Source organism: Manihot esculenta, chromosome 13 (genome assembly GCF_001659605.2).
Source record: "Manihot esculenta cultivar AM560-2 chromosome 13, M.esculenta_v8, whole genome shotgun sequence".
Lineage (NCBI taxonomy): Eukaryota > Viridiplantae > Streptophyta > Magnoliopsida > Malpighiales > Euphorbiaceae > Manihot > Manihot esculenta.
Genome location: NC_035173.2, coordinates 33,169,370 through 33,291,870, shown reverse-complemented (window position 1 = coordinate 33,291,870; position 122,501 = coordinate 33,169,370). Strand labels below are relative to the sequence as shown.

Below are 122,501 nucleotides of genomic sequence, written 5' to 3'. Positions count from 1 at the left end.
AATCCTCAAGGAACGGCGGACATCAGTGCTATTTTCTTTTTAAAGGATTGATGTGACAACTTGTCTCATTGTCATTGAAAATGCCAATTAAATTGACGTTTTTATGAGTATTAGTTATTTTTTATTATAAAATAATAGAGGATAAGTCATTGCTGGTGAAACGTCAAATAGATTGGCATTTTCAGTAAATGCCAACTTGATTAGCTTTTCAATGTTTTTTAAAAATACCAATTTGATTAGCATTTTTTAAAATAAATATTAATTTTATAAATTATTTTGGTTTCATACTAATTTAGTAAATAGTTTTTAAAAAAATATTATTTTAATAATTATCCCTAACTCGTGAATAATCTGCAGAAATAGTAGCAGCATTAAGCAGAATTAGCAAGCTGATAAATGTTATTCTAAACACAGGTTTGGAAAATCAAGAAAAAATAAATTAAAGGCCCAATACAAATCATCCAGTCCAGGACCCCAAACTCTGGAACCCTAATTACTGGTACTGCAGAAGACAATACTGCCGCCGCTCAGCTCCGGTAGGGGACATCACCAACAAAGAGCCTTTAAGCACCGATAAAGCATCACTGCTCTACAGAACAATGCTCCAACCAATAACGCCAACACCCCAAGAGTTGAGGGGGGCTGTAAAGCCACAGAAAAGAGGAAAACACCCATCTCCAGAGCCAAAATGGCTGCAATGTGTACTGAGGAACGGAGGGGTCTCCACTGAAACAACACTTCAGATGTGCGAACGGGGCATGACACTAGAGCAGTCACCAAGCCACTCATCGTCGATGCTCCATGGAAGGAAACCAAGCAGTGCTCACGATTGATCTAACGCATCTTGAAGGTCAGCCATCCAGAGACGAGGATTGGTGAAAGACTTCAGAGATACTTGGTTTTGGACCAGATCTGAACCTTCTTGGAACTGAAACCAACATGCAACCATTGACGCGTAGGACGATGAGGAAGAGAACTTCAACTTGCACAAAACAATCAAGAAAATAAGCTTGCTCGCCAGCTGTTATGCCAGCTGTTACGACGATAGTTTGTTAATAAGCATCTGTCCACGTGCTCTGCATGTTTTTTTTATTGTTCTGTTTCCTTCAACTCAAAATTTGGACAATATGGCTTAAGAACGGATTAAGTTTTGATTTTTCAAATGGTTGATTCAAATATAAATAAGGACAATAAGCCTATTAAAATTATTGGCTAAGTTCTGAAAATTTTGAACTAAATTTCTCTATCTACAAAAAAACTCTATAGAAACTTCAGAAATTACAGGTACACAATTTCGCTCGCATTCTCGATATCCATCTTCAGAGTCTACACTTGATATTAGAGTCCAGAACCTCGTTTATGTCCAAATACATGTCTCACAAGAATCATCATCGAATGCTGTTCATAGTGATAATGGCGACAATGGTGATCAGACGGCAGCAACTGTAGGAAGAGCACTCGTAAGAGAATGTGGTGTTTCTCTGCAGTATCCACTCCTATCAAATAAAAATTACACAGTTTGGGCAATCAAGATGCAAGTCTATATGCAAGCTCAAGGTGTTTGGGAGGTCATTGAATCGGAAGTTCCAATTGATCCTCGTTCGGACCGAATTGCATTGGCTGCAATCTTCCAAGGGATCACCGAAGACATCTTGCTATAGTTGGAGGCAAAGAAATCGGCTAAAGAGGCTGGGACGCTCTTAAGGTTATGAATCTCGGTGCAGAGAGGGTCAAAGAAGTACGGGCACAAGCTCTCAAATGGGAGCTCAAAAGCATGAAGATGGAGGATGGTGAATCTGTCAATGAATTCACCAGAAAGATTTCAACAGTTGTCAACAAGCTCCGAGCTCTTGGTGAAAAGGTCGATGAAACATATGTAGTGAAGAAAATGTTACGTACAGTGTCCTCTAAGTACCTTCAGATTGCCTCAACCATAGAAGAATTCGGAAACTTGTCTGTTAAGACAATTGAAGAAGTAACTGGTTCTCTCAAAGCTCACGAGGAAAGGTTGCGGAGCTACGACTCCAGAGGAGACGAATACATGCTACTCACAAAGGAGAGTGGAATTGAGTCCTTAAGATTATATGAGAAGAGCCCACAGGACGTGAGCAGAGGTTAGGGACGCGGACGTGGACGTGGTAGAGGATGCGATAGAGGCAGAGGAGGAGGACGCAGCATAGGTCGTGGCCCTCCTGGAACAGGACGAGAACAAGATGATGAAGGACAACACCATCAGAAGTTTGATATTAAAAAGGTCAGATGTTACAATTGCAATGACTATGGCCATTTTCAATCCGATTGTAGAGCTGAAAGGAAGAAACAAAACGAAGCACATTTAGTGGAGCAAGTTGAAGAGGAGTCGACATTGTTGATGTTAGAAACCAGTGAGCTAATCCATATGGACGAAGAGAAGAAAGAGGAGCTAATGCTGAATGAAGAACAGACACATGATTTCGATGGAGGAGAAATGAGAGGAACCGTGTGGTACTATGATACGGAGGCAAGCAACCATATGACAGGTAACAAGCTAGCCTTAACTAATCTCGATGAATCAATAAAAGGGAATATCAAGTTCGGTGATGGTTCAGTCGTCAAGAAAGAAGGCCGAGGCACTTCAGTGTTTCAGTACAAGAATGGAGATTATTTCAAACTAACGAATGTATACTACATTCCTCGATTAAGATCCAATATTATAAGTCTTGGTCAACTCGACGAATCAGGAGCAAAAGTGGTGGTGAAAGGAGGGATTCTGAGAGTATATGATGTAAAGAACAAGTTGATAGCCAAGGTACAGAGAGCAAAAAATCGTCTTTACACGATGAGAATGACACAAGCAAAATCGGAGTGCCACTTGACAAGCCTGTCTGAAAAGTCTTGCTTATGGCACGCACGCTACGGGCACCTCAACTATCAAGCATTACGCAAGCTCGCACAAGAAAGCATGGTGGAAGGTTTACCAAAAATAAAAACAGTGAAGCACATCTGTGAATAATGTCTAATCAGTAAGCAACATTGCACGAGTTTCCTGAAAGCAGGAGAGTATCAAGCAACTAAACCTCTAGAACTCGTGCACGGTGAATTGTGCGAGCCGATATCACCTACCACATGCGGTGGAAACAGGTATTTTCTCTTGCTCGTGGATGATTACAATCGTTATATGTGGATTGAGATGCTCAAAAGAAAAGATGAGGTTTTTAGTGCTTTCAAGAAAGTGAAAGCTCATATCGAAGTCCAGTCCAAATGTAAGCTCAAAATATTTAGAACAGACAGAGGAGGCGAGTTTACATCAAATGAGTTCAGCAAGTTCTGTGAGTTACATGACATCAAACGCCAACTCACTGCTCCTTACTCCCCACAGCAAAATGGAGTAGTAGAGCGGAGAAACCAAACCGTAGTGGAGATGATGAGGTGCCTTTTGAATAGCTCCGGAGTGCCAGCTACATATTAGTGAGAAGCTGCATGTACTGCAATATACATTTTGAACAGATCGCCCACGAGAAGCGTCCAAGGCATGACCTCGTATCAAGCTTGGCATGGAAGACTTTCGAGTGTTCATCATATGCGTGTCTTTGGTTGCATTACTTATACCAAGAACACAGCTCCTGATCACTTGTGAAAGTTGTATGATAGGAGTACGAAGCTGATTCTATTGGGATATGAACCAGGATCCAAAGCTTACCGGTTACTAAATCCAAGTACTAATCGAATTGTGGTGAGTCGGGATGTTGTGTTTCAGGAAGAAGAAAAGTGGGAATGGCGAAACCTGAAGACAACATCAAACTCCTCAACAGGCAGATCGATTGTCATCACATACAAAGAAGCACAGAGAGAGGAAGACATACACCTTTGAAGCCAGGAACTGTCGCCAATAGCTTTATCACCCATAGCCAGGGTACTTGACTCCGTGTCAAGTTCAGAACATGAAGAAATAGGAGAAAGTAGCTCCGAGGGACCAAGAAGGTTCAGGACGCTTCAAGAGATTTACGACAACACAATGGAAGTCGAGCAAGACTACAGTCTTTACTTCATGTTGGTTGAAGAACTAGCACCTTACCAAGAAGCTACCTATAGTGAACATTGGCGACAAGCAATGGTAGAAGAAATGGAGGCTATCCAAAGAAATAGAACATGGGAACTAGTTGAACTTCCAAAGAACCAAAGAGCCATTGGTCTAAAATGGATCTTCAAGATTAAGAAGAATCCGGAAGGGAAGATCATCAAACACAAAGCGAGGCTCGTAGCAAAAGGGTATGTGCAGAAACAAGGCATGGACTTTGAAGGAGTCTTTGCTCCCGTAGCAAGGCTAGAGACAGTGAGAGTGTTGCTTGCTGTAGCCGCACAAGAAGGATGGATAGTGCATCATTTGGATGTCAAATCCGTGTTCTTGAATGGTGAGATAGAAGAAGTTTACGTGTCACAACCAGACGGATTCATTGAACAAGGAGAGGAAGGAAAGGTTCTGAAACTACGAAAGGCCCTGTATGGTCTTAAGCAGGCGCCTCAGGCATGGAATATAAAGCTAGACAAATATTTTCGAGAGCCAGGGTTTCAAAGATGTATGATCGAACATGCAGTCTACAAGAAACACAAAGGAGATGAAGTGCAGATTGTGGGAGTGTACGTAGATGATCTGATAATCATGGGCTCAAAGCCGAGAGGAGTGGAGAATTTCAAAGCCAAGATGAGAAAGATCTTTGAGATAAGTGATCTTGGGATGCTAAGCTACAACCTGGGAATAGAAGTCAAGCAAAGGTCGTATAGCATCACCCTTAACTAGGCAGGGTATGCTGAGAAGATGCTTGAGAAGCTCTGCCTGGTTGAGTGCAACCCATGTCGGGTTCCAATGGATACATGGGTGAAGCTGAGCAAGTCAAATGGAAGTCCTCCAGTAGATGCAACATTAGACAGGAGTGCAATAAGAAGTCTAAGGTATTTGGTGAACACTCGACCCGATCTTGCATATTCAACTGGAATTGTAAGTCGCTTCATGGAAGCCCCAACAACGAAACATCTAGCAGCCGTAAAACAAATATTGCGTTATGTGAAAGGCACCTTATATCATGGGTGCAGATACAACAAGGTGGAAGAGGATGGGTTCAAGCTAGTAGGCTATAGTTGTTGGAAAGAATCCTCTATCATAATTGTAAATAAATTAGTGATCAAGTCTTACCATTTTTAGCGTAGCATGATTCTAGGACATAATTGAGAGCACAATCAAAGGCTTAATTGTTCATATTATGCACTATATAAACTCTCTAACCTACTACACAAAGAGTAAGAAAATAAAAACAGTTTTCTTCCTATAATTTCAAGATGGTATCTGAGCAGGTTTCAGTCTAAAAATATAGCCATCCTGCAATCATCCTTTACTAGATACCTTTCCCAATCTTCCCTTACCAAACTAGCTTACCAGATACCTTTTTCAACTTTTTCCTCACCAAAACAACAATGGTCGACCTCCCCAGCCCGACTGACCAATCCCAGGCAATCATTGATCCAAAAGCCGACCTGTCACAAAAACTCTTCCAGTTAATTCAGAATAGCCAAAATGGAAATCAGAAATCAGCAAACCAATTTACTCTTGATTCAGCGTAGCCACCATCCGACATAAAATTGAATGACTCCAATTATGTTGTCTGGGCAAAGATGATGGAGATGTTTATCACAGGGCAAGGGAAATCAAACCATCTGACTGGGATCCCTCCCCCTCTGGCAAAAACAAATCCCGCAATTTACCTGTGGCAAACTAATGACAGCATTATCCGAGGATGGCTAATCCAGACGGTAGAGCAGAAGCTCCGTCCAAATTTATTACAACACAAGACAAGCAAAGGGCTCTGGGGTGCCCTCAAGATCAGATTCAATGCAGGTAGCAACAAGCTTATCATTTACGAGTTACAGTCTAAAGCATACAAATTAACACAACAAGGAAGCACTCTGGAGGATTTATACAACGATCTTCAGGCCATCTAGGCTGAGATCAATGAAAGACAACCTACCAAAATCGAAGGAGACAACAATATACTTATCTGGAACCAGGAAATCTAGGAGGAACGCCTTTACCTGTTTCTAGCCAGTGTACAGTCGGACCTCGACCCAGTCCGTCGAGAAATTCTCAACGAGGAGCCATTGCCGACCTTGGACAATGCCTACTCTCGACTCCAAGGTGAGAACTTGCGCGGTGCCATCCACCTTCCTCTTCCATCAAGTCATCACTCCAGGATAACAAATCGGGCTTAAAATGCACCCATTGCGGCGGATCTCGACACACCCGGGACGGATGCTTTAAGATCATAGGGTATCCGGAATGGTGGAAGGAAAACAAGACCCGTAAGAAGAAAGGAAGAGGACAACGCGTAGGGAACATGGCCGCAGTCGCTGCCAGCGGCAACTAAAAGGCCGCCTACGGCAATAATCTGATCGGACAAACGGAAGAAGACTCGGGCGACGGACTAAGCTCAGGATTTGCAGCGGCGCTACAAGGAGCCGAGAGAGGAGGAGGCATGGGTGTCCCTTATGATCAGAAAGTAGGTATTTTAGGGTTAGAAAGGAGGACAAATGACCTTTCTACCCCTGTCTTTTTAAATAAATCCAAATATGCCCCTGCTTGTTTTAATCCTTGTAAAATTAAATCCCTGGTCCCGGATGTTTTAGATAAGTTTGTTTGTAATCTCAAAACTGAATCGTTAGCTTTTAATTCTATCAGTCATGCTAACAAGGTACAGAGTACTAGTGGGTGGATATTTGATTCAGGAGCCATAGACACTATGACCAATGATTCTTCATATTTTGTTTTATCAGCCCCACCCTCAAAATCCAATATTCTAAACGCTATCGGTGGCTCCTTCCCGGTCATCGGTGGTGGTACCGTTTCTATAACCCCCACTTTAAATGTCTCGAACAGCCTCTATGTACCTTTTTTATCTTGCAAATTACTCTCTGTCAGTCAGATCACCAAATAGTTAAATTGCAAAGTACTCATGTATCCTCATTTTTGTGTTTTGCAGGATATTCATACGGGCATGGTACTGGGCCGTGGTACTAAGAAAGATGGACTGTACTATGTGGAGGAGGTCTCAAGTACTGGGTCAGCTTATTTAGCTCAAGGGTCCTCAACTCGACAGTTATGGCTTTGGCACCGACACTTCGGCCATCCCTCAAGTGAATATCTTCGTACTTTGTTTCTTGAGTTTAAATCCATTGATATTCCAATTTGTTCTTCATGTGTACTTGCTAAAAGTCATAAGAGTACTTATCATATATCCACAAATAAATCTGATACTCCCTTCTCAATAATACACTCTGATGTATGGGGGCCTGCCCCAAAAACTGTCTCACCTGATTATAGATAATTTGTGACTTTTATTGATGATTGCGCTCGTGTTACTTGGATTTACCTATTAAAACAAAAATACGAAGTGGCTGAGAAATTCTGTGATTTTTTTTGCATGATTAAAACCCAATTTCACAGGACCATTCAAGTCCTCCGATCTGACAATTGGGGGGAATTTGTCAATAATCATCTCCAAACCTTTTTCTGGGACAATGGGATCCTTCACCAAACTAATTATCCTTATACACCACAGCAAAATGGGGTTGCTGAAAGAAAAATCGGCATATTCTTGAGACTGCCCGAGCCCTATTGTTTGAAGCCCGAGTTCCTCCTAAGTTTTGGTCTGAAGCAGTTGCGACTTCCATTTACCTCATCAATCGACTCCCGTCTCATGTCCTTAATTTCCAATCTCCATTGCATACCTTGTCTTCTCATCACACCATCCCTTCTCATCTCAACCTTCCACCTAAAATCTTTGGCTGCATAGTTTATGTTCACATTCCTAAAACACACCGCACTAAACTTGATCTATGTGCTCTTAAATATGTTTTCTTTGGTTATGGTGTCTATAAAAAGGGTTATCGGTGTTTTGATCCAATCTCTAAACGGCTCTTCACCACCATGGACTGCACCTTTTTGGAAGAGGAATACTTTTTCCCCTCGCCAACTAGCAGTGAGGGGGAGACAACGATAGAATCACCACCACTGCCAGATTGGCTTAGTCAGGGGGAGCCAGAACTTGATCATTCTTCTCTTCTTGAGTCTACACCAGAACTTGGAGACACTGACCATCTAGTACAGTCATCGGCCTCAACTTCACAACCAAAACTTGACGCCGTAGAATATCCTGAAGTAGATCGTCTGTCGGAAAGATCTCCTGTCCAATTTGCGTCCATATATCCACTGATACTGAAATGACCATTCTTCTTGAACAACATGCCTATCCCAACTGTTCCCTTCAGATATCGAACGATTCTCAATGTTGCCTCCATATGGTCTTGTTTTGGATCGTGCATGAACTGACTTACTACACTCACAGCATATGCCACGTCTAGTCTGGTGTGTGATAAATAAATTAGCTTTCCTATCAGTCTCTGGTACCTCCCCTTGTCTGCAGGTCCTTCTTTTGAGTCCTTGCTCAACTCGTGATTGATCATTACCGGAGTATCGACTGGTTTGCAATCTATCATTCTTGTTTCAGTTAACAGATCGAGAATGTACTTTCTCTTTGATATCAAAATTCCCTAGTCTGACCTGAGAACTTCAATTCCAAGAAAATATTTTAACATCCCCAGGTCTTTCATCTCAAATTCTTGAAATAAGTTGTCCCTCAGTTGTTTGATTTCGTCCACATCATCTCATGTTATAATCATGTCATCCACGTATATAATCAAACATGTGATCTTCCTTCCTTGCCTCTTCAAGAACAGGGTGTGATCGGAGTTACTCTGTCGATATCCATATTTTTTCATTGCTTGAGTAAATCTCCCAAACCATGCTCTGGGTGACTGTTTCAACCCATACAAGGCTCGTCTTAATCGACACACTTCCCCCATTTTGTATCCAGTCGTGAACCCTGGTGGAGCATCCATGTATACTTTCTCTTCCAGATCACCATGCAAGAAAGTATTTTTCACATCAAATTGGTAAAGTGGCCAGTCTAGGTTTGCAGCTAGAGAAAATAGGACCCGTATTATATCAATTTTTGCTACTAGAGAGAATGTTTCAGAATAGTCAACTCCATAGGTCTGAGTGTATCCTTTTGCTACAAGTCTAGCTTTATATCTGTCCACCGTTTTGTCTTATTTATACTTTATGGTAAACACCCATTTGCATCCCACTGGTCGTTTTCCCTTGGGTAGCCAGCATTTTTCCTAGGTTTTGTTTTTCTCCAGGGCAGCCATCTCGGTCTCTATTGCCTCAACCCATCTCTTGTCCTTCTGGGCCTCTGTGGCATCCTTTGGTATCCATTCTGAGCAAATGTTTTTCTATAGGTTGACCAACTGAGGTGATAGTCTTTCTTCTCTGGTAACGTTTGCCATAAGGTATCTAGATCTGGCTGTCTCGAATTTTGGATCATATCTCCTGGGTGGAATTCCTCTGTTATTTCGAATGGGTAAAACATAGTGGCCTATTTCAGGAAACTCAAGAGAAATGGGTTCAGTGATAAGATTATTAGAAACAAGGGAAAGTTCATATACCTCAGTTGTGTGTTCCTTAGGATATTCTACGGCGTCAGGTTCTGGTTGTGACGTTGAGAGGACTGTATAAGACCATATGGAGGCAACATTGAGAATTGTTCGATATCTGAAGGGAACAGCTGGGATGGGCATGTTGTTTAAGAAGAATGGTCATTTTAGTATTAGTGGATATACGGACCCAAATTGGGCAGGAGATCTTTCCGACAGACGATCTACTTCAGGATACTTTACCTTTGTCGGAGGAAATTTGGTTACATGGAAAAGTAAGAAACAAAAGGTGGTGGCACTGTCAAGTGCTGAAGCAGAATTCAGGGGAATAGCAAAAGGACTTGCAGAATTTCTATGGATCAGAAAGTTGATGTTTGAGCTTGGATTCCCATCAAAGAACGCAGCTGAACTCCGTTGTGACAACAAGGCGGCAATCAGCATTTTCGAAAATCCGGTTCAGTATGATCGAACAAAACATGTTGAAATAGACCGACATTTCATCAAGGAAAATTTGGAGAGTGATATGATATCTTTAACATTTGTTCGATCAGAGGATCAGTGGGTGGACATCCTAACTAATGCAGTAGCTGGACGAATATTCCATGATGTCCTGGGCAAGTTGGGCATGCTAGATCCACATGAACCAACTTGAGGGGGAGTGTTGGAAAGAATCCTCTGTCATAATTGTAAATAAATCAGTGATCAAGTCTTACCATTTTTAGCATAGCATGATTCTAGAACATAATTGAGAGCACAATCAAAGGCTTAATTGTTCATATTATGTACTATAAAAACTCTGTAACCTACTACACAAAGAGTAAGAAAATAAAAACAGTTTTCTTCCTATAATTTCAAGAATAGCAACAGTGACTTAGCTGGAGACGTGGATGATCGAAAAAGCATGACAGGGGTAATCTACTTCCTCGGCCAAAGCCCTGTCACCTGGATTTCTCAGAAGCAGAAAGTCGTAGCCTTATCCTCGTGTGAAGCCGAGTATATTGCTGCAACAGCAGGAGCTTGTCAAGGCATATGGATTAGTAGGCTGTTACATGAATTGATCGGTTGGAAGACAAATAAGTTCGTGTTAAGAGTTGATAATAAATTTACAATCGCTCTCACAAAGGATCCCGTCTATCATACCAAAAGTAAGCACATAGACATTAAGTTTCATTTCATTTGGGAGTGTGTTCAAAGAGGAGAAGTCGAAATCGAGTATATCAAGACTGAATCACAACTGGCTGATATTCTGATAAAACCACTGTCTCGGGACAAGATCGACAAGTTGAGCATGATGATTGGGATCAGAGATGTGAAGAACAAGCTTACGATAAAGAAATGAAGAAAAATAAGCTTGTTCGCGCCAGCTGTTATGATGATAATTTGTTAATGAGCACGTACCCACATGCTCTGCATGTTTTTTGAATTATTCAGCGTTCGTTTCCTTCAATCCGAGACTTGCGCAATATGGCCTCAAGCTCATATTAAGTTTTGATTTTCAGTTGTTAATGGTTGATTCAAGTATAAATAAGGACAATAAGCCGATCAAAATCATCGGCTAAGTTCTGAAAAATCTGAGCTAAATTCCTCTGTTCACAAAAACTCTGCAGAAACTTCAAAAATTCCAAGTACACAACTTCGCTCGCATTCTTGAGTGTTCATCTTCAGAATCTACAAACAACATGCAACGATAAACTATAGCCAAATAAGAAAAAACCAAAAAAAAAGGTAGCTAAAAGAACCCTCTTTGTCGAAAGAACTGAAGAAACATCAAAAAGCTATGTACACCCGACTCAACGGCGAGGAGGAGGAACCCACGGCCGGGTCGGGGGAGGAAGGCCTTCCCCGCCTGGAGGGGGAGGGGAAGGCCAGAGGAGCCAGCAGATGAGAGGCCAAAAACACCTAAAAAAAAAAAATACACCCGAGAATTTTTCTCTCTACTTTACTAGGGAGAGGTACACCGCAATCTCAGGTTAATGTTATTATTTAAATAATAACAAAACATTTAATTTAATTAAAATAGCTTTTATCTCGATTATTTTAATTTTAATAATTTATATTCACTAATCCTTTCACTAGAATTTAAAAAATTGCAGAATATTCATTATAGTAAACTAAGAAAAACAAGTAATTAATACTTTCAAATTTTATCAAATGATAACTTTTTATAAATATTTTTTTTTAAAAAAAATTGAGAGATAAAAGTTTATGGATTTTTTTTTATCGTTCAATAAGTTGGATTTTACGGTTGTTTTGAATAGGCTAGATTTGAAGTCTTGGTTCTTTATTTGTAACCCTTTCTCTTATTTACCTTATAAAATTAAAACCAAATTAAATCTAAAAACAAACTGTGATCGTGGTAAACAAGCAATAAAAAATAATATAACAGAGTTTTAGTCAAATAATAGTGATATAGACAGAATATCATCAAAACACACCGGTGCGATTTAAAAATATCAATATATTACAAAAAAATTTAAAAAAAAATGAGAATAGAGTATTCCAATAAATATATTGAATTATTTATTAATGAATCCCACTAAAAATACTCCTAAAATAAAACTAATGATAGAAAAAATTGTCTGACTCATGAAAGGTGAACTAGGACAAAACTTGAAAATAAAAAAAAATTGGGTATAGAAAAAACAACATAATCACCCAAAATAATCAAACTATGAAGAAAGCCGCAAAAACATATGAAAGCAAAGTGAAAAAACAAAAAGAAATGCTTCCTCTCTCTTTCTCTCACCTTTAAGCATACCACATTGTTTTTGGGTAAAAATAAATATTCTCATTAAGAGAAAAAATCAGATACAGATTTAGGCGTAAAGCAATAGAATAAAAGACACAAAACCAGATTTGATTGGAAAACCACAAAATTATTACAATCACAAAAAACTTTTCTCTTAGGTTAGTCTTAGCTGGCTACGGTGATTTTTCAGCTTTAGTCTTTAATTTTCTTCCTCATCTTTCCAACCTTTTTATCTACTCCAGCTCTCGTCTTCAATTTTCTTCTTCATCTCACCAACCTTTTCATCTACTCCTTTTTATCCTTTATCTTTCTTAACCCATCCCTCATTCCTTTTTTCCTTTATTTTCTGAAACCATAATGAATAATCCTAACATTTCCATTAATACTTTAATTAATATGACTAAAGATCTATCTTGTGAGGAACCAATTTTGGAACTAGTTTCTAAGTGCTCTGAAGGGAAGCAATTGACAAATGATAAAAGGTATAATCCGTTGATTTTGAAGACTACACTGGAAAAAGTCTGGAGGAATGTTTCAAGTTAGAAGGCGTCTAGAAGGTCTATTTATTTTTATCTTTAAAATAAGGAGGCTATGACTTCTAGAAGATAAAAATAAGGAGGCTATGACTTTTATTCTAGAAAATGGTCCACGCACAATTCATAACCAGATGATGATTTTTAAACAATGGCCACCAAACAAAACCATTCATGATATTGATATCTCTACATATATGGGCTACCCCTAAATTATATGTATTTTTTTAAAAAAAATTAAATATTGCATAAAATATTTAAAAAATTAAATTAATTGTAGATAAAAATAAAACTAATTTAATAGTAAAATATAATAAAATAATATTGAAAATTGTATAAAAATTATAAAAATATTAAATCAAAAGAGAAATTTCGTAGACATAAAAATATTTTTTTAATTACTATTTTATGAAAACTCAATTATATTATCTATTAAGTTTATTATTTAATAACAGTTAAAATCTAGTTTTTTTTTTAAAAAAAAAAAAAACAGCTTAAGTTTACAACAACTTGAACCTTTTAAACGATTTCAAATTTTTTAAACAATTTTAATTATAATAAAAAAATAAAATTTAATTTTTTTTACTAAAAAGAAATTAAGTTTACATCAATTTCAAAATTTTTAAGCGATTTTAATTTTTTAATAATTTTAATTATAATAAAAATTAACAAAAATAATTTATTGTATAACTTTAATTTTAATATTTTTAAATGCAAATTTATAATTATAAATGAATTAAAAAATATATTAAATTTATATTCATCAAGAAATTAAAAATTTGGAGGAAATTCATTTAATTAAAATATTTTTTAAATCATAATTAAAATTTAAAATAAAAATAACAAAATTCTTATCGGTTTAAATAAAAAAGTCATTCAATCAAATATATTATTTTTCAATTTATTATGATATATATTTATTTAAATTTATAATAAAAATAGAATTTAATTACAAATAAAACTAAGAATTTTAAAATTAAGTTAATTTTAATAATAATTTATAATTTTTTAAATAAATAAAAATATCTCTTTTAAGATTAATATATTGTGATTTATTGATAAAATTTTTTATATTATTTAAAAATAGTAATACAAATTTATCTGACTTATGTAGTGGTACTTTTTATTTTTCCATTAAAAAAATCAATTTATGCCTATTATTAATTTAAAATTATTTTTTATATTTTTATATATGATTTTTTAATTCATTATTTTTTAAAAAATAATTTAATTTACTATAAAATTTCAATAAATAAATTTTAAATATAAAAAAATACTCTATAATAAAATTTCATCAATAATATCTTCAATCAATTTAAATTTAAGTAGATTAATAATGTAATTAAATAATTAAATTAAAATTTTTTAGTTAAATTAAAAGTTTTTAAATAATAACAGATTATAATTATTTTTTTAAAAAAAATTATAGTTTAACTTATGAAAATTTTGAATACAAATAATTTAAATATTAAAATAATTCTTCTTTGATAAAATTTAATTACCTATATTTAAATATTAAGAGATTTGATCAATTAATTTAAATTTAAATAAAATAGTAATATAATTAAATTAAAAATTTTTAAATAATAATGAATTTATAATTAATAAAATATTATAAAAGTGATTTAAAAAATTCCAATATTTTTATTCCACTTTTTTATATATATATATATATATATATATAGTATAAAAAGCAAGTTAAACATTTTATTTATTTATTTTTTAAAAAAGCAAGTTAAACATGATGAAGATGTTGTATCTGGACGGACCAGCATTCGATCGGTTTAGTTTAAAATTAAATTGAATTAAAAAAATTAAAAATTAAAATTTAGTATTTATAAAAGTCGAATTGATTTTGATTAAAAATTAAATTGAATCGAATTAGTTTGATTCAATCTGATTCGATTTGGTTTGATTGTTTTTGTTTTTTAATAAGTTTTTTATGTTTTTACGGAGGCAGCTATGGTTTCTGACCAAAATCGAAGCCGCGTGGTCCAGACGATAGGGACGGAGAGAGATTCTCACTTCCCTCATAAAAGTTCCTTTCCCCATTTTAACTTTTCAAAAATATTTTTCGGTGTATTTATTTTGATATAACTGTAAAACCTATTATATTTATATATAAAATTTTATAAAGAGATATCCATATAATTTTTGAAACAAAAAATTATATTAAAAAATAATATCCAAATATATATATATATATATATATATAATTATTATTTAATTTTTATAATATGTAAAAATTAATTAATTAATTCTTTTATTTTAAAAATATATATTAAAATATAACTGAACTTTTAAAAAATCTATTAATTAATCATTTCATTACTTTTAACCATTAAATATTTTACTATTTAATTTTTATATTTTAAAAAATTTATTAATTAAATTTTTAAATTTAAAAAGTCTATTAATTATAAATTTTATCAGTATCAGAAATATTTTAAACTTTTTATAATATTTACCGGTTAAAATTAATAGAATAATTAACTAATAGATTTATATATATATAATAATTTTTAAAATTAAAAAACTAACTAATAAATTTTTTATATCATAAAAATTAAAAATTAAATAGTAATTTAATCTTAAAAATATTTTGTAATTTAGAGATATAATGGTAATTTTTCTTTTAGTTATTTAGATACATGAAAAAACTATCTTAATAGTCCGAAGAAATTTTCACAAGTTCAGGGGCCATGGTCTCCTTTGCCCACGGTCAAGAACCTTCAACTACAGATCTAATCTTTGTGGTTTTCATTTGATTTTTTTTCGTTGCTTTTCTAACCTTTGCTTGTTTTTCTATCCTTGACTTTGGGCGAGGATAGTTAGTTTTTTATTTGTTATAGCCATCCTTCACAAAATTTTTAGCCATGGACAAATGGTTAGCGATTTGTTTTTTTTTTTCTTTTTTTTTATTTGTTGTTTGTTTTGTGTGCTTCCAAATTCTCAGTACTGATTTTGCGAGGAACTTTCTATTTGCTAAGATCTGTTTTACTAGGACTTTGATAAGTGCTTCTGGTGTGAAGGATATTTGTTTGCTTGATGTCGATATTCCCAATATCGCATCAATACGTCCGGTGGTCACGCTTCCATCGACTAGTTTCTGCAATGTCTCCTTCCTTTGTCACTTCTGCGATGTCTCCTTCCTTTGTCGCTTCTGTCGGCAAATGACTCCTGATATTGAAGACTTGTTGTTTGTTTGTATGTGTTATATATTCGTTGCCTCTGCTTTTTCTTGCTTTCGTACGCTTACTAGTTTCTGCAACAGTGTTTTGTGCAGTTGATGTATGTCGCTTGTTATCGTGCTTCTATATTCCTTTCCTATAAATTCGCTTGCTTTCTCTAGTCTCAGCTCTAGTATTTGAGAATCATACCGATAAGTCGTTTGTAGGTGGAATTGACGTCTATGGCTAGCGCGCAGATAGTTGAATCGTTTATTTTTATTTTTATTTTATTTTATTACTAATTTTAATTTATACTTGATTTAATTTTTATCGTTTGAATTTAATGTTTCTTTTAATTTGGATCTTTATTTTTTGTAACCCTATTGTATAGCTCTATAAGCCATGTAATTTACTTAGCATTGATGAAAAAAAAAAGCCATAGCCGAACAATATCCAAATTAAGAATGTAGACATTAAAAAAACATAAAATCCAGGCGGACATATTTTAATGGTCTAAGATATTAAATTTATTTTAGTCCAATACTCTTTCTATTTTTTATTTATCATTTTTGGAATTTTCTTTTCATAAATACGAGTTATTTTTTTATATTTGATATTATTTATTTTATAGACAAAATAATTTAAATAAATTATTATAAAATTATATATAATTTTATTTTTATTTAAAATTAAAATTTTTTAAATTAAAAAATTTAAATTCTTTCATTTTTAAATAAAAGAATCTTTTATTAAAAAAATGAGTTGAATTAAATTTTTATACTTTTTTTCATTTCAAACAGAAAGTTTATGATTTCAATACTTTATTAAATATTTTCTTTTTTGATTTGTTTTTCAATAAATAGAGTCTAAAATATTAATTAAATTTATTTTATTTAGATAGATAGTTTAATTAAAATTAATACTCTATTAAAAATTATTAAAGTACAAATAAAAAAAAATCAGAGGAAGTAATATTCATATCTCCTATCTCAATTGATTACCGTTTGGAAATATATGTGGAATGAAAATTCTTGCTGATTTTTTTTTTTTAAAATAATAAGAAAATTTCATTAATTCAAAAAGAACAAAAAAACAATATGAGGAGGAGGGATATCAATCCAAACTCCTTGATCTGACTCAGAATGAGCCGATGTTGCTAGAATATGAGCGACATCATTCGCAGATCTATGAACAAAAACACACTTTGCTTCCTCATAACTAGATAGAAGCAGTTTACAATCTTCTATAGCATTCCGAAAAGTATTGAGCTGGATTAAAGAGTGTGGATGTGATCGAGCTCTTTTCAAATTGGATGCTCAGGTACTTGTGATGTCAGTTAATTGTGAAAATTCTTGCTGATTTAGTTATTCATAATCGGTTAATTGTAAGGTATAAATAAATAGATCATGTATGAAAAAAAATTATATTTATATTTCGAAATGAAAATGATTGTAATTTTTTTAAATAATATATATTTTTTATTATTTTAAATAAAAATATATTAATTATCATAAAAAAATATATGTATAATGAAAATATTTATTAAATTTCGTTGATTATAAATTAAATTAACGGTAAGATATAAATAAATAAATTTTATATAAAAAATATAATTTACATATTTATGTCTCATTCATGAATATGGCGGTTAATTTTTTATTTCTAAACGAAATACAAAATTGCAAGCAAGAACTCTTGGACATCTCATAAAATTGAAACGACACAGAAAATTTGAGTGTGATCCTCGGTAAAAATCGAAAATGATCCAAACTTTTAGGATACAAAGAACACTTAGAAATCCTTTTTGATGAAAGCAATAGATAATGGGAGAAGAAGACAAAGCATTAAATGACCATTGTTTTCCATCAACGTTGCATGCTTTAAAAGCAAGTAACTTTTTGCGCTTTTTCCTTTAAGCTGTCAAGCTGTTGACGCTGAATATTTTGTCGCTTAGGCTGGAAGAGGGATTTCAAGTCCACGCTTTAATAATCTCAGTGCTATTAAATTAAATTAATATGATATTAATGGATTTTAATCATGTTTAAAATTGAAACATTTTTAATTTAAATTTTAATTCAATCAATTGTATTAAAAAAATTAATGTAATAAATATTTTTTTAATATCATTAATGTTCTGTCCGTTTTATAATTTTTATTTATTTATTTATTTTTATTATTTTAAAATATTATCCAGTTTTACTTGTAGAATTTGACGAATAGATTCTTGACTTTGACCATTTTCTGAAACTTCAAAAAGTACCCAAAAGAATATTCATCACTACGCACTGGATACTTCACCAGAATCTTCATTTCTCCATGAACATATCATCTAGAAGATAATCCTCTTCCTCTTCCTCCTCCTCATCGACCTCTATGGGATCAGCATTCACTTGCTTGTTATTGTTCTTTTCCTCTTCCACCTTGCTGCTGCTGCTGCCGCCTTCGCCATGGACGTCGAGCTTATAAACTTCCATCTCTTTATTGTCTGTAATCTGCATTTGTGTATATTTAGATAATGGGAAGTTAGTTTTAGCTTTCTTTCCACGGAATCTAATTGCAGCCTTGTCGTAAGCCATAGCTGCCTCCTCAGCCGTGTTGAAAGTCCCTAGCCACACACGGGTTGCCTTCCATGGATCACGAATCTCCGCCGCCCATTTTCCCCACGGCCGCTGCCTAACTCCTCTGTACTTGTTCTTCTTCGTTCTTCTACGGTTTCCTCCACCTTTTCCCTCTCCGTCACCGGATTCTTGTTCTTGGTCAGACACGAAGTAGTTGCAGCCGAGACAATCCACAGAATTCATATTACAAACAGGACACTTGGAAGCAGAATCCTGGATAATTTGCATGATGGAGTTTGGACTAGAGGACGACGTCGTACCTGAAATAACGTGCTGGAGAGCTGAAACTATGATGGAGTCTTCTTCTTCTCTGGTCAAGCTCGTTCCCGCCGCCTCCATTTTATTTCCTTAACAACTTAGTATTTTTATCGTTTTTTCTGTTTTGTGATTTCTCCCCAGTAGTGTTAGCCAGAGGCCAGCGTGTGCTGTGGGGGTGATGGCGTTTAAATATACGAATCGAGGGGGAAAGTCAGAAGACACGGTTTGGTTGAATCTATCTTGAACTTTACGTGGGGACCACGACGTAATAACTGAGAAGAAAGAGACAATTAATCAGCTTAGTACTTAAGATAATGAATTTCGGTTTGGTTTAGCTATAGACAGTCAAGCCGTTCGAACCGACCCATGTTCGGCTATACGTCGGTATGTGTGCATATACATAATTAATAATGGAAATTTAATTTAATCTATCTTTTTTTATTTAATCATTTACTTTAAAAAATTATTATTTAATTTATATAATATAAAAAAATTTATTAATTAATTACTTAATTTTAAAAATATATTAAAATATTTATAAATTAGTTTCAGCTATTAAATATTATAAAAAAATTTAAAATATATTTAACACAAAAAAAATTTAATTAATAGATATTTTTATAAAGTTAAAAGGCATATTATAATATTTTTACATAATATAATAAATAAATAATAAAATATTTAATAATTAAAAATATATAAATTTTTTAAAATTTCAATGATTTTTAATATATTTTTTATGATGAAAAGATTTCTTTCATTTTCACGGATGACGCCAATTAAAGATAGACCCAAGCTGTATTTTGGTAAATTTAGTTTGGTGTGTGTTTCTCTCTTATTTCCTTTATTCATTTTTCTTTTTGTCATTTAGTGATCTATAACTGTTGTATTTCGTTTGTACCCTCCTATCACAGTCACACTGATATTCTGTATTTTCTATCGTTAGATGATTATTTAATTCTATCCAACGCAGTGTGAACACGATCCCAGACGTTACAGGATTTATTATCTCACGAGGTTAGAGAGATAAACGAAATCAGTTCTTCCGCGCATATTTGAGTCTCGTTCGGCTCATAATGCTAGTTTTAAACTTATACATGAGGGTAAATCATATGAATGTTGGACCCTAATAAAATTAAAACTTAGTCTTTTCAGCATGGGTCTAACATGAGCCGAGATCTGCAGATCCAGTTATCATCAATAAATTAAGTATTAAAAGAAAATATGATTTTAATAATATTTTTAAGATATGAATAAAAATTACTTATTATTTTATAGTTAATTTGTGATTTTACAAACACGTATCTATATAAAATAATCGAATACTATATAATTTCTCAACTATAATATATTGCTTTGGATCAGTTTCCATCACCTTAAATAGAAAAACTTTATTAGTAAAATAAGACAATAATTATAACTACGTTTTTAAGGGTTAAAAAAGATAATGATAAAAAAGTCCTAAATTTTTCTATTTTTAATAACTTTATTTTAAATTTTTTAATAAATCTATTCTTATTTATGCCATTCAATTTAATTTAATTGTACACCTGTTTTTTTTTTTTTTAAATAAATTTAATATCTTTATAGTAGAAAACCTACTAATAAATATATTAACCACTAATTTACTATAATCTCTAAATTAAACACTCTAACAACTCATAATAAATATTTATATCTTGAAAATACTTCAACACACCAGAAATAATATAGCCCAAATTCATAAATTTTAATTGCATCATCATCTCTTTAACAGTTAGATCATTCAAATAATTTTTCAAGAACATATATGATCCTAAACTTGAAAAAGAAGAAGGAAAAAAAATCTGTAAATCAGAAAAGAATTGAAACAAATTACAAACCAATCCAAATCCACAACAGAATTGCAATGCAACATTAAAGGAGAAGAGGTTGATCAATGATCTACAATGCAAAGATGAAGAAGTCATAAACCAACAACAGTGGTAGCAACAACTAGATCCAGCGGTGAATCCAAAGATAGCAGTGGTGTTGGTCGCGTGTTAGATAGCAGCATCATCTTGGGCTTTTAACTGCTCAACATGAAAGAGGGAACTGAAGAAGAAGAGAAGCGAGGAAGACGAAAATGAAAGAAGGAAAAAGAAAAATGGAGGGAGTGGTTGTATCGGCTATGGGTCGAGGGTAAGGCTTGAGGGAATAAGATACTTTTTAAAGGTAAAATTGGCATAAAGTTTTAAAATCAAAATCAAATCAAATCAATTTTCTCTCATTTGTTTTTGTGTTAAGACTTTAATAGTAAAATTAAATAAAAAATTAATTTTTTTAAAATTTTAATTAAAACTGAATGGATATATTAAAAAAACTTATTTATTTTTTTGTAATATATAAAAATTAATTAATTTTTAATTTTAAAAAATATATTAAAATATATTTAATATTTATTAATTTTAACCGCTAAATATTTTATTATTTAATTTTTATAATTTTAAAAAATTTATTAACCTTTAAAATTTTTAATAATCTATTAATTAATTGTCTTGTATTAAGAGTATTTTAATTTTTTTATAATATTTAATAAATAAAATTAATAAAAAATTAATTAATCAATTTTTTAAAATATTTTAAAATATTTTTTAAAATAAAAAATTAATTAATAAATTTTTTTATAAATTAAATAGTAAATTTTTTAAAAATCAAATCGAAAAAATCGGAAGGAAACCGATATATTAAAAAATTAAACTGAAAAAATTAAATCAGTTTAATTGGCTTAATTGGTATTAACTTGTGAGAGCGGCGCGCCACCCGCCCGATAATGATTAGTTATTAATGGTACGGAATAGGCAGCGCTGACCGAGTCAAGAAAATTGAACAACTCTACAGATAAAGATATTTTATCCGTTTGAACTATTGAGGAGACAGGCCAACAAAAAAAAACAAAAAAACAAAAAAAAAAAAGAAGAAGATATTTTATCCGTTTGAACGCTTGAAGAGCCAAGCCAAAAAAACTTGAAGAGGCGCGACATTACCGATACAGCTGTCAACAGACAGCCAGAGGCTATGGCCTTCTCAGCAACCGAGGGGAAAAAGTGCACTCAGTCATTTTGGAACTGCCACATGTCGGCTTCTTGCCAGTTTCCAATGACATCGACACTCTGTCCTTATTGTTCTCGAACTGCTGCCTTTAGCGATCCGTTCCACACCTGAATTTCTTTGACCGCCAATTCTTCACATTGAGAATCTCTGTCTTGATCGATCAGTCTCAGGCTGCCACATGAAAGCCCTCCGTTGTCTATAATCTTTTCATTCCACAGTTTGGAAACTAAAACCAGCCGCCTTTCTCAATTGTCTTGCTTCCATACTACACCTTACTCTATCGGCATCTATCCACCGTCCAGCTGCTGCATATATATTAGAAAGCATCACATATGTTTCTGAATTTTCTGGGTCCATCTCGAAGAGCATGCCACTGATTTTCTCCCCAACTTCAACCTCCCCATGGATTTTACAAGCACCCAACAGGGATTCCAGTAGGCTAATTGAAGGTTTACACGGCAGCTTTTGAACTATGCCATAAGCCTCTTTCAGGTTACCTGTTCTACTAAGTAGGTCCACCATGCAGGCAAAATGCTCGATCTTGGGTGACATTCCCTGTTCTACCATGGAGTTGAAGACCATCCAACCTTGCTCAACTAACCCAGCATGACTGCAAGCTGATAAAATACTTGAATAAGTAAAATCATCTGGTCTTACCCCTGAAAATTGCATCTGGGAGAAAAGTTCAAGGGCAGCTTGACCATTCCCATGTAGACCAAACCCATTAATCATCACACTCCAAGAGACAGCATCCTTTTCCGGCATGCCCTCAAATATCTTTCTAGCAGCTAAAATGTTTCCACACCTTGCATATAAATCTATAAGGGCATTGCTGATAACCACATCTTTGTCAAATCCTTTGTGTATCACATACGCCATTACAGAATGAGCAAGTCTCAGACTATTTAATTGAGAAAATGCTGAAATTAAACTAAGCACTGTGATATGGTCAGGTTGCAAGCCCACTAGAAGCAAATCTCGGAACAAGGCAATTGCTTTTTCTGGACACTTTGTTTGGATAAGCCCAGAAAAAATGGCATTCCACAAAGATACGTCTCTTTTTTCATTCATTTCAAATATTAAAAGAGATAAATTGGCATTCAAAAACCTAGCATACATGGATATCAGGGAAGTAAGGAGATGAGTTTCTTGTAAAATTCCCGTTCTGATAGCAAAAGCATGAATAGACTTACCTTGCAGTTGGCTGCAGCATACAGGCAATAAATTTATCAATGTTACACAATTTGGTCTCTTACCCTCCATTATCATTCGTCTAAACAAGATCAAAACCTCATTCTTGAGATTGTAATGTCGAATGCCACCAATTAGGGCATTCCAGGACACGACACACCTTTTGGACATATTTTCAAAAATTAATCTTCCTGCATCTGGATCCCCACACTTACAATACATGCTAATAAATGCATTTACTAAAGAAACGTCAGAGGCAAACCCATTTTTAATGGCATAACCATGAAGCGTCATCCCTTGACCCAAATTTTCAGAGTCGCAATATATAGGGAGAATGCTTATAAGGGTGACTAAATCCATAGCCAAGCCCTTTCTCTGCAGCTGATGAAGAAAATCAGCTGCCTTTTTAAATTCCCCACCGTGTACACACCCAGATATTATAGTGTTCCATGACACAGAATCCCAACTATCCATCTTGAGAAACAACTTAACAGGATAGGCAAGCTGATTACAATCAGAGTAAAATGCCAGGAGTGCATTTGCCACGTTTAGGTTTGAGTTGATTCCCTTTCTAAAGCTATATGCGTGGGCAGATTTTCCAAGCAAAATGGCCTCTAGTTTGGAGCAGGCAGAAAGTATGCTAACTATAGACACTGCATCTGGAATAAATCCACACAATTGCATTTCACAAAAGGTTTCCAAACTGGCATCCCACAGCCCATTGTGCACATATCCTGAAACCATCGCATTCCATGATAAGATGTTTCTATTAGGAATCCTCTCAAAAATAAATTTGGCTTTATTGATATCTCCAAGCTTGGCATACATGGACACAAGGGCTGTTAACACAGAAACATGATTTTCTGAGCCATGTTTTAGAACACAAGCATGAAAAAATTCAGAAAGCCAAACACTATTGACAACCTCACAAGAAGGAATAATGGACACAAAGGTGACTGAATTAGGCTGCACATTTGAATGGTGCATTTCTCGAAATATCTCAAACGCTTCAACAGGCATCTGCTTTTGTACATAGGCTGAAATAATAGCATTGCAAACAGCTACATTCTTATCCATCACAGAATTGAATAAGTTTCTAGCAGCAGATAAATGCATATCACTGGCATACATTGAAATTAAAGCAGGCACCAGAAAATTATTCACAAGATGTCCAGACTTTACAGCAAAGCCATGGAGAGATCTTCCAATATCCAAACATCCTGAACGAGTGCAAACTGGAATTATACTAGCCAGAGTGCTCAAATTGGGCCTTAAACCCACTGAAAATATATGCTTGAAAATCTGGAAGCATTTATGGTCACACCCATGAAAAGAATACCCAGCAAGCAAAGCATTCCAAGAAACCAAGTCTGGTTGCGGAATTCTATCAACCAGTGCGCATGCAGTCCGCATATACCCATTCTTTGCATAAAAGTCGACCAAAGCAGTCTGGATAACAACATTTTGTCCATACCCACTTCTCAAAACAGCACAATGAATCTCTTTTCCAATCCCAAAAGCACCAAGAGCCGAAGACGCCTTTATCACGAAAGGAAACGTAAAATGATCGGATGGGCAACCAGAAATCCGACAGTTCAAATATAGAGACAGAACGTGTTCGTGTAATCCATGATTGCTAAGACCCCTAATCACTAAATTTTGCAGGAAGACGCTTGGTTTTCTGATAGTATTGAAGGTTGAGAGAGCTAAATCTAAAGCACCCAAATGAAAACAAGCCTTTAAAAGCTCTCCTAGTAAACCCTTGCGCTCAATTAGACCGTGCAAGATAAGAAGAGACTTGAGAGACTTGAGGTGATTTACATTTTTGCAGAGAGGTAAGAAATGGAGGAAGTTGATGTTGGAATTGAATGAATGATACATTGAAGGGTTGTTTTTACTGGGTGCTGTTTGTTTCTAGGAGTGGAAAGACAAACAACGGCTGGAGAGAGATGGAGGGAAGAGTAAAGAGAAGGGAATCACCACGGGAGGAAGATTCAAGGTATATGGTAACCCATCGATGCTTATATTCCCGCCATTACTGCAGGTGTTCGTTTCTGATTATGAGAATATCTCATTGATGAGAATTGATTTCCTTTGCCTAAATTTGCAAAAGATTGGGTATTTGGACCTCGGCCGCTCCATATTCGCTCGGTGAAATTCAGTTGCCAACTTTAACCAAAATTTTTTATGATTACATCATTTTCAAAATATAATAATTAATAGCTCATTGGTCTAATTTATTCACTTTTTCTAACTGTATTTATTTAAAAATAATAATAGCTTTATTTTTACAATTATATTAATTTTTTTAAAAATTTATTGGAAATTTAACTAATTTTTTTAGCATTACATATTTTAAACAATAATAATTAATAGCTCATCGGTCTTAATTCTTTCATTTTTAATATATGTATTTAAAAATTACAATAACTCAATTGGGATTTAAATGATTCAATTGAGTTCAACTTATATTTTAAGGCAAGTGCAAGTGAAACAAGCGAGTTCAATTGGGCTGCCATAGGCAAGTTCATGCAAGGAAGTAAAATGAGAGCCAACATATGAGCTGAAGTTCTAGCTTCTTGCTCTCTTTCCCGCCTACTTTTTCTTTCATAATTTCACTCACTTTGGTTTCTTTCCATTTCAAATAGTTGAAGACAATGCTGCAAGATGCTAGCAATATCAATCGTATATGCATATCTGATCTGAATGCAGCAACACAAGTTCAAGACCAGGTGAAAAAAAAAATACATTAATTGGTAAGAATAAAGAAGATTTTTGATAGGGCATAATGGAGATGGATAACGTTGGAGTTCATCATATTGCCATTTCTAAGTGCTTTAGAGTTTGAAGTCTTCATCATGAGATGCTTTAGAACATTTAGTTGCAGTACAGAACATGAGCAGAATGTTAATAGGTAAGGTGATGATAATAGTTGCGGAAACGCTATCCTCGCAAATGAATGGCAAAAAATAAAGAAAAGGAGAAAATAGAAATAGATAAACAAAGTTAAATATCCCTCAAGTATACACAACTAATTACATCATAAACCATTCTTTAGATTTAATAAAAAAAAAAACTTTATTTCTACGAATATACTCCAGCTACAGAAATGCCGCACCAACCCCTTCAGCATAAGATGGCTGTCGACATAGTGCTGAACTCCTCCACTCTAGTATCCATATGTTGTCCTTTTCATTATCCTGATGAATTCCTCCACACTCACTTCCCCGTCACCTGTAGATTTCATTAAACCATCACACCTATTGTCATTAGAATTGTAACTTACACAAGATAAATGCCAAGATAATTGCTTGCAAACACAATATCTCCAATTTATAAAATCATCCATCTTTTGTGTCACTAAATTTCATGCGCCAAAACCTTACAACAACCTAAATGACACATATACAGTAGCAAGAGCCCAAACATCCATGTCTGTCTGACCATAAAAAAGCAGATAGGAAAAAGTGATATATACAAAACATCAGCATACAATTCCTTTCCTATGGACAGCTGAAATGGAATTCTTAAGTGCTGCACCCAAGGTAAGGATGCATATAGCGCAGGAAGAGCATTCCACTTCACCACACAAATTATTAATCAAAACATCTTTCTCAATATAAAACATTGCATTCCTATTCTCATAGCATTTCTGTAAAGAAGGCTAACTATTATTTTAGGTTCTTCAGTAAAAGAACTTAAGGGGATTTGGGTGATAAGATTCCCTGAGCTACTAGTTCAGCTGCCAAGACATTTAAGGGTGAAACACTCACAAGATCTAGCTGTCCTAATTCCTAAACATTAATAGGCTGCTGACGCCACCATAATAATGACTCATGCAAAATAAAAGTACAACAAAAGCACTCACTAAGTGTTCTATACTGATTGGGTTCACAAAATTGAAGCCTTTTGAAACTAAAAAAACATTACATAAGCTCTCAATCCTGCATTGGCAGGCTATGAAGGAGTTGTAAACCTAAAGGCCCTCCCCATAAAATTCTACACACAATGAAACAAGCATCTATCAGATCTCTCAATTTGGAGTTGTCACATCTCTCAATTCAACTATCAGAAAATTAATCAAATGAGTGAAATTGCATTAGTGTTATCACATAGTGTGCTGCTTTATAATGTTCATTTCTAGCTCTGGCTGTCAGTATCAGCTAACAATATTGCAAAAATTGACATGGAATGTGTTACGTATTTCAGAAAAAGGAAAAAGAGAGGAGCTCAAGTGACAGCTGTGAGTTGTTAGTTTTGAAAGGGGCGTGACAGCTGTGAGCTGTGACTTGTTAGTTGTTACAACAGAATTAGGGGAGAGAGAGTCACTATTCTTGTATAAATAAGAATAGTAGCTCCGCATGGAAACATGGAGAATCAATAATAAGACTCCTTTCTTTCTCTCCATTCTCTTCTCACCTGATTCTCTATTCTTTCTCTTCTAATCTCATCTGAACCTTCTTTATCTCATCTGAATCTTCTTTCTCTGTTTTGGAATCTAACAATTTGGTACCAAAGCGCTGGGATTTTGAATCTGTGGGTAGCGGGCAGAAAAATAAAATGACTAGATCTGGAGCTGTCAACCAGGAAACGAGAATGGTAGAATTGGAGGATCATATTAGAGCTTTGTGGGAGAACGCGAAAAAGGAGCTAAGGAAAGAAATTAAACAGAGCACAATTGAGACCAGAAACGTTATTCTAAAGGAATTGCGATCTATGTTTGGTGTAGGGATCCTCGATAAAGGCAAAGGTGTTGCGGAGGAAAGTATCGAAGGGGCCGAGAACTCTGCTATATCTATGGGACTTCACGCAGTAAGCCTTGGAGGCAAGGGAATCCTTCCGAGCACAAAGGGACCTGGAGTTGTCATAACGAAGGACCATAACAGTACGAGATCAATAGTTGATAATGACATGTTTAAATTCATGCCTAAAATCAAATTGGTCTCATTTGATGGGAAAGAACCTCGGGCTTCGCTATGGAAACATATAGAGTACTTTGAGATCTATAGGATTGTGAGGGAACAAAGGATAGTTGTAGCGAGTTTATTATTGATGAATAGGGCAAATTCATGGTATCACAATTAGGTTAAGGAACAGGGGGGGAACACTCTTAGGAGGACTTTGAGAGAGATTTTTGTTGTAGGTTTGGGGGGAGGATACTTTGGAGGATGTGGTAGAGGAGATGATGAAAATGAGGCAAGAAAAAAACCGTGGGTGATTAAATTTGAAGATGTGAGAATTAGGGTGGAGAGGATAATGGCAATTTGGAGGAAACTTACTTCCTGTTAGTGTTTGTAGGAGGATTACAGAAGGATATTAGACCCGTTGTAAGAATGTTGCGGTCTAATTCCCTTGCTCATGCCTTCCAAATTACTAGATTTCAAGAGTAACTCTTAAATACCAGCAGAAAACCTAATATCTATTCCAGATTTTCTCAGACCAATCCTAAAACTATGACCTCAGCCGTCCCTTATAAAACTAATTCATCGTCCCAAAATTACCCTTATCCACCTAAACCTCCCATCCCTAAAGTAAATTCCAACCAGAAAACTACCGGTCACTCTAGAAGCCAAAACTCAGTAAACAACCCTAAACAAAAGCTCTAACAGCTCCAATAATTCCCAAAACATTACCAGACAGCCTAGACCTTGCTTTAAATGTGGAGAAAGTTACTTTCCTAGTCATCAATGTAAGCTGAAAATGTTGATGGTAATACAAGGGGAGGATAAGGATGGTACTGGGCTGCTTAAGCAAAAGCAGATTGGGGACGAGGGGGAGGAAGTATGGCATGATGCGGAAGAAGAATTCTCTGAGAATTTGGAAGTGGCCACCTTATCGGTACATGCTATGGAAGGAATTCAGAATATAAATAAATCAAATTGATTGGGAGGCAGCAAAATAGGGAGTTGTTGATATTAGTTGATAGTGGAAGCACTCGGAGCTTCTTAGATGCAAAAGTAGCTAAAGAATTAAAATTTCCTTTGATTAAAGTTCTTGCTATGTCTGTAACAGTGACCGATGGAAGGAAAATGACAAGTTGCAAAGTATGTTCTGACTTTTAGTGAAAGATGCAACACCACTCCTTTAAATTCGATTTCAGAATTTTAGAGATGGGAAGCTATAATGTTATCTTGGGTGTAGATTGGATGAAGACTTGTAATCCGGTCCTATTTGATTTTGAGGCATATACTATCAGTTTTAAAAGAGATGGGAAGGGAGTAGTGTTACAAGGAATTGGAGAACTCAGCTCCAGGGCTAAACTAATGCAGAGTGGTGATTCTCAACAATTATGGCACAAAGGAGGTAGGGATTTCAAAAGTCCTCTATTCTGTATTCAAATTCCTCAGGTGACTGAGTTTGCTACCTTGCCGAAAGAGGCAACCAGCATCTTTATTGCTGAGCTAAGGCACTCTTAGATAAGTATAAAGGTGTCTTGGAAGAACCAACTCAATTGCCCCCTTTTAGAAGTCACAACCACTCCATTGCCTTCTTACTGCTACCCCAGTCAGCATTAGACCTTATAGATACCCTCATTTCTAAAAGGCTGAAATAGAAAAGTTAGTGGATGAGATATTGATAAACGAAGTTATTCAACCTAGCACTAGTCCATATGCTTTCCCAATACTTTTGTGAACAAAAAATAAGGAAGTTGGAGGTTTTGTATTGACTATAGGAAGCTAAATGATTTGGCTGTTAAGAATAAGTTTCTTGTTCCAATAATAGAGGATTTATTGGACGAGTTTCATGGGACAAGAGTCTTTTCTAAACTTGATTTGAGGGCTGGTCATCACCAAACAAGAATGAATCCCCTGGATACGCACAAAACAGTTTTTAGAACACACCATTGGTAATATGAATTCACTGTTATGCCTTTTGGTAAAACCAATACCTCAGCCACTTTCCAAGCCCTTATGAATCACATATTTCAGCCTTATATCAAGAAGTTTGTGTTGGTATTTTTTTATAATATTCTCATTTATAGTCCTTCATGGGAACAACACTTATTGCATCTGGAGCAAATTTTTCAGATTCTCCTATTGCAGCAACTCTTTGTGAAGCTGAGTAAGTGTGCTTTAGGCAGGGAAGAGGTGGAATATTTGGGTCACATCATATCTGAAAAAGGAGTTGCTACCTAAAGGCTCAGCAATTCTTTCCTAGCCAACACCTAAAACAGTAAAGGAGCTTCGAAGGTTTTTGGGATTAACGGGCTATTATAGAAAATTTGTTCACAAGTACGGCATTATCAGTAAACCACTTACAAATTTATTGAAAAAAAGATGCATTTCGATAGAATAAAGCAGCTCAGACAACATTACAGCATCTTAGAGATGCCATGGCATAAGCACTTGTTTTGACATTTCCAAATTTTTCAAGACCATTTGTGGTGGAGACTGACGCTAGTGGTCTTGGAATGCGAGCTATTTTACAACAAGAGGGGTACCCGATCACTTTTTTATCTAAGGCTTTTGGACTTAGATGCCAAGCTTTGTCAGTTTATGAAAAGGAACTATTAGCTATTACAATTGTTGTTTCAAAATGGAGGCACTATTTGGAGCAAGGATTGTTTTTTACAAAGACTGATCATGAGAGTACAAGCATTTACTCGAGCAATGGTTACACACCGACTTGCAGATCAAAGAGGTTTCAAAGCTATAGGGTTTGCACTATAAGATTTGTATAAAAAGGGTAAATAACAAGATAGCTGATGCTCTATATAGAATTTCAATGGCTGCAGAAATTTACAATTCAACCTATAGTGTTCTTTGCAACCTACTTGGATGAACCAAGTATTCCGTAGCTATGTGATCGAACGAAATTTCAACATATTTTTCATACTATTCTTAGCATTGATTTAAGTATTTTTTTAACTAAATTTGTACTTTTAGTTATATTTCGCAAAAAAAGCAAAAGAAAAGTGGATTTGATAAAAAGTTGTTAAAAAGTGCTGAAATTGACTTAACCAGTGATTTGGGCAAATCCACCGGATGATCATACTTCACATAAGCCAGAAATTGCCCAGACTCGCGAGTTGAGTTAACCATATTAAGATGGTGGATTTGACCACCGCCCAAACCACTGGGCAAATCAACAGTCTGCAAAGGCAGACTTGACAATGAGTGGGAAATTAATTTAAATTTGAAATAAAAGATCATATCTCATCATTCAAGCCGCGGGATCTTATACGATTTTTCCTCTTTAAATGCGGCATAATATCCTCCTTAAATCAAGGAGTCTTATCTTGAATGGAAACATATTAAAAGAAAGATTTCTAATTCGAAGCAAATAATATTTCCTATCTCCAAAAGGATTCTACTAGGGTTGAGCACCTATTTAAACTCATCCTTGTGGACAGCCACAACATCATCCATCCTTTATCTTCCATTCTTTTTTCTCTTTTGTATTTTCTTTCAAAATCATAAGTGACTAAACTCTTTATTTCTAGTTGAAGTTAGGGTGAAATTTCAGTTTATACATGAATTGTGAAATCTAAACACAATTGTTCATCTTTTATTCTTCCAATATTTATGCAAATTCAATTCTTAATATTATTATTGCTTTGTTATTTGATCAATAGGACCCATTGTTCATAATTTCAAAGTAATATATTGTTAGTTTGAATATTTGAAGTCCATAATTGCTTAGGTTATTCAACAACAAGTAACAATTAGTGTAACCCACTAAGAAATTGCATGATCTAACTTAAACTCACCACGCAGTTTGGTTTGTTGGTTAGAATTAGGTCTCTCTAATTCTTAAGGCAGTTGATGAATAAAATCCCAAACACGTTCTTTGGGCGATTTGTTGGTTAAGATTAATTAGCGAATGTTTCCTAATTAATTTAAATCTAAGGAGAGATTGATTATATGGAGTGTCTTTCATAACTATAACTAATTTATTGGAACAAATAAAAATATTTTTATTTTTATGATAAAATTCTCAAACTGAAATGGATCCAACACTTCAACTAGAACTTATTTACATTGATTTTCTTCTCTTTTGATTATCGCTTTCTTTAATTGTTTTGATCTTTATTTTAATTCATCATCAAAATCCCCCTATGTTATTTTTATTGTTTATTTTCCTAGTCATTGTTTAGAAATTTTTAGTGTCAATTTCCTGTAGATTCAATCCTATTCTCCCTATACGTAATTCATATTTGTTGATTTTTAATAGATTATTTTTTGTGACTTCGACACCCATCACTATGATCAGGATAAGAAGGCTAAGGAGTTAAGCTCTCAATTATCTATTGATGAGAAGGTTGTCCAGGATTATTCTTGCAAACAAGGGCTATTCTATCACGACAGATTATATGTGGGTAATAGTGGTCCATTAAAGCAACAACTTCTTGACCTCTACCATAATTCTCATCTAGGGAGGCATTCGAGCATCACTCCTTTCATTAGACTGAGAAGGCATTTTTTTGGCCTAACATGTTGAAATCGATGGTAGATTGGGTGCAAAAATATGACATTTGTGCCAGGTATAAATAAAAAAGGTGTGCTTCTCCGGGTTTGCTGCAGCCCCTGCCTATTCCCAACCAAGCTTGGCAGTATATCACCATGGATTTTGTGGAGCAATTACCAAAATCTCCAGGCAATGATACTATCCTAGTGGGCATTTGTAGATTGATGAAGTATGGCCATTTTATAGCCCTCCAGCAACCCTTTACTGCTACTGCAGTTGCAAAAGTTTTTCTTGATACCATTTTCAAACTCCATGGTCAACCATTAACCATAATTACTGATAGGGATAAAATTTTTACTAGTATTTTCTAGAAGGAGCTATTCAAAGCTATGAAAACTAAATTAGCTTATAGCTCGGCATATCATCCTCAATCGGATGGTCAATCTGAGAGATTAAACCAGAGCTTAAAATGTTATTTGAGGTGTCTTTCTTTCTAGTCTCCTCATTCTTGTGCTAAATAGTTGTTCTTAGCAGAATGGTGGTATAATACCAGCCATCATAGAGCCTTGAAGAGGAGTCCTTTTGAGATGGCTATCAGCCATCTTTTTTAGTCTTCTTACCTTCTGAAGATACAAAGGTGATTGTTATAGCTCATTTTGTTCATCACATACAACAGCTGTCCAAGTTGATAAAAGCAAATTTAGTGGCTGCTCAGAATAGAATGAAGCAATATGCTAATAAGAAGAAGTCGAAAAGGCAATTTGAGGTAGGAGATTGGGTCTATCTTAAGTTACAACCCTATAGGCAAAGTTCCTTAGCCTTGCGAAAGAATTTCAAACTTTCAGCCAAGTATTATGGACCATTTGAGGTGCTGTCTAGAGTTGGGTCAGTAGCTTACAAGTTAAAGTTGCCTTCTACATCTACCATTCACCCAATGTTCCATGTGTCTCTGCTTAAGAAGACGTAGGGGAGCAGGCCGTGGTGATAACAGAATTGCATACTTTTCTTGAAGATACTGTGTTGATCGCCCCTGAGAAGGTTTTGCAGACTAGAACTATTAACTGAAGTAACCAGCAAGTTCTTCAAGGCCTCATTAAGTGGTAAGGCCTTCCTGAAGATGATGCTACTTGGGAAAATCAAGCTTTTATTACTTCTCAATTTTCAGAGTTTCAATCATTTTCGGAGTTTCAATCTTCTTGGGGACAAGATTCTCATAGGAGGGGTATTGTTACGTATTTCAGAAAAAGGAAAAAGAGAGGAGCTCAAGTCACAGCTCTGAATTGTTAGTTTTGGAGGGGGCGTGAGCTGTGAGTTGTTAATTGTTACAACAGAATTAGGGGAGAGTCATTACTTGTATAAATAAGAACAGTAGCTCCGCATGGGAATATAAAGAATCAATAATAACTCTCCTTTTTTTCTCTCCATCCTCTTCTCACCTGATTCTCTATTCTTTCTCTTCTAAACTCATCTAAACCTTCTCTCTCTCATCTAATCTTCTTTTCTCTATTTTGAAATCTAACAGAATAATATTAATCAAGTGCTTCCATAAGCAGGTTACCTATTCCATGATTTAGACAACCAAGCTCAAAATTTGACTTCCAAGATGAAAAGATGGGTGGTGATAAACAACTTAAGCAATGCCAATAGATAGCATGAAGAATAATAAGAGAAAGGAATATCCCCATCATCCTAATGTCTCTTCCGGTGTTATTAAGGCAAGAGGCAACACTAGAGCTTCCTATCCCCTTGGGTGATAGGCAAGGCAATGCCTTTTTAAAAAGGGCAACCAAACCAATTTTTTTTTATACATTTTAAATGTACATGTATATATATGTATAATTAATATAAAATTTTTATATATTTAGTTAGATTAAAATATATAAACTATAGTTGGTAATAAATTATATCTATATATAATGTATAGAATATTAATATTAATTTATTAATATATAAATAAAATTAATAAAAACTAAAAAATATAATTATTATAATTATAAATAATATATAATTAATTATATAAATAGTTAATTAATAATAGAATAATCTATATAATAAATAATAATAATATTTGATATAGAATATACTTCTAATATAGAACATAGAATAATGAAATAATATATATAATAAAATAATAATAAAGTCTATAAATATAACTAAAGAAATTAATATTAATTTTCTAATAAATAAATATTATTTATGAATAAATAGATACTATTTATAAATAAATATTATTTAGGAATAAATGGATATTATTTATAAATAAATAAATAAATAAAATTTATTATATATTACTAACAACAAGATAATTTATGGATATAAGTCCAATTAAGCCGTGTACTTTTATTCAAGGGTCAAATAAGTCCAATTCAAAATTTTGAGTCAATTAACCTCCTAAAAATTATTTATTATATCTATGTATTTTTTAAATTTTTATAGTAATTAAAATACTAAATTTTTTATTTTTTAAATTATAAAAATAATATTTTATTATTAAAAAATATTTTTGTATTATTAAAAAAATAATATTATATTATGTTGAGACTTATTTGGCTCTTAACAAATGTACATGGACTTAATTGATCCAAAATTTTAAATTGGGTTTATTTGGCTCTCGAGGAAAAATAAAGAGACTTAATTAGACTTATTTCTGATAATTTATTATATGTCACTAATGCTCAGGAAGAAAAGCAAAAAAATAAAAAAAAGTCAAAAAGATTCCATGTCTCTTCTCCTCTTAAGGAAAAAAAAAGTAACTTTTACTTTCTCTTCCAACGAGATATCTTCTTCCTCCTCCCTCCCCTTCTTCTTCTTCTCTGTTTCTTTCTTCTCTGTTTCTTTCTTCCTGCAGATCTGCTCTTTTTTTTTTTTTTGTTGCAGATAATGGCACCAGACGACGCCACACCTGGGCTGGGCTAGGCGAGGCGCTAGGTCTATTCTACTACTGAAAAATTCTTCTTTTATCAAAAAATAAGAGAGAAAATCTTCCACACCCAGTTTAAATTTAGGACACTAGTCACACTACATATATATGGGCACATAATCTAGTCTATAGGCAATAAGTTGAAATAAAATTTTTTATAAATGCATGCAATGAGAGAAAAGAAACAACAATATTGACAAAAAGACATAATATTAATGAAATTCGTAAGATGATGTCCTCGTGAAGAACATAATACACTATTAAGAGTTTTACATATCGCAGCCAGGAAAAAGGAAGAATAACTTACGATCTCTGTCAGCTTCATCAACCATATCTTGAATCTCTCTGTCGGTGAAGTTCTCACCCAGCTCCTTTGCTATTCGCTTAATGTCATCAACAGATATCTTTCCCTGAATCAAGTGAATAGAAGAAAAGCCAGTTTCAGAGAGAAAAAAAAAAAGAAAAAGAAAAGCCATCAACAAAAAAAAAGAATTACAAATAAGGACAAATTAACAAAACTTCACATTGTTATCTTGGTCAATGATGCGGAACGCTTTCATGAGCTCCTCCTTAGTGTCCCTTTCTCCGATCTTGGCCGTCATCATATGCACAAATTCATCAAAATCAATTGCACCACTGCCATCCTTGTCAACATCTGCAATCATTTGATTTATTTGCTGCAATGAAAAGGAATTCGGAGGAGGAAACTGTCATGGCTCACAAATTGGGAAGAAGGTAATAAGGTAAAAATTTTCTTGTTTTATGTTCAAGAATAAACAGGATTGAAAAAAGATATTGCAATAGAGAAGACTAAAACGACAGGGTAGGAGAAGTGAACAATTCAACATGTTCATACAGTAGAACATAGAATATACCTCTTCCGTCATTTCAAAACCAAGTGCCCTGTTATAAAATTCTTTTAGTTCCAATATTTTCATGGATCAAAAAATAAAACGAAAGCAATGTGATGAGATATTCATACCTCATGGCAACATTGAGCTCCTTGGCATCAATAGTGCCTAGACAACATAGTCCCACAAATGAATAAGAAAACTAAGCAACAAAAGAATAAGAAAATTAAGAACATAGCAAAGACATATAACAACCAGTCTTTCAGTACCTGAGCCATCAGTATCAAATAGTTCAAAAGCTTCCTTGATTTCTTGTCTCTTCTGTTGACTTAACGCTTGATGGCGTCCTCTGGGTTTCTCTTTCCTTGATTTCCCACTGTAAAGACTTGCCTGTTGAGGCATATTTCATTTCATGAAATACATCATCCAAAAAGTAATTCAATGAAATCTTGAAGAAATTGTAGCTTTCACTGAGATTTGAAACAAGGATTTGGGAACTGGAGTTCTGTTCTTGAATAGTAAAGAATATAGCAAGAATATAGTTGTCAAGTATGTGAACAATAAGTCTCCAAAATGAAAATTCGAGCGGATGTTATTAACAATTGATAACCTTGAGGCAATGACTAGAACCACAAAAAGGGTTATAGCAGTTTAACCTAAGCATTCAAACGAAATCCAATCCCTGATGATATTTCCAAAATACAATCAATTCACCTCATTGAATTTCCTATTCATGCATTTAAGAATCCATACATAGCTAAAAAAATTGTACATAACTATCATTTCCAACCATAATCGCAATAGATAAACTTCTAAATTCCCAATCATTTACAAGATTCTAACAGTTCTAAATTGTTTTTCTTAAAAACTAGCAAAATCATAAAGAAATTAAAAGTTGAAAAATTAAGACAGATGAAATTGGGATCGCGTGAACAACAAACCATTGGATTTCCAGCAGATGCAATGAGATTCCGGAAGTTCAACGAGAAATACTCAACAGAGATGCTGAAAAATCCTTTACAGATTGGAACTTTGAAGAGAGTAGGGACAGGGGAACACGTTATGGGCTCAACGCTCACTTCCCAAATTCCATTTTTTGGAAATACATAATTGGGCCTAGGCCCTTTTTCCAAATTGATTAGTCCCATAATTGCAGCTTGATTTATCACTTTTTTTTTTTGTTTAACAGCACAATTTATTAATTTACTCAAATACTTTCTTTCATTTTATAATATTATTTTTTAAAAATTTGTCTTTACATTTTTAAATAGGTTCAAATTAACCCATATATCTCTTTAATTTTAAAATTTAATATTTAATTCATATATTTTGACTCCGTCAAACTAAAAGTATTTTCATAAAAAAAATTCAACATTTAATAAAAAAATTAAATGGATAGCCCTCCCATTTGATGAAGTTAAAATATAAGTACTAAATTATGGTATTTTAAAAATACAAGGATATATGCCTTAATTTCAACTTAAATTGAAAATATAATAGCATTTTTTTCCTCTAAACACAATAATAAGTTTTAGGTACAATTTTTTTTATTATAAGAGTAATTTTATAAACTTTTTATTCATTGTCCATATCAAAATTTTTAGAATGTATTAATACGAGATATTATGATTATATTATAATCTATAAACTATTTTTTTATATTAGGCAGACAGAGGAATTTTCAGTAAATAGGGCTATTTAAGTAGAGTCAGAGACCTAGGCAGAGTTCTGAACAGCAGACTATTTTGGTATCTAGTATAGGAGGACCAAGTATAGGGTTACCACCAGTATGTGAGCATTGTGGCAGGAAATATAGCAGAGTATGCAGGAGATTAACTGGGGTTTGTTACCTATACGGAAGTACAGATCACTTTATGAGAGATTGTCCTAGAGACCTGATAAGCGGTTGTCGAAGCCGTCAAAAATAAACCTATTAAACAATCAACAATAAACTTGTAGATAGTGGCAATAGGGTCGAACCACAGGGAATTGACACTAAAGATCTTCCTAATAATAACCAAGATGAGTAAATAACAAATAATTAAAAGAGGGGGGTTTGAGTTTGATGATTTAAAACTAAATAGCAAAAGAAAGCAATAATTTAAAGATGAGTAAATCAATAAGAGAAAAGTTTCTAGTTGAAATATGGATCTTATTTCAGATTGTTTAGAATTGATCATTGATTCTTTAACACTCCTATTTATTCCAATAAATTAGTTTTGGATGTGGAAGACGCTTCTCACAATCCAAATTCCTCCTTAGTTCTAGTTTGATTAGGAAACGTTCGCTAATCAAACACTAGTTAACAAGTTGCCAAGGAACGTCATTGGGGCATTATAGCATCGAACAACCGTTAACTGCATTAAAACTTAGAGAAACCTAATTCTAACCTTGCCAACCGCGTGGTCAAGTTTAGATCATGCAACTTGATTAAATGTGAGTTTAAACAATTTAAGCAATTACGGACCTAAATCATTCAAACAATTTATCACTTTAGCAATTTAAAAGCAATGGGCCCTTATTGATTCTAAAAGCAAAGTAATAATTATGGAAAAGATCAGATTGCATAAATATTGAAATAAACAAGAGTTCAACAATGGAGTATTAAATCTCCCAATTCATCACAAAATCTGAAATTCACCAACTTCAACTAGAAAGGAAAGTGTTTAGCCACTCATGGTGGACTAAATACACAAAAAGATGAAAAGAAAAGAAAAAGGAAGATGCTGGAGAGTTTCTGGCGAGTTGAGTTGCTGATCAGAAGATCATATTGCTGGTTTGGAGGCTCTCCTTTTATAGCTGCAGAATTTCTCTCCATCTAGGGTTTTGAAATCCCTCTTTGATTTGGTGTTTGACTCCTCTTTTGATGTTGATTTTAATTGCAATTGGAATTCCTTGGATGAGAGACTCTTTCGTGGCTCTTGGTTTTGTGTTGGAAGTGATTGGATTGGATTTGGACTTCTGAAAATTCGGATTTCTGTTTTCTGCCCATTTTCCCGCTCTGCTGTAATTTTCTGCTGTCAAAGTGATTTGCCCGGTGATTTGAGTGTTTTTGGGCAAATCACTGACCCAATCACTTCTCTGTGAGTCAGTCCTCTATGTCTCTGCGAGTGATTTGACCAGTGATCTTCGAGTTTCTTGGGCAAATCGCTGGGCAAATCACTGCTGTCTGTTGCCTTCGGGTTTCTGCTTTAACTTTGATCTGGGCAGTGATTGGAGCAGATTTTCTGGTGATCTTGGGCAAATCACTGGGCAAATCATCCTTTTGTAATTTTTCTGCACTTTTTCTCCCATTTTCCAATTTCTTCCTTTTCTATAAAAACAAGATAAAAACCATAAATTAAACTAAAAAATGTGTAAATAAGCAATAATAATTATGATAAAAATGTGGCTAAATTATGTTTGATCAAATACTCCCACACCTAGCTTTTTGCTTGTCCTCAAGCAACAAATAACTTAGCCAATCAAGCCCCCTTTTTCCTTAGAGCCTAAGTACCACTTAATCAGCCCCCCCTAGACTCCTAATCTGAATTATCACAGTATAGAGTACATGCACTAAGGTCATCCTCTCCTTTCCTTGTTTCCTTTCACCCACCATGGTCAAGAGAAAGGTTTTTGGCTCAATCATGCTTATTCCTCTATGTTAGTTTTAATGCAACCCCTAGGAGTGACTTGCCCCTTTTCTTTATTTCTTTTTATTTTTGTTTTTATTTTCAGCAGCACTTATTCTTATCCTTGCCTGAAAAAGTCACTAACCTTTTTACGCGATTGTGTACATGGGTGATACACCCTCGGTTACTCAGTTAGTCACTTGTTCAAGTGGCTACTAGCTCTGTTCATAGTCTAGACCATCAAAACTTATTTGCTTGAAAAAGTTACTGACCTTTTTACGCGATTGTGTACATGGGTGATACACCCCCGGTTACTCAGTCAGTAACTTCTCCAAGTGGCTTTTAGGCACAGTTCATAGTCTTAGACCATTGGAACAGGTTTATGATTTCTGCTTTATGCTGGTTTTTCATGATAGTTTGGGCAAATCAACTCATAGGGAGTTACACTAGCTTTGTGTTTGCATGCATTTGTATTTTTATTTCTCTTGACCTTAGCACATTTAAGGATTCAATTCAAGAGAAAAACTCCCTAAGTGAAGGTAACATACTGTGAATGATTCAATTTAGGCTTAAAGGGGTGGCAAATCAATGGGGTCATGAGATAAGGGCACTCTTTCAACCTTGTTATCTATGTTGAGTAGAGCAATTAGCTACAAAATTCTGTGTGTGTGTGCAAGAAGTGAAAAAAATGTGTGCAAAAGAAAAAATTTTTGGTGTGTGTTTATAGGGTAAAAAGATGCAAAAAGAAACAAAAAGAAAGCAAAAGATAATATAATCAATGCAAAAAGAACCTAACAGTACCCCCACACCTAGTCCCAACATTGTCCCCAATGTAAAATATATAAAGGAAAAATTTAAGAAGGAAAGGGAAAGGGACTTCTTGGCCTGGGGGTGATTTGACCAGTGACTTGGGCAAGCACCGGGCAAATCACTGGGCAAATCGCTATCTGTCACGGTGCTGGGGCAGAAAATGGTCCACCAGCAGGTCCAACAGGTGCTCCATGTGCTGCATCCTGTCTCTGATTCTGGTGAGATGAGCCTCCACCGAATGGTCTTGAAGTGCCTTTTATGTCCTCCAAGGTCCACCCAATTGCTTTTTTGTGCTTCCTTAACACATCAAGGAGCTTTTCTTCTTCTTCTTGGTTGAGCTGGTTGAAAATAATTACTGGAAGTGTATTTCCAGCTCCCAAGTAGTCATATTTGAGGTGGCTAGGCAATGGTTTCAGTTCTGGTGCAGTTGATGTCTGTGCTGATTTCTGCTGTTTGCTGTCTGATTTGGGCTGTGATTTGAGCAGATTTTCTGGTGTTCTGGGCAAATCACTGGGCAAATCGCCCACATCCAGCAAGTTACAGCAGTCTGCTGTTTTTTCTGTTTCAATGATGTTGCTGTCCACTTCTCCTCTCCTGCAAAGACCATCATAAAGTAAATTTTCTTGATCAAAATCAAAAATTTCTTGACTTAAATCATCAATAACATCAAGGCCATAAACAGGAGAAACATCATTGGGGAATTTCATGGCATCATAAACATTAAATTTTATAATTTCCCCTTCAAACTCCATGGTCAATGTGCCATCATGCACATCAATTTTTGTTCTTGCTGTGCTCAAGAATGGTCTCCCAAGTAAGATATCAGAGGTGATGTTGCCCTTATCCTCCTCCATGTCAATCACATAAAAATCAGCTGGGAAGACTAGTTGGTCCACTTGCACCAACACATCTTCAAGCACTCCCTTGAGGTGGACAATGGATCGATCAGCCAATTGGATCATAATGCTGGTGCCCTTGAGTGTACCTGCATTCAACAAGTTAAAAATAGAAAGAGGCATGACATTTATTGAAGCTCCAAGGTCACACATGGCCTTCTTTATTCCTATGTTGCCTATTTTGCATGAAATGGCAAACATTCCTCTATCCTTGCATTTGGTGGGAAGTTTCCTTTGAATGACAGCTGAGACACACTCCCTCACACTTACCTTTTTATGTTCAGCAAGTTTCCTCCTATTGGTGCATAGCTCTTTGAGAAATTTAGCATACCTTGGTATTTGTTTGATAGCATCAAGTAGAGATATGTTGATTTCTACCTTGCGAAGTGTCTCCAATATCTCTTTTTCCTCTTTCTCCTTTTGGGACCTTGCAAACCTCTTTGGGAAGGGAGGAGGTACCTTGAATTTCTCCATAAGTTGTTGTTTCTGCCTTTGACTGGATTCTGCCTGGTCTGTTGATTTGGGCAAATCACTTCCTGCCTTCTCTGGAGAATTGGTCAAATCACTGCTGGACAGCTTAGTTTGCCCAGCGATCGGGTCAGTTTCTACTAGTGAACTGGGCAAATCACTGCCCTGATCACTTTCTGGCAGAATTTCTTCCATGCCCTGTTTTTGCAATTTTTCAGCCCTATTGTCTTGCAACTCCTTTCCACTCCTTAATGTGATGGCGCTAACATTTTGTCTTGGATTTATCTCAGTTTGGGAAGGTAGCTTTCCTTGTGATTCAATTTTGTTCAAGGATGAAGCCATTTGCCCCATTTGTTTCTCAAGATTCTGCACAGTATTTGCCAAATTTTTCACAATCTCTTCAAGAGATGCATTGGAATTCTGAGGTGCAGCTTGAGCTTGATTCCTTTGCTGGTAGCTTGGATATTGATTTCCCCTTGCATAACCGAAATTTGGATGGTCCCTCCAACCTGGATTATATTGCAGATCTCTTTGGTAATCATGGTAGTGGTCTGTCCTAGCATAGCCATAGCTCAGATTGTCTCCCCAACCTGTATTGTATGTGTCAAGGTAGGGATTATGTCTTGGCTGTCCATAGAATCCTTCAAATGCATGTGCTTGTTGAAGTTGTTGAACTTGTCGAGCTTGACTATAATTTCTCACAATAGAGGTTAGTTCAGAAATTTGAGAAGAGAGAAAAGACATACTTACCGTAGCCATGCTTGTAAGGTCTTGGCAGTGTGTTCAATTTCAGGATCATAAAGAAGAGCTTCTTTACGATCAGCCCTGATCATAAAAGGAAAATACGTTAGTTTAAATCAATTCCCCGGCAACGGCGCCAATTTTTGATAAGCGGTTGTCGAAGCCGTCAAAAATAAACCTATTAAACAATCAACAATAAACTTGTAGATAGTGGCAATAGGGTCGAACCACAGGGAATTGACACTAAAGATCTTCCTAATAATAACCAAGATGAGTAAATAACAAATAATTAAAAGAGGGGGGTTTGAGTTTGATGATTTAAAACTAAATAGCAAAAGAAAGCAATAATTTAAAGATGAGTAAATCAATAAGAGAAAAGCTTCTAGTTGAAATATGGATCTTATTTCAGATTGTTTAGAATTGATCATTGATTCTTTAACACTCCTATTTATTCCAATAAATTAGTTTTGGATGTGGAAGACGCTTCTCACAATCCAAATTCCTCCTTAGTTCTAGTTTGATTAGGAAACGTTCGCTAATCAAACACTAGTTAACAAGTTGCCAAGGAACGTCCTTGGGGCATTATAGCATCGAACAACCGTTAACTGCATTAAGACTTAGAGAAACCTAATTCTAACCTTGCCAACCGCGTGGTCAAGTTTAGATCATGCAACTTGATTAAATGTGAGTTTAAACAATTTAAGCAATTACGGACCTAAATCATTCAAACAATTTATCACTTTAGCAATTTAAAAGCAATGGGCCCTTATTGATTCTAAAAGCAAAGTAATAATTATGGAAAAGATCAGATTGCATAAATATTGAAATAAACAAGAGTTCAACAATGGAGTATTAAATCTCCCAATTCATCACAAAATCTGAAATTCACCAACTTCAACTAGAAAGGAAAGTGTTTAGCCACTCATGGTGGACTAAATACACAAAAAGATGAAAAGAAAAGAAAAAGGAAGATGCTGGAGAGTTTCTGGCGAGTTGAGTTGCTGATCAGAAGATCATATTGCTGGTTTGGAGGCTCTCCTTTTATAGCTGCAGAATTTCTCTCCATCTAGGGTTTTGAAATCCCTCTTTGATTTGGTGTTTGACTCCTCTTTTGATGTTGATTTTAATTGCAATTGGAATTCCTTGGATGAGAGACTCTTTCGTGGCTCTTGGTTTTGTGTTGGAAGTGATTGGATTGGATTTGGACTTCTGAAAATTCGGATTTCTGTTTTCTGCCCATTTTCCCGCTCTGCTGTAATTTTCTGCTGTCAAAGTGATTTGCCCGGTGATTTGAGTGTTTTTGGGCAAATCACTGACCCAATCACTTCTCTGTGAGTCAGTCCTCTATGTCTCTGCGAGTGATTTGACCAGTGATCTTCGAGTTTCTTGGGCAAATCGCTGGGCAAATCACTGCTGTCTGTTGCCTTCGGGTTTCTGCTTTAACTTTGATCTGGGCAGTGATTGGAGCAGATTTTCTGGTGATCTTGGGCAAATAACTGGGCAAATCATCCTTTTGTAATTTTTCTGCACTTTTTCTCCCATTTTCCAATTTCTTCCTTTTCTATAAAAACAAGATAAAAACCATAAATTAAACTAAAAAATGTGTAAATAAGCAATAATAATTATGATAAAAATGTGACTAAATTATGTTTGATCAAGACCATTCAGTACAGCCTATACAGACAGAGAGATCTATGTTAATAGGGCCTAGAGGCAAGGGTAGAGGTAGAAATGAATCTAGTAATGTTCAGAGTCACAGAGTATCAGAGACAGTAGACAGACCAAACACTAGAGCACCTACCAGGGCATATGATATTCGTGTAAAAGAAGACCAGGATAAACCAAATGTTATAGCTGGTAAATTTTTCATTTTTAGTAAATATGTTTATACATTAATTGATCCTAGTTCTACACATTTATACATCAGCATACCTATCACTAATGAGAAGGAAAATCAAGTAGAATCTTTAGAACATGACAAATCAGTGACCAATCCCTTAGGATGTCTTGTGATTGTGAATAGAGTTTACAGAGATTATCCTATATGTGTGTAAGGTCACACTTTTTTAGATGACTTGATAGAGTTAATTTTTAAAGAGTTTGATGTGATTTTGGGTATGGATTGATAGTCTAAACATCAAATTATAATTGATTGTAAGTTAAAGCGAGTTACACTCAAAATATTAGAGTGTTCTAAGGTTATAGTTGTGGGTGAGAGGTCAGATTACCTCTCCAATATCATATCTGCCACTACAGCTAGGAGGTTGATTGGAAAGGGTTGTACAGTCTATCTAGCTAGTGTAATTGAAACTAAGAAGGAAGGTTCTAATGTGTCAAACCTATCCACAGTATGTCATTTTTCAGATATATTTCCTGAAGAGTTACCAGAGTTACCTCCAGAAAGGAAAGTAGATTTTGCTATAAAAGTTGTGCCAAGCACTGCACCTATTTCTATTGCTCCTTACAGAATGGCTCTTATAGAATTGAAAGAGTTGAAAATACAGTTACAAGAGTTACTTGATAAGGGCTTTATTCGACCTAGTGTTTCACCATGGGGTGCATCAGTGCTGTTCGTGAAAAAGAAAGATGGATCCCTTTGATTGTACATTGATTACAGATAGTTAAATAAGGTAATTATAAAGAATAAATATCCACTGGCTAGAATAGATGAGTTGTTTGATTAATTGAAAAGGGCCAACATTTTCTCTAAGATAGATATGAGATCAAGCTACCATCAGTTGAGAGTTAAAGGGACAAATGTACCTAAGACTGCATTCAGAACACCATATGGACATTATGAGTTCCTGGTTATGCCATTTGAGTTAACAAATGTACCTGCAGCATTCATGGATCTAATGAACTGTATCTTCCATCCATATTTAGACATGTCTATTGTAGCATTCATTGATGATATTCTGGTATACACTAAAACTAGGAAAGACCATAATAGGCATTTGAGAGTAGTATTACAGACTCTAAGAGAAAAGCAACTTTATGCCAAGTTTAATAAATGTGATTTTTGGCTCAATGAAATAACATTTTCGAGATATGTTTGTATCAGCAGAAGAAATCAGGATAGATCCACAAAAGATTAAAGTTGTTCTTGAATGGAAGCCACTAAAGAATGGAGCAGAGATTAGGAGTTTCTTAAGTCTAGCTGAGTACTACAGATGTTTTGTGAAAGGGTTTTCACTTATAGCAGCTCCACTGACTAAGTTATTACATAAGGATGTTAAATATATTTGGGATGATAGATGCCAGGTAAGCTTTGACAGATTAAGGACTATGCTCACTAAAGCACCTGTACTTACATAATCCATTTCTGGCAACGAATTTGTGATATAAAATGATGCTTCTCACAGTGGACTTGGATGTGTTTTGATGCAAGAAAGTAAAGTGATTGCCTATACTTCTAGACAACTTAAGCCATACGAGAAGAACTATCTCGCCTATGATCTAGAGTTAGTTGCCATAGTTTTTGCACTAAAGTTATGGAGGCATTACTTATATAGTGAGAAATGTTACATCTATATAGATCATAAAAGTCTGAAATACTTACCCACACAAAAGGAGCTAAACTTGAGATAGAGAAGATGGTTAGAGTTACTGAAAGATTATGATTGCATTATATATGATCACCCAGGCAAAACTAATCTGATAGCAGATTCACTCAGCAGGAAATCCTTATTTGCATTAAGAGTAATGAATGCGCGATTGACTATAGCAGATGTTGGAGCTATCATAGCAGAATTAAAAGTTAGACCCAGCTTACTACAACAAATTAAAGAAGTACAAAAAGAAGATTCAGAGATAGCTTTATGGACTAGATAAGTACAAGAGGGGAAGAAACAGAAGCACGTGATGAGTGATGATGGCTACTTGTACTATGGTAATAGAATATGTGTACCTAACACTGAGAGTTGAAACAGAGTATTCTTACAGAGGCACAACAATCCATATGCTATGCATCTAAACAGCATTAAGATGTATCAAGATCTAAAGGTGCACTATTGGTGACCGAATATGAAAAGAGATATAGTTGAATTTTTAATAAAATATTTGATATATTAATGGGTAAAAGCAGAACATTAAGTTCCATCAAGGTTATTGTAGCCTATTGCTATACTAGAATAGAAATAGGATAGAATTGCCATGGATTTTATAATAGGATTGCTACTCACATCAAGGAAGAAAGATGTCATTTGGATAATAGTTGATAAGTTAACTAAATAAGCACATTTCTTGCCAATCAGAATGGATTATAATTGGAAAAGTATGCAGAATTATACATTAATGAAATTGTGAAATTGCATGGTGATCCTATCTCTATCATATCAGACAGAGATCCAAGATTCACATTCAAATTCTGAGAAAAACTACATGAAGCTCTAGGTACTATATTGAATTTTAGTACAACTTTTCATCTTCAAACAAATGGTCAGTTAGAGAGAGTAATTCAAGTTTTGAAAGATATGCTCAGAAGTTATGCAATTGAATTTGAAGGAAGCTGGAAAAGATATCTTCTACTAGTAGAATTTACTTACAACAACAGTTATCAGACTAGTATTAAGATGGCCCCTTATGAAGCATTGTATGGCAGAAAATGTAGAAGCCTATTATGCTGGACAGAACTTACTGAAACTAAACTGGTAGGTTCAGAGTTGATAAGACAGATTGAGGAGAAAGTGAAAATTATTAAAGAAAGATTGAAAATTGCAATAGATATACAAAAGTCCTATACAGATTTGAAGAGAAAAAATATAGAATTTATTATTGGGGATAAAGTATTTTTAAAAGTTTCTCCATGAAAGAAAGTGCTAAGATTTGGTAAGAAAGGTAAGTTAAGCCCTAAGTTTATTGGTCCATATGAAATAATTGAACGTGTGGATCCAATAGCCTACAGGCTAGCTTTACCTCCAGAGTTAGACAGAATACACAATGTCTTTCATATATCTATGTTAAGAAGATACAGATTCGACCCTTTGTATGTCATTTCAGCAGAAACCATTGATGTACAACCTGACTTAACTTATGAAGAAGAACCTATTGATGTACAACTTGAAATAACTTATGAAGAAGAACCAGTGAAAATTTTTGCAAGGGAAATGAAAAAGTTAAGAAATAAGAAGATTCCCTTAGTTAAAGTCTTGTGGAGAAATCACAAGGTAGAAGAAGCTACATGGAAGAGTGAAGAAGTGATGAAGCAACAATATCCACAGTTATTCAAAGCAAGTAAAATTTCGAGGACGAAATTTCTTAAAAGGGAAGAGTTGTAACATCCTCAAACCCATAGTTAGGAAGAGTAACATCACTAGGTATGGGTTAGGCTATTTCACTATTAGCGAGTCGGAAATGAGTCACTTTTGGGAGGTGCTTAGAGTTTTCCTACGTGCTCACTTGAGGTGTTTGTTAAAATCCGATATGCTTACCTAAGTGAAATGGATTTCTAAAGACTAAAAGTATAATTTAGTAGGTCAATCTATGAATATTGAAAGTTTAAAACTAAATTGAAACATGGTAAAGAGTTTAGTAGGTTAAAGTGTGAATATAGAAAGTTTAAAAGTAAAATTCAATTTTAGTCCTTCATTTTTTCACCTCTTCACTTAAACTCTCCATGTATCATCTAACTAGATATGAAAGAAACTACAAAGGAAATGAAAAAAGGGGTTGTCTTCTTTTATGATCCTTATGGCCGAAGCTTATGCCATTGAAAATCAAAATCTTTTTTTTTCTTTCTTCCACCAAATCCAAGCCAATCTCTCACCAAATCAACTTCTTTCTTTAATCAAAATTCACTCTAAGATTAAGAGTTAAAGAAAGAGTCATATATTAAAATAATTAAAGAAGAAAAAGTTTAGAGTTCCATATACACAAGCTTGAACATCAAAGGTGAGCTTAGAAATGTCTAGGAAATAACATCTTCTCATTTCTTCATACATGGATTTGAATTATAAAGTTTTCATTTTTAATTTATTCAATCATTCCCTAAGATATAAATTTACTTAGGTAAAGGAATATCAAAGGGAAAGGAGGTAGTTATAGAGTAGAAGTGGAAAAGAAAATGAAGTTCAAGAAAAGTTTGATAGTTGTGTGATTTTTCTGTTTTCCTTTGATTTTCTCATGAATATGTGAAATTAGAGATTGATTTTGCTTGCTGAAAATATTGCTTTGATTGTATAAATATGTAATATGAAAGTTGGAATGATGTTTGAAAGGCTTAAAGTAAAGAAATTTAACATAAGAGTTAAAAGTATAAACCTGACATGATAGATTTTAACAGGACAGTATGTGTTAACAGCTTCATAATTTATTGCTTAGTTATTAAATTAGGCCTAAATATACCAAACAAAAGTTGAGATAAAGAGCTAAAACTTTCATGAATTGACCAAATTCTGAATCTATAGGTAAAATGTTGTAAATTATAAGTATACTTAAAATGGTCACAGTGATAGAGTATTTGGAACAGACTGTATTGATTATACCATAACTAATTATGTACTCAATGAAATTAATTAAAACCAGTGCCAAATGAATTTTAAGAAGTATATCTAAAATTTTGTAGAAACATTTAAGCTTGAATTTGTATGAAAATACATGCATCTGATATGTTTTGTGATACTATAAATAAGTATCAATACTGGGCTGATTAAGATTTTATTGAGCAGTTTGTAAAAAAAAATTCATAACTTAAGCTAGGATGATTAGATTTGCATGAATTATACCGTATTGTAAAGATAAGACATAAAGACATGTTTTTTATGAGAAACTTAAGTCAAATTGTAACTTTAAAGTACTTGAAAATTTGATACAAAACTTAGTAGAATGCAGCTTTCTTGAATTAGAATGTATAAAAATTGACATGCTTGCTTAATCGGTAAGAATTGCGCACATGCTTGCTTATCGTACTTGATTTTTGCACGTGCTTACTTGATAATAAAATTTATTTGTGCATGATGGTTTGAGTAAAACTTATCATTCTTTACTTGTTAGTGGTATGAAATACAAGAAGTGAATTGGCTTGAGGCACTATTGGAATGCATAGTTAATAAAGTTTTGCACTATTTGTCATGAGTTTTTCATCTTATTAACCTTGGTATATGATATATGTATTTTAGAAATGATTTAAAATAGTTTCAAATGACGTGTATTTACGTGAAATAAATTGATACATTAAATCAATGATACTTGACCCTGATAAACTTAATAGGAGTCGAGATTAGCTTAAGGGTATGTCATGCCATATAAACATATAGAGTTTGCAGTACTGCTATTAATACATGATTTATATTTGAGGTTACATGTCAGGTACCTCGTAAGCATGGCTACAGAGCCCTGCTATCACAATTTTAGCCTTTGAGTCTACCGTTTGGTATCTTGTGCCCATTGTTATAACTTCTTATTTATCTAGTTGATCTTATTATGTATTTATAATGAGAATCTAATTAAGATTGATGCTTGATTTTAATGAAATTATCAATGAATGTTAACATATTTACATTTGATGATCTGAGATCCAGAAAATAGGGTTTTACAAGGGTTCTGTAAACTTAGAAAAAAGCTTTTTTTTTCGAGAGAAGAGTGATCTCCTCCTTTTATTCTTTTCCTTTGTCTGTCAGTGACGTATAACGAAATTCCCGTCATTGGGCCACGTGTCTCTGCCATACGGATATGGACGTACAAGAAAATCAGATTCCTGCTACATGCGCAACGGCCTCTGATTCCCCTCGGGCGTGCATGCGGAAGGACATACAAGATAGATGGGTTGATCCCCTTCTTGATTCCGAGCTGGGTCGGAAGATAGGATTAAAACTGAGCCCAGATAGGATCTGTTGAATGGGCCGTGTGGACTGGATCGGTCTGATTGAGGAAGCTAACTGGAGCCCGGTCTTAAAGCTGAGCGGGCCGGACCTGGTTCATGCGGGGGACTTGGAGGCCCGCAAATAATGGGCTGGTACCATGGGTCTGGCCCCAGACCGGGGTGAAGAAATCTAGTGGTCATCAACATTTATTGCAAGCACTAAGATATGGTGATTTGCTATAAATATAAAATGTAATATAATGACAAAAGAAGATGTTTTATTGAATATGAAGAAAATTCTTGGTGTGCACAATGATACATATTGCACTCCTATCCTATACCAAGAAGTTTGATAAGTATAATTTGAATCATGTTAACTACACTTCACATGCTTGTAATTGTTTATTTAATTATCTATATACATGAATATGTTGCTCTATTTTATTATTTATTTGTACTCACTCATTGAACATTAGCTCAGCGTGCCAGTTTTTACCTCATGCAGGTTATAGATAAAGTAATCACTGCAAAGGTCATCAGAGATTAACATTAGATATCAAGATCATTATCATAGCTAGTTGTTTTGAGTCTCTAAGTTATTGTACAGTTATATTTTGGTATGTACATATTACAGAGAGTGGGTTATGAAGGTTATATAAGTTAAAATAATGTAATAAGGGATGATGTTGTTATGAAATGAGTGCTAAATTAAAGAATAGTAAAATATGAAATGATAGCTGATAGTATAATTATAACTATATTTTTCATATGTACTACAGGTTGAAATGCTTATAAAACAAAGGAAATTCTGCTAAAATTTTTGTTTAGAATCTTACATTTACTTTACTCGCTTTATAAAATTTAGATAAACTACCCAATAACTTGATAATTACACATAAAAGAAACCGTTTGTTTTTGAAATATATAAAAAAGTATAGTTTATGGTGATCATTGCTATGCCTACACCTTAACAGAGCAAGAGATGTTACATTATCCATAAAATCTATGCCTAGCATACAAGAGTAGTCATTTAAAAGACACCTATGTTGCACTTTCCCCTTGTTGCACACTTTTTCTACACTGGAGGAGTCAAGGTTTTGCGTTTTGGACAATTCCTCACTTGATATGATCCATCGCACAAGAAACACTTAAGTAGAGACCTCACTCTTTTACCTTCAGGATATAATATATAAATTTTGTTTACATGTCTAATCTATTCAGCATAAAAAGAATTTTTTTTTAATTGTGAGTTAGTGTTATTTTTTCTATACTAATTGAATTGTACATATTAATAAAATTTATATATCAATTAAGATTCTGCCTTTTATTTTTTTTATATTAATTAAATTACACATATTAATAAAACTCATTTGTCAATTAAGATTCTGCCTATAATTAATACTAACATTTAAAATTATGTTAAATTAGGTAAAATTAAAAATATTAGAAAGACAAAAAAAAAAAAGCTAATTCTATCCATTTTGCCCATTGGAAATATAAAAGTGTTATTTAGATCATTATTTTTAAACATAAATTTTTAAATAAAGTGACTTCTTAATAGATTTATGGTAGATAAAAAAAAGGGTAAAATGCAGTTTAGTCCCTCTGATTTAATGAAATATTTATTTTAGTTTCTATATTTTTAAAAATTTATAATTTAGTTCTTGACAATTGAAAAAAACTATAATTTAGTCCCTATCGTTAGAATTAGTGTTAATTTACCGTTAATTTTCATATAAAGGACCAAAATACTCTTAGTTCCTATCTTTAGAAAGAGAAAATACGAAGGACTAAACTACTAAATGTTAAATTTATTGAATATTACAGAGTTGGGTTAACGGTGAACACCATCATCATAATCCAATTAACAACCAAACCCAATAGTGGGCCATGTCGATACGCTCTGTTGTCGCACGACGATAGACGACATGGTCTGTTTTGGGTATTGATAGATACCGAAGGCCGAGCAACCCTTACTTTTTCGTCGACTACGATTTTGTCTTTTTTGTCGACGAGAATTGAGAGGAGACCAATTCCTCTCAATTCCATAAACAGGCATAATAGGCGTCCGTCCCATGAATAGACGATAGCACCTCTTGTGGACATCACGGATAACGGGGACACTACGACGAAAGGATGTGTGAGCCTCGAAATGGCGGAATCATGAAGGAATGTGCGATCTACCGGAATCGCACAACAGCCCTCTCCCATAACCTCGAAGTAACTAAATTCAGCGTGCAATCATCATGCACGGTCTCTACTTTTGCAAAAAATAGGCACGCTTCGGCCGCTGAACCTGTCACGTTACCCGTTGTCGCCCAATGCTAAGCCTTTTTGTAGTGCTGCAATATCGGACTAGCTCTGCAATATTCAATAAATTAATAGTTTAATCTCTTTGGTTTTCTCTATGCGGGCTAGAAATTAAAGGTATTTTTATTTTTTCATAAAATTTAATGGTAAATTAACTTTAATTCTAATGGTAGGGTTTAAATTGCAATTTTTTTAAATATAAAAAATTAAATTATAAATTTTTAAAATTACAAAAACTAAAATATATATTTTATTAAATTAGTGAGATTAAAATGTAGTCTACCCATAAAAAATTAATCCAATACTCTGTATTTTTTTTTGTTGGATTTAATAAATATATGTACAGATGTATTTTTTGTGTCCACAATAAATTTGATATAGGAAGAAATGCAATTAATAATTGGGCATAGAGCTCAGCCTCATGGAGATGTGAAACAAGAAGTACAAGAACACATTGATCATACACATTTCACAGCTCTATCATTTCAACATATATAGGACAAAAGGGACAATTCGAAATCCAACAATTAATAAATTTTGTCCCTTGAGCTTAGTTATGTTTGGTACATGACGTAATTAAAGATATAATTTCCTCGTAATTATATTGTAAATTTAATTATTTTATCTGATAATAATAAAAAATTTATGTAATAAAATGATAATTAAAAAATTTATTACATATTTTATATATATAGATACATGTCTAGACCCGATATTCACAGGATTCTCATATTAACAAAAGCACACACATCTATATTTCTTGATATTTAAAACTTATATTTCTCACTTTTCCTTGTTTAACATGTGAAAGTGAGAGGCATTATTTATGGTACTGAAGGATGTTGATTTAAAGCCTAGATGTGCATGAAAATGAAAGAAGGAAGTTGTTAAAGATGATGGACAGCTGTGGAGGTAGATTCTTTCCAAAACTTAGCTTGAAGTCCTTGTTGAGGCACTGGAAATGGATCATATTGAACCTCATTTGCAGACCCTACAACTTCCCATCTGCCCACAAAAACAAATCATCAATTGAAATCAAAAGGTTATTTTTAAAACCCATTTCTTTTTGCAAGTCTAATTATGTGTAAACATGAGAAAAAATGGGTAAGCCTTAATGGGATGCACAAATGTACAAGTCATAATCAATGGATTATTAATTTATTTTTAGTAAGGTTTTGGTCTCAGAATATTCTAGCTAAATGTACTGGTGATTGCATAAAAGCCACAGATTTAAAATCAAATATATATATATATTACCTGAACTTGGTGACCAGATGATGAATTAGAATCAGCATCTCTAGCTTGGCAAATTCATTCCCTGGACATGCATGAACACCATTTCCAAATGGCATGAAAGTATTTGGCTTTGGTACAACCTTCATGCATTTAAATTTTTTTAAAAGAAAAATTAACACATAAATACAAAACAATTAACAAATATAATTCTAGTTAGTTAATTATTTCATAAGCATATATCATTAACATACCTCAAATCTAGAAGGGTTAAATACATGTGGGTCAGTGAAGAAATCTGGATTGTGATGAATGTTTCTGAACAAAGGAAGAACTTTCCATCCTTTTGGAATTAAGAATCCTGTCAAGCATACCATGTCATTTGTATAAGGAAGGAAAAAATTTGCCGCATAAACTCAATTATTAATCATACATACAATTAATTCTTATCCAATGGGAGTTTGGCAAGAGTGCATGAGGGTGGGGTTCTTGGAAACAAGAGTTTTCTGTTAAAGTTCTACAAAAGAGAGATGCAAGAGTGATAGACAGTAGTGGCAATGAGCTTGAATGGATTGGAAATTTGGGAAAGAACAATCTAGAATAATTGAGTTGGGATATTTTCTTTAAATGGGATTACCACTGTACTTATATTCCCCCTTTTAGAGAAGCTATTGGACTGTCCTTGCTTTCAATGGAAAATGATTTGTAGCTGTATCTACATTGTGAACTTATGCCTCTCTTTGTGTGTGGATCCTTTTCTTCTACAGTGTATTGATTATGATGATATGATTAAATTCAGAAAATGTGAGGAAATGCATAGGAGAGAAATCCAATGAAGGGTTGTTTTTCCGGGTTGATTTCGATTTAGGTTTCTAATCGATATTTCACAGCCCTGATGACAACTCCAGTACCATTGAACTTAGGATTAGCTAACAATTTTGTCTGACATACCTTTATATTCAACATCTTGGGTAGCTTCTCTAAATGTAAAAGAAATGATACTGGCCAACCTCAAGCTCTCCATTATAACCTGAAATTTGGTGACCATGTAGAATTTTCTATTCAGACATTGATCAAATTAATGGACATATTAAAAATTTTGAATCATTACCCTATTTGTAATTGGCATATTTCTAGTTTGAGACCATGTCAATGGATTTTTTCCTCTCCCATTTGATTCGTAAATCGCTGTCTGCTCTATCTGAAATAGCAAATCTTCAGCTAACGTTCAAGTTTCAATGATTAACTTGCATAGCAAGAAATGGGTTATTGCATTAACAAAATCCAAACCTTAATAGCTTCAAAAAGTTTTGAATCATCATGAATATATTTAAGAATCCATGTTAGGAGACTAGCTGTGGTGTCCTGTGCAGCAAACAGTACACCAAGTATGTTATCAATGATTTGATCATTGGATAAGGCTTCACCATTTGCATCTTTGAAGTTGAGCAGAAAACCAAGTAGATCTTTCCGCACTAATCCCTTCTTCTTTCTCTCCCTTATTATCTGGCTAAGAATCCTGCTAAGCCTTCTTCTTGCCTGAGATCATTTACAGAAAAGGGATTTGAATAATTGAAGAAGTAGAAAAAGGAATTGTTGAAGATATTAATTTAAGTATGATTATTTTCTTACCATGACTGATTTGGTGTATAAAGTACCAGGTAGATGTGTTGGGAAAGAATTGTAACCTTTGTCTAGAATGTAGTAATTTCTTTTAAGATTTTCTCCATAGCAAGTGTCCAAGCTACCAAAGATGGATAAAACAGCAGCATCAAAAGTGAACTGCATGTTAAAAGGAAATTGGGTGGTTAATAAGAACTCACTGATATAAAATTAAAAAGTAATTATTTAAAAGAAAAAACAAAGTTTCTATATAAATAGTAAAAGTTTATATTTATAATAAAAAATTAAAATATTATTTTCATAAATATTTAATTACGTCTCGTGCATACTACATGTAATATTAAACGATTTTTCACGTAGAATTTTTATTTAACGTATAAATTGATGAATATATATATATATATATGCACGCCAAAAATTAAATTATCAACCTTTTCACAAATAAATTTATGATATTAATATATTAAAAATTCCTATTTTCTTGGTATAAAAAAATAAAAAATAACTGAAAAAAATTAATTAAATCAGTATTCAGGTTATCATAAACAAAAAAAAATTGTTTTTCAATTAGCTTGATCTCTACCCACACATATAAGATCATTTTTTTTTTCATTTTCAAAAAAAAAAAATCTTCCATAAACGAAAAGAAGATGTAAACTAACCTTCTTCATCTCATAGAAAGTGTTGAAAACTTTCCCAGAAGTACTAGACCAAGATTCCAAGGCAGAGATAGCAATAGCTTCAATATGGGGGACCAAGTTTCTGATAACATCAAAAGATAATGAAGCCTGTACTAGTTTTCTCAATTGATTATGATAAATCCCTTGGTGGAAGAATATTGCTGATGGGCCAATCAATTTTTCTTTGCTTGGTGGGTATGATGGCTTGAAAAGGCAAGCTTGTTTCACCAGCACAAACCTGACAGCTTCAGGGCTAGCCACCATAACACAAGGGCATCCAAGAATGCTAGTTTTGAATATCTCTCCATGCCTATAATAAAAGATTATCATCAAAATCCTCAAAATTGGATGTGAAGAAGAGAATTAGATCAAATGATAACGAGGTGACAAAAGAAAATGGAACAACCTTTTTTGCCTGGAAGCAAAGAAGATGTCAGGATTCTGAGTGTAGAGTTGAAGTGTCTCTCCAATATAAGGCCAACCCATTGAACCAGGTGGCAAATTTGCTCTTTTCTTCTCTTGGTTTCTCTTTTTGAACTCTCTCAATACAATTGCCATGAGTAGGGCACAGCAGAAACAATAAACAAGAACCATACCCATCTCTCTCCCTCACTCTCTCAGCCTTCCCCTTTGCCCAAGTATGCAACTCAATGAGAAGGGAGAACTTGGTTGTGCTTATATAGAAGCAGGCAAAGCATTGAGCTGATTGGCCTAATCTGCCTTTATTCAGTGGCTAAACACGTATCATTCGTTCAGTAGACCCAAATTCAAGTCCTCATTATTTTTATCTCGTACTGAAAAAGCACTTGATTGGATATCTATATATGGTAGCTAGGCAATGGGCTCAATTGTCCTAGAAAGAGCTACCTTATAAGCAAACTAATAATATGTTTTTGATATTGTTAATGAGCTTAATTGAGTAAGTAAATTAAGCCTAACAAATTTTGCAGGTAACGTCAGGAAACTGATATCCATATGTAACAGGAAAAGTTTGGGGCACCAAGTGTCCTTCAAGAGAAGCTCTGGTGATACAGAAATCTTACAGATGGGACTCAGCCTATAAGGGATGTGCATTGTAATGGTCAGATTCTGCCAGGTTTTTCAGGTCTAAATTGCCACCTATTTGTCCCTTCACTTGCCATAAAAGGGAAAATCTTGAATTAAAAGGTAATTTTGACAGTGTTGTTTAACCAATGTGCACAAAATTAATTGAAACATTTTAACATTAACTTACTATTCACAATCTTCAAATGTGAAAAAATAATCTCTTCCATATCTCATTCGGTGATCTTTCATATGTGATTTTGTACATCAAGCGTTCATAATTTAATTAAAATTTCTGGTTACAATTTCATTTCATACATTAGTTTTATTAAATAAATCACAAAAATATATAAATAAAATTAATCATAAAAACCTAATTATCCTAGGTTCAACAAAATTTACATCATGTAAATAAATAAAACATATAAATTAAAACTCAAACTCATGAAAAAGAAAGGTCTAATAATTCAACTAACAATATTTGAATAAGACATTAAAAAGTGTTAAGAGTCGAAGTTTACCTAAAACAATGGTTTAATTTGATACCCAACCTACCTAATCCATTTATACCTAAACTCATCCTATTAAAATTTGAGTGGTCAATGCTCCATGTACATGTTCGACTATCCTCCATAATTAAAACTTAATGAATGTCTGATTTATATTCTAACAATGAATTTAAAGTATATCTATTTTCTCTAACATGTAAGTTGGATTTATCTTACTCATTCTACCTAAAAAACATACATGTGTCCTTCATAATACACTTGAATATTCTCTATCATTATATAATGTTAAACATGCCAAACTTAATTAATTTCATTTTCATAGATATTATGTTTATTATTACGTAAAGCATTGAGCTAACTCCAAAAACTCGTCCTCAGTTCGGATTGCAGGCTGCAACTCGCTGCATGAAACCGGAATCGCTAGTAATCGCCGGTCAGCCATACGGCGGTGAATTCGTTCCCGGACCTTGTACACACCGCCCGTCACACTATGGGAGCTGGCCATGCCCGAAGTCGTTACCTTAACGACAAGGGGGGATGCCGAAGGCAAGATAGCCGTACTGGAAGTCATGTAATGTAGTAAATGGTGTAATATAATATAAAATAATTATTCTTATATTATAATGTTTGGTTACAAAATAATGTAACATTCGGAAAATTTATATTTAATATTAAATTTATTTACGATGATAATAATTAAAATAATTATTATAAAAATTGGTGATAGCAATAACTTAGAGATAATAGTAGTGGCAGTGGCAACGATAACAGCAATGATAGATGTGCTGGAGGGGTAAGGTGGCAATGTTAATAGCAAAGCTAGTAGTAGTGGTAAATGATGGGGCAATAGTAACGATATGTTGATGGTATTGGTTGCAGTGGTTAACAATACATGAAATAAATAAAAAATAGTAATTATGATTTAAAAAATAATTAAATTTGATCTTAAATTATATAGATGACTAAATATGATAAATTTTATTTTTTTTAATTTATATTTATATTATTATTAAAATATCAAATAACTCTAAATAAGTTTAAATAAATTAAGTAAAGTATCGCTCATACTTTAAAATTATAATAATTGATTGATTTATTCAGTCCTTTAATAATAATTTAAAATTAAAAATTAAAAGTTGGCACATTTAACACTCCTTCTAATTCAAAAATAAATTTGATGTTTTTGTTAATTATAACTATATCCATAATTATTGTGTAATAATTATATTATGTAATTATAATACATTATATAAATTTTATTATTATCAAACAAAGTAATAAATTTACAAAGTAAACAATATTATATTATATTTTTTTATTATATCATAATAAATATAGCCTAAAATTAAAATATTTATCTACAATTATAAATTTCATAATGTTTTACAACTAATTGTTTTATCCTCAACATTCTTTTTTATTTCTATAAATAAATTATATTGAGTTTTATTTATAAAAAAAGTTGTAATATTACGATAATTTATACCAGTGGCGGAGCCAGAGCTTCCCTTTGGTAGGGCACCGGCTGCGCCGCTGCGGCACCTCCATCCCCTTCAAAGCATTTTTCGGTCGCCGATACGGCACGTGCCCCCTTGCCATATTTTCCCTCCGCCCTGATTTGTGCTCTGGATTTATATTCTATATACTTCTAATTGAAAAAAGCATATATATTTTTTCAAAAAAAACCAAAATCTTAGGAAAAAAAATCAAGCAAAACCATGTTCAGTATGTTCATCGCACACATGAATAGTATATTCCCTCTCTTCACCGGCAAACAAGAAAATGTCACGACTTCAGAAACGGCCAAGAAAATCCATGTTGTCTTCACCGGCATTCATGAATTTTATTTCTTTAAAAGTTAAAATTTTAAATTATTTCATTTTAAATATAAAAATTAATAAAAAAATTAATTGAACTAAATTTTTATAAGTTTAATGATAACAAAAAAAATCTATTTTTTTTACCATATCATTGGAATGGAATGGATTAATATTATAAGTGCGAATGCGAAAATAGGGGGAAAAAATAAACCAGAAAGGCGGGACTGAGGTTGTAGAATCGGACGTGGAACTTTCGAGAAAGTGGTCCACTTCCACATGGAGGCCGTACAGTGCTCACATGTAAGCTTCTTCGAATAAAAGTATAAGATCAGGTCGCTGTCACCGTCAGATCGATTTGTAGTAGATGACGTGTTGAAATGAGTCGTGGTTGGTTCTGCAATCGTAAGTACAGGGGGGCCTAAGTCTAAGCCCACTAGTATTATATTGACCCACTAAGCTCGAGTGAAGTTATAAGGGACACCGACTTTTGTCCTCCGCTAAATCATAGCCTGTCCTCAGAAAATTACGTGTCTGGAAAATGATAATATATCCTGCATTTTTATTATTAATTTATTTAATTGTTTTAAAATTAATAAATTTTACTAATCATTTATACTATATATATAAGCTAATTAATAAAATAACCTATAACTAAAAATAAAAAATTGTAATTAAGTATATCTTCATATGACTCAAAGAATAATAAATAAATATAGCTTTCAAAAAAAATAATAAATAAATATAGATAAGCGGGACTCTAAAATATAATTATTTTGTAATCGTTTCAAATAATTATTGGTATTTTTTTTTATGAAATAGGGGTTGGGAGAATCGAACCTTAGACCTCTCAGATCTATCAGGATACACTTTCCACCAGACTAAGTCTCGGAGTGGAAATAATTATTGGTATTTAATTTTATTATTTTATTATTTTATATTATAAATTATTATGATTTCACGTCCTATTGAATGAGACCGAATACATAAGCTTTTATGCAAAAAACAAAAAATACGTACATTACACTTTAGAATTGATTTAAAATTAATGTTATAAAATTCAGAAAAAAATAAAATTTATAAGTGTCTAAATTTAGTATGAGAGCACGTATTTTTTTTTTTTTTTAGTGACGCATAATCGTCATTCTGCTATAAGATTTATTTTTGTCATGTAAATTCGTATGTACGAACGCACCTACTCTTTTCTTCTTATCAAATAGTCATTTAATTCTTTTTCGACGCTAAATTCTCTATTGATGAATTTAAGTTTTGGATGAGTCTGAACTGCTCTAGTCACGGATTGAATGACACTCTGATGAAGCTTGTCTAGTGGATCTTATTGAATTTTGGATTTATTTTCCTTTTTAGAATTCGGCCGATACTCATATCCTTAAACAATATTTATCGATAATTAAGTGTATTTCTATTAAACAAAATTTTTTAACAAATATACTTTATAATTTGGCCAAATACTTTGTTTAACGTCGTTAATTTTAAAGGTATATATCTATTAAAATAGTAGATGATATAATTGTAAAAGAATATAAAAAATTAATTTTTCATTAGTAAAATATAAATAAAATAATAAAAAAATATTTGATATGTTTTTATTAGATCTATTAAAAACATAAAAGATATAATGATAATAATAAAATTTTCTATTTTAAATATATTTTCTAAGATTATTAGATAAAATAATTTAAATATTTATAAAAATTTACATTTATATCGTGAAATATATTTTTGTAATCAATAAAGCTAAAACTTTAGAATTAGTCACGCTAATAAAAAATTGACAGATAAATTATAAAATAATATATTAAAACAAATATTGTTATCTTTATATTAAATTCAATAATATTATATTTTATCAATTATATTATTCCTTTATATTCAATAATTAAAATATTATAAAAATTAAGTTTAAAGTAAATAAAATGATTTTTTCAAATAAATATTTTTCTCATTTGTTTTGAATAAAAAATAAAAGACATAGTAACGATAATAACAAAGTTATTTACACAAAAATATTGAAGATAAATAAAGTATATACATTTTATTAACATTTCATAATTATACTTTATAATTTTATTTTTTAAAATTTATATTATATTCCACGGTCAGAGATCTCAAATTTTACTTTTTCAATTTATATATATATATAATATTCTACTGTCACGATTAATCATATCAGCAACAATCGAGTAGAAATAAATTCGAGTCATAATATATAGAATTATTATTATTATTATTATTATTATTATTATTATTATTATAGAAACTTTTTAATCATAAGTTAACATTTAATAAAGCATATAAATAAAAAAACTGTAGGGCACTAAATTAATTTATTTTTATTTTTATTTATTTTATTTAAATATCAATATTAAACTAGATAAAATGTTTAAATTATTTTTTATAATGGTAGCTAATAACACTTATAATATTAAAATAATAAATAATAATACTTAACAAAATAAAAATTAATAATATATTTATAGTAATATTTAAAGAAAATTGCTACAATTTAGCTAATATTTGAATATGTATTTATTACTTAATTTCATAATAAACAAATAAAAAGTGTAAAAAAATTTTAACTCTATTTCAAAGAATTAAAAAGTTTATATTTAATAATAAAAATTAATTATATATATAATATTGTTGGTATAAATATAGTGAAAAATATTTAAAATGATTATAATTCTAAAGAGATAAAACGACACTTACATATCAATCATTTTCTTTTACTCATTAAAAATTTGTGAGTACAGAATTCTTTGATTTTTCCACAATTATTTTATTAACCTTATTATAATTATAGTTAAAATATTAATTAAAATATATAATAAGAAGATAATTCTTCTTATTTATCATAATTAAAATAATAAAATTATATTTTTGGAGGATTAGGCTCACAAATTATAAACATCATTTATAGCTCCCATTACTCTTTCTGCTAGTTCTGGCCCAAACAACTTTGGCAAGTTGGATCCCAAATCAATCTCGATGCTTTTCTTCTTAACAAGCTCATCCCTCTTCTTCAAATAAGCCTTTTCCTCCTCCTTCACCTCTCTCCCTCCTCCACAAGCACAATGATCCAACCAGAAACCAAGCACTTCCACTGCAACTGGCTCTATATGATCTTTCAATATCTCCTCCATGCGGCCTTCTTCAGTTTCTATGCGAATCATTATCCTTGTCGGCGAGAAAAGGCTGCGAAGATAAAGAGATGAACTGACATAAGGTTGAACTTCTGGGAGTTTCTGAAGCATTTGCCTGTGGGTGTCCAACTGGGAGTCTTCATAGAAAGTCTGGAGATAGTCTGGATAAAGAACGAGGTCCTTTCTAGGAGGCAAATCGAGAAGTAAGATCAGAGATGTTGGACTGCTCTGGATAAGCTCGGCTACGAAGTTTGGTGCATCAGTTGAAAGGTTTAAATAAGCTATTAGGCTTGTTATGTTCAATGCTGCACCAGTTGGTAGTTTGCAATGTAGCCAACTTCCCAATATGAAATCAACCTGGCCAATATCATATTCATAGAATAAAGTGTATTAGACAAGTTTTCAAGATTCTATATATGCATGCTAAATCAACATGCATGTTAATGGTTTTGAACCAAGTTCAGGCTAGCAAGACAGTAATCTACATGCATGCTAAATCAATTCAAGCCCAATCCCAAAATACGGAATTTACTATGTCAAGACAAAGGAAAGTACAGACAGCATAAGAAAGCTCAACCTCAAAATTGGTTGAGTGAATAACATTTAGATTCACATTGAACAATATATTCATATGAAGAATGATAAAGTCTAAATCCAGCAGTTACTTGCTCAAGTTAGCGAAAGCTTCGATTTATGAATCATCAACTGATAAAGAATATAACTGAGACCCACCATCAACTGTGTCCATCCCACAAACCTAACTGAGCAGCTAAAAGGTCAGAAATGAACAATGCAAAAGGAAGAAGACTCAGAACCTAAAACAAATCCCTAAAGCATATATACTTTTCTAACATTGTCTGCCAATATCTTTCCAATAAATGACAAAACCACAAGTCAACTCTTCCAAATTATCTCCCAAGGCTCTCATGCCTGGACATCAAATGCTTGGTATTGGTAAAGCTAACAGTTTTTTGATAATTTTAAACAAGCGTTCAGCTCCAATCAGCTAAGAAATATGGCAGCTCTAGTTGCTGAAAACATGTTAAAGCTATAATAGACATGAATCATCGTAGGTAAGTCTACAACTCATAAGTCATGCATGAGATTATAGAGCATAGCTTTTGAATATGATTATTATAAATTTTCCTCCCGTGTTTGATATGACTCGTGCCTCACCCGTCTTGTGAAAACCTTTTGACTAAACCTGATTGGCTCTTAGTGATGAGATGGCTATCACTCGACCATCACCTGCAGACCAGGTAATGTGGTTGTTACACGAGACTAGACCAATAACCTTTGGACACTTGTGACTTGAACCTGATAAGGTTTTCCCATCATAGGCTGACCTAACTATTATCACTTGACCATTGTCAATAGTTGGAACAAAATATGAGAAATCCCTATAAACATGCGATCCACAATCTACTGGTCAATAAACTCAAATTCCCTATAGACGACCAGAAATCTACATTCAAGGTACGTAATTCTAAGCACTCAAAGCATTTAATTATTCTCTTTTAACTCGCCTATTTCGACAGATCACTAACTTGAATGTCGAAATGATTGCTTATACCTCACTTATTATTTTTGCAATATTTCATAGTCACTTTTGCAAATATTTCACAGTCAAGGAGTCAAAGGATACTCACCAGCGACATTAGAGTTTGAGATTAAATTTTTAAAAAAAAAAAATTGCTAGAACTAGCCTTACTGTCAGATCCACCTCTACCATATACACAAGCTAGTCCCCAGTTTTGTAGAAAACAGGTTCATATGCATAAACTCAACATTTGGAGTGAGAAAAGAAATCTAAGGAAAGAAAGAATAGTTATGGATATAAAACTTAGTTCCATTAACCAAAAATTGAATTACTCGGTGCAATGTTAAGGTTGCAGCTTTTTTCATCAAAAAGTCACATGATCAAGTGCTAGAAACAGCCCTTCTGCAAAGAAATCAAAGGGAAGGTTATGAGGAGCCTTGTGCACTCAAGATGCCCTTTACGTGTATAGATTCAATAACAAGTCTTCATACAACTCGCTCATTCTTATAGAATCTGCTCAAACAGGCCTTCGCATGCTATCTATTCAGACCCATAAGTAGAGGTCACATATGAACACATATGTTCATATACACATGGTTAGCAACGTGGTGACTCAACCATTTTTTTAATGGACTGATATTTAATAAGAATCTGCACTCATCAGTCATCACTATGGCCTGTGGTTCTACCATTACAGACAATTAACAAGTGATCACCATGTGCTAAATGGTCGTTAATATATATGTCTAGATTCAGTTTGATACACTGCCTTTAAACTTCAATATTCTATTCATACTAGCTTGCTTAGCTCTGTAAAATAGTGCTCATTTTTTTATATTTCTGCAGTTTAAAAATTCTCCCAAGTCATACTTCATTACTTTATCAGATTGAAAGCCTTGGAAGATCAATTTGCATTTTTAGAGCTTGAACTACTCCATAAAGGTTCCTAAACTCTACACCAAGAATTTGAATTTCTTAACTCAAAACTACAGTAAAAGAAATGTCCATTGCAAAAAAAAGCCAAGTCCTCTAAATGCTTGCTAATCCAGAGAATTCAAAAGAAGCTTTCACCCCACCCCCCAACACACACACATAAAAAACCCAGAGTAAAGATTACAGTTAAATTAAAATTATGTGAGACCACATGAGTGCTAATTAAAAAAAGAAAGTCACTGCTAAGGACTGTCCACATCTACAAGAACTGGTTTAAATTAAATTAATCAGGGTGACATCAGTAATACTAACTAATAATTAAAAAAAAAAAAAAAAACAGCAACCAATTCAAAATTTCAAGCGCTTTACTCTCTCTCTCTCTCTCTCTCTCTACATATATATATATATATATATATATATATATATATATATATATATGTATATATATAAGCATGGAAGGAGAAAAAAATCACTTACAGGGGAAGATTGGAGACCGGATCTAATGTGAAGCGAGGCTTGGGAGGTTCCACTTTCATTCTGGCAGTGTTGTACGTCAAGTGGAAGAGTACAAGGGAGGAGCTGCGAACCAAGACGATCCTCTACCTTCGACAAGAGATTAACCATCAGAGCCCTGTGGGGGGCGGAGACGAAAGGGAACTCGAGGAATTTCGCACGTCCCTGGTTGTGGAGGTCCATCTGGGATGATGGCGGCGGTGAGGGAGCGGAAGCAGCAGAGAGTTTGATTCTCGATGATTTTAATGGAGGTGAAAAGAGAGAAGATTTAGGAGGAGAAGGAAGACGTAGAACGTGACAGAAACTGATGGCCATTAATTTGGTGCCACACGACAACTTCACTCTGGCTTGCTGATATTTACATGGCTGCTTGCTCTGACTTTTGTCTTTGGTCTGAATGTATCTCAACGCACCGTTTCAAAAGCGAAATTAAGCAATCAAATTTTATATAATTTATAGATAAACGCTAAAAATAATAATTTATGAACCTACACTTTTAATAGTAACTTAATCGAGTTTAAATATTGCAATTTTTTCAATAATCTTAGTTATGTATTAGTTTACACTCAACACTATTGTTTATGTTTTAGACCTATAAGAAACTAAACTTAAATAAACAAAACTAAGTGGTCCAAAACAAAATCCATTCCTAACTTAATCCACTCTGAACTTAGAATCCACAAATTAAATTACTAAGGTAGAAGACTCATCAAACTAGAAATCGAGAGTTATAAATAAAACCGAGAGTTATAAATAGAATTTAGAGAAACATATTTATTAAGAGTTATGATTACCGGTTGCAATCCATATTCTATAATTATGAACGAAGATTTATTTTCATCTCTACAATAAAATTTTATCAAATAAACAATAAAAAGAATTATGAATTTTAAAATTATCAAAAATTAAATTCTTAAAAGTAATATGACAGAACTCATTCTCTCTCAATTTTTTTTTTATCTTAAGATAAAATAAATATCTATATACATAGTAATAATAACTCTAAAGTTATCAATACAGATTGTCTAAATGACAAGTTAATTATATTAACAAACGCATATAATAAAACTAATACTATAATAAAAATACTCATTCTCTAATTTTGTCTAGAGAAAATCTCTCAATCTCTATTTTTTATTTTTCTTCGTTCACTTAAAATGCAGTTTGTGTGTGGCTAGTACCTTTTAGGTAGAGACGACCCTTTCCTTCTTCTGCCCAAAGGTGGATTTAGTCCCTTTCATCTCTGGTGGAGCTTGTAGATAAATAAAACTTTACTTTTTGTTCCCTAGATTAGTGCTTAGAGTGAGATTTTTCTTGGATCTACTTTTTTTGTTTTATTTTTTTGTTTGTTTGTGATTGTATTTGCGTGCAAATTATTCTTGGATATTTTTACTTAGATCGACTCTGGCTGTATGGATGAGAAATAAAGCCTGTTGATGTTGGGAAGTTCTTTTTCTCGCAATCTTTTTCTTCCTTTTTCTGGCTGTATTTTTTAATTGGTGATTATCTTTTTCAATTATGGAAGATTTTATCATTTTTCTTGATGTTAAGATTTTTGGAATTGCAATATCGATTTCTCCTTTATTGCAAGTGGGAGATTCTAAAGGCACGAAGTTTGCCTGTAAGCTCTCTCGACGTCTCTTTTCTCTATTCAGATAAAGATTTGATTTTAATGTTTATGATTGGCATTTATGATCTATGCATGTGAGGAGGTTAATGGTTATATGCTTTTTTTTTTTTTTTTCTTTTTCAATTTACTGCATCAGTACTTCTTGTCATCAGATAGTAACAGTAATTTTTTAAAAAACGCTTCTCAATAAATTAGGGTTTTTTGTCCTTGAATTGAGTCTCTCTCTAGATGTTAAGCTTTGGTTGTTTTTGGATTCTTATATTGTTGCTTACATTTTTTTAGGCCCAAAAATTATTGTTTACAAGCCACATTTTGTATTAGGCTTTTTAATGCCTTTTATTAATGAAGATTTAACTTTTGACAAATATGTTTATATAAATATAGTGTACCATGTCAAATGCTGACAGATACCATTACTAAGGGAAGGGTCACCATGATGGCGCATATTCTCGCCAACTCTACTGTGAAACAAAAGAAACCAAAATACTCGTTCAAACATGAACCCACGTCAAACCCAACCCATAGCTCTAAATTCTTTGCACCTGACATCAACATAATTTCAGAAGTAGACATACATTTTAGCCTTATTCATTATCGATGTAAAATAAAATCTGTATAAAAATAAGAATTTTTTTTTAAAACATCTGCTAGTTATTTATATTTTTTAAGATTCATTTATCTAATTTATCGTACCATTTAGAATTATAAACAATTTTATAGGATAAGATAATTACATTGTATAATATCTACTAATAGCTTTCTCTAAAAGAAACTAAATTATTAAAAATTATAAAACTGATATGTTAGAATAATATATCTCACTAACATAATTTTTATTCATATTTTTTTTTATTTCAAAATTATTATTTATTTTTTTAAACTATAATAATATATAAATTAATTATTATAATTTTATTTAATTTTATTTTTAAAAATATTTTTTAATATTTAATAAAATTTAATATTTCAATATGAATATAATTTAATAAATTAATAAAAAAATATTTTTAATATATATAAAAAATTAAAATAGACAAATTTATAAAATAATATAATTAAAAAAATAATTATTTAAATTTAATCTAAGTAAAATCAAAATATATAAATATAAATATAAATCTCTTTATAAAAAAATCAAATAAAATTTACATTCATATATTTTAAATTCACATTAAACTAAATAAATTTAAGAATTTCTCCATAATTGAACAAAAAAAATCATATGTTAAGCCTTTTTTTTTTGTCAAGATATGTTAAGCCATTGATTTTATTGAAATAAGAAACAAGAACATTCACTACAGACGTACACATAAAAAGATCTACTTTTACTACATCCTACGCAATTATTGAATTACACATGAGATACCGACACGGTTACAAAGACTTTCTGATTCTCTCTACTTTCATATCAGATGCAGACGGGTGCATGGACCTTACCATGCACGCCCTCTCGTTTTTCAGTTTTAGATCTTGATTTCCTTTGCGTGGGGCCGAGAAAATCCAAGATTCTCAGCGCGACCCCGCTTTTTCGTGTTCCCCTTCACCAAAACCCCAAATAGTTTAAAACTCTCGCCGCTTCCACCAGCATCTTCACCGTCGTCGTTCCTACCATTTTTGTCGTCGTCGTCATCATCATTGTGATCATCAGTCCCGGCGGTGATTCCACTCACCAATCCATCAAGGGTGGACCCACAGCAGCTTCCTTGCCGCATGATGCGATTGATTTGATCGGGTCCCACTTTCACATACTCGGTTAAGAAAGCAATCAACTCGTCGCACTGTTTCTTAGCTTGCGCCAGCTCCGAGCTCAGCATCTCGTTGTCCTTCTTCAACTTCTTGTTCTCACCCGATAAGTCGGCAAATTGCGTTGTCATGGTCGCTGCCGTCTCCACTGATCCCGGATTCTTCGAATCCTGAGAGGACGTAGAAGTGGAACCCAAATCTTCACCGGAATTGGATAGGGAGGTAGTTAATCCTCCTCCTGCTCCGGACTTACAGGCGACCGGAGTCTGAGTTGCCGTAGGATTTACAGTTTTCCGGCGTCGTATTTCGGAGAGGAGCTCCTTGTGTCCTCGACGAAAATTCTCGTTGGCGAATTCCCATTTGTCAGGCACGATCTTTCGAAAGCCCTGCAGTAAAACAGTAAAAATTGGAGGTCAGTTGGCAGTAAAATTGGAATCCTTTAAGGGGAATTGAAGACACGTGGCACACGCGGGTGCTTGGATTAGGATTCAAAATGGAAAAAAAATGGCCGCAGCCTACAAGAGATCAGTGTTTAGGACACGCAATTGGACTAAACGAGAGTTTCTCATCTACGCACGCAATTGAAATTTGCAAGTCTCTGATTTTTCTTTTTCTTTTTTTTCCTATTAAAAATTGAGAGAGGGCCTGAACTAGATAACTTTAGGAGTTTAAAAATTCAAATTTATTAATTTTTCCTATTTTATACTATTTTTATATTGACCTTTTGGCATTTATTGCAAAAATTAAATAAAACCAAGTGTATATACAATGTATTCTACAATTTTGTTATAAAATAAAATAAAAAAATCACATGAAGGAAGCTCTATGAATCTTGATCTTTTTAATATAATGAGGAAACTCCCTGAATGATTCATAGGACCCACATGCAAAGCTGTATCCACTTACATGCATACACGTATATTTCACAACGTACATTCCCAGACAAGAAAATGACTGAAAGACCACCCTATCCCTCACCTAATATATCGGGATAAAATTAAGGAAGAATTATTATCACGTTAAATTGTCTTTATTTTAAAATCTTTAGTTTTATAAAAATCAAATTCCTTTCTTTTTTTTATAAAATAAATCGTTATAATTTTTATAATTTAACTATAAATATTACTTCATTTCTGTAATTTTAAATATCTAAAGTACTATTTATTAGACAGAAAAATGAAAAATAGTGATTTTAAAATGCAGAGAAATTAGTAAATTTCCTAAATTTCAGGCCATCATAATAATTCTCCCTAAAATTGACTTCACAATCACTCCTCGTATCATCCCTTGTTCATACTTTCTCATCCAGATATCAACTATTAACCAAAATTGAATCATTTTGAGTGGATTGTTTGGTTGCTGGGAAAATCAGGGAATGCTTAGACAACGTTTCCACGGTTAAAAACTAATCAGAACCCAATAAGCAGATTAAGGATTAATAAATATAATCGTGGAAGTTTCAAAAGAACATAAATCTTTAAAAGGGTCAACTCAGCAGAAACAAGAACATAGCTACATAAGAGTCTAAGACACAGACATACAAACAAGAGATTATTGCTTTAAGCTCAAATGAACAGATAGAGGCAAGAAAAATTCATAGAAATGGTAAGCAAAAGAGAGATTGATACTCACGTAGGTATTGAGTTGGCGAACAAAGCTAGAGAAGTTGTTGTGCTTGAAGTAATTAGGAAGCAAATCTCTGGCAAAATCTGCAGTTTTCCAGACCACAAAAGTTGTTCCTGTTTCATTCCAGGAAATCACATCGTCCGTGCTCGGATCATCCACCAACTGATACGTTTTCGTCAAAAACGGCGCCGGAACTGACCGCTGCGCCATTTCTTCCCGATTTACCGCTCACCAACCACCCAATAGAAACAAACAGAAGGGGATTAAAGAGAAAAGAAAAGAAAAGAAAAGAAAAGAAATCTATGTATCTAAGAAAATTAACCAAACAGGGAAGAAAGAAAAGATCCCTTTATTGTATTACTTATTGGAGATTGAATTAGATTTAGATGGAGGAACTAAAAAGCAGGAGAGCAGTTAAGAATTCCCAGCCCCAGCAATAGAACCCAGAAAGAAAAAAATTAGAACCATCAAGATTGTTACAAAGCTTCTGTCTATCTGCTTCCATGGATGTAAGCTTCAGAGATGAATTCAATAGTTTGAGTAAAAACCCACAAGCCCAAGACCATAACTTCTCTCAGAATCCCCAGAGGGAAATATTATTTTTTCTCGTGGTTCCGTGTACGGGACTTTATAAAGAAAGAAGATGAAGAGAAAGTGAGAGAAACTATGTGAGGTGGGTTCTAGAAATTTTGAGAAACAACCATTCAAAAATTAAATAACCCTAAAGAAATGATAAATTAAAGAGAGCTCCAGCCTTATATACCCAAATCATTTAATTAAATAATTACATTTAAATTAACACGAAGACAAGTTTATATCAAACAAGTAAAAAAGATTTTTAACTTTAGTCCTCTTCAAAGCAATTGGGCAACACCCTTTCTATTTTCTTGAGGAAAATGATGTGAGAGATAATGGCGTTTCTTGGAGAAGGAAGCTTCTAATACATTTCTAAAGAATGCACATCATATGCGTGCTTCTTCTTCTTTCTTTCTTTCATTCTTTTTTTTTTTTTCCCACTGTTTTCTAAAAAAGAAAACTCTAAAGCAATTCTATTTTATTATTAAAATATATTGAGCGAGCCAATTGAAATCCTATTTCCGATTTATGATATAATTCTCTAAATCTAACGGGGTAAAGGAGAAAAAGGCCTTTTAAAAGTAGTTTCTATGAGTACTGACATATTCTTCTATTCCACCTAACTTAACCTTTTTCTTAACCAATTAGGATAATTTAGGTGTCCACTATCTTCGTTTTAAGATTATGATAATTATAATAAAAAAAATTAGAGATTAAATTAAAATAACCAATCAATTTAAATGAGAGGAGAAGTGAGATAAAAAAAAATCAATTGAATTAAATTTTGGTGAGCTTTTCCTAATAATTACTTAAATAGAATAAAATAAATGAATAAAGCTCTCATATAATGATTAATTGATTCGTGAGCGTTGTGAAGAAGAATATGTACTCACTTCAAATGGACAATGAGTGGAATTGCTAAGCAATGATAACTATCAATTATTGAACTAAAGCATACAAGGTATATTAATTAATTAAAATTAAATTATAGTAACATTTTTATTAAGTCTAAATGAAAAATAATTAACATATAATTTATTTGAATATTTAATTTTATCAATTTAATGATTAAATTTTTCACATTTGTATTCGAGTTATTTATATTTAAAATTATTTAATTGAAATAATTTTTTTAATCAACAGATCACATCATTTGATCCTGATTTTATATTTACATATCAAATCTATAAAATCTAAGGTGGAAAAGAAAATGTTTATTTTAATATTTTAATGCGTTTCTTCATTTAAATCAAAATAAAGATGTGTATTTTAACTATCACTTATTCTAATTTGACATTGATTATTTCTTCATTCTATTAGCGGTAGAAACCATCAATATTTTCCCCCACCCCTATTTCAAAAAAAAAAAAAGAAACCATCAATATTTTATTGATATTAATTATGTAATTAAAAATAAAATTAAATTGCGATTACTCAATCTATAAAAGAAAAGAGATGAAATGATTAGTATCGATGGACAGTCATTCTGATACTCAACTCAGTAAACTGATAGAACGAACGAATGTAATAAATTATTTTGAGTTTAGAATTATTGTGTAATAATATGTATCTCAATCTCTATTCATATTTGCTTATATAATGTAGGAAAATAGAGTTAATTATCAAATCTCCTGAAAATTCGATTATTACAGACTAGCGAATAGAAAATTTTGTATTTATAGATATAGTGAGGATCTACTAGATTATATCCGTTAACGATGACTTTTCATAAACACTCACTCTACTTTAAAGAACATAGATTTTAATAAAATATAGAGTGTTACGGTATTTTAGTCTTCTTTTTATGAGTGAGATATCTATAACTGCATATTAGCTAATTATATTTAGATATTGAAGCATGTGATGGGATAAGACAAAAGAAAATAAAATATACCAAACTTCAACTTAAGTCATCAACTACCATTTTTCTTTTGAATTTATGTCTCCCTCTTTTTGCATAATTTCACATGCTTATATTCCCCTATATCAACATGCATGGATCTAGGATTACATTTATCCATCTCAAAATTTTATTATCTACTATTAATTATTTTTTTATTATTAAATATATAAAAATTAAACAATTACATATCATATTTTTTTTATCTATTTTATATGATATAAAATATATTTATTATCTACTATGTAATACCCGGCTAGACACCGGCACCGAAATTCCTACTTTCCGGCGGAATCTCCGTTGGACTCTGAACTTTCCGGATGTCGGAGTCTTTCAAAGGGGTAAAACAGAGGTTTTTCAAAATATTTTTATAGGTTTTTTATGTTTTTAATCAAGAAAATTGAGTTTTGAAAAGGAAAAGATCAAGGAGGAAAATTGCAGGTTCGGCCGCCGAAAGAGAAGTTCGGCCGCCGAAAGAGAAGTTCGGCCGCCGAACGTTGCATGGTTTCGCATGCAGCTTTGGCCGCCGAAGGGGAGTCGGCTGGCCACCTATAAAAGCTCCTTTGACCGGAAATGGGGTGTATTTTCACCCTCTTTTCGTGCAAAGATACGTTTGTAATCTCCTTTGGCTGTTTTCACCGTATTCTTCAAATCATGCAAGCTCTAATGAGTTTTTAACTTGTGTTTTTGAACATGTATGGAATTTAACAGGTACACAGAGTGCACAGTAGGTTTGCTACGGGTTCCGGCGACCTTAAGTCGATCTGAATCCTAGCACCGGTAGCGGTCCGATTTCTGAGTCGTTACATACTCCAATTAAGCATGAGCATTCAGTTGAATCTTTAGAAGCTGCAAAGTTAAAATTTAACGTCTTTTATTTTCTTATGAAAAAACAATGTTCTGAAATTTAAAAAAATAAAATTTTAAAATATGAGTATAAATTTAGTTAGAGAAGATTATGTTTATTCTCTTTTTCTTTATTCCCTCGTAATGTATAACCGCTATCTTATTAAGTGTTACATGTGCCTGTCACACAGTCTATTAAGTGCCACATGTGCCTGTCACACAATCTTTTATTTTTTTGTTTTTTTGTTTAAATAAGAAATTTTAAAAAATAAATTATTAATTAATAAATATTAGAATAAGTAATTTGAAATGTTATTAAAAATTTAATTTACACGATGAAATGAATATTTATTGAGAGATTTTAGAATTGTTAAATTTCTGTTGAAGTATGTCAAATTTTCTATAAAAGTGGGTAATATTTGTGTGGCAGCGTGGAAGGAAAGGCAGAAAAGTTTGAAAGTTTCTCTTAATCACCGATGATTTTGACTTTCTAATCCAAATTTGTCTCCTCCAACATTCTCTTTTGTCAATGGCACAGATGAGATGATGATGATGTTTTGTTTTCTGGCTCTTGGAAATTTTGACTCAGCAGCTTTTTGTTTTTTTTTTTTTTTAAAAAATTCCTAATTTGATTATTTCAAACTTCACCTAATTAATTAGATATTTTTAAAACTTACATCGTCAAAACAGCTGGCCAAATATGGATAAATTATAAATAAAAATAAAGCAGTGTAATTTTTATATGCGTTATTAAATATTTTTGTATTTTGAAAATAATAATTTTTCTGGTTTCAAATTTAATTTATTGAAGAACAATAATTTAATAAATAAATTTAAAATTTCCTTTAGTATAAATATAAATATAAAATTATCATGTTTAACTCGTTCTATTTGTCCACATGAAATAAACAAATATAATGATTATTTAATTACAAATCACGAGAAATGTTTATTTTTTCATGAATTTTAAAACAAAATTAATGATGTATTATTTAAAATTGTGAGATTAAAAAAATAAAATGTATGTTGAGTGTCTTCATTTTGTCTATTAATAATGTTTAATCGCTTTTTTACTGTAGTGCCACCTATTTTTATCATCGTATGTATGGAGATGTCAAATCTCTCAACACCCCATACGGCTATTTAGTTTTTTCGGTATGCATACGGATAAAATTTCGAAGTAACTGGACTAGTTATTCTTCCTCACATTATATTATTGGACTGGATTACCTCTTGTTAAATCCATACTTATAATTGATCCAGTCTGCTCTATATATCTAGATTAGAACTTACAGTATTTGATCGGTTTGCTTAACAATAGCCCGATAAATTTTCGATCTATAATTTTCTTTAAGACGGTCATCAAATATCAACATTAAAATTACAATATATTGCTCTCAATTTATAAAATTCATAATATTTAAATACAAATCAATTATGTCATTTGTAAAAAAATTAAAAATAATTTCAATTATTAGTGATCGTTTTTTAAATTATATTAATTATTTTCTAAATGTTTATAAAATAATTAAATTATTGTTATCTAAATTTGTTTATTTATAGAACTTTGAAACGTACAGTGTAATAAGTAATATATATAATTAATTTTTATTTTTTAATAAATTATCAATAATATAAATAATTTATATTCAATTGTTATGAGTAATAATTTCAATGAATATTCAATATTCATTAAAGCCGGCGGAGTTTGAATTTATAAATTCAAATTTTGGTAATGAGTTTGAATTTATAAATTTAAAATTTGGTAATTTTTTTAAATGATCATTTTTTTATAAATTTAAGTAAAATTTATAAAAACAGAACTAAAATTGAGAATTTCAAGTAATTTTAAAATTCATGAATTTGTGTGAGGACTTATGAACTCATCTTTATACAAGCTATTCAATAAATATCTATCCTTTAAAATTTCCACATTAAAACCAATAGAATTAATTAAGAGCTTTAATTTTAAAAATTATTTATATTATATTTTTTAATAATAAATATTTTTTTATAATTTTTAATATATCAATATTTAATATATTTTATTATTAATATTTAAATAAAAAATTATTGGTACTATATAATTTCAGTACCATAAAATTAATATTATATTATTAGAGATATAAAAATAGCTCAATAATATCATGTATATTTATTCAGTAATAAATTTTTTAACTTATTTTTTATAATATATTTTATTATTTTTAATATATTAATATAATAATAATGTAATTAAATAATATTAATAATTAATTAATTATTTTTTTCTTAATAATACAGTGATTATATATAATATTTAAAATTATAATATTATCATCTAACTATATATAATATTCAAAATTATAATATTATCATCTAATTACTATTAAATATTGTATGAAATCATTGAATTATTTATAATTTATAAATAAATAAATTAATTAATTAATCTAATTGCAGAATAAATTAATTATTTAATTATTTTTTTAATAAATTATGAATAATTCAGTGATCTTTTATAATATTTAATTGCATTATAATTTTATCTTATAATTAACTCTAAATATTAATATATTTTATATATTAATATTTAATATATTTTATTATTAATATTTAAAATAAAAATATTATTGATATTATATAATTATAGTATTATAAAATTAATATTATTCTATAATTACAGACTTCACGAGAATAATTTAATAAAATATAAATTTAAGTTTTATAATTTTAAATATTTATATTAATTAATTAATTAATTAATTAATTAATTTCTCTTTAATAAATTATAAATAACTCAATTATTTCATAGACATAGCAATATAATATTATTTCATAATTTTAAATATTAATATATTTAATATATTAATATTTATATATTTTATTATTAATATTAAAATTAAAAACATTACTGAAACTATATAGTATCACTATCATCAAATTAATATTATTTTGCGATTATACATATATAATTATAAGTAACTTAATTAAATGTAAATTTAATTTTATAATTTTAAATATTTATATTTATTTATTTATCTATTTTTTAGTTAATTATTTAATTTAGTGATTTTATATCAGTTTAATAATAAAATAATATTATAATTTTAAATATTTTTTTGTAATTTTTTATTAATTTTTATATATTAAAAAAATAAAATATAATAATTACATATCAATAAATTTATAATCGATCCATTTCAAAAAAAAAATTTATAATTGATCAATAAATTTATAATTAATATTATTTAATTATAATATTATTACAATAATATATTAAAATTATAAAAAATTTATCATCATAAAAAATATAATATAAATAAAATTATTAAATAAATATAATAATAATATATTAATAATAAAAAATAAAAATATCCATGCCATTATTTTTTTAACTCTAAATTGATAAATTTTTTTAATTCAAAAAACCGTGGATAAATATCATATTGCAATAACAGAAACAAATTTCTGTTTTATTATTTATATATAGATAAATAGTTTGTCAAAATTATGATAATATTTGTTTCACGGTTCAAATATAAAATTTTACTTTTTACGATAATTCTAGGGCCTTCCTTCACTTCTGTATTCTTCTGGTCTTTCTTTTGTCAGAAATATTCTTCTAGTCCTTGTTCCTTCTAGGATAGGTATATCACTCATAAAGTTTGTTTCTATTATTGCAATATGATATCTATCTACCGCCTTTTTGAAAATTTATAAATGTTCATGTCCTAATACAAGTGGAGACGACAAGTATTCATAATCAAATTCATTGTATTGGTCAAACCATGCATGGACAATTAACGTATAATTCCACCACCTTTTGTTGTACGCCTTTTATGCTCTTTTGTCCAACTTCTTTTGCTTGTGCATGTATGCATGTCGAGGTGGTCTGAGATTTTTCCTTTTTTTGTTTTTTGTATTTTCCTATTATATAATTAAAAATTATTTTTATATATATGGTGCAACTGGCCATGCTGCCAACTGGATGAGAGAACAAAATCATATTTGATACGTAATTTTTTTTTTTCTAGTTTTTTTATTATAAGACGGAAAGTAATTTAAGTAAGTTAACTTATGATATGGACTTATCTGGAATCAATCAGATCGTGTCTGGAAAGAATGAATAATAATTAAAAAGCAAATATGGATAAGTTCATGCATGCATGGGTTAGGCTATTCAGAGTTCGCATTTGTTGACTGTTGGGTTTTTAAATTTTACTACTTTTCTTTTACTTTTATGATTTTGTATAATTTTTTTAAAATTTTTTTATTAATATCGATGTACCACCTCAGCTTGAAGATTGCGCTGCTGGATTTGGCGATTCACTAGTTGGCTTGAGAAGCTACGAGCTCTGTCGTTGCCCTTTCTTGTGCATGGAGGACTTCTAGGTTTGGGCCGAGTGTTTGTTTTGGGTGGGTGGCTTTATAATTTAGGCTTGGGTCTCCCTGTTGGATTTTGTTAGCCCCTGTTTGTCGTTTTGGACTATTTAATACAACTTTGTTACAGCGTGAAATATTCGGTTCAAATTGAAAAAATTGATCGAACTGAATTAATTTAAAATTTTAGTTTAATTTTTTATTTATTTCAATTCAGTCAATTCGAAACAATTTTAATAAAAAAAATTAAAAAAATCGAACCGAACTGAATTAATTTAAAATTTTAGTTTAATTTTTTATTTATTTCAATTCAGTCAATTCGAAACAATTTTGATAAAAAAAATTAAAAAAATCGAACCGAACTGATTAGTAATAATAATATATTATTTTTAATAATACATAGAGATTAAATTATATTAAAATTAAAATATTTTAATTAAATTTTAAAATATTAAAAATGAAGTTAAAAAAGTAAAAAGTTTATTAAAAATTTAAATTCATCAAACCAAATTGAATTGAACCGAATTAAATTGATTTGATTCGATTTAATTTCTGATTAAAATCGATTCGTTTCAATTTTTATAAATCGATCAGACCGATTGCTCATCCAATTTATTCATGGTAAAAAAAATAATTTCACATTATAATAATAATTATAAAAAATATAATAAAAAATTCTTTAAATAATATTAATAAATTTCGTTTTATTATGATAAATAATATAATAAAAAATGTTTTATTAATAAATTTTCAAATGAACGACTATTTAGTTATTAAATTTTGTTTTTATTAATAATTTTTTTTATCTATTTTAGAAAAATATATTAAACTGTTTTCATTATATAATGGTATTTTGATATTAGCTCGAGTATTTACAGCTAAAAGGATGCACATACAAAAAAATCTTCAATGAAATTAAGATTAGGAGCGTTTTAATAAAAATTAAAAAACATATAAATATACTTATTAATAATATAATTATTCAATAGCATTTTTATAAATGTTAGATGATTTCAAAAAAATAATTGTTATAAATAGTAATTTAATTACTGTTTTCGTAATAAAAAATTTAAATTAAATTTTATAAAATTATATATAAATTATTTTTTTAAAATAAAAAATTTATAAATAAAAAATATGAATTCTCAAATTTCAGACATGAAAATTTGATAAAAAAAAATTGATTAAATTAAATTCTTCAAATTTTTAATTTTAAATAAGGGTTAAAAATTTAAAAACAAAAAAAAGCCGGCCTATCTATTTAAAAAAAAAAAAAAAAACCAAACCGGCCTGTGTTGTGTGACTGAAGTCGATAAAGGAGCATTCAAGGGCTTGGGTGGTTAGGGCTAACCCAAACAGTTGGGTTAGGGTCCATACCAAATACTTTCTTCAGTTTTTTTTTATTATTTTAGATTTTTTTTTCTAAAGAAGTGACTTTTTTAAACAATTTTTAATTTATCTTCCAATAAATAAAATAATATAGTTAATTCTTAATGAATTAGTAAAATTAGGTAATAATATATTTAGCTTTTAGCTTTTAATTTTTATTATATTTTTAAATGTGTAATAATGATTAATATAAAATATAATTTTAGATTAATAAAAATGTAATTATTGCGAATTAATATTTTAATTATGCTACATTTGATATTTATGAATAAAACAAGTTTTGTTGGACCAAATTTATTGGGCTGAATGATCACATTTTCAAGGTCATAATTTAAACCTTTGATTTAGGAATTCAATAATTCAGTACGTAGGGTCAGGGAAATGGGTCACGTACGGACCGCGCTGCTCGCAAATGAACAAACCTGTGGCCCACTTTAGCTAGATATGTCTATATAATTCTATCATCTTAATTTTTATTATAGGACTTAGTCATAACTTTAGCTAATAATATTGCTTTTTTCATTATTTAAATGTATTTTTTTTGAAAAAAATTATGACTTAAAAGGCTACCTATATAGAAGCCTTAACCAAATTCAAATCAAGTCTAACCCTAAACACTAGTTGGTCATTGCAAGGTGAAGAACCACCGCTGCCGGTCAATTGCACCGCCTCTCAACATTAGAATCCAACAAATTTAAGAGCACATAACACCAAGGACAATATTTCTGCAGTGGTGCCATGTCTAAAACAACCCAGAAGAGCACAAGAAGGAAAATACAAACGAGATTTGGAGCGAAAGGTTGCTAGAGAACTAATTAAAGGGAGAAGTGGCAGACTCTAATTAGGACCATGTCGAGTAGGCCACCAAAATCCACTGACTTGGTCTAGATAAAGGGAAGCTCATGCCACTAATGAGGGTCCTTTCATCTCTTGTTGCTCTTCATTAAGCCTGCAAAAGTCTAAAAAGAAAGCTAAGAAGTATAAGAACCAACAAATTTAGCTGATAGAGAACTAAGGTAACAACATGAACTCCTCACAATCAAGCACCGGTTACCTTATAAACTCAAAAAATATATAATCACAATCCCAACTTAATGGTGAAGAGGGAATCTCCTGTCCTATCACTAGGGATAAAGAAGTAAGAGAGAAAAGAAGTGTTAGCCATTATTTAAGTGTATACATTTTGGCAGATCTAAAAATTTGTATCATTATTAAACATGGTATTGCAAATGGATTTCAATGTCACAGATCCTAAGTGTCAGCTGTCCCATAATAAATACCTTTAGAAAAGGAGAGCAGACCAAGTTTAGTGGCCAGTTACCGTCCCACATATGTCTGTCTCATCAATTGCAATTTTCATGTACGGCTACTTCTGAGTGCTATAGTTCTACACACACATCATAGCTTCTACCTTCTAGTAAGTTCCAGATCCATATGAATAAGCTTCTTGAATCAGGAACTTCTGCTAAATAAAAGTTCTAATATACCTTGCCTTGGAGGGAAGAAAACAATTGCTACCCATTATAGAAAGAAATTAAACCAAGCTTTATCTGTCAAGTTTTCTACAGATTCTCATTCCCATGTGAAAATTGAAAAAGATATTGCTTTATGCCATATGTTTCTTTTCTTTTCTTTTTTTTATAAAACAAAGCCTAAATTACATGTTCAATCACTCCAAAGAGAAACATTTAACATCTGTTGATCTTTTTTCACATGTATATATAAATATATATTATATATATTACCTAATTTAACTAACCATTTCAGACAGTAAACACAGGAAATAAAACAGGGGCAACAAGAAAGTCAATCCAGTAACAGTACAAGCTAGCTGATTTTAATTTTTCACATTGCCTTTCTTCCACTTCATCATCATCATCATCTTCCTCTTCTTCTTCTTCCTCTTTCTTCCCTACCCTTTTTCTTTTGATTTCCTTTCTTTAAATATCTCAGATCAAACATATACAAAGTTGGTGGCGAGAAGAATCGTTATCGTATCAAACAAGTTGATGAATAATCTTGATTTTGATGTTTGGTTCCAGTTTGGTTCCCATTTAACCCTGATCCTTGGCTAGCTAGTTGCTTATCGTCCACCATCATCACCTAGCTTGAACTCGAACATTGCCTCACCGAACAAGCAACCACCTGCGCCCACTGCCTTAGCCTCGTCTTCACCGTCTGTGGATTATCACCTGCATCCCATCGATTTTCTCAGGAAACAATCAATCCTTCCATAAACAAAATCGTTTTCTTTTTTAAAAGTTAAGATTTAAAAGAAAATTAACTTATTACCTGGACTGAAGAATGTATGGGGGCTTCCCAATGGAGACGGCGTCTCACAGTCGGACGCCGTGGACGAAGACGACGTCGTATTTGCCGTGACTGACTTGGAAACGGTATCGTAATATTGCTTGTTAACAGCGTAATATAGTCCCAGGGCGGGTAAAGTATCAGATAACCGTTGATCCACCTCAGGTGAGTCAAAACCGAAACCTAATTCGATGCAAGCCTTAAGCTCATCGAGATCTTCATCGGTAACGCTCTTGCTTCTCCGATTCTTGCAGTTTCCTTTCCGCCTAAGCCAAGCCTCATCTCGATAAATATCCGGTGACCAAGAATGCTGCTTATAAAGCGGCAGCGATGGCTTCAGCAGCTGCTTCGGTTGTGCAGCTGGAGGTAGAAGCGGGTGCTGTGGTGGCGGAAGTGGTGGCGCGTGAGGCTGGTGGAGAGACATGGGCACAGCCCCAGAAGACGGGGAGTGCGGCGTAGGCCGGAAGACCTCGCCCGGTGGGCTCGAGAGCGCTATGGCTAAGAGGAAAATTGAGAAAATTTTGAACTTGTAGAGACTTTGCAAAGGGAAAGGGCGGATTATATGGGGGTGAGGTGGTGGGTGGTGGGGCCGAGATGGGACTCGGTTTCGGTTGGTCTATGTCATGATGAGCTGTGTTTCCTTTCTTTAGAAGTTTTTAAATTACTGTGATATCGTTTTCTTAGAACGTTAATATAACATGTTTTTTATTTAATTATTGATAATTTCTGTTTGCTTCTCGAGAAAATTCAGGTCAATATTAGACTTTGATTTTTCTTTACACCAAGAGATTCATATTTTGGAACTGAACTTTGAGAAGTACTTAACTAATTACCGTTTTAATGAAAAAATTCATTAATTTTTTTCAACAAATATAATCTTATTTTTTAATTTATGATGCTTATTCAACAATCCAAAGCTAAAATTTCCTTCATCTAGTTGTTAATAAAAACCTATATTTAAAAAAAAATTGTTTAATTGTGTTAATTTTGTTAATAAAGATGAGAAAATATTCATTATAAATAATAAAATTAATGAAAAATAATAAATTGAATTAAATTTTTATGAAATAATTGATTTTAATTTTTTTATGTATTTATTTTATTAATAACCATTGTAATTTGCTATAAATTAAATAATGAAAAAGAAAACAATATTCCTAATTAATTCTTAAATGCGTTTCTGTTGCTTATCTGTTTTTTATTGTTTTAAGATTATAGGAATTTAATTAGTTCTATAAAATTTAATAATTTTAGAAAGAATTTTATTAAAATTTAATAAAATTTCAAAGTTAACAAAAAACTATTAATAACTAAATTTAAATTAAATTTATTTATTTTTACATATTTATATTTTTACAGTTATTTTAAGATTGTTCTAGTAGAGCTAAGCATTACCTTACCAATATTGAACAGAAAATCATACCAAATTATACTAAATGGAGAACCATATTTTAAATAATAATAATGATAACAATAATATAATTTTATTATTTAATTTGATGTAGGTGGATTACGTGTGTTTATATTTTTTTTTAAATAAAAATTAAAAATTAAAGTGATAAAATATGAGATTTCTCAGATTTAATTAGATGTACTTAACATTATATTAAAAGTGTGAGTTCCACGTTTATATATATAACTAAAAAAAATGGTTTTTTTTTTATTTAGCATTTTATTCTAAAATTATATAATTATTTTGTATTTATATAGCCCTTTGATATAAATAATTTTGTAAAAAAAATTTAAATGAATTTTTGAATTTAAATGAATTTTTTAAAATTTTATTTTTATATATAATAAAATTTTTGAAGTTAAAAAATCTTATTTAAAATAAAAGAATTCAATAAAATTGAAATTCTTGATTTGAAATGAAGGAATAGTGATTTTTTTAAGTTTAATAAATAATATTAATTTATTTATAATTAATTATGATTTTAACTAAATTCACTGCATTTACATTTATAGAAAAATTAGAAGCATACATCATCAACATTAATATAATAATAATAATAATAATAATAATAATAATAAAGAAGCCAAAAGAATGTTAATTTGAAATTTTTTTGAATTTTTTCTTATTCCTAATTTTCATTTTGATTGGATTAATAAGAATTTTGTAAATAAAAAAATAATTTATCTATTGTTAATTATAATATTGAAATAGTAAATTTATTGCATCTATAGGTATAATAATAATAATAATAATAAAACAGACAAAACAACTCGTGAATGTTGTTTTATATTTAGGAAATATATTTTTCATGTTTATATATATTCAACTACTGTATATTGGTTCAATAATTAAACTTAATGATAATAAATAAATATTTATTTATTCAACACTTATAGATTTAGTCTTATAATCTTATGGTCAGTTCATTTGAGTAAATTTAAGAGATTTTAAATTTTAATCTCTCAATTCTCGATTTTTATTTTAAAAAAATATCTATTATTCAAATTAAAATTAATTGTTTTGTACATACTAAAAAGTTAAATAACTCTATATATATATTTAACAGTTAAATTGTTTAAATTAAATAAATTATGCAAAGGTTAAATAGTATTAAATATAATATACTTTAATATATGTAATTTTTCTATTTGATGTCGTAAAAAATAAAAATGAATATAATATTTTTTTAATAATTCAACGGTGATCTGTGTTTATTTGAAACAAAACATCACTTATTAATAAATAAAAATTTTATAATTGCGATTGTCTTTCACAATAATAATCTCCGTATTAAACCTCCTATTAATAGGATGGCGAATTTTTTAATAAGTAAAAACTTTTAATAAATAAAATTAGTTTGTAATAAATTTTATGTTAAAACTAAATTTTTATTAATTAATTTTTAAAATAATTTTTTAATAAATATATTATTAAATTTATTTAAAATGAATTGAATTGAAATTATTAATCATTTTTAAAAATTATTCCTTCTATTTTATAATTTTTATTTATTTTAAATATTAAAATTTTATATTATGATTAAAATATAAAATTAATTATTATAATTTTATTTAATTTTAAATTATTTTTAATAAAATCTATTATTCTTCATTTCATAATTTTTATTTGTTTTTTCTAATTATTTCAAAATTATTTTTTTTATATTATAGTAACATATAAATTAATATAAAAAATTTCTTAAAATATTTGTTAATATTCAATAAAATATAATATATTTAAAATAGATATAATTAAAAAATTAATAAAAAATATATTTTTTAATATGAATAAAAAATAAAATGAATAAAAATTATAAAAGAGAGGAAATATTAATAGTTTATTCTTTTCAAAATAATAATTAATCATTTAATAGTATTTAATATAGTTTAATATATGTCTCTATCTTATACACTACAATGGCGCTAAATTATATTTTGTATTTAATGTTATTACTAGTAATTTTATTGTTTCAATAAAATTTAAAATGAATATTAAAACTGAGTATAATTATAACATTATATAAAATAAATATATTTTTTAATTTATATAAAAAAATAAAGTGAATAAAAATTATATAATTTTTTAAAATAAAAACCGGGAATTGAAAGAATATAATCTAAAACCTCTTAAATTTATTTAGATATACTTACCATTAGATTAAGACTGTGAGTGCATAGTTAAGAAAGTTAAAATTATATAATAAATGAGTATATAAAGTATAATAATTTTTTTTATTTAATATAAATTAATTAAAAAGTATTTGATTTAATTTATAAAATTAAATTATAAAAAAATTACTGGCTATAAAATTAAATTATTTTTTATAAAATATTTTAAAAATACAAATTATTTAGCCTTAATTATATTTACAAGTGTTTCCCAACCACGCCGAATGAAAATAATTTGTAATCAATTCTCTCTTTCTCACATGATACGTATGGATATGAAAGTGTATAATTAATTATATATTTTAAATATAATAATATCTAAATAAGTCACATTCAAGTAGTGGTAGAGATAATAGGTAAGCAACTTTTATTAATGAAAAAACAAAACTAAGCACCTATTAGCTACGTACATTTGTATTTTTATGATAACCGTCAACCGTCATGTTAATAGTCACCACTCACTTAGATTTAAAAAATGGTAAGTGGCTTCATTATGAAAAAAAAATTAAAATTTCAAATTAACATCAATCGACAATTAAGTAAGTTCCACTTGCACTTAAATCCATATTATTTTTTTTAAATTTAATTACTTTATGCATAAATATATCAATAGCTACTCGAATTAATTTATTATCATCTTATAATTATATTTTAAAATTTAGATAGTAATATATTAAAATCGAGCATAAAATTATTGATTTATAATATATATAATTAATACTTTTTTTTGTTTTATAATTTTTATTTGTTTTTATTTTTTACATATTTTAAAAAGTATAATTTTTTTATTAATTTTTAATTATATCCGGTAAAGAGAGAAAAAAACATCTTTGATTTGATTTCAAAAAGTAACGTTATAACTGGCCAGGAGACTTTAGCTGGTGTCACCAGCGAGTTATGTGCCTCTTATGAGATCAAATTTAAAACTTACAGAATAATCCTTAAAGCCATTATAAATTACATAGTAAGTCTACAACAATAACTAATATTATTACAACAGTAAAGTTAACACCTTTCTTCAAGTTGAAGCAGGTAAAGGGAGGAGATTCAACTTGCTAGACAGAGAATTGTATTGACAGGTTGACAGAGCTTTGGTGAAGAGGTCTACCAATTGGTCTTGTGTGGAAAGATGATTAAGTAAAATGAATCTTTGTTAGAGTTGATTTCGCACAAAATGACAGTATATTTCGATATGCTTGGTGCGTTCATGAAACACTAAATTAGCAGCAATGCCTAAAGCTGCCTTGCTGTCGTAGTGAAGAGGTATAGGCAATGCAACTGAGACCTGTAAATCCTTAAAAATATAGCTAATCTAGAGAAGTTCATTGACTATATTAGCCATAGCATGATACTCTGCCTCAGCAAATAATTTAGAAACAACGGTATGTTTCTTTGTTTTCTAAGAGATAAGACAAGGTCCCAAAAAAATGCAGTAACCAGCTAAAGACTTATGAGAATTTGAACAAGCTGTCTAAGCAGAATCACAATAGGCAAATGAGAGATAGATCAGTAGTGACAAGAAAATATAATCCCAAGTGAAAAAGACCTTTTAAGATATCTAAGCACATGTAAAGAAGCCTCCCAGTGAGGCTTTTTGGGCATGCTCATAAATTGACTTAGATGCTGCACAACATAACATATATCAGACCTTATTAAATTTCTGCAAAGAAGCCTGCCTAGCAACTTTTTGTACATATTAGGTTCAGTCAAAGGCTCTCCTGAGTCAGGAATTAAATGTAAATATTGTGGTAAAGGAGATGATGCTGGTTTACAATAAAACATGCCTGCATATTTAAGAACGTCTGAAATGAATTTTGTTTGACTTAGAGTAGTGGCCTATGAGGATCTGGCTACCTCAAGACCCAAGAAATATTTCAGAGGTCTCAAATCTTTAATAGTAAACTTTGAATGTAATGCATGTTTGTATTTATTAATGGCATCAACAGAGTTCCCAGTTAAGATAACATCATCAATATATACTTGCAGAACCAGAAGCAGAGTACCAGTGTGTTGAATAAAAAGGCAATGATCATGAAAGGACTACATAAATCCCAAAGTTTTAAGAAAGGCTGTAAACTCGATATTCCATTGTCTAGAGGCTTGTTTGAGCCTATATAGGGATCTTTGAAGTAAACAGACATGCCCAGGTTGATTCTTGTGATAGCCCTGAGGGGATATCATATATACCTCTTCATTTAAATGGCCATGTAAAAAAAGTATTATTTATGTCTAATTGAGAGATGGGCCACTATTTAGAAGTGGCTAGAGCAATGAAGATTCTCACTGTGGTAAGCTTAACCACAGGAGAGAATCTATCTTTATATTCTAAGCCTTTTATTTAGTTATAACCTTTTCCAACTAAACGTGCTTTGTATCTGTTTACTTCACCAGTGAATTTAAATTTCACTTTATATGCTCATTTACAGCCTATAACCTTTTTGTTCTTGGACAGATTAGTAAGGGTCCAAGTATTGTTATTTTCCAAGGCTTGGAGTTCCTTAAAACCGTTGCACTCACTAAACCTTTCACAGATCTCCAGCTAAAGGTCTCTGGCAGAGGCAGTGTAGATAAAGCCATTTACTAACTCCTTGGAGATCAAGTTCAGAATCCAAGATGTGACCATGAAATCACATCTCTTCCACTGCTCGTAGTTCTTAGACTCCTTAATAGATGTGGAAACTGTTCTTTTGACAAACCCTAACTTCATCCTGACTTCTAGGGCTATTCTAACAACCCTATTCCAAGATTTGAAGTTAGTTCCTACAAGAGGTACAGAGACCAAGACCATACTTGAATGATCGGAGGACTGTAAACTTAGTAGATCTCTCATTCCATGAACCAAAATCCATCCTTTTTCTAGCATTGTCGTTGATATCTACTTCTTACTGTTGTTGCCTCGTTCTATCATCGTTTGATCATGCGATATTACTCAAATCTACTTGCATGCAAGGGATGAGATGGTGCCGAGGGTTCAAACCCTAACTCTAATACCATGTACAGAGAGAGAAAGAAGAAAACATCTTTGATTTGATTTCAGAAAGCAACGTTACAATTGGTCTGGAGACTTCGGCCGGTGTTTATATATGTACTAGCAAGTCACGTGTCTCTTATAAGGCCAAATTTAAAAATTACAAAATAATCCTTAAAGCTATTACAAATTACATAGAATGTCTATAGCAGTAACTAATATTATTACAACAGTAAACTTAACATACCCATCTTAAATATATTAAATTTTATTAAATATTAAGAGATATTATGAGAGATTTCTTAAAAATGAAATAAAATTAAATAAGATTATAATAATCAATTTATATGCTATTATAGTCTAAAAATAAAAAATAAAAAATAATTTTAAAATAGCAAAAAAAATAGAATTATAGAATGGAGAGAGTAGTTTATTTTATTATTTTAATAGAATTTTAGTAATATTTTTTATTTGTCAAAAAAAATAAATTATTATTATATGTTATGATAATAAGTATATATTTATATATTATTTTTTTTTAGAGTTTTTTCCAAATAGAACTAATTTTAGAGAAGACAAATTTCTGAATAAATGCTTAAAAACTTTTAAGTAGACTTGCACATGTTGGGTTGAATCAAGAGGTCAACACAATGAGTATTTGAAGAATGAGGAAAGTTTCCAATGGGTGTCAAGTAAAGGAAGGAAGTAGCTCCCTAAAACTTCTTCATAGGGATCAAATTGTTATAGAATTTTTGTCGTTCAAATAGAACATTCCTAAGTCCAATCTGGAGGATTTGTTTTAAGTATTTTATTTGATTAATGGTAAAAAATGACAAGACCAACAATTGATTATCTAAGTTTGAATTATTCTAAATAATAATGGTATTGCTTTCAATCCCAGACCCATTTATCTAAGTTAAGAGAGAGGAAATGGGTATACTTTTAGGTCCATTATTAATTAATAATAAAAAAAAATGGAGGATTGCATAATCATGGATTGGGTTATCACTTAAATAAAATATTTTAATTTAATTATGTAGAGAACAGTTGGCGGCGGATTTCTTCAATTTGTTTAGGTTCAACTTGCTTATATAAACTAATACTTTATACAAGTTGATTTGATTTCTTTAAATGGAGACTGGGTTCTTACTTGGTCCGCAATTGCCGGCGAAATGTCATATCCTAGGTGTTTCCGTTTAGTTCAACTCGTTCTGTCTTTTTTTCAAAGAGGGGTAGAATTAATTTCACCCATTTTTTTAAAATGAAAAATTTTATCCTGAATTAAAAATATTAATTTTTAATTTTTATTTAAATTTATTTAAACTATTATTAAATAAATAAATAAATTCAAATAAGTATAAATTGGCCAAAGTCAATAACGTAGTTTAAATTCTTAAATGTTGACAAATGATGATTTTATCTTTGAACCGAAAGATATACATCTTTGCTGTCTAGTTTAAAGTCAAAATTGGCATTTTTATCCTTTTTAAGAAAATTTTATGGTAAAAAAAACGTTTTTATTATTTTATATTTTAATTTAAATATTTAAATTTTAAATAAAATTGATTGTTTGTATTTGTATATAATTTTAATTAATTTTTAAAATTAAATCATTAAACATATATTCGATTATATTTAAAATATATAAATATATATTTATTATAAAATTTTTATAAATATTACTGTAAAATAAAATATATTTTTCCTCTGTAGTCTCTTTGTGTCTCGATATTCTCGCATTTTTCTCTAACTTAAATCTAACTTTTTCTTTTCCCTTTCTCTGTGAAAGACAATTTGCGTTCCGTCAAAAGTCGAGATGGCCAAAAGTAATGATCGTCCTGTGTTGAAACTGCCGAGAATTCGAAAATCCTCGGACAGTCAATACATTGAAGGATTTTGTTACTAGGTATAAGCCGTACATTTTATTTTTGATGGAAATAAAAACTCTTAGTTGTCGTATGAATTTTTTTTCGTAATTTTTTACATTTTAATGGTTGCTTCTCAGTCAATAGATAAGGATTGGGAGGAGGCATTTCGCTAATATGGAAGAGTTATGTGTCGGTTTCTGTAGTTGGTTTTTCTTCAAATTTTATTGATTCGGTTGTTTCAAAAGGTAATATTCAATGGAGGTTTATTGGTTATTATGGGTTTCCGGAATCGTAACGACGACGTCAGTATTGGAACCTTATTCGAGTTTTATCTCGTAGAAGCTCTCTTCCGTGGCTTTGTTCAGGAGACTTTAATGATTTATGCTTGAGAGTTGAGAAAGAAGGAGGAGCAACTTTGCCAAATTATCTTATGCATGGGTTTAGACAGGCACTTGAGGACAATAATCTTGTTCAAATACCCATTGTTGGCTCTTTCTTCACATGGGAGAAGGGCAGAGAGTCGAATAATCTGGTTAGAGAGAAGCTTGATAGAGCCCTTGCTATTGAGGACTGGGCTCGTAAATTCACTAATGTTGTCTGCTCGGTTGTTCATGTTCCTAGATCGGATCACAAACCGTTGGTGATTAATACAGCTCCTAAGGATAATAGGGGAGATAGAAGGAGATTTCGATTTGATAATGCATGGTTATGTGATGAGGGTCTGGCTGAGGTTGTTAAAGGAGTTTGGGTTAATTCTATACCACACAACCTTTTGATGAAGCATGATGATTTAGTTTCTGCTCTTTCGTTGTGGGGTAGGAGTAGAAATAGGGAGTTTTGGCAAAAGAAGAAGACTACACAGAGATTATTGGATAATGGGCCAAGTACTGTTTCTCACGCCTCTTTAAAAGAAGATTGGAATCGTCTCCTTGAGCAGGAAGAAGCTAGAGTTAAACAGCAGGCAAAGTGCTTTTGGCTTAAAAATGGGGACCGAAATACAAAATTTTTTCATGTACAAATTAAGGGCAGACGAAGAATGAACCGTATTACTAAATTAAAGGAGTCGTCGGTACCTGGATTGAGGATGAGCAGGAAATTAAAAATCATGTTTTGCATTATTTCCAATATATTTCTGATGGCGGTGCTGTGGATTGTGAACGGGTTTTTGAGTTGGTGTCGCCCTTGATTAGTGATGTCGATAATGCTGATCTTTGTGCTCCCTTTTCGAATGAGGAATTTAGAGCTGCTCTTTTTCAGATGCATCCAGACAAGGCACCTGGGCCGGATGGGTTAAATCCTGTATTTTATCAGAGATTTTGGCACTTGATTGGCAATGATGTTTCCGATGGTTGTCGCCTATGGTTTCAACAAGGTACTTTTCCTCTTTCTCTTACTAAAACATTGATCGTTTTGATCCCTAAAGTGGATAGTCCTGAAACTATTAAAGACTTTCGTCCAATTGCGTTATGTAATGTGTTATATAAGGTTGTGACTAAAGTTTTGGCGAACAGATTTAAAAGGGTCCTTCCTATGATTATCTCTGAGAATCAGTCTATCTTTATCCCTCATCGGTTGATTATCGATAATGTTATGGTTGCGTTTGAAATGATTCACAATATGAAAATTAATAAGGGCAGAAATAATGGTAATTGTGTACTTAAAATTGATATTTCTAAAGCTAATGATATGGTAGAGTGGGAGTTTCTAAAAGGCATGCTGGAACGATTTGGTTTTTCTATTCAATGGATTAGGTAGTTGACTATGTGCTTCTCGGAAGTTTCTTACAATATCAATTTTAATGGTGATTGGATTGGTCCTATTGTGTCTAGTAGAGATCTTCGACAGGGGGATCCTATTCTCCATATCTCTATTTAGTGTGTGCGGAAGGCTTATCGTTACTACTTAAAGATGCTGAGTCTAGGGGCTGGTTGCAGGGATGTAGGGCAGGTGTTAGATACGTAAAGATCTCATATTTATTTTTTGCAGATAATTCTCTACTATTTTTTAATGCTGGACTGGAGGAAGCAGATAATATTAAATATATTCTCAATACCTATGCGACTGCTTTTGGACAAGTGGTGAACTTTAACAAATCTGACATTTTTTTCAGTCCCAATGTAGTCTCTTCTATAAGGTCTAATATCAGAAATATCCTGGATGTTCATTCACCATTGAGTCATAGTACCTACTTGGGGTTACCTTCTCTTATTGGGAGGAACAAAAAAGCAATTTTTGGTTTTCTGAAAGAAAGAATGTGGAAGAAGATTAATTCAGGGAGCAGCAGATTCCTATCTAGGGCAGGCATGGAGGTTCTCATAAAATTTGTGTTGCAGGCTATACTTGTATATTGCCTGAATATTTTTTTGATTTCCATTACTATTTTGAATGAATTGCATAGAATGGTCAATGGCTTTTGGTGGGGGGGGGGATAAAAGAGAAGGACAGAGGGGTATTAATTGGCTAGTGTGGGAGAAGATGTGTAGTAGGAAGAAGGAGGGGGTATGGGGTTTCGGGACTTTAGGAGTTCTAATTTGTCTTACTTAGCAAACAACTGTGGAGGTTCTTAACAAATCCTAATACTCTTTGTTATAGAGTGTTTAAAGCAAAGTGCTTCCCAAATGATGATTTATTTCCCGTCAATGTAAGTAATGGTGCTAGCTTTGTTTGGAAAAGTGTGATGACATCAAGAGAGTTGATTCGAAGGGGTACAAGGTGGAGGGTGGATAATGGAGAGAAGATTTTAGTGGCTTCACTTTTTTGTGGATGATGACTCCGATTTTATTGAACCACATTTGCTTGTTGGTGACATTTTCAAAGGTAATGGGAGGGTTTGGAACATTGCTCTTTTAATGCATCTTTTTTCTCTAAGAGATATCAGGGCTATTATTAGTATTTCCATTAGTATTACCAATAAAGAAGATTCATTCTTGTGGCACTTTGATAAAAGATGTGTGTATACAGTGAAATCCGCATACTTTGTGTGTAGGGATTTGCTAGAAGGATCATCTTTTAATGCGGGGGTGAGTTGTGGACTAGTTTGTGGAATGTTTCGATCCCTCCAAAAGTGAAGGATTTCTGTTGGAGAGCTTGTAGGAATATATTGCCTACAAAGGATAACTTAAGGCAAAGGAGTGTGGATGTGGATGCTAGATGTTCTTGGTGCCATGAAGATGAAAGTGTCAATCATATTTTGTTGCATTGTCCTGTGTCCAAGGAAGTTTGAAGATTAAGGGGAGTGAGAGATTTGTAGCCTAATGATAATTTTTTATTGCAGATTTTGATATCCCAAGACAATGTGTGAAAAATCTTTATAATGGTTTGTGCATGGAGATTATGGTCAGCAAGGAACCCATTATTATGGAATTAGATGCAAAATTCAACAGCTCACTTTGTGGAAGACGTTATGCATCATATCTTGGATTAGGAAGTTACTCAACGTGCTGGTACTTTGCATGAAAATACCACTGCTACTTTATATCAGGGCAGGAACTTGTTTTATTCCTCCAACCCTGCTCGTGATCCTAAAGCCATTCCTCTCCAAATTCGTACGTCATCTTTAAGTTTGGACAATTTCAGTTGGTTTTGTCAAGTTGATGGGGCTTTATTTCAAACTCAAGATTTTATTGGCTACGGTTTTGTTGTGGAAAACTCTGAGTTTATATTTCAACGTGGTGTTTCTGGTTTCTCAGAAGGTAATAGTACGCCGGTAATTGTTGAAACTTTAGCTCTCCGTCACTGTATGCTCTTTGCGACAGAATTTTTATTTTTTAATGACTGCATTCTTATGAACTGTTTGCAAGTGATTCAAATTTTTCAGTCTCCATATTTAGACATTTTTGAATTGAGTTTGATTTTAAATGATTGTAAATCTTTGTTAAACTCTAGAACTGATATTTTTGTTAGATGGATTCATCGTTATGTCACTATCCCTTTTTATTTGATGAAATTTTATTAATATAACCATAGCTTTGCTTTTAAAAAAAATATCAATTAATTATAATTAAATATTAGTTAATATTATTTTTATATATAAAATTAATTTATATTTAAAATAAATAAAATATTATATTTAATATTTTAAGTTTTAAAAATTAGTTAAAAATTATAACTATTGTTAATTTATTTAAAATTTAAACATTTAAATTAAAATACAAAATAACGTAACCATTAGCCTTTTTTAATCAATTAGATAAAATTTTATTATTTGGTATGGAACAATTTAAGGGAAAAAATTTAAATAAATTCTCACCAAATTATACTTTCTCTACTTTTCAACAGAAAAAATAATATTATTTTTTCAATTATATCATTTTAAAGATATTAAATTTTATTAAATATTAATATTTTAATTAAAATAAATAATTAATAAAAAATTATTTTAAAAATAAAATAAAATAAAATAGAATTATAATAACTAATATATATGTCATTATAATGTAAAAATAAAAAAATTAACAATAATTTTAGAATAGTTAAATAAATAAATAAAATTTATATAACAAAAAAGTATATAATTTTAATTTCTTGTAAAATAATTATTTTAAGTAAAAAAAATCAAATTCTTTAATTTAAAATAAAAGAATTAATAAAAATAACATAAAATGAATTGAATTCCTTATAAATTTTTGATTTCAAACAATGATATATATATATATATATATATATTACGATTTTAGATGAACTTCTTCAATATATTAGCGATTTGAATAATTATTAGTTATTTTAATAATTATTAGATATTAATTAATTGTTTATATAGTGATTTAAAATAAAAATATTTAATATTTAATAGTTATTAGATATTAGTTAATTGTTCATAGTGATTTAAAATGAAAATATTTGATACAAAATAAATATTGAATTAATTAAAATGACAATATAGAATATAAATAAATATTATTAAGCATTGATATAAAATTATAAATTAATATAAATTAATATCTTTTCAATAAATTAATAATAACAATTATAAATTATTCTTAAACTAGTAAATTAATTGTATCTTTTAACTAAATTAATATATATTTAAATTTAATTAATTAAAAAAGTCAACATTTATGTTATTTCATATTTTAATTTAAACATTTAAATTTAATTAAAATTTAATTAGTAATGGATTGAGTTTAATCAATACGATATTAAATATATACTAATTTTTATTAAAATTCAAAAATCTCTTGAAATTAATGATAATATATTTTATAAATAATTAAAATTAATTTGAAAATTTGAAAACATCCAATAATTTATAGTTAAAAATATTTAGAATTCACAATAATAAATTTATTTATATCAATAAAAAATAACTTTTGTTGCATTAAAATGTTGTATAATAATAATCTTAAAAAGAATTATATACTTTTTATAATAATTTTATTTAAAGTTAAATGAATTAATAAAACAAATTATTAATATTATAAAAATATGATACGTATGAGAAATTGTATGAGAAATTCTTTGGGGAGACCCATATTCGGTTTAAACTGAAAAAAATCGATCAAACTAAATTAATTTGAAAATTCAATTTAATTTTTTATAATTTTGATTTGATTTGATTTTTAATTACAAAAATTTCAATTATTTTAATTCAGTTTAATTTTAATAAAAGGAATTGAAAAAACTGACTGAATCGATTAGTAATAATAATATATTATTTTTATATTGAAATTAAAATATTTTAATTAAATTTTAAAATACTAAAAATAAAGAATAAAAAATAAAAAAATATTAAAAATTCAAGCGGATCAAATCAAATCAAATCGAACTAAATCAGTTCGATTTGATTCGATTCGATTTTTAACTAAAATCAATTCGGTTGGATTTATATAAATATCAAAATTTTAATTTTTAATTTATTCAGTTCAGTCAAGTTTTGAACCGAACCAATCGAATACTCACTCTTATTTTTTCATGCATCCCGTGTATATATATTCGGCTGATAAATAAATAATAAATTAATTAAAATCATATTAGATTACACATTCAAATACATTTTATTGACGGAATGCACGAATGTGTGAAAGAAAATTTCCCAATATAAACCACAATATGCATTTTGCTCACAGTTAAACTTCGCAACTCTTCTACTCCTATGCCTACTAGCCTTCTGGTTGAGGAGTGGAGCTACTCGATTTCCTAGCAAATTGAAGCTCAGTTCTTAGATTTGTAGTTAACCAACCATGGACAAAGTTTGTACCTCCTAATGTTGCTTGAACGTTGATTATTCTCTTCCAATGTCGTCTCAACAGACGTATCAATGTGATTAGTAAAGCAACGGTTGATGCACCTCCTGAAATAATGAACAATCCTATAAATGGTTCTGGTCCTAAACTTGGGGTGACATTGGCATCAGATGTTGAAACTGAACAACTGGAAGAGGAAAGCATGTCTTCTTCCCTTCGCTGCATTTCCCCACTCTCATTTAATATGTAAATTGCTTGTGACATGTCTGATGCCCAGCTAGAACCCTTTTGAAACGCCTGCATAACAAAAGAAAGATCAGACTAGGAAATCTGCAAGCATTAGAGCATAGAAACTTCAAAGAGTGTTAATAAGGTTACAAAGCCAAAACCGCCTAGCTTGTAGGTAGGTCCTGTAATTGTGAAGCCTCTGCAGTATTTTGCATGAAAAATTTTGGCGTGAGGCATCAAAATAAAAGCAGCTTTAATATCTCCGTTTGCTAGAGCCTTTGCATAGTCATCGCTTGAAGCTATGGCTCTGATATTCTGTGGTTTGAACCGTAAGACTTTCACTAAATACTGAATTACAAGGGAACTTCCATCACAGCCAACCATGGCATCCGTTCTCTTGAGCACATCAACATCTAATATAGATGGTCCGGGATGTGGGTTGGTTAATAAGGAGGTGAGGCTCGCCGTGAACGTTGAGCTAACAACTAGCAACAGGAATAACCATGGTGCTAGCACAAAAATAGATAAATTATTCTTTGGTGTTTCTCCTAGAAAATTGAAGAAAATAATATGTTATAAACACATATAACAGTTAAATATTGCACCGGATAGACTACAAACCTTTAAACTAATGTCCTTCTAAAATACTAGGATTTAAACAGATGAAACCTTCAAATTCCATGGTGTAAAATCAGCAGTTTCTAGTTCGTTTTGAAAATTGCAGAACATCAGGAATTCTTTTTCAATTTTGGAAAAAATAGAACCCATAAGTTATTAGCATTCTGCATAATTTCAAGCCATGCCTTCAGAAGGTTTAGTTATCTTACTCTGCCCAGAATAGAGAGTTGCAAAGGAAATCCATAAAGCAGTTCTGATTGGTCTAGCAGGCGAACCGCCATTCTCTTCATGGTTCTGGCGTTCAATAAAACAGATAACAAAACCAGTAAACACACTCATAACTGCCATAGTAAACCACATCCCTGGAGTAAAGGGGTTAATGAAAAACCAGGCATGTGATTTATTTGTTCTAGCTTTAACCAACATTGTGAGTCCTGCTTCCACATATGGCTGTGAGAATTCCACAAGTTCATACCCTTCTGCTTTTATTACTATATCGCCGGCAGCTGCATCAAAAGTCTTCAACAAAATGGGTAATATAATCAGCAGTTTAGTCACTTCTCACTCTTTTTCTTTTCACTTTCTTAATTTAGTGCTCCTTGGTAAAGGATCTATCACCTCCTTCAAGCTATTTGGCTTTATTCTCATCTTTTTCCTAGGAATCAAACAAAGGTTGCATCTATGGAACTAACTATGATGATATTTTGGTTTTCCATAACATAAAGCTCCATTTGCAATAAAAGGTTTCTTGATTTTAGGTTTCAGTCACATAAATCTTTAGATGACATAGGACTCAAATTCTCTGATCAACATATCAACCATTCATGTCTGATCTATAAATCATGCAACCCTTTAAAGTACAATTTTCTTCTATGTCAAGTGACAAATGTGGAACTCAAAAACAGCAGAAAACAATAAAAAGTAATGGTAAACAAAAACCTTACCTTGAGAGAAACCTCCTTAAGCAAATCATCAATAGAACCATTAAAGGGCACCATCTTGTATCTCAATTTGTAGGGCAAAAGCCTAACAGCTGCTTCAAATACATCAATTGAGAATCCTGTTATGTTTTTCTCATCATGAGTTACTTCCACGAATTGCTTCAATGTTGATCTCATTGGTACTCCAACTTCCAACAGTTTCCCTTTAGACATTGGAAATTTTTTGCCATAAAAGTTATTATTTAGCTGTTTTTGCCCAAAGGCAGACGCCTTGTGAGCATTCATATGCTTCATTGGCAGAGATTTCGGAATCATACTCCTTTCATTTGCCTGAAAATCATTGCGTACTGAATTGAATGCTTGATTTTCCAGCCTTCTGAAACGAGGAACATTTGGGTCCGTTATAGAAGATGTTAGAGAATTAAAAGAACCATGGCAGTGCTGGGATGTTGAAAATCCTGTCTGCATACTTATTGTTTGCTTCAACTCTTTGGATTTGGGATTCATGAATCGCTGATCTTGCTCTGCAAAAATATTCAGAAGACAAGTTGAGAAAAATGAAGATCAGACCATTCGACAACTGAGGCAATTTTCTGGTCCGGCGAACAAGTAACAGCTGACGACTATGAGCATAAATTATGATAAACTACATATAATTTAATTTTCATACCATATGTGGCATGGAAAGCTGTCCCTGGAACATCTTTCTTAACACTGGTATTGGAATTCAAATTCACAGGACAATCAGAAGCAGAGTTTATAAACTTAACGATATTAGCTCCATCTTTAATTTTCCCGATACTCCATAGCAGTAATAATAAATTTAAAAGGCTCACAAATAATTGCAGAAACATAATCCATTGCCTGTTTTTCTCCCCAAACATTGTCTTCCTCTTCTTCTTCCTTTTTCTTGTCCAGCACTATGGTCAACACACTGCGCTCTGTTCATTTTATGGACATGGACGCGTATTCTGTCGTTGACCATTCCTTCAAAATCACTTACGTAAATATCTATATATCTTGAACGTCGTCGTTTCTTTAACGGATTCTGGAAGTGTTGAGCCACAACACGAAACTCGAAGCATGAAGCACGAAAAACTAAACAGCAGGAATTTGATGGTTGTTGTACCTATGCGCTGCTGCTCTATTGAATTTTGCTCCTTATGTCAATCTTATGGTCGTTCATATAATTGAATTCTGGATAATTGAACTTGATCTTGTGTCTTCAGTTGAAGTTTGCTCTGTCTTTGTAAAGTGTATGTATGTCTATGGATGTTGCATTTATCACTGCTCTTGGATTTTACAATCTGTAAACTCAGTTGTTGGTTCTTAGAATTGTGTTTTCTGAACATGCACTTACAAATTCAGTTGGTTGTTTCTGTATAGACTTTCAGTGCCAGCATATTTTGCAGAATATCTATCTTCCATCTGATTTTGAACTGAGCCTTTAAATTTTCAGGACATCGTGGAATGGGAAACAGGATGTTCTAATGACAGGTTCTTTCTTTCTCTGGTGTCTTCTTACTTAGTTTGGCTATTTGTCTTATGATTGAGGAAATAAATTTCCTTCTCAAATAATTTCCTTTTTTACTTGTGACAAAACCATCTAGAAGGAAGCTAAGAAGTTATTGATGAAGTGAGATTTGATTGTTCGTTAACAGTTACTGATGAAGAAGGTATGCGACATGTAACCCAAAAGATGGACACTAAGGCTGTTATTCTATTATGAATGTGATGATGACAATCAAAATTTCAACAATTTGAATTCCTCAAGGTTTCTTTTGTGGGTTTCATTAGACAGTAGATCTGCAATTTGTCTAGGGTTCTTTTAATTTCTCAAATAAACAACTTGGGCTCTATTTATAAATGGGTTTGCAAGGCTGTTAAGGTTAAAACCTCTTTGACAGATTTGTTTTTATCATAGGAAATAGCAAATTGCCATGGGAAGGAGAGTGTAACATTTTTATCATGTAATACAAGTCCATTGACTGAATAAGAATTTTAGCCATTGCTCTCCAATTCCTCATTTAAAGATGCCTATGTTATGAAAACATTAAAAATCATGTAATCTACTATAAACATATGTTAATTCTGTTGCTGAGAAGTTCTTGGTATAGCTATTGCGTTCCTGTTAGTTTTAGGACAAAGAAGCGAGTAGAAATTTTTAACATTACAGATATTTAAACAAATACAAAAAGCTGCTATTCACGTGTTAAAATACTGTGGCAACGGTAACTTTTTCATACTTAGCTACTACACTTTCTCCTAAACAACACTTAGGCCATACTTGACCATGCTATGCTAAGATTACAAGCAAAGCAAAGATAATAAACCAAAAAGGACATAATTTTCTGATACTTGCAACAGCAAAAATGTCACTACCATCTTCACTTCTTGAAATTTTTGTTAGAAACACCAAGACTCCTCAATATTTCAAATATGACTTTAGACAATCCTTTGGCTAAGAGATCAGCAATTTGAACTTCAGAATCACAATGAATGAGCTTCACTTCTTCTTCTTTTTCTGCTTCTCTAATAAAATGAAATTTGATCTTGATATGTTTGGTTCTACCATGGAAAAATGGGTTTTTTGCCATTGTTATAGCTGACTGATTATCATAGAAGATCACAGTAACTTCTCATTGTTCCTGCTTCAAATCTTTCATAATCTTTCTAAGCCAAATAGCCTCATTCACAGCAGCAGCAGCAACAAAATTGTATTATGCTTCTGCTGTAGACTGAGCTACCAATCTTGCTTTCTTGAACTCTAGCTAACAGCTCTTGAACCAATAGAAAATATGAATCCTACTCTTCATGTCATCAATTGAGCCTCCCCAATCACTATCCATATACCCAATAAGCTTCACTTTTTGACCAGTCTTGAACAAAATGCCCAAATTACTGGTTCCCTTCCCATACCTGAGTACCCTTTTTGCAGCCTTGAAGTGCCTTTGGCTAGGATTATGCATGAACCTAGATAATAGGCTGGTTACAAACGTAATATTAGGTCTTAAGGCTGTTAAATACAATAGACATCCAATTACACTTCTGTAAATTCTTGAATATATTTTTCTCTGAATCATCTTCTTTGCTCATTTTCTCATTTTGGGCCAAAGGAGTGTTGATACTGCTGCAATTTTCCATCCCAAACTTCTTAAGCACATCATTTGCATATTTTTCTTGACAAATGAAGGTTCTATGACTTGTTTGATGAACCTCTAAACCAAGGAAGAAGGTCATTTCTCCAAGATCAGTCATCTCAAATAGACTGCATTTCCTTCTTGAATTGTTGTACCAACTCATTGCTGCTTCCTATGATCAAAACGTCATCCACATATAAGGAAGTAATTAACAAATCTTCATTCTCAGCTTTAACATACAATGTAGCTTCACTGGGACTTCTTGCAAAACTCAATTTCAACAAATGATTATCCATTTTGTTGTACCAAGCTCTAGGGGCCTGTTTCAGTCCATATAAAGCTTTCTTGAGTAAGAAAACTTTATCTTCTTGTCCCTTATTTATGAAACCAGGTAGTTGCTCCATAAAAATCTCCTCTTTGTAGATAACCATTTAGAAATATAGACTTCACATCAAGCTGATAAATCTTCCAACGGTTTTGAGCAGCCAAGGCAATGAGAAGCCTTATTGTATCATACTTTGCTACTGAAGCAAAGGTATATGTGTAATCCACTCCAAACTGTTGTGAATAGCCTTTCACAACTAATCTTGCTTTGTGCTTGTTTATAGAATCATCTCAGCTGAGTTTGATTCTATAAATCCACTTTAGACCAATTACTTTCTTATTTCTTGGTCTGTCAACCAAGTTTCAAGTTTCATTTTTATTTATCATTTTCAGCTCCTTTTGCATTGCATTCATTCAATTTGGAGATTGCATTGCCTCTTCTAGACTTGTTGGCTCCAACAAGGTCTCATTAGACCTCTCATAAATTTCTTCTAGAGGGCTGGTACCTCTGACTGCAAAATCTGAATTTGTGTCACTTCTAGAATCTACATCTTCTTATTCATGAGCTAGTTCTTGATTGAGAGAATCAACTCTCTGAATTTGATTATTGTTTATAGGTTTCACTTGTGCCTTTTCTCAATCCCAGTAAGCTTCTTCATCCACTTTCAGATCTCTGCAAACCATTACACTCTTTGTCTCCATGTTGAACACCCTATTGCTGTTATAGCCTAGAAAAATCACAATCTGAGACTTGTAATCCAACTTATCTCTTTTCACAGCTGGAATATGAGCATAACATATGCTCCCAAAGACTTTTAGATGGTCAATGCAAGGTTTAACTCCAAACCAAACTTCAAAAAGAGTTTGTTCTTTTAAAGTCTTCGTTGGTAGTCTATTCAAGAGATAGACTAATGTATTTACTGCCTCAACCCATAATTTTTTCTCAAACATCAAGGATCTAGCTATCTCCATAACGATCCTGTTCTTTCTCTCACTGACTCCATTCTGCTGTGGAGTGTAACTAGTTGTAAACTGATGCTGAATTCTTGCCTTTTTCACAATGCTTATTGAAATTCTTGTTAGCATACTCAGTTCCATTATCAGTTCTGAGTATTTTGATTTTTGAGTTGCATTAATTCTCAGCTGTAGCTTTGAATTGAAACATCCCTAGCACTTCTGATTTTTGTTGCAAGAAATACACCCAATAGAACCTGGAGAAATCATCAATGAAAAGGACAAAATACTTGCTCCCATTGAGTGAAGGAGAACTCATGGGACCACAAACATCACTGTGAACAAGCTGCAACTTCTCTACTGCCCTCCATAATTGATTAATAGGAAAAAGAATTCTGGTTTGCTTTCCAAATTGAGGCATATCACACACTTTAGTTGTGGAAAATACAACAAGCATGTTTTGAACTAAACACTTATCATATATGAGTTTAAGTGCATGAAAGTTGAAGTGTCCAAGTCTTTTGTGCCAAAGTGCAGACTCATCAACAGAACTAGAAAATGCATGTGTATTTGACTTATTCCTCCTTAAGGAAAAGCTTTTATCTTTTTTTTTTACTTGCATCAAATCATTTCCAGCAGGATCCATGCTTGTGCATGTCATGTTTTTGAACAACAAGAGATATTATTTCTCAAGCATCTGACTAACACTCAATAAATTTTGGTCTATCGCAGGTACATATAAGACCTCAGAAATTAGTTTTGTACCTGTTGGAGTTTCAACTGAGATTTTACCTTTGCCCTTGACTTCCAAAAATTCTCCACTTCCTATCTTTACTCTGAAATTATAGAACTTGACAAGCTTCTTGAACATGGCAATCTTAGATGTCATATGATGAGTGCAGTCACTATCAATGAGCCATGAATCACTTCTAGTTCCAGCTGCATAACAAGTTGCAACAAAGAGCTTTGCCTCATCTTGCTCTTGACTTTCTACAGTTTGAGCTTGATGTTCTACTTGACTTGGCTTTGACTTGCAAACTTTTTCAATATGTCCAAATTTTTTACAAGACCTGCATTGAATATCAGGTTTGTACCAGCAAAATTTCTCCAAATGATTAGTTTGTGTTGAATCCCACATCGGTTGTGGAAAAGGGTAATGTGCTCCTTATATGGGCCATAGACACTTCTCCCCTTGAGCTAGCTTTTGGGATGAGCTAGGCCTGTTCAAATTTAACAGAGCCTCCCATCTGATATTAGGCCTCCTATAAATATGTCGCACCAGTAAAATGGTGTTGTCACCTTCTTTCTTGTTCCTTCTATCATTAAACTTTTTCTCTTTTGAGTTGAACTGAACTTTCTCTTTGTTTTTCATGACAAGAGCAGCCTCAGTGTTGTCTTCCTGCCTCAAATTCCTTCTTTGTTTTGTTGCTTGCAGTGCATTAACAAGATCTGCTAGTGAAATTTGTGAAAGATCCTTTGAGTCTTCAAGAGAGGAAATTTTGGCTTTAAACCTATCAAGAAGACTCACAAGAACCTTCTTACAACTCTCTTTTCTGGAAGTTCTTCACCAAGGACCCTAATCTGGTTCACAACCTTCAAAACTTTGTTAGAGAATTCCTTCACATTCTTTGTTTTTTACATCTTTAAAGCCTTAAACTCTTTTCTTTGGTTCAAGACGTGTATTTGTCTTGTTTTTTCACTCCCTTGGAACTCCTTCTTAAGTCTGTCCCGAGCTTCTTTTCCTGTTTCATACGCTATAATGCATGTGAATGTTGACTTAAACACCGAGTGTATATAAGAGAGTGCTTTGAGTTTCTTTGCTACTTCTTCAGCATGGTGCTTTATTTGTGTGTTTGTGGGATTAGCCCTCAATGGAGGAGGATCAACTCCTGTTTCTACTGCTTCCCATAAACCTAATCCTTTCAACGAGGCTTTCATTCTCACAGCCCAAAGTTGATAGTTGTCACCATTGAAGACTGGTGGTGAAAGTGCTTTAGCATTGCTTGAAGCCATTTTCTGTTGAAAAAGGTCTTTTGGTGGGGTTTTCTCATTTGTTTTCTCTCAATTCCACCGTCTCTCTAAGAACAAGAGTGCTCTGATACCATTTGTTAGTTTTAGGACAAAGAAGTGAAGAGAAAAATCCATTTCATTGCTTTAATATTACATATATTTAAGTAAATACAAAAAGCTGCTATGCACGTGTTAAAATACTGTAGCAGCAGTAACTTTTCCATACTTAGTACACTTTCACCTAAACAACATTTAGGCCATACTTGACCATGCTTTGCTAAGATTACAAGTAAAGCAAAGATAATAAACCAAAAAGGACATAATTTTCTGATACTTGCAACAGCAAAAATGTCACTTGCCATCTTCAGTTCCATAGACTTGGCCGTAAGTATCAAACAAAAGCATGCATAACTATTGACCTTCTGTATTGAAGCGTTAAATTTTCATGCCCCTATTCAAGTATCCTTGGTTGATATGCCTCACTTTAGTTTGCTTGGCCATGTCAAATGTGAATTTTGATGCTTACATTCTCTAGAATTTGGGAACTTGTTAAGCTTCTATATTATAGGTGACTGAGCTTTGTCATTTTTTTTTCTTACCTTTGTTTTATTAGGTTTGCCGATGATGACTATATATTGTCTCATTTTTCTTTCTCTTTTTCTATTCTTCCTTTCTTCCTTTTTAAAATGAAAAATCCAGCACTTCTAGGTTGAATATTCACGAGTAGGGTCCTCTTACAATGGTGATGTAAAGGAGGAATCTCAATTTTCAGATGGTGATTATAATGAAGAAGATGATGAGATGTTAATAGTGATGATAGCAATGATGAAGGAATGATAAGGTAGCAAAAGAATTTGGAGTGAAAAGTTATCGGTCGCTTGTTTATATGGATAAAAGGCAAAAGAGGAAGAGAAAAGGCAAAAGGAAATGATCAAAGGAGACCCTGCAATTGTAAGTTTGGCAACAGTATCTTTTCCATTTCCCCCATGTTGATAGTATAAGGATTACATTTGCCATGTAAATGTTCAGAGGAAGCTGAGTCACAAGGAAAGAAGGAGAGCTTCTCAGATAAAAAAGGAAAGAGAGAGAGAGAGAGAGAAGCTTCTCGGATAACAGGAACTCGAAGGGTCCATTGTGATTCTTGTTGTAGCAGTGTGATTTTTCTAGAAGACTTGAAGATCACATTTTGTTTTTTGTACTCTTAAAATCTGCTGTCAATATTTTGTTAGGTAGAATTGTATATCTCTCCTTGATTTAAGTAGATTTGATTAAAAAGAAAAGCTTACTTGTAGCAGTAGATTTTGGCCATACTGTTAGTACTCCTTTTGTTGCAATATAAGCAGCCTACCTTAGTGAAAAATATGCATCTTCCTTTTTTTTATATGTTGTGATCTAGAGAGCCTCTATATTTGTGAGTTTGTTGTGAGAGTAATATTCTAACAAATGGTATCAGAGCTTCAATCTTAAGGGGCCTGTGCCTATCCTTGTGAGCATATCTTTGTGAGCTTTTTAAGAGAGATTTGAGAGTTATTTCACCAGAAATTTGTGAGTTCATCAACCATATGTCTTTTAGCAACGTTTCATTTCCTGTTCCACCTATTTTTTCAAGTGAGAACTTTGATTTTTGGGCTGTAAAACTGACAACATTTTTTGGAGCTCATGACTTGTGGGATGTGGTAGAATGATGAATGTGCCAAGAAATAGAAGGGTTTAACTTTCATTTATCAAGTAGTTTCAGATTCAATCTTTCCCAGAATAATTGGTGCCCAAACAGCCAAGGAAAAAAGCTAAAAGAAGAGTTTCAAGGTAGTGAGAGCAGTGATATTACTCACCCTTAAAAGGGAATTTGAGATGCTCAAAATGAAGATGGTGAGTCGGTTAAAAGCTACTCTGCTAAATTGATGAAGATTGTGAATCAAATGAGGTGAATCAAATGAGGCTTATTGGAGAAGATTTTTCATATCAAAAGGTTGTAGAGAAGATTATGATTTCTTTGCTAGATAAGTTTGAAGGTAAAATTTCTGCAATTGAGGAGTCTTGTGATTTGAAGAAACTCACAATTGCAGAGTTAATTAGCAAACTTCAAGCTCAAGAGCAACGAACTTCAATAAGAAATGAAGAAGTTGCTGAAGGTGCATTCCAAGCTTTCCAAGCCAACCACAAAGGAAAGGCCTCATCAAGCACAAAGCAGAATTGATCAAGCATAATTTAGCCACATTTTTATTATCTTTATTACTATTTAATTAGACATTTTTCTAGTTTAATTTATATTTTTATGATATTTTTGCAGAAAATGAAGAAAATGGAAACTTGAAGAAAAATTGCAGAAAAAGCTGAAAAATCGATTTGGCCGAAGTGATTTGGCCAAATCACTTGCAGAAAACTGAAGCAGATTTCTGGAAGCAACTCACAGAGACAATCTGGGCAAGCGATTTGCCCAAATCAACTGCCCAAATCAAACAAACGCCAAAAAAACCCAGCAACGCGGGAAGAGAAAGAATTTTAGAATTCTAAAAATACAAGAGTACTATCCTACTTCAAACATCACAAGACCAATCCTATGACATCTCCAAGAGCCACTCTAAAGGAAGACTTTCTCCAAAAAAGTTTTATTCATGATTAAATACAAATGCAAAGAAAGAATAAAAGACTACAAAAGACTACAAAAGACCAAGTCAAATCCTAATTGGATTAGGACTCCTCACCTATAAAAAGGGACAGCAACCAACCAGCAAAATATCTTCAGAATTTCTCCAGAATTTCGGCAGCTCTCTCTATGCTCTTTTCTTCTTTCTTTTTGTGTATTTTTGTCCACCATGAGTAGCTAAACATCTTCTTTTCTAGTTGAAGTTGGAAAATTTCAGTTTTGCTATGAATTGGGAGATTTAAAACTCTATTGTTAAACTTTTATTCTTTAATATTTATGCAACTTGTTTTTTATGTCTATTATTGCCTCGCTATTAGAATCAATTAAGGTCTGTTGCTTTTAATTGCATGAGTGATATATTGTTAGTTTAAATAATTTGGGTCCGTAATTGCTTAGATTATTTGAACACAAATACAATTGGTTGTATGATCTAAACTTGACCACGTGGTTGGCAAGGTTAGAATTAGATTTCTCTAAGTCTTAATATAGTTAACAGTTGAAAAGTAAAAAACCCCAAGGACGTTCCTTGGCAACTTGTTAACTAGTGTTTGATTAGCGAACGTTTCCTAATCGAACTAAAACTAAGGAGGAATTTGGTTGTGAGAAGCGTCTTCCACAACCTAAACTAATTTATTGAAATAAATAGGAGTATCAAAGAATCAATGATCAATTCTAAAAACTGAAATAGATCCATACTTCAACTAGATTCATTCTCCCATTGAAATTCTCATCTTTTTAATTATTGCTATCTTTTACTCAGTTTTAATTCTAGTCTACTATCATCTAAAACAAATCCCCTTTATTTTATTTTACTTTTTGCCCAAGTCATAATTAGGAGAGTCTTTAGTGTCAAATCCCTATGGTTCGACCCTATTGCCACTATCTACAAGTTATATATTGATTGATAATAGGTTTATTTTTGACGGTTTCGACAACCGCTATCAAGAATGAAGCAAAAAGTAGAGATGGTAATGGAAGAAAAAATCTCCACATTGTGGTACTTGTGGGAAGACAAATCACTCTGAATATAGATGTTGGAAAAGGTTCAATGCAATTTTTGCAAGAAGCAAAGTCACATTGAAAGATTTTGCAAGGCAAAGCAAAATCAATCTCAGTAACAATATGCTTAATAAGCCAACTTCAGTGAAGATTAAGAGTTTTTATTTGTTGTATTCCAAGTGTGTGAGTCACAAAAGAAATATGTTTGGAATATTGATAGTGGTTGTACAAATCATATGGCCAATGATGCAAGTTTCTTCAACTCTTTGGATAGATCTATCAAGACTAAGGTGAGAATGGGAAATGAGAAAATTGTTCAAGCTGAGGGCAAAGGTTCAATTTCACTTAAAACTAAGAAAGGTACCAAGCCCATTTCTGATGTGTTGTTTATTCCAAAGCTTGATCAAAATCTTCTTAATGTTGTTCAAATGATTAAGAAGGGAACTGTGGTATTTAAAAGGGATTTGTGTTCCATTTATGACTCACATGATTGCTGAAGCAAGATTGGAAAACAATAGTTTTGTTTTGAACTTAGGGGATATATTTAATGTTGAAGGTGATAGATGTGAAAAAGAAAGTCATATTGCTGGTGTTGAAATTGAAGAAGAGCAATGCAAAGTAGCTGTTTCAGATGCTAATTTTGATGTTAAAGTCTCATACTTAGTTGGTTGCTGTAATGAAACTAAGGAAGAGCTTCAAAAGGTTAAATCAATTGAAAACTTTTCAAATGATAAGGTTGGAAGAGTGGTTGCTACATCAAGAGTCATTAGGTTCAAGGAGATTTTAGCTAAGCAAGCTTTAATATCACATACTTTCGGCAATAAATCTTTTATCTCAGTTGCAGGAAGTTGTGTTAAGCATGGGAAAACCAAGAAAGCTGATGTGAAGTTTATTTAAATGGAACATCTGAGGATTATTGTCTGATGCTAGTTCCTGCAAAAATAGATAATGTGAATTTAAGTTTAAAGAGCTGAATGTAAAGTTTAGAGTCTTCAAAAAGAATCTCAAGGAGTGTTGCATAGGTGTGACTTTTCTAGAAGACTTAGAAGATCATATTTCGTCTTTTGTACTCTTAAAATCTGCTGTCAATATTTTGTTAGATAGAATTGTATATTTCTCCTTGATTTAATGAGATTTGATTTGTTGAATCCCACATCGGTTGTGGAAAGGGTAATGTGCCAAAAGTTAGGTGTGGCCCACATTTAACATGGTATCAGAGCCTCCATCCGATGTTGGGCGCCCCATAAATGTGCCACGCACTAGTAAAAAATTCTGGGCGTGAGAGGTGGCCCAAATTTAACATGATTAAAAAGAAAAGCTTACTTGTAGATGCGGCAATATAAGCAGCCCAAATTAATGAAAAATATGCATCTTCCTCTTTTTTTATGTGCTGTGATTGCCTCTGCATTTGTGAGTTTGCTGTGAGAGTAATTCCAACAATCCTTACTGTTAGAAAGACTGGTTTCCTTTCTCCAAAATTCAAAGCAACTAGTTAGAAAATGATAAATAAGTGCATCTTATTATGTTTATAACATTGATGCTTGATTTTTTCTGCGTAGGGAACCTAGGAGAAGTCCAATGTGCTTGAGGAGGGCATTCTGATGAAACTCATCGTAGCAAGTCAAGGACTCCTAAAATAGAATATATCACTGAATTTCGGGGCACCAGTGATGGGAACAAACCAAAGATTGGAGGATATTCCCATATCCCTTGATAAGGAGAAGAATACTAAAAGCAGCAGTAAGGTATGTGATAATATCTGCAGATGTTAATTCTGTTCACACGTACTCACATAATTTATAAGTTTATGATACTTGAAGCAGCAGCCAGGTCTGAGGAGAGAGAAAAAAACTCCTCATAAGAGACTCAAAAGGATCATGAGTAAACAGCTAAATAAGCAATGTGTGATCCAAAATACACACTTCTATAGTTTGTTCAACAAGTCATCCAAGTTTGGATGTTAGTACAAATATAATTTGTAAATTTGCATAATGACCTGCCATGGGGAGAAAATTGTGTTAGGAAGAGGAAGTGGGTGGATCTGCTTTGTTCCCTTTATTACTGTGCAGTTAAAAAAGATACTGCTGCAGAAATTGTGAAGAAACAAGAACAGGCTAAGTCGTTTGCAGTAGGAGCTGTAGCCCAGGGCTTTATTTTGTTCTGTGCTAGCAATAACAAATGGCATACACATGTTTTTGTGATAGAATCAATTAGTGGGTTTGTGTTATTTCATAAGATCAACAAGCTTTCTGCTAGTTTTTCAAAAAAAAAAATCTCTGAATATACATGCATGCATATATGTGTTGGTTTAGTTTGGAATTTTTCAAGCTGGGTTTGGCTAATTGCAGATTTAGAATTTTTTTTTTCATGACATGCAAATTTAGTTGCATAAGGCCCATTGGGCAAGTTTACATCATCAAAATCAGGCTTTAAGCCATGAACAGAAAAATATAAGGCCATCTGACAGTCATCTGGAGCCCCAAATCAACAACAGAATAGAGATGGCTGATGATCAACTTTTAAATTGGAAAAAAGCCGAAGGGAGAAGTATTGTTATTAATTAGAAGCTTGGACCACACTCTACTCTGAAGAAAGCCAACAGTCGTTCAATCATCTTGTAAAAGAGGCAATGACCCATGAATTAATTATTATGAAACTTGCAGTACCTAATAAACTTTCTTTTTTTTTTTTTTATTTAGTTTCCAGATATGATTACTTTAAAAATCCTACTTGTTCTCTCTCAGAACTTTAAAATGAATCAAAAGTAATATAGAAGAATCCAAGTTGCTTTAGCCTTTAGAAGCTTTCCTCTTCTTCTTCTTCTTCTTCTAAAGTAAAAGGCCATAAAACAAACTTCTTTTATTTATATTCCTATCCTCATCCATCAACCTCATACTTTCTTCTTACCCATATGAAAGAGATCGATCCATTCATCCCTATTGCCTATCTACCCATCTCATACCTTTATCAGTTGCCTATACAGATTGGATAAAATTAAAAAATGAAAAATAAAAAGTGACCACCACACGAGGGGACAGTTTTCCACTATCAACTTTTACTTTTGATCTTTGCTACAATATTATTGCATATCAATGATCGATCATCCCTTGCACGTGTCACCAGAAGCTTCATGCTGCAGCATCTTCATCTTAATGGCTATGGTGCTCTCATAGGCCAAGCATTCAAGCTTTATTAATTCCTGCTGGTCAAGTATGGAATTTAATAGAATTTTATAAAGCAAATATACTTATAATTACTAGTCCTAAGTTAAATGATGAAAATGAATATTTTTGGGGTATACTTGATTCTATTTAGAATTTAAAATTGAGACTTTATACCCATCAATCAATTAATCCTTTTGAGAAACTAGTTAATTTAATATTGATTTGGTATTAAACAATTAAGAATTAATATCCCAATTAATTTATGACTATATTTAAATCCACTTGAACTAGGCTTTACCTACCCACCCATGATTCCTATAATGCATCGTATTTTTCCATTAAATCTTTCAAGTATCTATATAATTAAAAACTTTTATTCATTACTTGCCTTTCTAACGATTTTCTAATGAAATCTTCCTTTTATTCATGATGTTTTCTTTTTTTTTCAAACCTTTTATTCATAATGCAAACACTTATTCATCGAATGATTTTCATTATTCTTAACCGCTGGGTCTTTTCCCTTTCCCGGCTGGACTAGGGCCCATGATATTAAAGGTCAGCCCAAAGCTTGGAGCATTTGAAGAAAAGTCTGCCCACAACAATGGACTGGACATGAAGACCTCAGCCGACCTGGGCCACCTGCGAGCCCAGAATCCGCAATGTTAAAGCCAGCTCCGTGATGGGACCCGGTAGTGGGTAGCAGGCCCGGTCTTTTCACAGTCCTTCTTGCATGCGCCCTGGAGAGAATTAAATGGCCGCTTGACATAAGTAAGGGAAACTGACACCCCATACGTACGGAGTTGAACGACAAAGACAGACGTCTTTGTAGCAGAAAGGCCGTTAGACGCTACTGGCCAAAAAAGAAAAAAGGATAAAAGGAGAGGGACATCCTTCTCTTAAGATAGAGTTTACTCAACTATAGTAAACCCGATTTTCTCTGGATCTCATATCATCAATTATTATATAGATAAACTTCAAAAAAAAATTTTAAAAGAATTTGTATGCAAATAGGAGAATGGTAGCCTTTATAGGCAAAATATTTTCTCTAAATAAGTTGTACACTTCAATTTGTTTTTTCAATTTTAGCATTTGCTAATTTTTTTAGTATGGATCATCCAATTTTTAAAATTTGTTAATCTAATTAATTTAAATTCAAGTAGAACAATTTTAATAAGAAAAGTAAAATATTTTCTTTTAAATTTTTAAAGGCACTTATTAGAAATTGAAAGGTAGGTCACCTATATCGATAAGCCAGTTTTATGAATATTTTTTTATACGGTTCAATTAAAATTTTAGTCAATAAATTATCAATTTTATTTCAAATAAAGAATGCAAATTTAGTTCTGTAAAGCAATACTAATTTTTTACCTTTATTTCAATAAAGTGATTGTGTGTGACACTGCAACAAAAATCTTTAAATTTCAACATCACTTTTTAATGTAATGTAATAAATAAGTTTCACCAAAAATATGGACAATAAGTTCACATATTTGGACATCATATAATATACTAATAAATTATTGATTATTCCATATGTATGCGATCAATAATCAAACTAAAGGATAAATAATTGAAAGGTGATAACATATAAAAGACATGTCCTGCCCATATTAAAATACGTGTAAACCTCTACTTTGGATTCTATTAATTATAATAAATTAAGGCTCACTAGTTTGGTCGGACTAATAGAATGTCTAATTAAAAAGAGTCCGGCCTATTACTAATCTAACACCTTTTTTACTCGGAGCCCATGAGATACGACCTCTAATTCCATCCTCCATACAAAACTCTAAATGTGCGTGTTATGATAATCCTAATATAGTGTATATTAGAAAAATACATGATCTTAACTGGTTAAATATTAAATGAGCTAACTGCATATTATAAATGAACTGCCTGAAAAACCTGCTAAAAGTGAAATCGTCCCTTTTGAAGGAACATTTTGCAAATGTACAATGTACAAACATTGATATATATACCTCTACCATTCGTGCTTTTAAAAAAAAAAAAAAAAAACCTCTACCACTCTCGAAAAAGGGATGATTTTTTTTGTCTTTCTAAACTGCCATTTACTCATTTGCAATTCCAAAATCTTAGTCCCTTTGAAATATATCACTCAGCTTCATTATTATCCTCATCTACTACCTAAGTATTCCTGTAAAAACCCTAAAAGATTATCTTACACGTGTCTGAATGCTAATCACCCTGGATCATCACATTCATTAGAAGGGAACGATTATTATATGCTTATAATAATAGTGGAAAACAATGTGAGATTGGGGAAGGTAAAGCAAGCAATATCCACAAGAGGATTCATAGGAGCAAAATCCAACATCGTGTAATACCCGGCTAGACTCCAGCATCGGAATTTCAACCTTCTGACGGAATCTCCGTTGGAATCTGAAATCTGGAATCTCGGATGTCGGAACCTCTTAGAAGGGTAAAATAAGTTTTTTACAAAATGAATTTTATGGTTTTACTGTTGGTTTTTGTGCTAAAGATCTTTGAAAGAAATAAAAATGCTATGGAGGGGAAAAACCAGGTTCGGCCGCCGAACTTGGTGCTGTCGCGGGAGCTCTCCTTTCGGCCCCCGAAGGTGGTCTGGCCAGCCATCTATAAGAGGTCTCCAGTCCGAAAATGGGAGAGTTTCTCTCTCCATTTAACTCTCCATTTTCGGGCAAAGGTGAGTTCTTGACCTCCCATAGTTGATTTTGTTGTTTTTCCTACAAATCCTTCAAGATATTCATGAGTTTTCCCTCGTTTTTTGAAGATTTGAGCTTAAATCTGAGTTTTGAAACCTTGGAAACCTCCAGAGACCGTTTGGACTCATCTCCACGTTGGGGTTGCTGTCACTCCTAGATCTCCAAGAGGTAAGCCTAAATCCTTGCTTTTCTTATGTTTTAAATGAGTTTTAAGAAATGGTTAAGGGTTAGAAATGCATGAAATGATTAGATCTAAAGTTTTAGGGTTTGTGTTAGTTTTGTTGATGAATGCTTGTTCATGTGATGTTTACCATACTAGAGCATTTGATGAGGGCTCTAGTGTGGGTTTTATGTATACAGTTTATGATGCATGCACAGGTCAGGCCTTGGTTCGTGAAATGTTTAAGTTTTATGAAAATGTATGATCATGTATGAGATTTTTATCAAGTACACAAGATGTATAGTAGACTTGCTACGGGTTCCGGCGACCTTAAGTCGATCTGAATCCTATCGCCAGTAGCGGTTCGGATTTCAGGTCGTTATACATCGAATGGGCACCCACCATTTGTCCCAGGTTTGTATTTTAGTACCTATTTGGGACCATGCGGCACTTGATTTGACTACCTTCAAACCAAGCTAGCCTTGAGAATCATCTGATAATCTGTAATTTCAGACAATCTCGATTGTCAAGATTACCTAAAACTCCAACGAAGCCCTAGGCGATATACATTCGCAAGCCTTACAATAGCCACAAAAGAAAATAATTGGTCATGAAAACTCATGAACAAACTACTTATTTTATTTAAGGAGCAAAATTGTAACTATACATTCCAATCAATACAACCGTTACAATAGTCATCACATCGCTTGTAGATATGGGAATGATCTACAAGGAGTAGAGGCACAACTCGACAACACTTCAAGCCCACGATAGCCAGTTGGGCACAGCTCTCACTGGTGGCCAACTAGTCACTCCCCCCTAAAAAGTCTTAAGAATAAATAGAACTGTGATAGGAGAAGACATCAATATGTTTGAGGTGACACCCCCTTTAATAAATAAATAAAAAAGAATTACAAAAATTTGTCGCGGTCCTTTTGATACTACTATTTTATACATATTTTCTCCAATATTGCTTTTTAATATTACAATGTTGAAAAATTACATTTAGTACGCCAAAATTATAGGCCCTTGACACTCCCCAACTTAAACGGTTGACGTCCTCGTTGACTGAGCTCGTCCGGGGGTCTTTAACAACCTGCTTGGATGTTTGATCCTTTTCCTCACTTTGACTGGCTCCACAAGAATTGCTGCTATTTCTAGGCATAAAAATTATTTGCCCGAATACCAATATCGAAAGTCTTGTCCTTGCTGAATCATTTATCTTGTCGACTAATGAAACAACCCTTCCCAAACTGGCCTAAATAACTTTTGGACCCACTTTTCACTTGACTCAAAATGGTTAACCCAAGTTATTTAGTAGTTTCGTGCTAGCTATTATATTCAATTTTGATTTTCTATAATCTGACGATGTGGGACGGAAGCCGCAAGTAGGCAACTGACCGTTACACTCGATCCCACTAAATTTATGATGTTTTCGTCGCAACTGGATCGAATACAATTGCTAACCAGGACTGGACCCTTGGGTATTGTGGTTCGCTAGTACCTCGGGCGACTCCACCTCGTCTCACACGGGTAGCCCTTTCCTCGTAGGTCCACTAGCTCTGCATAATTTGTCTGACCCAGGGTGGCTCTGATACCAATTGAAACAACCCTTTCCAAACTAGCCCAAATAACTTTTGGACCCACTTTCCACTTAGTCTAAAATGGTTAACCCAAATTATTTAGTAGTTTCGTGCTAGCAATTATATTAAATTCTATTAAATTCTGATTTTCTATAATCTGACGATGTGGGACGGAAGCCGCAAGCAGGCAGCTGACCGTTACAACTAAGCTACTAAAAGTCTTCAATCTTTTGCAAATGTCACTTGAAGTTGGCGTTTCAGTCTTCTCCATGAACTTGTTTGTTGGTTGGTGTACTCCTATTCTCCTCTATGTCGACCACTGCTTCTGGGCTGCTGCACTAGTGACTTGCTTAACTCTATGTGGCTTTGACTTGTACTCATTTCCTCCTTCTAGTCCTTTACTAAACCATATGGTTATCATATCTGTCTATATAAGACTCACACTACACATAAGATATCAAGGCTATTAACCTATCACATATGCATCTGACACCTGTAGTAGCAAGGTTATGCTCAAAATAACTTATTACAACAAATTACACAAGAAATAAATGTTAACATTATACTGATGCTATAGTAATAGATTATTGATGGGTACTCCCCTTATTGGGACGTAGCATTTCACTGCCTCAATCTCAAGTCCCCTCTTCAATGTACATACTAGTATTCCTCTTGCTATCCTCCTCTTCTCCATCGTTTGGCTCCTTAGGTTGCTTTTCTACTCAACCACATAACTGAAATTAAACTTGATTCTAGTATCAAACATATTACCCCCTGTTTTCACTTTCTAGAAAGCTACACACTATACATTTCAAGATTAGTTAATGCAAATCTGTTGAGTTCATCACAAAAGAGGAACTTGATTTGCGACAACACAAGGACATACAAAATAATTAGTTTTGAAAATAACATATTACGAAACTTCACATACCATATCAGACTAACTTGAGAGGGTCTCCTCTCATAATTTGTTTCGCACTCAAGTGTATTACTTTAGAGCTCCATCTCCACCCGTCACCTTAGAAATAGTTTGTGTTGTCATCATCAGAATTTATCTCCTTCATTTTTTTAACATCCTGCAACACCTGATGGGGCCTTTCATGTAGATAACTTCACATTGTGCTAGACTGCACAACTATTGGGTTACTCGACTTCCATGCATTATTTCACTATTTTCTACCAAAACTTTCATTTAATACCTCAATATTATTATGGTAATGTCTATCACTTCTGTCTACTCCCCCACTTAACGCTTTAGCCCATTTGTTTTGGGCCGACTGTCTGTACAATATCGAGAGTTGTACTTCCCTTGATCTCCTTGTTAGTGTAACCCACTAACTCTTGGTCATTCCTTGCTCCACACTATATTCCTCCAGGTTTCAACATTCTTTAAAAAGGTTTTAAGCTCCATCATATATCTTAGATTTATTGTCAGCACTCCTCTACACTTTTTTGAGTCAACTACCACGTCGTCAGACTAAAATTGACTTTTTATTCTCTCTTCCCTATCTCATGGAAGTGAGTTGAACATCTTTGTCTATAGAATCTTCCCTTCCAACTTACCATCATAGTTTTAACATTGTTGATTCAACACACAAATGCTATTCTCAACCTGTCTATAAAACAATAATATATTTTCTTTTTATGACATCAAGAAATGAATTTATAAAGAAGAGGAAATCATTTAACTCCACCACCTCACAAGCACCCTAAAAAAATATATTTTATTTTATTTTTTTCTCTAAGTTCAAACATTGCCTACTTTATAGACATCCACATTGGAATTGACTAATAGCTCCCATTCATTTCAGCTTGGCCCACTTCATTGGCCTTCTCTTAGGAATTAGCTTATAATTCATGCCACTGATACTTGATCCTCCAGTTCACTTCTGGAGTAATGAACATAGTCTCCCTTCTATCACACTTAATTTCACTGCATAGCTCCTGCAAAATACACAGGAGGCCCCTACCTCGATTTATTTTCAATAAGTCTCTACCTCAATTTCCTCTCAGGAGGCCTCTGCCTCAATTTTAACATAGGAAGCCACTACCTCACTTTTAACACAGGAGGCTTCTGTCTCAATTTCATCTCAGGAGGCCTCTACCTCAATTTTAACAAGGAGGCCTCTGCCTCAATTTTAACACAGGAGGCCTCTGCCTCAGTTTTATCACAGGAGGCCACTGCCTCCATTCTTGAAGGTGTTGATCTTAGGACTCTTAGATGGCCTCAAGCTCTCTTGGCTTATCCTCACCCTTATCTTTATATTGCGAGGTCATTACTCTCTCTCCAAAGGTCACTAAAGGAGCGTGCGGCATTTGGTCATTACCCCTTCTTTAAAGACATATCAAATGGAGTGTGCAGAACTAGATCATTACTCTTTCTCCAATTAGTGTACACAGTGGAGCGTGCAACACCTCTAGTCAACATGGCCACCACAGCCAACATGCACACACCTTCTCAATTTTAACATAGGAAGCCACTGCCTCACTTTTAACACAAGAGGCCTCTGTCTCAATTTCATCTCAGGAGACCTCTACCTCAATTTTAACAAAGAGGCCTCTGCCTCAATTTTAACACAGGAGGCCTCTGCCTTAATTCTATCACAGGAGGCCTCTGCCTCAATTCTATCACAGGAGGTCACTGCCTCTATTCTTAAAGGTGTTGATCTTAGGACTCTTAGATGGTCTCAAGCTCTCTTGGCTCATCCTCACCCTTATCTTTATATCGTGAGGTCATTACTCTCTTTCCAAAGGTTACTAAAAGAGCGTGCAGCATCTAGTCATTACCCCTTCTTCAAAGACGTATCAAATGGAGTGTGCATAACTAGATCATTACGCTTTCTCCAATTAGTGCACACAATGGAGCATGTAGCACCTCTAGTCAACATGGCCACCACAGCCAACATGCACACACCTTCTCCTTAGCGCCATATCATGCTTTTCTCATCATTTTTTTTTTTCATATGATGAAAAGGACTGACTTCCTCTCTCATGTTAGCCTATTCGAGGTGGAACATTCACTGACCCAAGTACAAAGCTCATCAACCCATTTCTCTTGGGTAGTGGACACTCCAGTAGGATCTCATTCTATTATTCAAATTGCTCACTGATCGAAACTTTGCTCTGATACCAAATGTCTCGAGCCCGTATTTTTGTACCCATTTGGGATCATGCGACACTTGATTTGAATACCTTCAAATCAAGCCAGCCTTAAGAATCACCAGATAATCTGTGATTTCAGACAATCTCGATAGTCAAGATTACCTAAGACTCCAATTTAGCTCCAGGCGATATACATTCGCAAGCTTCACAACAGCCACAAGAGAAAATAATTGGTCATGAAAACTCATGAATAAACTACTTATTTTATTCAAGAGGCAAAATCATAATTATACATTCCAATCAATACAACCGTTATAATAGTCCTCACATCACTTGTAGATAGAGGAAATGATCTACAAGGAGTAGAGGCACAACTTGACAACACTTCAAGCCAACGATGGCCAGCTGGGCACAACTCTCACTGGTGGCCAACTAGTCACTCCCCTTAAAGAGCCTTAAGAACAAATAGAAATGTAGTAGGATGAAACATCAATATGTTTAAGGTGACACTCTCTTATTAAATAAATAAAAAAAATTATAAAGATATGTCGTAACTTTTTTTATACTACTATTTTATATTTATTTTCTCTAATATTGCTTTTCAAAATTTACGATGTTAAGAAAATTATATTTTAATATCTCGAAACTCTAGGCTCTTGACATGTCTACTATTAAAATACAAGACAATGCATAGCACATATATACATGGTCCATTTTGACTTTAATGTAGAGAGTCCAATTTGCTAGACACTCTTATACATTTGATATAATCACTAGGCCATCTTTCTCAAATTCTTATAGTTCTTGGTATGGTATTAGGGATCATATGTTTCCTCATTGTCTCAAGTCCTATCATTTTCACATTCTAACTATCAACTTCTCTCATTTTTCAAAATTTTCTTAGCCTACCACTTACTTTTAATGTACATTGCTTGTGCGATAATTAATGGGTAACATGTAGTAATCTATTAATTTCAAAATTTTAATAATGTTGGTTTTAAGAAAGCTTATTATTATATCGAAATCAAAAAAAATTAATTTTCTTTTAATTATTGGATAAAATTTTAAGTTAATTAATTCAGTTTAAATAGTTTAATCTTAAATCAAATTGTGTGATTCCTCAAGTTCTCAAATTTATATTTTCGAGTTTGTATATATTAAAAATAAGTTAATAATCCTTTTAATGGTTTTCTTTACATTTTTGAAAAAAAGAAATTAAAGATTTACACTTTTGAGTTCTTTCTAGAGCAATTGTTAATTCAATAATACAAAATATCAGTATTTTAATTTTCGTTTAATAGTCATTTTCTCAACCAATGTGCTAATGACAGATGTGTGCGTATGCTTTTCTTTAAGCAGCAGAATTAATTATGAAACATACACATCATAAACAAATATCTTCATGAATGGCTTGACTAATCAGTACTTAAGGAAACACAGTGCAGGGTTGAGAGGAAGACAAGGGAAGATGCCATGGCCCCACTATTTCCACGTGGACCTCCATGATAAGTGAATTTTCCAACATGGAGATGGGCCTCAAGTAGAAGACAAATGGCCATTAATATGGAAGGACAAGTGCCCCATTGGTTCCAAATCAACACGACCATTTTGTGACCTTTCCTAGACTTTTGCAGCTTAGTGGGATGGGGCCGGTGGCCTTGCACGCCCTACAAATCTAATCAAATGTGACTTATAAATCATCTCTTTGTTAATTTGATCCATGCAAAATCCCACTAATCTTACACGCCTTTATTTTCTAACAGTAATAATTTTTAAATAATAGTTTGATAAAAAAAATTTAAATTAAAAATTAAAAATAATATATTTAATGATCGTTGTATAGTTTTAACCTTTTAGCTTTATATATATACATATACATAATACCTTATTATATAATAATTAAATTAAGAGTTAATTATTATATAGAAAATACTTATTTAATATTATGATATATTAAGTCTTCATTTATTTAGAAAAAAATTAATTATTATATAGAAAATATGTTTATGATGACCGCTGAGTTTTTTCGTTCCGGTCTAAAGTTAGACCTATTAGGACAGCCTATAATCTGAAGGCTTCTAAGTCTCTTCCAAGAGTCAGGTCCAACCCATTCAGCTCAAAGACCGGACTCCAGTCAGATTCTTCAATCAGGCCGGCCCAGCTCTTCCGGCTCACTGAACAGATCTCTCTGAGCCTAGTCTTAACCTTATCTTTCGGCCCAGTTCGAAACCAGGAAGGAATTCGGCCATTCGCCTTGTGGGACTATCCGCATGCGTGTTCAGGGAGAATCAGAGGTCGCTATGCATGGGGCAACGATCTGATCTCCTCGTACGTCCATATCAACGTGACAGGGACAGATGGCCCAATGACATACATTCTATTACACGTCACTAGCGGACAAAAAAAAATGTATAAAAGAAGAAATATTCTCCTGTAGATCTAAACTTTTTTCAGTTTTACAGAATCTATTATAAAACCCTATTTTCTAAATTTCAGATCATCAGTTTATATAAGACATTTGTAGAAAATATTTTGTACAGAAATATTTTTTAATAAAGAACAAAATTAATATAAAAAATAAAAAGATCTTAATAAGTTATATACATAGGGTGTTAATAAGATTTTTAAAATTAAGAAAATAATTTATTTTTTTAAAAAAAATCATTTTAATGACTTAATTTTCACATTAATTAAAAAATTTTAAAAAGAAAATATTTTCTAAAAGTAATTTGAAAATTTCTACACTATGAGCAAATAGATGAAGGAAGAGTTAGATATAACATAAGATTTTGTAAAGGAAATATTTGCTTAACAGGGTTAATTAGTGGGCAGTAAAGCTATAATCACATGCATTGATGAATATGATTTTAATTAGGGTAATTTATATTTTTGTCCTTAAGTTTTTACATATCAGTCCTTGTGTTTT

The 122,501-nt window shown here is 32.3% G+C and overlaps 8 protein-coding genes and 1 long non-coding RNA gene across 11 annotated transcripts; 1 reads left to right on the top strand and 8 right to left on the bottom strand.

Annotated features, from left to right (window-relative positions):
- Nucleotides 1–18,255: 18,255 nt before the first annotated feature.
- LOC110630458 (ethylene-responsive transcription factor ERF109) lies at nt 18,256–18,994 on the bottom strand. Its single transcript, XM_021777969.2, has one exon. The coding sequence runs from the start codon at nt 18,929–18,931 to the stop codon at nt 18,281–18,283; it is 651 nt and encodes a 216-aa protein (XP_021633661.1). The 5' UTR covers nt 18,932–18,994; the 3' UTR covers nt 18,256–18,280.
- Nucleotides 18,995–21,577: 2,583 nt separating this feature from the next.
- On the bottom strand, nt 21,578–25,292 carry LOC110629600 (pentatricopeptide repeat-containing protein At1g06140, mitochondrial). The gene has a single exon (XM_021776634.2). The coding sequence runs from the start codon at nt 24,992–24,994 to the stop codon at nt 22,130–22,132; it is 2,865 nt and encodes a 954-aa protein (XP_021632326.1). The 5' UTR covers nt 24,995–25,292; the 3' UTR covers nt 21,578–22,129.
- A 791-nt stretch (nt 25,293–26,083) lies between these two features.
- On the bottom strand, nt 26,084–37,365 carry LOC110628996 (caltractin). The gene is made up of 7 exons (XM_021775822.2): nt 37,234–37,365; nt 36,562–36,682; nt 36,424–36,460; nt 36,317–36,344; nt 35,966–36,118; nt 35,749–35,851; nt 26,084–26,347 (listed from the first exon to the last, which is right to left on the bottom strand). Exons 1-7 carry the CDS (start codon nt 37,234–37,236, stop codon nt 26,283–26,285), a joined length of 510 nt encoding a protein of 169 aa, XP_021631514.1. The 5' UTR covers nt 37,237–37,365; the 3' UTR covers nt 26,084–26,282.
- A 16,311-nt stretch (nt 37,366–53,676) lies between these two features.
- Nucleotides 53,677–57,062, bottom strand: LOC110629292 (abscisic acid 8'-hydroxylase 4). Its single transcript, XM_021776200.2, has 9 exons — nt 56,869–57,062; nt 56,445–56,772; nt 55,792–55,941; nt 55,450–55,698; nt 55,271–55,360; nt 55,111–55,189; nt 54,414–54,520; nt 54,184–54,302; nt 53,677–53,931 (listed from the first exon to the last, which is right to left on the bottom strand). Exons 1-9 carry the CDS (start codon nt 57,060–57,062, stop codon nt 53,814–53,816), a joined length of 1,434 nt encoding a protein of 477 aa, XP_021631892.1. The 3' UTR covers nt 53,677–53,813.
- A 5,496-nt stretch (nt 57,063–62,558) lies between these two features.
- Nucleotides 62,559–66,352, bottom strand: LOC110629083 (red chlorophyll catabolite reductase, chloroplastic). Its single transcript, XM_021775949.2, has 2 exons — nt 65,947–66,352; nt 62,559–63,353 (listed from the first exon to the last, which is right to left on the bottom strand). Exons 1-2 carry the CDS (start codon nt 66,295–66,297, stop codon nt 62,748–62,750), a joined length of 957 nt encoding a protein of 318 aa, XP_021631641.1. The 5' UTR covers nt 66,298–66,352; the 3' UTR covers nt 62,559–62,747.
- A 2,564-nt stretch (nt 66,353–68,916) lies between these two features.
- LOC110630152 (heat shock factor protein HSF24) lies at nt 68,917–71,713 on the bottom strand. The gene is made up of 2 exons (XM_021777498.2): nt 70,988–71,713; nt 68,917–69,741 (listed from the first exon to the last, which is right to left on the bottom strand). Exons 1-2 carry the CDS (start codon nt 71,189–71,191, stop codon nt 69,076–69,078), a joined length of 870 nt encoding a protein of 289 aa, XP_021633190.1. The 5' UTR covers nt 71,192–71,713; the 3' UTR covers nt 68,917–69,075.
- Nucleotides 71,714–81,655: 9,942 nt separating this feature from the next.
- On the bottom strand, nt 81,656–82,975 carry LOC110629122. The gene is made up of 2 exons (XM_021776032.2): nt 82,347–82,975; nt 81,656–82,246 (listed from the first exon to the last, which is right to left on the bottom strand). The coding sequence occupies exons 1-2, from the start codon at nt 82,786–82,788 to the stop codon at nt 82,158–82,160; spliced, it is 531 nt and encodes a 176-aa protein (XP_021631724.1). The 5' UTR covers nt 82,789–82,975; the 3' UTR covers nt 81,656–82,157.
- A 13,779-nt stretch (nt 82,976–96,754) lies between these two features.
- LOC110630109 (glutamate receptor 3.2) lies at nt 96,755–99,684 on the bottom strand. Its single transcript, XM_021777429.2, has 5 exons — nt 99,461–99,684; nt 98,794–99,314; nt 98,059–98,368; nt 97,382–97,779; nt 96,755–97,300 (listed from the first exon to the last, which is right to left on the bottom strand). The coding sequence occupies exons 1-5, from the start codon at nt 99,672–99,674 to the stop codon at nt 96,920–96,922; spliced, it is 1,824 nt and encodes a 607-aa protein (XP_021633121.1). The 5' UTR covers nt 99,675–99,684; the 3' UTR covers nt 96,755–96,919.
- A 461-nt stretch (nt 99,685–100,145) lies between these two features.
- Nucleotides 100,146–111,094, top strand: LOC110630110. 3 transcript variants are annotated; one of them, XR_006348268.1, is made up of 3 exons: nt 100,146–100,287; nt 100,401–100,466; nt 110,424–111,094. It is a non-coding gene; the product is annotated as an uncharacterized LOC110630110 (long non-coding RNA). The 3 variants fall into 3 exon arrangements; XR_002490347.2 differs by lacking the exon at nt 110,424–111,094 and adding an exon at nt 105,918–106,898; XR_006348267.1 differs by lacking the exon at nt 100,401–100,466 and having other exon boundaries at nt 100,158–100,287.
- Nucleotides 111,095–122,501: the final 11,407 nt, after the last annotated feature.

Coding starts and splice junctions, on each gene's coding strand:
- LOC110630458 (XM_021777969.2), bottom strand. CDS start 18,931: ATGGAGGCGGCGGGAACGAGCTTGACCAGAGAAGAAGAAGACTCCATC.
- LOC110629600 (XM_021776634.2), bottom strand. CDS start 24,994: ATGTATCATTCATTCAATTCCAACATCAACTTCCTCCATTTCTTACCT.
- LOC110628996 (XM_021775822.2), bottom strand. Junction 36,345..36,423: donor GAGCTCAATGTTGCCATGAG/GTATGAATATCT, acceptor ATTTTATAACAG/GGCACTTGGTTTTGAAATGA. Junction 35,852..35,965: donor TCATTGACCAAGATAACAAT/GTGAAGTTTTGT, acceptor CACTTGATTCAG/GGAAAGATATCTGTTGATGA.
- LOC110629292 (XM_021776200.2), bottom strand. CDS start 57,062: ATGGGTATGGTTCTTGTTTATTGTTTCTGCTGTGCCCTACTCATGGCA. Junction 55,361..55,449: donor AACTTTTTGAAGCTATTAAG/GTTTGGATTTTG, acceptor TTGCTATTTCAG/ATAGAGCAGACAGCGATTTA. Junction 55,190..55,270: donor ATATGCCAATTACAAATAGG/GTAATGATTCAA, acceptor ACCAAATTTCAG/GTTATAATGGAGAGCTTGAG.
- LOC110629083 (XM_021775949.2), bottom strand. CDS start 66,297: ATGGCCATCAGTTTCTGTCACGTTCTACGTCTTCCTTCTCCTCCTAAA. Junction 63,354..65,946: donor CCGGTCTCCAATCTTCCCCT/GTAAGTGATTTT, acceptor GATATTGGCCAG/GTTGATTTCATATTGGGAAG.
- LOC110630152 (XM_021777498.2), bottom strand. CDS start 71,191: ATGGCGCAGCGGTCAGTTCCGGCGCCGTTTTTGACGAAAACGTATCAG. Junction 69,742..70,987: donor TTCGCCAACTCAATACCTAC/GTGAGTATCAAT, acceptor GTTTTACTGCAG/GGCTTTCGAAAGATCGTGCC.
- LOC110629122 (XM_021776032.2), bottom strand. CDS start 82,788: ATGTCTCTCCACCAGCCTCACGCGCCACCACTTCCGCCACCACAGCAC. Junction 82,247..82,346: donor CCATACATTCTTCAGTCCAG/GTAATAAGTTAA, acceptor GATGGGATGCAG/GTGATAATCCACAGACGGTG.
- LOC110630109 (XM_021777429.2), bottom strand. CDS start 99,674: ATGTTTGGGGAGAAAAACAGGCAATGGATTATGTTTCTGCAATTATTT. Junction 99,315..99,460: donor AGCTTTCCATGCCACATATG/GTATGAAAATTA, acceptor ATATTTTTGCAG/AGCAAGATCAGCGATTCATG. Junction 97,780..98,058: donor AACTCTCTATTCTGGGCAGA/GTAAGATAACTA, acceptor TCAATTTTCTAG/GAGAAACACCAAAGAATAAT.